The 144,179-nt window shown below is 40.1% G+C and overlaps 6 protein-coding genes, 2 long non-coding RNA genes and 1 pseudogene across 11 annotated transcripts in view; 5 read left to right on the forward strand and 4 right to left on the reverse strand.

The window, feature by feature from the left end:
- Positions 1–14,603: 14,603 nt before the first annotated feature.
- Positions 14,604–21,890, reverse strand: LOC309623542 (ciliary microtubule-associated protein 3-like). 2 transcript variants are annotated; one of them, XM_082380487.1, is made up of 6 exons: positions 21,417–21,890; positions 21,037–21,179; positions 20,309–20,407; positions 19,447–19,577; positions 17,929–18,046; positions 14,604–16,895 (listed from the first exon to the last, which is right to left on the reverse strand). In XM_082380487.1, exons 1-6 carry the CDS (start codon positions 21,433–21,435, stop codon positions 16,827–16,829), a joined length of 579 nt encoding a protein of 192 aa, XP_082236613.1. In that variant the 5' UTR covers positions 21,436–21,890; the 3' UTR covers positions 14,604–16,826. The 2 variants fall into 2 exon arrangements, with proteins under 2 accessions (XP_082236613.1, XP_082236612.1); XM_082380486.1 differs by lacking the exon at positions 14,604–16,895 and having other exon boundaries at positions 17,428–18,046.
- Positions 21,891–21,996: 106 nt separating this feature from the next.
- Positions 21,997–29,466, forward strand: LOC309623646. Its single transcript, XR_014241438.1, has 2 exons — positions 21,997–23,937; positions 29,112–29,466. It is a non-coding gene; the product is annotated as an uncharacterized lncRNA (long non-coding RNA).
- Positions 29,467–37,452: 7,986 nt separating this feature from the next.
- Positions 37,453–94,996, forward strand: LOC309623599 (oviduct-specific glycoprotein-like). The gene is made up of 3 exons (XM_082380618.1): positions 37,453–38,482; positions 40,389–40,505; positions 91,125–94,996. Exons 1-3 carry the CDS (start codon positions 38,312–38,314, stop codon positions 91,221–91,223), a joined length of 387 nt encoding a protein of 128 aa, XP_082236744.1. The 5' UTR covers positions 37,453–38,311; the 3' UTR covers positions 91,224–94,996.
- LOC309623397 (proteasome subunit alpha type-3 pseudogene) lies at positions 53,777–60,703 on the reverse strand (annotated as a pseudogene). The gene has a single exon. The product of its transcript is annotated as a proteasome subunit alpha type-3 pseudogene (transcript).
- LOC309609447 (pepsin B-like) lies at positions 79,163–91,132 on the forward strand (the record flags this gene model as incomplete). The annotated part of the gene is given in 9 exon segments (XM_082350965.1): positions 79,163–79,170; positions 81,808–81,976; positions 82,684–82,725; positions 82,728–82,885; positions 83,974–83,993; positions 83,996–84,095; positions 85,964–86,111; positions 86,971–87,069; positions 87,298–91,132. Coding segments are annotated over 9 exon segments (897 nt in total). The 3' UTR covers positions 87,451–91,132.
- On the forward strand, positions 94,918–109,189 carry LOC309619377 (acidic mammalian chitinase-like; the record flags this gene model as incomplete). Its single annotated transcript, XM_082374487.1, is given in 9 exon segments — positions 94,918–95,267; positions 95,532–95,588; positions 104,153–104,311; positions 104,929–105,052; positions 105,219–105,330; positions 105,333–105,400; positions 106,127–106,243; positions 107,288–107,426; positions 108,717–109,189. Coding segments are annotated over 9 exon segments (1,473 nt in total), but the record flags the coding sequence as incomplete, so codon positions are not given.
- An 81-nt stretch (positions 109,190–109,270) lies between these two features.
- On the reverse strand, positions 109,271–115,759 carry LOC309623529 (ciliary microtubule-associated protein 3-like). 2 transcript variants are annotated; one of them, XM_082380471.1, is made up of 6 exons: positions 115,674–115,759; positions 115,280–115,422; positions 114,547–114,645; positions 113,649–113,779; positions 112,097–112,214; positions 109,271–111,056 (listed from the first exon to the last, which is right to left on the reverse strand). In XM_082380471.1, the coding sequence occupies exons 1-6, from the start codon at positions 115,690–115,692 to the stop codon at positions 110,988–110,990; spliced, it is 579 nt and encodes a 192-aa protein (XP_082236597.1). In that variant the 5' UTR covers positions 115,693–115,759; the 3' UTR covers positions 109,271–110,987. The 2 variants fall into 2 exon arrangements, with proteins under 2 accessions (XP_082236597.1, XP_082236596.1); XM_082380470.1 differs by having other exon boundaries at positions 109,271–112,214.
- A 2,082-nt stretch (positions 115,760–117,841) lies between these two features.
- Positions 117,842–120,908, forward strand: LOC309623673. Its single transcript, XR_014241452.1, has 2 exons — positions 117,842–117,928; positions 118,691–120,908. It is a non-coding gene; the product is annotated as an uncharacterized lncRNA (long non-coding RNA).
- A 17,483-nt stretch (positions 120,909–138,391) lies between these two features.
- The window catches only part of LOC309615971 (acidic mammalian chitinase-like), a 9,484-nt gene continuing 3,696 nt past the window's right edge, over positions 138,392–144,179 (reverse strand). The window contains exons 5-11 of the mRNA XM_082366058.1: positions 143,607–143,772; positions 141,126–141,250; positions 140,829–140,952; positions 140,355–140,540; positions 139,725–139,844; positions 139,496–139,637; positions 138,392–138,746 (exon numbers count right to left, since the gene is read on the reverse strand). Of these exons, the coding sequence (XP_082222184.1) occupies positions 138,493–138,746; positions 139,496–139,637; positions 139,725–139,844; positions 140,355–140,540; positions 140,829–140,952; positions 141,126–141,250; positions 143,607–143,772 (1,117 nt within the window). The 3' untranslated portion in view covers positions 138,392–138,492. The remainder of the gene's footprint in view (positions 138,747–139,495; positions 139,638–139,724; positions 139,845–140,354; positions 140,541–140,828; positions 140,953–141,125; positions 141,251–143,606; positions 143,773–144,179) is intronic.

Raw genomic sequence — 144,179 nt, forward strand, 5'->3', positions numbered from 1 at the left:
TTCGATGGAGAAATCAAAAGTTTTACAGACAAGTAAAAGCTAAGAGAATTCAGCATCACCAAAACAGCTCTAAACAACTCTAAAATGCTAAGGGAACTTCTCTAAGTGGGAAACACAAGAGAAGAAAAGGACCTACAAAAACAAACCCAAAACAATTAAGAAGATGGTCATAGGAACATACATATCGATAATTACCTTAAACATGAATGGATTAAATGCTCCAACCAAAAGACACGGGCTTGCTGAATGGATACAAAAATAAGACCCATATATATGCTGTCTACAAGAGACCCACTTCAGACCTAGGGACACATACAAACTGAAAGTGAGGGGATGGAAAATGATATTCCATGCAAATGGAAATCAAAAGAAAGCTGGAGTAGCAATACTCATATCAGATAAAATAGACTTTAAGATAAAGAATGTTACAAGAGACAAGGAAGGACACTACATAATGATCAAGGGATCAATCCAAGAAGAAGATATAACAATTATAAATATATATGCACCCAACTTGGAGCACCTCAATACATAAGGCAACTGCTAACAGCTATAAAAGAGGAAATTGACAGTAACACAATAATAGTGGGGGACTTTAACACCTCACTTACACCAATGGACAGATTATCCAAAACGAAAATAAATAAGGAAACACAAGCTTTAAATGACACAATAGACCAGATAGATTTAATTGATATTTATAGGACATTCCATCCAAAAACAACAGATTACACTTTCTTCTCAAGTGCGCACGGAACAGGATAGATCACATCGTGGGTCACAAATCAAGCCTCAGTAAATTTAAGAAAATTAAAATCATATCAAGCCTCTTTTCTGACCACAATGCTGTGAGATTAGAAATCAATTACAGGGAAAAAAACGTAAAAAACACAAACACATGAAAGCTAAACAATACGTTACTAAATAACCAAGAGGTCACTGAAGAAATCAAAGAGGAAATGAAAAAATACCTAGAAACAAAAGACAATGAAAACATGATGATCCAAAACCTATGGGATGCAGCAAGAGCAGTTCTAAGAGGGAAGTTTATAGCTATAGAAGCCTACCTCAAGAAACAAGAAAAATCTCAAGTAAACAATCTAACCTTACACCTAAAGGAACTAGAGAAAGAAGAACAAACAGAACCCAAAGTTACCAGAAGGAAAGAAATTATAAAAATCAGAGTAGAAATAAATGAAATAGAAACAAAGGAAACAATAGCAAAGATCAATAAAACTAAAAGCTGGTTCTTTGAGAAGATAAACAAAATTGATAAACAGCTAGCCAGTCATCAAGAAAAACAAGGAGAGGACTCAAATCCATAAAATTAGAAATGAAAAAGGAGAAGTTACAACAGACACCGCAAAAATACAAAGCATCCTAAGAGACTACTACAAGGAACTCTATGCCACTAAAATGGACAACCTGGAAGAAATGGAAAAATTCTTAGTAAGGGATAACCTTCCAAGACTGAACCAGGAAGAAATAGAAAATATGAACAGACCAATCACAAGTAATGAAATTGAAACTGTGATTAAACATCTTCCAACAAACAAAAGTCCAGGACCAGATGGCTTCACAAGTGAATTCTCTCAAACATTTAGAGAAGAGCTAACACCCATCCTTCTCAAACACTTCCAAAGAATTGTGGAGGAAGGAACACTCCCAAACACATTCTATGAGGCCATCATCACCCTGATAGCAAAACCAGACAAAGATACTACAAAAAAAAGAAAATTACAGACCAATATCACTGATGAACACAGATGCAAAAATCCTCAACAAAATACTAGCAAACAGAATCCAACAACACATTAAAAGGATCATACACCATGATCAAGTGGGATTTATCCCAGGGATGCAAGGATTCTTCAATATATGCAAAGCAATCAATGTGATGCACCATATTAATAAATTGAAGAATAAAAACCATTTAATCAACTCAATAGATGCAGAAAAACTTTTGACAAAATTCAACACCCATTTATGATAAAAACTCTCCAGAAAGTGGGCATAGAGGGAACCTACCTCAACATAATAAAGGCCATATACGACAAACCCACAGCAATTATCATTCTCAAAGGTGAAAAACTGAAAGCATTTCCTCTAAGATCAGGAACAAGACAAGGATGTCCACTCTCACCACTATTATTCAACATAGGTTTGGAAGTCCTAGCCACGGCAATCAGAGAAGAAAAAGAAATAAAAGGAATACAAATTGGAAAATAAGAAGTAAAAGTGTCACTGTTTGCAGATGACATGATACTATACATAGAGAATCCTAAAAATGTCACCAGAAAACTACTAGAGCTAATCAATGAATTTGGTAAAGTTGCAGGATACAAAATTAATGCACAGAAATCTCTTGCATCCCTATACACTAATGATGAAAAATCTGAAAGTGAAATTAAGGAAACACTTGCATTTACCATTGCAACAAAAAGAATAAAATACCTAGGAATAAACCTACCTAGGGAGACAAAAGACCTGTATGCAGAAAACTATAAGACACTGATGAAAGAAATTAAAGATGATACCAACAGATGGAGAGATATACCATGTTCTTGGATTGGAAGAATCAATATTGTGAAAATGACTATACTACCCAAAGCAATCTACAGATTCAATGCAATCCCTATCAAATTACCAATGGCAGTTTTTATGGAACTAGAACAAAAAAATCTTAAAATTTGCATGGAGACACAAAAGACCCCGAATAGCAAAAGCAGTCTTGAGGGAATAAAATGGCGTGAGAGGAATCAGACTCCTTCACTTCAGACTATACTAGAAAGCTACAGTAATCAAGACAATATGGTACTGGCACAAAAACAGAAACATAGATCAATGGAGCAAGATAGAAAGCCGACAGATAAACCCACGCACCTATGGTCAACTAATCTATGACAAAGGAGGCAAGGATACACAATGGAGAAAAGACAGTCTCTTCAATAAGTGGTGCTGGAAAAACTGAACAGCTACATGTAAAAGAATGAAATTAGAACACTCCCTAACACCATACACAAAAATGAACTCAAAATGGATTCGAGACCTAAATGTAAGACCGGACACTATAAAACTCTTAGAAGAAAACATAGGAAGAACACTCTTTGACATAAATCTCAGCAATATCTTTTTTGATCCACCTCCTAGAGTAAAGGAAATGAAAACAAAATAAACAAATGGGACCTAATGAAACTTCAAACCTTTTGCACAGCAAAGGAAACAATAAAGAAGACGAAAAGACAACCCTCAGAATGGGAGAAAATATTTGCAAACGAATCAACGGACAAAGGATTTATCTCCAAAATATATAAACAGTTCATGCAGCTCAATACTAAAGAAACAAACAACGCAATCCAAAAATGGGCGGAAGACCTAAATAGACATTTCTCCAAAGAAGACATACAGATGGCCAAGAAGCACATGAAAAGCTGCTCAACATCACTAATTATTAGAGAAATGCAAATCCAAACTTCAATGAGTGAAGTAAGTCAGAAAGAGAAAAACAAATATCGTATATTAACACATGTATGTGGATCCTAGAAAAATGGTACAGATGAACTGGTTTGCAGGGCAGAAGTTGAGACACAGATGTAGAGAACAAGCATATGGACACCAAGGGGGTGTAAGCCACGGGGGGTGGGGATGGTGGTGTGATGAATTGGGTGATTCGGATTGACATGTATGCACTGATGTGTATAAAATTGATGACTAATAACCTGCTGTATAAAAAAATAAATAAAATAAAATTTAAAAATTAAAAAAGAAATCAATGATTTACATATATGTCAGGATTCATGTTTATGTACTATATATAATTTATATAACACATATATAATATATATAAAATACATGAACATGAATCACTGACATTTACCTTCTTAGACATGTACACAGACACACATATACACTAATACCCAAAAGACCTTTACAAATAAACACGCTCACTTCTGGTTCTTTGTAATCAAATCCAGGGGTTGTGGTAGAGAAGAAATTGAAACTGGAATATTTGTTTTTTCTTCACCAACCCCGACCAACTCTTTTATCTCTAACTGCATGTTCAGCCTTGCCTTTCTATCTCTGTCCTCCCTCCTTTGATAAATTTAGAGAAGAGTAAGCAAAGGTAAGACAAAGGAAGATGAGATTGGCCTGGGGCAGCAGGAAGGAGGTTCTGAGTGTTCATACCCCTTTGTTCATAAGAGAGGAGATAGAATTAAAGCTGCCCAAGAGGAGGAACATTACCCCTTATATTGATGAGCAGGGTAACAAAAGTGCCAAACTTTTGCCATGGCGTGGACGGGGGGGTCACAGAGGGCCCAATAATTTTGCTGGCATAACTTTTAAGAAGGAGACGGTAAAGCTAACCATAATCAACCCTATTACCACTAATGCAAGTGTGTGAGAAGCGGGTAGCCTCAGTCTCTCAGACCTTGACGATTCATTGGCGACTAAAAGGGGACTTGATGGTGCCTGTAAGTGCACTTGACAATAAAATCCTGGCCTCAGGACCATGTCTGCATGCTTGGTGGAGGCTGCTGGCACTCCATAAACGTAACTGAAGACAAAGCTCTCTCTGCTTAGAGAGTTCTTTTTTGAGATTATGACAAAATTTATTCTTATTCTATGGAAAGAGAAGGAAATCTACATGTTATTGATTATCTACAATGTGCTAGCTTTTTTACATATGATATTCCATTTAATTCTTATAATAAGCCTAGAAGCTGGATTACATGAAGAATGCATGATGAATGTATGCTCAACAAATGGAAGTGTTATTATTATGAAATATGTATTATAATTTTCATTTTCTAATAAGGAAATTGATGCTAAGAGAGGTTAATTTACTTTTGGAGGACATATAGTAAATGGTGTACTAGGATTTGGTTTAGAGGTCTGAATAATTCCAAACTTATGCTCTATTCACCACACCTTAACAGACTCCCAGTTTGTAAGAACACTTGTCATTCCAAGAGCCTCTTGTATAGGGTTCTGTTGGCTTCCTCTTTTGGAAAACAATATGGCTGTATATAACAGGAATTGTGTAAATATGTATACTCTTTAGCCTCCAATTTCAATTCTTGGGTATTTTTGGAAAGACAATATGATCAAAGCATTTATGTATTAAGGTATTTCTCAGAGTCTTGCTTATGATTGTAAAACATCACAAGAATGAATAATGGTATATTAAATTATATTTCATAAACATGAAAAAGTATTTTAAATCATTAAAAATAAGTATAAAGATTAAGCAGAAACATGAGAAATGTTTATGTGTCATCCAAAGTGAAAACAAAGATAAAAAACAGGATAGAGATGTTTTTTATGCTGTGATGGTGACCTTGTAAATAATGATGGTGGGTGCATGAAGACTGTGATTAACATGCAAAAGTGATGAATTATTTTACAGTGGTATTATGATGTTTTTCTTTATATTCTCTTTTTACAAAGGTATTGCATAATGCTTTCAATAATTTTATAGTGTTTTAAGAGACTTTGTGCTAGGTTGATAGATGATACTCATATCACAAATGAAGTTTCTGAAAGCCAGTGGGTTTGATGGATGGTGCCACGCTTTGGGGTCTTGGCTTAGATGACTTCTTGGGAAACTTCTGCAGTGAGGGTTTATACCCTCTGATCTCCAAGCTCAAGTCTCTGCTGGAGCTTTAGACACCAGGTAATTAGAGAAACACCTTGAACCAAAGAAACTATACTTCCATACACATTGGTTCACTTACTGATTCTCTAGGAAGCAGAGGCACAAGGCATGATTCCTGCTGTGGGGATTTAAATTTATTTTTACAGAGAAAAATTAAAAATTCTAGCAAGGGTGACCATATGCTTTACTTCCCAACCTGGGATACTTTTTTCCCCTTCTCTAAAAACAACTTTATTGAGGTAGAGTTTACATACCATGAACTTTACTCATTTTAACAATACCATTTCACTCATATTACTATTCAAAGATTTTTGTAAAATTTACAGACCTGTCACCACAAATCAATTTTAGAACATTTTCATCATCCTAGAAAGATCTCTCAGGGAACTTTCCTGATGGTCCAGTGGGTAAGACTCCACGCTTCCACTGCAGGGGGCGTGGGTTTGATCCCTGGTCAGGGAACTGAGATCTCACATCCTGTGCAGTGTGGCCAAAAAAAAAAAAAAAAAAAAAAAAAAAATCCCTCAAACAACCCATTTGCAGTCACTCCCCATTCCTGCTCAGCCCCAGGCAACACTAATCTGTTTTCTGTGTCTACACATTTGTCTCTTCAGGATATTCATATGCACGGAATTGTAGTATTCATGTTGTAAATGTATCAGTACTGGGACATTTTTGAGTGAATAATAGTATAACCCTATAGAGTCCACAGAAACGTGGGATGGATGGTCATCCTATTTAGAGCAGGCCAGGGCCCATGAACCATTTCACCTAGGCATAGGATATTACAATTTAAATGATGTACCATGAGAGTCAGTACCTTGAACATCAAGACAACTTATGGTTTCTAACGTTCAATAATTTCTCATCTGAGAATTTGAGATGGGCTTTTGAGGTAAATTACTGAACAAAACCCTAGAAAATATGCACTTTTCCATCTGTCAGTATGTTATATACAAAATTACTGCCTTGCTATGGTGAACTTGAGACTAATTCATTTTGCCCATCAAGAAACAGCTATTGCTGTGTAACTCAGCAAAGAAACTAAATACCAAATATTTCAAGACTATATATTTTTTCCAGTCTATCTAGTGAAAAGAATAAAACTAGCATTCTTTTCACTTTGAGCAAAGAATCCTGTAGTAATCTGCAACTCTGCTCTAATCTTTGGTGAAAAGCGTCCTCCTACATCTAATCTGGCTTGATTTGGCTTTAAGAAGAGAAGACTTTTCTAATTTTGTATGTTTAGGGTATTGATCCCTCTACTATTCTAGTGAAGAGCTCACTTTAGACTTATCTGAATGTGGAATCAGTACGTTGTTTTCTTTCCAGAGATTACCATTGATAAAAAGATGATTCAAATAATAATAAACTAAAAGATCTAGATGAATAAGTTGTAGGGAAACATGAACTAATCAAATTGACATAAAAAGAGGTAGAAAACTTAAACAAACCAATAACCTTGGAAGATGTTGAAAGTGCTATTAAAAATTACCCCCAAAGCTACCAGGCCCAGACAGCCCTCAAACATTTAAGAAAGAATTAAGAACTTCCAAAGCCTAGAAAAATCTTTTCAATTTATTTACATTTCAACTAAACCTGATAGAGATAAAGAATAAGCATATATGTATTGAGCATCTATTATTTCCCAGGATTCTGCTAGGCCCTGGGGATCAGAAGCAAATAAGATATATAAATTTCTTTTCTTCATGGCTTTTCTAATCCATCAGAATTAATCATATACCTATATGGGAAAACTCAACATTATAAATTTGTCAATTTTCACATAGTAATTTCAAAATGTATCACAATGTAAAAATCCCAGAGCTGTGTGTGTGTGTTTTTTAATTGGATAAACTGATTATCAGGTTAATCAAGAAAAATACACTAGTGAAAGTGGTCATGAAAATATTTCTTTAAAAATTTGGAATAAGGCTTCCAAATTGCCTTTCAGTGATTCTTGCCTCCTGTCTTCATGCCCTTGTATCATCCCCTCCCACACTGATAAGACTGGCCTGTGTAACCAATAAGGACACTGTGGATACGTTGGAGTGGGACTTCCGTCATGCTCTTTCTTGGTTCATTTACCCTGGGAGAATCAGCTGATATTCCCCCAGCCCTAAAGAGAGGCCCACAAGGAGGTAATGAGACCTCCTGCCAACAGCCAGCACCAGCTTGCCAGCCATGTGAGTGAGTCATTTTAGGAATGGATCCTTCAGACGCAGTCAAGCCTTCAGTAACTGCTCCAGTCCACATCTTGACTGCAGCCTGCAGTCCTCAAGAAAGAACCCAATCCAGAACCACTCAGCCAAGCTGCTCCTGAATTATAGACTCTATATGAAATAATACATATTTCTTATTGTTTTAAGTGGCTAAGTTTGGAGATAATTTGTTATACAGCAATAGATAACGAATAGAGTCAGGAATAGCTTGGTTGTCGATATTTGGCCATGAGATTGCCCAACACCAGAACTGTTGAAGAAGAGACATCCATTTATTCAACCAACTTGTATCAAATGCCTAGTCTGTGTCAACTTCCAGGGATCCAAAGATGAACACGAGAAAACTTAAAGGAGGCTAGATACACTGAAGAAATCCTTGGCTCAACCTGAGGACCTGCTTTAAGGCCAAGGCTGGCAGCTGCCCCTCCACCTGTGCCCACTCTTATCTGCCCGGTTGGCTTAGGCCCAGGTTTGAGGGATGTGGCTGCTGGCAGTGGCAAATCTATGGCCTTGGGACATCAGGTGAGATAAAACAGGCCTTGACCTCTGTAACTCCTGCCTGCCTTGTAGCACTGACTACTCTCCCAGGCACACCTCTCCCTCCTTCCCCCACACCTCTAAACCTCATCTGTTTTTCCTAAGGAGTCAAGCTCTAGCAAAAATAGGACACAATGTTCCTTATACCCTAATACCACCATCCCTCCAAGAATGAGGAGGAGGGGGTGGAAATACAAGGTCCATGTTTCTCTGGCAGCAGCTGCTTTCTTTCCATCTTTTCCCTGGGCTGGAGTAAGGGGAGAGAGCTGGCAGCTGCAGCATCCTATGTCTGCCCCTGTCCTTTCCCTACAGAACTATGGCAGTCAAATCACTAGGGAACAAGAGGGAGAAGATGAGCAGGGCTAATCCTTCCCTGAACCAGGTTCCTTCCAGGACCTTTGCCACTGGCCTTAAATGGCCCTATAGGAGGAAAATCACATGCCTTAAATGAATACTCAATATTGCAAATAACCACCCCCTGCAATGTGTTTTCCTGGTTCTCGGCCCTTACCTTGGGACCCTCACTCCAGTATTGTGCCCTTAATTCCTTCCCTGGGCTTCCACATCCCCAGGGAGACTTGGCCTCAGTGCTAAGCTAAGGCTTCCAATTGTAAGCAGTTCTTTCAAAGTAGCCAGGCCTGGGCTAGTGAGGGAACTCTCCTGGGATTCTCTTCCCCTTAGATTCTCATGAATCTGGGATGAGATGGGATGGGTGGAGATATGAATGTGACAGCCTCGGGCATCTGTGATCATAAGGTGGCAGCTGTGCTGTTCTCAGAATGATAAAAGGGGTCTCCTCTTTACATAAGGACTGTGCCAAGAGGCTGCCCAAGGTGGCCAGTGTGTAGGCATGGTGGGAAGGATGCTGCTCTGGGCCTGTGAGTCTCCTACTCTTTTTGCCCTTTTTCCTTCCCACAGGTAATGGGGTGTCTCTGGGAATGGAGAGGAGGGCAGGCTTCTGTTTCAGTGAGGCTTCTACATACCACCCCCCCACCCCAATGCCTTGGGCTCTGAAAGGCCACTGATAAATCCAAAGGCCTTTGGGCCCTTGACATCCTGGAAGTCTCCTGGGTAGCAGCAGGTCCTAATTGGGAAGCCCATCTGAGGACTCCTTGTTTTTGTATTTTGTTTCTTTGTTTGTTTCAGACTTGGCTCTTCTGCTGCAGGTACAATTAGGTAAGGAGTAACACAGCCTCCTATCCACACTCCAGTTTTCCTGATCATTACTCCTTTTCCCCTCCTTCTTTCCAAGTCTTCATTTCCTTCTCCTTTCGTGATGTCAGGACTAGAACCCCAGTGTGGGTTGGGGCGCAGGCTGCTGTGGTCCCAGCATCAGTCAGCATCCCAGACTGATCCTGATCCACTGCCTCCTTAGACTCCAGCAATGGTTGCCCTTGCCCTGTTGAGATGCCTTCTGGGTCCAAGCCAGCCACATCCCTCACAACTACACGGTCCGCTGGGCCATAGCAGCTCTGGTCCTACTGTGGAACTGCACTGCAGAGAAAGAGGAGCCAGAGCGGGTGCTCTACTGAAGCTGGGGCATGCACTGGGGCAGTGCTGGGAAACCGGTCAGAGTCCCAGGCAGTTTCAATCTGCTTCCTCCGCCTTGTTTTGAGGATTAGCAAGTGTGTGTACACTCTTCAAGAGTGGAGTCTAGGTTTCTTATAGCTCCTTGCCAGTCCCACTAGTTTTCAAAGCACCTAAGGGGACTTATCCTCCTGGTGTTGGACCCCAGGGCTGGGACGTCCAATATGTGACCCACCAGGGAGGATCTCTGAGCCCACACAATCCTCCTCCTCTTCTGTGTCCCCTCCCAGGGGTGCAGGTCCTGACCTGATCACTTCTCTTCCCTTCCTACCTGATTACATGTGGATCTTTCTTACAGCCTTGGTTGTATAAGAGTCATTCTGCCAGTCTCCAGTTTGTTTTCAGTGAGAATTGCTCCACATGTAGATGTGTTTTTGATATGTTCATGGTGGGAGGTGAGCTCCATGTCCTCTCACTCCGTCATCTTGATCTCCCCTCTGAGGGTGTATAAACATGTGTTTATAGACTATAAAACTGCTGACTATGGCAGAGGAGCTAAATTTTCTAGATATTAAGGCACCTTCAAATACAGGATTCAGAAAATATTTAATAGCATATTCTTTGTGGTGTCAGAAGTGTCTCATTAAATGTATTCACAGATTGTAAATCACATCTTAATTTGGGAACAGTAAATATAAAAAACAAACATCATAGAATCAAAGAAATATAGTTATCTAAACCACTGCCCCTGAAAGAGCTCACTAAACAAGAAAATGTACATGTACCTTTGATCTTATGAATAAGTAGAAAAATACTATTCAATGGGTACACCAAAGAAAAAAAAGTTTAAATTAAAAATATTCATCCATTAATTAACATTAACATTTTTGAGTTCATCTTAAATGTAAAAATCCAACAGGGGTTATTATAAAATGCAAATTAAAAATTAATATTAGGATGGTGTGGGGAGGATTCCTGGATCTGTAATGTTAATACAGACAAACTCTCTGCCTAGATTCACCATCATGGTCTCCACAGCTGTCAAAAGCAAAATCTTCATCTGTTCTGTCATTGACTTCCTTCGTCAACATGGATTTGATGGCACTGACTTGGATATAGAATATCCAGGGGATATAGAATATCCCAGGGAATATCCCTCCCACCTGAGGACAAACAGCGATTTACCATCTTGATTAAGGTGGGAATGAAGCACTAGCTCTGTGTCTTCTTGTAGAGAGGCTGGTACCTTAGTAGATTTTCTGTGAGAGTTGCATTTCCTGGAGATAGCAAAGGATGCTGCCCTCGGAAGTACACTAGTGAAGGTGTTTGTGGTTTGCAGGCAACAGAAACAGACTCTAGCTAACTCAAGCCAAAAGAGGATTTATTGAAAGGATACTGGTATCTGAAGGAACCCAAGGAGGACATTCTTTAGTTGAGGAGGTGGAACCATTTGTTATATCATTTGTTCAGTAAGTATTTATTAAGCATCTACTGTGATCCAGACATTGTGCTTTTCACTAGAGATAGAGCAGTGAACAAGACAAGCATGATCCCTGCTCTTGGGGGGTTACAGCATAGTGGAGGATACAGAGGGGGAAAAAAAAGAAAAGAAAGACAAATAAAATGAAAAAAGAAAAAATCAAATAATTGCAAATGGTGATAACAGCAGTGATAGCAGCAAATTGGATGGTCGGGGCGGGGGGCCTTCTCAGAGGAAGTGATATTTCAGCTGCAATATGAAGAGTTAAAAGGAGCCAGGCATACAAAAGATAGGAAGAAGAATTTTCTAAGGAAGTGGTAACAGAAAAGGACTGAAGGCAGGAAAGAGGCATGACTATTAAAAATTGAGAGACTAGAGCTTTAAAAGGGAAAGTGAAGTCACAGCAGGCAAGATAGCTCCTAGACCCTCTGCCAGGAGTTCCTGGGCTTTTTCTTTAGAATTGTCATTAAATGTGACTTGGATTCAAGGACTGTTAGTGTCCTTGTATCTCTTTGGTCTAAGTTACACCTTGCCAGAACCTATCCCTATATTTCAGGGGTTATTTCCAGAAATAAGGGAATTGCTATAAGCTGGAAAGTAGCCCCAAATGTACATACTATTGGACAGAGATAATGAAGACAACCGCAAAAATTCACCCTTTGTTCTCTCCAGGAAATGCTACAGGCTTTTGAAGAAGAGGCTAAGGAAACAGGATACCCAAGACTACTGATCACAGCAGCTGTATCTGCTGGCAAAGGGACCATTGACACAGGATATGAAATTGCAGAGGTTGGGAAGTGAGTGTGATGAACTTCCCAGGGCCCCCAAATCCTAGAGCAGAGATTCATAAACTTTTTGGTGGAGAGCATCCCAAGTAGTTATGTAAACATAATGTTGAGAAAGCTGGTACCTTCAATTGCCAAAGAAGTTTGGGGAATTAATGCAAAGAGCTGACTCCTTTAAATTGCCACTGTGATGGGTGTTGGGGAAAAGAGGAACAAGATTCAAGACCTTGGCAAATCCTTATATGTAATAGAAATTCTCATTAGCAGTTCCTTTTGGAAAAGGTTGTAAAATCAGGAAAACTATTATTGACAAAGCTACTCACTTGTGCTTACCATGGCCCTGGAGATGTGTGTTTCTAAAACACACTCTTCTAACAACATATCCTTCCCTCTTCTCTGGGTTTGCCCTTAATCTTTCAAGGAAGTAAAGGAGACTTTCTGTCTAGCCCTATGGGAGTCACAGAAGATAATCTGCTCCCTGGAGACACCAAGGAAGCCACATTAGTGGGGCCATATGGACATCTACTTGACATCATGAATTTCCACAGCTACCATTTCTTGCTCTTAAATTGTCTATAAGAAAATGCTCCCAGGATCTTGATGGCTCAAAATCTCTTGCTCCAAGCTCCTTGATCCCATCAGGGTGATGACCTATGACTTCCATGGTGGCTGGGGCACATGTACAGGACACAATATTTTCCTGCATGTAGGAAACAAGGATGGAGGTGACATGTGTTATTGCAACTGTGTAAGAAAGAAAAGACACAAATCATATGCAGAAGGGAGATGGGGAAGGGATTGGGAGCCTTGGTTTTTGGAAAACAGGGTTTCTCTTTGGGGGACAATTAGCTAGACTTTGTTAATCATATGGAACAAACACTGGTGAAGAATAATGTACGTGTTGCCTTCTGCAGGAATATGCCATGAAGCCCTGGAGAGACAGTGGGGTCCCTTCGGAGAAGCTCATCATGGGTTTCCCCACCTATGGGAGGACTTTCCAGCTCAGCACTTCTGACACCTCAGTCTGTGCCCAGTCTCTGGAGCAGGGTCATCTGGTTCTTACACAGGTGAGGCTGGATTCTGGACTTACTATGATATAACTAACACAGCTAATTCAGGCTAAAATGCCCTGGGGAAAATTCTTCCACTCTCCAAGTCATCTTGCTACCCTTCTGCTCTTGAGATCCTATATCCATCCCGGCTTTCACAGATCTGACAGCTCTGAGCATAGCAGCCTGTGGAAGGGCAGGTTGATGACTGTGGAATACTTTTCACTTAAAAAAACCAAGCTGAATTTCCTTTTTGGGTTTTGAAGTATATGGCACCATCTTTCCCACAGCCCAAAGCGATACTGAATTTTAGTACATCCATGTAAATAGGTGGAAAAGGACTTCAACAGACTAGCCTGGGGATGGCAAATATTTTGATCTCCCTGCCAATCTGAATTGATTGATTTTACTTAAATTCTATGCTGAAAATCCAGAGAATGATTAGCAGTGTTTGCCAAAGACTAGAGTGTTTGTGGAAGAATGATCTCAGCACATATGGTCATGCTTACCATTTCTCAACCTCTGGGTACAGAATTAGAATTTCACTTGTTTGTAGCCTGTTTCATAGAAATTTGTGTTCATTTTATGAAACAAAATCACTTTTGAGAGAAATATGTGAAATTAATGTGGATATTTCACAACGTCCCTTTTTCCATCCCCCTCCCATTTCTTACTATTTTTCTCCCATTTAAGTCCTTTCTCTTCCAATACATGACATAATCTGTGACGTGTTCAATGTTGCCTTCTTCATTCCCCACATAGATCTGCATATTCCCAAATAAAGCCACAAATGCCTGGACTGAAAACCAAAAAGTCCTATATGCTTATAAAAACACTGAATGATTTGGTTATGACAATATTGAGAGCTATGGATATAAGGTATGAACAGTGTAAAAAATTTACAATTCTAACTTTGAATCTTAAGCTCATCAGTAGCCCATTTCACTAAGATCTATGGTTTCAAAGTTTTAAATATGCACAAGGTGGGGTAGACACCAGGCAATGTCTAGATAAGTACTTTGAATGTGGTTCCTATGAGGTCTGACCTTGACACACCTAGAGTAACTTGTGAGACTTCAGGGCATCATTAAAACTGGGAGTGGGGGACAGATGCAATCCACTAGCCTCCCTGGGGAGTCCTTCTCATACTTCAGCCAGGCCCAAGGAGCCAGTAGATGAGTTTATTTTGATTCCTGCTGTATCCCCAGTGCTTGCCACTACCTGATCCATGGTAGGAACTCAATATGATGATGACTGACAGACTAAATAGATGATGTAATGGGAAAGGGGGATTTTTGATTTTTATATATATATATATATATATATATATATATATATATATATATATATTTATTTATTTATTTATTTGGCTGCGTGGGGTCTTAGTGGTGGCAGGCAGGCTCCTTAGTTGCAGCTCCAGGGCTCCTTAGTTGCAGCTCACCGGCTCCTTAGTTGGAGCACGTGGGCTCCTTAGTTGCGGCTCGCCAGCTCCCTAGTTGTGGCACGTGGGCTCCTCAGTTGTGGCAGGCAAACTCTTAGTTGCGGCATGCATGTGGGATCTAGTTCCCTGACCAGGGATCGAACCCAGTCCCCCTGCACTGGGAGTGCGGAGTCCTATCCACTGTGCCACCAGGGAAGTCCCTGAAAGGGGCGATTTTTGACTCTGTGAGTTTTACATGAATCCGGGAAAGGCAATCAAATCAGGACATTCCCACTCCATGACAGGGAACTCAGACACTTGGAAGAGCTCCTTTTCAGTTATTGTATTCTTCAACTCTGTTTGGTTGTTCTTTATATTTTCTAACTCTTTGTTAAAAACTTCTTGTAACTTCTCACTCTGTGCATCCATTCTTTTCTCAAGTTCTTGGATCATCTTTACAATCATTACTTTGAACTCTTTCTCAGGTAGATTGGCTCTCTCCACTTCATTTTGCTGTTCTTCTGGGGTTTTATCTTGTTCTTTCATCTGAAACATATTCCTCTGCCATCTCATTTTGTCTAAACTTCTATTTGTATTTTTATGTATGTGGAAGGTTAGTTATATTTCTCAGCCTTGGAGAAGTGGCCCTCTGTAGGGGATGTCTTATGTATCCCAGGAGCACACTCCCCTCTCATCTCCCAGGGACCAGGGACCAGCTGGTCCCAGGGTAGGTTCCGAACTGTGTTTGAAGACTCAGTTCCACAGGCTGCAGGACTGTTGTTTCCTTGTTTCTGGTGTCTGCCCCCTGGTGGGTGAGGCTGATCTAGAGGTTTGTGCAGTCTTCCTGGTGGGAGGGGTCAGTGCCTGCCCACTGGTGGGTGAAGCTGGGAGTCTTGGCCCTCTGGTGGGTAGGGCCATGTCAAGAGGCATGTCTAGAGGTCGCTGTGGGCTCAGGAAGTCTTTTGACAGCCTGTCTGCTGATGGGTGGGGCTGTATCCCCATACAGTTTGTTGTTTGGCCTGAGGCGTCCCAGCACTGGAGCCTAGAGGCTGTTGGATGGGGCCAGGTCTTGGTGCTAATGACCCAAGCAAGATGTCAGTTTCCAGCAAGAGTTCATGCAGATGAACACTCCCCAGTATTTTCACCACTGGTGTCTATGTCCCCAGGATGAGCAGCCCCCGCCTCCCCAGGAGAACCTCAAATACCAGCAGGTAGGTCATGCCCAGGCTCCTATGAAGTTACTGCCTTTGCTCTGAGACCTGGTGTGTGTGAGATTTTGTTTGCACCCTTTAAGTGAAGTCTCTGTTTCCCCCAGTCCTGTGGAGCTCCTGCAATTAAGCCCCACTGGCCTTCAAAGCCAAATGCTCTGGGGGCTCTTCTTGATGTTGGACCTGCAGACTGGGAGCCTGATGTGTGGTTCAGAACTCTCACACCTGTGGAGGAACTTCTGTGATATTATTCTTCAGTTTGTGGGTCACCCACCCAGGGTGTATGGGATTTGATTATATCATGAGTGTGCCCCTCCTACTGTCTTGTTGTGGTTGCTTCTTTATGTCTTTGGATGTAGAATATTTTTTGGTAGTTTCCAGTCTTTTTATCGATGGTTGTTCAGGAGTTAGTTGTGGTTTTGGTGTGCTTATGAGAAGAGGTGAGCTCAAGGTCCTTCTACTCTGCCATCTTGTCCAGGAATTGGAAGAGCTCCTAAAACATTTATTCTGCCTTAAGAATCCTCTGCATCCAGCAAGCCCAAATACAAGGCCAAGCAAGCCATCCAAATCCTTGATATGTGTAGACCAACAGTCTCCTATCACCAGGGCTAGTGGTAGAAAACATAAAACTCGTGCCTGGGAATTAGAGCTAGAGGGCAGGGACCCACAAATATTTCAGTAAAGTGAAGCCACCCCACTGAACACTCAGTAGAAACCCCCTTGACCCATCTACATGTATACACAACAAACCAGCACATGGAGAGAGAGCCCTCTGAACTAGTCTTTATGCTGTCATATAGTAGTTATGAGACCCTTGCCCCTCCCTGTGCCCCATGCTGGCAGACAGGTGGGCCAGAGCAATGCAGAAGGACAAAAGCAGCTGTGTCCTCAATCCTGGAGAGTCTGTGGTCAGGAGGAACACGTGAAGGTAGTCACAGCTTTTCAGTTGTAATACAGACTTAGGTAGGCCACACGGTTCCGATGCTTTCTAAAGTCTTTGTCTGTGGATAGCTGCAATGGAAGAATGTTGTCTAGGTTAATATTAGAATGAGAACCCTCTGCCTCTGGTCTTCTTGGCTGTGCAAAATAGAACTGTATGTTATAGCTGTTGTGGCCTAGCTGAACCCCAACCCATAGGAGCCTAGCCTTAGTGAGTCTCTCAACATTGCTATGTACATCTACTCTTTGTCATCTTACTCTAGGATATATCATAGGAATTATTTTCTCTTGGTAAATACTCAAGTATAGCTGGTAAATTTCTTGAAAACAAAGATTATGTGTTTAATTCTTGAATGTTACCCATAGGCCCTATCACAATTATGTTAATTCATTTGGTATTTAATAAATACTTGTAGAATTAATCCAAAGTTCCACTAGGGGGAAAAAGGGTACCTCTGGAATTATGATAGCTGACACGGATTGAGCATTTAGTATGTTACAGGTATGGTGCTAAATACTTTTCTACGATCTCTCAATCTTCATAACTTTATCAGATTGAGTCTATTATTACATCCATTTTAAAGATAAGCAAACTAAAAAAAAAAAAAAAAGATAAGCAAACTGAACTTAGAAAAGTTAGAGGACACACAGCAAGCAAATATGGAATTAGTATTTGAACCCACGCAGTCTGTCCCTGGTATCCATGTTCTTGCCAGAATGATCTACAGCCGCTTGATGATCTAATACTCAAGTGTTGTGATGGAAAGAGCACTGGCTTAGGAGTCACAGCCACAAGCTGCTTAATCCGTCTGAGCTTTAGTTTATTCCTCAATCATAGAGGATAATTATCTTGGACTACCACAAAAGATTGTTTGAGGTTTAAGTAAGAAAATGTGACTTTTGTTCAGCACACACACCTTTAAAAGTCAAGTGAAATTGTGTAACTCTCTAAAAAGATCCCTATATCCATATACACACAAAATTGTGCAAGTAATTTCAGGGGAACAAGGACTTCTTGTAGCTTATTCATAGACTCCTGGTTAAGAATCACTGATACACGTGGAAGTATTAAATACAGGGCTCCACAGAAGTCCAATCTTATTACCTCAGCTTTCAAGGTTCTTTTCTGTAGACATGGAACCTGGGCCCAGTCTGGAGATCCAAATTTCATTGGCCAGATGATTTTTTTGGGTGCCTTTATCTCTGGGTTATATGTGCCAGGGCTAGAAATAAAAATATAAAATATTATGTTGAATGAGTTAGTGACCATATACAAACCTCATCAGTACCACATGTGCACCTGAACTAGTCCTCACTCCTTTGGAAAAGGCAACAGACTGATTAGATTTTAATGTCAGGCAAGCATAGTGTTCCTTTGCCTGTTAGTGTATTTCTAAATAGGTGTTGTTAGTGTTCAAGATTTCTAGTCTTGACATGCAGTGAGGGTAAAAATCGACTCTAGTTTAAAATATTTCTGAACCTCAGTATTCTTAGCTGAGAGACCAAAAGATCCCAGAAATGGTGGATGATAAAAGAGATCTTCCACAGTGATGCTTAAGTTCTGCCCATGATGTGAAATTTCCTGACAATGGGATATTTTGTATTGCCTTTGTTCATAACACTTTGTCTTTTGGTGTAGACTCTTTGCTGTGGAAATAACACGTAGAATGGTCATGAGAATCAAGATTTAACACTTCTACTCCTTTACTGAAACCTTGAGAGAGTTACACTCACTCTCTGATCCTTGGAATTCTCACCAGTAAAAGAAAGACCTTGACCCTGTGCCCTACAATTGCGCATACTCTGAATGGCTTCCTAAAGCACTGAGAATGCCTTCCTTGGTCTACTAGGCCTATAAACTCTAGCCCCTCCTCCTCCTCTGTTCTCATTTCCTCCTTGCCCACTACACTGTAGCCATACTAACCTTTTTTCTTTTTTCCTCACACCAAATTCTTCCCAATTTACAGCCTTTGTACTTGCAGTTCCTCCTGCCTGGGAAGCTCTAGGCCTAGATCTTCACAGGGCCATTTTAGTCTTATCACTGTGATTTCAGATCAGGTGTCATTTCCATAGAAAGACCTATCTTGACAGTCCTTGCCAAAGTAGATTCCAGTCATCACTCCATATCATATCATCTTGTTTGGTTTTATTAAGCACATCACTAGGTCACTATACTACCTGGTGTGCTCATGACAGCCCTAGCTTATGGCTACAGTCTTGGTATAATTATTAATAAGATCCCCTTTCACTCTCAGAAGTGACACACTAGCTAATAAATTATATGGTCACTCTCCTTATTACCACTGATATTTTCTTGTTTATTTGCTTCTCACCTGTCTGGACTCTATAGAGTGTAAGCTCCAAGAAATCAGGAACCTTGCATGGTGGGTTTAGTGCAAAATCTTCAGAACCTACAAGACTGCTTGGCCATTTATAGATATTTATTGAATGAATCACTATCCTCTATAATAATTTTGTAATTCTAGAGACCTGGAAGGCAAGAGGTTGAATCTTTAAAGATAGATAGTTTCTTATTTAGAGCACATAGTTGGGATGTAACCCCTTTTTGTACTTCCTTTCCTATTGCTCTTTGTTGAAGTGCACCAGAAAGAAGGGCACTTACCCAGGATAACAAGTGTCCTTAGAGTATGTCCTAAATCGAGGCAACAAGGCATTAAATGGAGCAAAATTTTGTTTGTGTGTTTGCTCCTGAGGACCGACTGTCTGGTACATGCCTGGGTAAGGTGTCATATCCTATTTCCAAGAAAAAGATCAATATGTTAGAGGGCAATATATATACATGTAAAGCCTTCTAAGTAGAAAAAACAAAATCATCCTCTCCCTGCTCATGTATCAGCTATGATTTAACCACCTCAAGCTATAGAAATAGGCCTACAATAGGTAGAAAACCAAGATAAGGGTATGGTTCAGCTACCTAAAGGTACCTAATGCTTAGGTTGTAGAAATAAACTTATGGTGGGTAGAGAGCCAAGGTAACTATTGCAGCTACTACCCCCACCATCCCACCATCCCACTCAGAGATTCTTTTACAGCCAGTATCCCTCTCAAGCTTAAGCATCAAGAAAATGTCCAACAAGAGATTAGGAGCCTATACTGAAGACTTGAAGGAATCACACAAAAGGGTGAAGAAGTTGGAATTTGTTTTTTAACTGACAAGATAATATGATGCATCTAAACAAAGCTTCCGGTATTTTAACACCAGGTATCTCAGGACTGAAGCCTTGCCTTTGTACCATTCCTTCTGAGAATTATTTTCCACTCTCCCAGGACACTCACACATACACATTTGCAATGTTAACATCTAAGCTTTTCATATAGGCTTCTTAGTAGCTTTCGTCTAAATGACTTTTTTTCTTGAATTTCAGGGCATGTCCTTTAGGTAACCTCTAGCTTTGTTCCCCAATGCAAATACATGCAGCATCATGGATCACACTAAAATCTAAGTACATTCAGCCATTTCTAACCTTGCTGATTGGCTTAAACCTCACAGCTGTTCTGGCTCCAAAAGCATATCCTTTTATACTGGTCGGGATCTTAGAGAGGTTGTATGCCAAGCCATACCTCTTCCGGTAGTATATAAAAAACAAACAAAGAAAGAAAAAACACACATAGAGAACATTATAGTTATTAAAACAGAATGAACTTAGAGTATTCCTGAATCGTCTCTGCCAAAGTTGCTCTTTCTTTCTTGATTCCTCTGCATCAAGACCATACAAGCAATTACATAAGTAACCCAGGCAACTCTACAAAGGAACGTGGCTGGATAGGTAGAGTGAATGACATTTCTACGCATTCCAATGAATCCAGTTTTTTAAGGCCCACAGAGCTGAATCTGCTGTAATGCAACTGTCAGTCTGATTATATGATTTCATAAACTGACCTACCAGCACAGCCACAGTCCAGGTTTGGACTAAGGGGAGCTATTGATTCCTTTGTAGGTGGGAATGGTGTGGGAACTATACTGGGGGCCACATAAGGCCAAGGCTTGCATTTGGTGGGGATTCAAAGGGGAGCAATGCAAGCAATGCAATTTCTGATATTGGCCCTGACAGCTGGTTGCAGAGGACCAGGGCACTTTCTCATGTTGGGACCCTGAATGTCACAAATCTCACAGGGCTTTTCTTCCAGGAAACTTAGGTACCCTTAGATAGTCTGCGAACTGAGACCTACTTAAAGGAAAGTGAATACTCACATCTTCTGCTATGTAACATCCAGGCCCTCTGTGGGGCACTCCCCTAAGAGGGAGAAACTTGTTCCCCAACAAGTTTGGGGGGTGGAAGTGAGGAAAGAGCTTCCTCTGTTGACATGTTCCAAAAGAGTAGTTAACCAGCGTCTCTGGAGAGCAAGAAAGAGGAGAAACTCCACATGAGGGAAGGCCCCATGGTCTAAGTGAGAGCTTGGGGACAGGTGGGGTGTGGGGAGGGGGAGCAGAGACCTGGGCAGACAGAACTCTGAACAAAACCGTGACCAATCCAAGGAGGAGGGTGAACACATTTCCCTCCTTTCCCCCTTGATCTTTCCCAGTCTCCCCACTCTTCTTCCTGCCTCTACTCTTGACTCAGCCCTCCTCACCTGCTTTGTTGAAGAACATTGTGCCAGTGCCACTAGGGTCAGCGTTTGTGTATTGCGTTGCCTAGGAAACAGAGGCTGGCCGGCAACCCCAGCTCTGGTGTTCCTTGAGGGGAGTGGCTCCTAGCACACATGCGCAGCAAGCGGAGCTGCCCCGGAGCCACGTTGGGTGGGAACCTGCACCTCCAGGGCCAGGAGCCCAGGAGAGTGTGAACTAGCAAAAACAAAGTGACTTTATGTGTACCAAGGATATGAGGGACATAAAAAGGCTGAGGAATTACTTCAGACTGAGGGATATTGATGAAACATAAAAATCTAATGCAACACGTATTCCTGAATGAAATAAGAAAGATGTGTTGTTGTGACAATTGCCAAATTTGAATAGGGTCTGTGGATTTAATGATAGTGTTTATCAATGTTGATTTTCACGTTGGTAGGGGTGTATGGTCATAATGTTTGAGAGAATCTCTGGGAGAGTAACAGTAGAGTTTTTAGGGTGGTTAGGGAATCATCAGAAAAATTATCTATACGTGGGGCGGGGGTGGGGGCGGGGGGAAGGGAGAGAGAAGTAACATTAAACGGTAAGAAATAGAACCTAATTTTAAAAATGGGTAAAAATTTGAATGAGCACCTCAGAGAAAAGAATGTCCAATCTGTACTACCTGTATCTTTCCGTTTCTTCCCATTTTGCTTTCTTTGTTTTGAATGTCAGGCTCAGCAATGGAGACTCTGGAATTAAAAAAAAACATCATTTGGGTGTTGGCAGACATTGCATGGAAGGTAAATGTGGGACATTAAAGGTTGAGCCTCTCTGGCAGTTGAGCTTGAACACTACTTATTCAGGACAGCTATGTGGAGGGTTTTTGAACTTAGCCAGTCACTGAGAAGACACTGAATTATTCAACATATTTTTTATGACTCTGTAAGATATTTATTCAAATTGTTCAACAAATATTTATTAGTGTCCAAATAACAGAGAAGATTTAATCATACTGGACTGTGTGCTACACAGATCATTGTGGAGATTCATCTTTGTCTCCTAAGAACTTATTTTGCAATGTTTTCTTACTGGAAGCAGGAAAATGGATTTTACTAGCCATTCCATCTTTCCCTGTCTTTTTCTAGAAGCTTTCCCCACCTAATTTTCTGGACTGTTAGTAGGACATCAGTAATGCCAGAATAAAGCCAAATGGCTTGAGAGTTAGTTAAACCTTCTAAAGATGCAGACTTCGCTTTTATAGGAATAACTTAATTTGTTAGTTTATTGACAATGGACTACTTGAATCCTAGAAGTGAATTGCTGTCTTGGCATAATCCAAGCTTGTTTTCCTCACCCTCTTCCCCACTTCCAACAGGTGCTGTTGAATTGTGGGAGCTGGATGAGAATTCGACACTCATTGTCAGCAAGTTCTGCAAGTATAAGCATGATGACATCATGTCTACAGTCAGTGCCCTGAGCTCTGGCACACAAGCCGTCAGTGGTAGCAAAGACTTCTGGTGGGTCCCTGCTCCCATCGAGTCTCTAGGCCTCCTTTGTGTGTCTTTAGCGTCATACTGGCCTCAATAAGTAATGTTTTGGACCTATTATAAGAACCCAGTGACTAATTATGACATGTCTATAAGGTTTCCTTAGAGATTTTGCAATCTACTGTAAAAATAGGCTGTATCAGATGTCCAGTAGGCAAAGACATAGGATGTGTCTGTTAAAGGAATTTCTTGTTTGAACACATGTTTTTATGTAGACAGTGTAGGTCAACATTAAGTTTCTGTTTCCTTTTGCTTCTTAGCATCAAGATTTGGGACCTTGCTCAGCAAATGGTTCTGAATTCATACCGAGATGAGTGCATGCTCTTTCCTTTTCAGTCCTAGCCTTGGCTGTTTTGTTTTAGATGGTACTAGGAATCCACCTGGAAGAAGCTTTCCTTGGCCAGAGTCAAAGGTGAAGGTGCCAGATGCCCAGTCACTTTGACACCAGTGACAAAATTGTTTTCTTCCCACTAAAGTTCTGCTGACCCCATTTCATGCAGTGGGTCCCAAGAGGAAGGGCTGGTTCCTGGGTGGGTCATTTACATTTCCTGGATGGGTGAACAAAGGGGCCAGAGTTGTTATCTTCATGCTTTGTTTTGAAACTTGCCCGTGACTCATGTCTGGAAAGGGCAGGAGGCTGATGGGTTGATGTAGGTTGTGAGGGTCAAGGATGAGGACAGGACTGCCTTAGCAGGACTTGGGAAACTGAATAAAGGTGCTCCTGGGATTTCGAGTGACTTCGCTTGAGAAGCTTCGGCTCAGAGCTGGGCTCGGAGTCTTGTTCCAGACCCCTCTTCTCCCCTTTGCAGGCTGCAGTGCCTCTGGCTACCTTCCCGCCTCCCTGGCTTGGCATCCTCAGCAGAGTGAAGTCTTTGTCTTTGGTAAGGCAGCATGTCGAACTGTGTGTTGACTCTGGGAAGGGGAGGATGAGCGAGAGAGCTGACTCCATAATTCGAGACTCTGGCTGCTCAGCCTCATCAGCACACTCGGGCGCAAGGTGAATTATATTCATGGGGGTGCAGGGAGGTGGGATGATCCAAAAGTGGCTTTAGTTTAGCTTTGGAGAACATGATGATTGTTGTCCTCGTAGATTTGATTCCTGACTGTTTGCTGTGGCTCTTGTATTCATGGCTAGAAGTCAGTGGGCCACAAAGCAAGTAGATTGTTACATAGGGAATACTGTTGTATAGTAGAGACAGTTGTGTTAACGTGGTGATATGGCTGGGTATATGGTGACATAGTTTGTGATAACAATTATGTCATCCATTAATTTAATTTCCACAACCCCCAAATGACCAATTATTCCTACTTTACCAAAGAGGAAACTGATGCTCAGAGTGGTTAACTTGTTCAAGATGGAGGGCATTCAAATCCAGATCTGGTTGAGTCCAAAGCCCATGCTTGTAACCTCTGTGATGTACTCTCTCTTTCCTTCAGATGATGAGAATGAGACTGTCTCCCTTGTGGACACCAAGAGTGCAAGCTGTGCCCTCAGCTCAGCTGTGCACTCCCAGTGTGTCACTGGGCTGGTGTTCTTCCCACACAGGTACTGTTCTTTGTCATCAAGGGCCTGGTGGGTATGAATAGGAAGAATGAGGCGGGGGTGCTTGTGTTGGCATAGCATTAGCTGATTGGGTAGCTCCTTAAAGCAGGCACTGTTGTAGCTGAGGTTTGGAATGTGAAAGATCTCTTAAGACTGTAGTCCATTTTTTGGGTTGTATGGTCTCTGACTGCAAATGGCTAAAATATGGTCTTGTTCCTGCTCAACATCCAAAATGGTTAATATTGTGGGCTTGTAGGGCTGTGTGGTTGGAAAGCCTGTGTTTCTGGGTTATTGCGAAAGTTACAGGGAGGAACTAGATGGGATGGTTAGTTGCCAGGATGGCTGTCAACCCTGGCTTTCCTCCATTTCCTTTATCTTTCCTTGGAACTTGTACTGTAGACTTGAGTGGTAGCCAGACTTTAACCCAAAGTGGGGATCAGGCCACCTTCTCTGATCATTTTAGAGTGGGCTTTGGGGATTGCCCAGTCAGGTTTTGTCTTGAGACCCATGGGCTTTACCTTTCTCAACCTTCTTCTTCTCTCCTAATGCTCCCTTCCTGGTCTCTGTTAGTGAAGACTGCTCACTTGCTGTGCTGGACTCAGGCTTTTCTGAGCTGTAAGTGTGTTGTAGAACCCTGTGATCAGGAATCAGGGAGAGAAGCAGCAGATTGCTGGGTCCTTTTTCTCTTCTGAAAAGTATTGTCTCTTTCAAGGGGACTGGGTGATTGAAGCATGCTAACTGTTGACTGTCTCCCTGTTCTGGGGAGCTGACTCACAACCAGCTCTGTCCCTGGTAGAGGAGGAATGTGGTGGTGGGTGTGAATTCTAAGTCTGATATTCCAGGGGTCAGTCCTGTCCAGAAGTGTGCTTTCAATGTTGCAGCTGTACCCTGAGTCAGCTCCCCAGAGCCAGCTCTGCCCACCAGTACACCTACAACAGCTGTGGCTAAGCTTCACTTTCAGCCAGCTTGGAGCCTAGTCCCACCTACCAGCACACCCACAACTGTCATAGAACCACCACAACAGGAAGGCCCATGCAGGGTACACCTCTAGAGTGCCTGGCTTTGGTGACCAGAAGTGATTGCTCTCTGGTCCCCATAGGAATTCTTCTACATAAAGCCACTCCTTCAAGACTGGGAGATGTACCTGATCTATCTAATATACAGAAACAAACAGAGAGTTAGAAAAAATGAGGAGACACAGGAATATGTTCCACTGAAAGAACAAGACTAAACCTCAAAAAAATAACTGAACAAAAAGGAGATATGTAATCTACTGATAAGGAGTTCAAAGTAATGATCATAGAGTAATGTTCATAGAGTATGAAAGGGTGAACACAGTGAAAGTTTCAACAAAGAGATAGAAAATATACAAAAGAACAAATTGGGAAGAATACAATAACTGAAGTAAAAAATACACTAGATGGAATCAACATCAGATTAGATGACAGAGAAGAAGAGATCAGTAATCTGGAAGACATAGCAGTGGAAACCATACAATTGGAACAGCAAAAAGAAAAAATAATTTTTAAAATGAGGAGAGTTTAACAAACTTTGGGGACAACATCACATTGTAGTAACATTCATATTATAGGAGTCTAAGAAGGAAGAGAGAGAGAAAGGGACAGAAAGCTTATTTGAAGAAATAATGGCAGAAAACTTCCCTAACCTGGTGAAGAAAACAGACATCCAAGACTAGGAAGCACAAAGAGTCCCAAGCAAGATGAACTAGAAGAGACCCACACCAAGACATAATTAAAATGTCTAAAAGTTAAAGATAAAATTAATCTTAAAAGAAGCAAGAGAAAATCAACTAGTTACATGCAAGGGAACCCCCATAAGACTATCAGCTGATTTTTCAGCAGAAAGTTTACAGGCCAGAAGGGAGTGGCATGATATATTAAAGGTGCTGAAAGAAAAAAAAAAAAGCAAGAATACTCTACCCAGCAAAGTTATCATTCATAACTGAGGGAGAGAAAAGAGTTTCCTAGAGAAGCAACTGTAAAAGAAGTTCATCACCAGTAAATTGGCCCTGTAAGGAATGTTAGGGGACTTCTTCAAATGGAAAAGAAAAGGCCACAACTAGATACAAAAAATTATGAAAGAAAATTCTCACTGATAAATGCAAACATAAAGAAAAAGGCAGTGGATCAACCACCTATAGCTAGTATGAAAGCTAAAGGACAAAAGTAGTAAAATAATCTACATCTAAAATGATTAGTTAAGGGTATGCAAAATAAAAATATGTAAAATATGACATCAAAACTCTGATACTCCCACAAAAACAGACACATAGATCAATGGACCAGAATAGAGAGCTGAGAAATAAATCCATGCTCATATGATCAATTAAGCTATGACAAAGGAGGCAAGAACACAGAACGGGGGAGAAAAGAGAGTCTCCTCAATAAATAGTGTTAGGAATGTTGCACAGCTATATGTGAAAGAATGAATTGGGCCACACTATCTTATTGCATATACAAAGCTAAATTCAAATTGGTTTTAAACACTTGAATGTAAGAATGTAAGACCTGAAACCATAAAACTCCTAGAAGAAAGCATAGGCAGTCAGATCTTTGACTTAGATCTTAGCAATAATATTTTGGATCGGCCTCCTCCGGCAAGGACAACAAAATGGGGGGTGGGGGAGGAAGAAAGAAAGAAAGAGAGAAAAAAGAAAGAGAGAAAGAAAGAAAGAAAAATGGAGCTATAGCAAATTAAAAAGCTTTTGCAAGGGGAAAGAAACCAGCAACAAAACAGAAAGGCAACCTACTGAATGGGAGAAGACACTTGCAAATCATATATTCAATAAGGGGTTAATATCTAGAATAATAAAGCACTCATATAATGTAATATCAAAAAACCCAAACAACTTGATTAAAAATGAACAGAAGACTTAAAATACATTATTCCAAATATAAATAAATAAATAAATGAATAAGTAAATAAATATGGCCACCAGACACCTGAAAAAATGCTCAACATCACTAATCATCAGGAAAAAGCAAATCAAAACTACAATGAAATAACACCTCACACCTGTCAGAATGACTATTATCAAAAACCAAAACATAAACGGGACAGCTACATGTAAAAGAATGAAATCAGAACACTCCCTAACACCATACACAAAACTAAACTCAAAATGGATTAAAGACCTAAATGTAAGGCCAAACTCTTAGAGGAAAACATAGGCAGAACACTCTATGACATAAATCACAGCAAGATCCTTTTTGACCCACCTCCTAGAGAAATGGAAACAAAAACAAAAATAAACAAATGGAACCTAATGAAACTTAAAAGCTTTTGCACAGCAAAGGAAAGCATAAACAAGACGAAAAGACAACCCTCAGAATGGGAGAAAGTATTTGCAAACGAAGCAACTGACAACGGATTAATCTCCAAAATTTACAAGCAGCTCATGCAGCTCAATATCAAAAAAACAAACAATTCAATCCAAAAATGGGCAGAAAACCTAAACAGACATTTCTCCAAAGAAGATACACAGATTGGCAACAAACACATGAAAGGATGCTCAACATCACTAATCATTAGAGAAATGCAAATCAAAACTACAATGCGATAACACCTCACACTGGTCAGAATGGTCATCATCAAAAATCTACAAACAATAAACGCTGGAGAGGGTGTGGAGAAAAGGGAACCCTCTTGCACTGTTGGTGGGAATATAAATTGATACAGCCACTATGGAGAACAGTATGGAGGTTCCTTAAAAAACTAAAAATAGAACTACCATACGACCCAGCAATCCCACTACTGCATATACCCTGAGAAAACCATAATTCAAAGAGTCATGTACCACAATGTTCATTGCAGCTCTATTTACAATAGCCAGGACATGGAAGCAACCTAAGTGTCCATCGCCAGATGAATGGATAAAGAAGATGTGGCACATATATACAACGAAATTTTACACAGCCATAAAAAGAAATGAAATTGAGTTATTTGTAGTGAAGTGGATGGACCTAGAGTCTGTCCTACAGAGTGAAGTAAGTCAGAAAGAGAAAAACAAATACTGTATGCTAACACATATATGGAATCTAAAAAAAAAAAAAAAAAGTGGTCATGAAGAACCTAAGGGCAAGACGGGAATAAAGACACAGACCTACTAGAGAATGGACATATATACACTGCCTGTGTTTCAAGACTATTCTACAACATGCCCATTGATTCTAAGTTGCCTTACAGGCTTTCCTTTGAATTCCTGTTTTGATTGATTTAGCCAGAGCTGGTGTCTGTTGTTTGCAACCCCACAACTCCAACAATTACTGTCTTGATCAGTGGGGAAAATACTGCATATTCTGTGAGGTTGGAAGTGAATGGAAGCTGTTGTCAGAGTTATGGGAATCTTTCTGCGAAGTCATCACTGTCATCAGGAATAACAGCCCCTCTTCGTTGATTTCTATGAAGGGTATTTTCTGTCTTGTTCTGACCCTGCTCTGCTGACTCCACCCCTGCCCCCTTCCCCAAGAGTCTTTATGGGCCATCCACTCTCATGTGCCACCAAAGGTTGGGCAGCTGCTCATTAACATACACTTTAATAACAGTGTAGCATGCGCAGTTGGCTGTCTAATAACTATTCTCCCTCCTTCCTCCATATTTACCAACAGGACTTTGATTTTGTTCAGGTATGAGTGGCCATGTCCTTTAGAGAAGAAACACATCAAGAACTTGGGTCTTGGATGATTGTGCTGAACACCTGAATTAAGCAGTGCTGATTAAGCCACTTCTTCTGGATTTCTTTTAGTGAGTGTTAATATGTTTTCATTTTGGTTAAATTGCTTCTAGTTGAGTTTTCTGTTGCACCTAAAAAATGCAAATAGTTAATAGTCATTATATTTTTGAGTACTTACCCTTTAAACACTCTATTTAAAGTAAGACTTTTAATAATCTGAACACTCAGAAAGATAATTATTAATATTTTAATGTTATAGGTGGGAAAACAGGTTCATAAAGATTAAGCAACATGATCCAAGATTATATGGTCTGTCAGTCAGGGTCCTAAGGAAAACAGATGGTACACTCAAATTAAGATAATTTGAGGAGGGTTTATTTACAAAGAGACTAACTACAGAGTTTTGGGAGTGGTGTAGGGGAATCATAGAGCTAGTGTAGGAAGCCAGGGCTAGAAGAGTGGAGCTGTTACAGGGAGAGGTTACCTGAAACTGGAAGAAGAGATAGTCAGGTCGAGCAGTCTTCCTTGAGAGGAACAGTGAACCTCGAAGGAGGGTTATGGTCATCTTGATGTGACTTCATAGGGAGTGATCCCTAGGGGAATAAACACCCTGACCTCACTCACCTTCCTCCCTGTACTCTTCTGTCAGGCAGAGCCCACTGAGCTATTGGATGTAGTCCAAACAGACTAACTTGCAGGGGCAGAGAGCAAGGTGGAGAAGGATGGCGAGGTAGAGGGACAATTGGAAAATATCTGTTGTGGTCCAGGCTGTTTGCCCCTTACTGTCCTCTCTTGTCCGAAATGCAGGTTGCCTGCATATCATGGAATAAAAACAATAAGTATAAACAATGGTATAGAACGTTTAAGGCAAGGATATGTCACTGAAACTTGGGAAAGCCTGGGGAATACCCCATCCAACAGAGGCTGTGGCTCCATTTGTTCAGCCCTCTTTGCCTTCCTTTATGTCCTCAATGAATATTCATTGAGCACGGGCCAGGCCCTGATAGCCACCCTATGTTTGTGGTGATGAAGACACAGTTTCTGCTCAAGGAGCTTCTAGTCTAGTGAGCACGTGGATCACATCCTCCAGAGCCAGTGTGTGTCTCTCTCTTGTATCTCTTGGATGAGTGCAGAGGGAAGCACATAAGTTTTGTTTCTAAACAGGATTGAGATCCAGTTCCTGCTCTGCACTATCATTAGGTCCCACCTGCATGTTCAATGCCACCCTCCATACCTTCAGCTAATATTAACCTGAATCAGGAGATAATTAAGTCCCTGAATGCAACGCTAGATCAGATTTGGCAACATCTCACACCATTGGTAGATTACCCCTGGTGCGCTTTCTAACTCTAACGACTCTAATGAAATGCAGGTCAAATGTCATGACCTCAATACAAGAGATGCCCAAAGTTCCATCAGCTATTTATCATAATGGGATGATGTTCATTTGTTCATATTTTCACCTTAAACTTAAACAATTAGCCGTCAACAGTGTCCTCATATAAAGTAACAGGAGGGAAATGGAAAGATAAAAACAAGTAATATAAACTATAGCTGTTACAATCCCTGCTTCTATAACTGGACCCAATGCCAGTTTCCTCTTTCTAAGCCAGAGTGTGCTCCTTGGCTGTGCTTTTTCTTAGCTCATTCATTCCAAAGGCAGACCATTTAATTGCTGGTTCTGGGGCTACAAAGATAAATCAATCACTTATCCTCACTAAAAGAGCTCACTTTGCAATAGTTGAAACAGTTGTTTAATTTTAAATCTAGGCTAATAAGGGGTAAGTAGATACCTGATCTCTGGTTTGTGATGAAATTAAAAGAACAAGAACAATAATGAAAGCAACTCTGCTTTAACTGGGGTTTTTTTCACCCTTGGGATTATTAATTATCAATACTGGATAATTCTTTGCTGTGGGAGGCTGTCTTGTGCCTTGTAGGGTATTTAGCACCATCCCTGTCTTCTACCCACTAGGTACTAGTAGCACCCCTGCCCCCATCGTGACAAGCAAAAATGTCTCCAGACATTGCCAAGTGTCCCATGGGGGTGATGTATTGCCCAGTAGAAAACCACTGGCTTAAAAGGTAAAGAAAGAGGTCATTGCATGGATGTGCAATAACATTTTTATCTGTCTCCAAGTAATGGTCATTTAGTTAGTTGGGAATTCTCTTTTTTGTTGTTGTTACAAATAAACCTGCAATGAACATACTTTCTTTGTGTACTTGGGCAGATATGTCTGCATGGTAAATTTCTAAAAGTGAAGTTGCTGGGTTATAAGATGCGTTTAGGATTGTGGTGTTCTCAAAATGTCTTCTAAGGAGATTGAATGAATAGTGTTACCTTTACTACTTTATTAAAATATTCTTTTTTGAATTGCCTCAAGTTTTACACTTAAATAATATCTAAGAAATCATGGGTTTTTGGATAATTACATTTTCTAACACACATTAAAAAATAAGCACATAAATATTAAAATTAAAAAATCCTAATGTACAACCCAAAATTATCTTTTATATTAAATATTGGGAAACAATGCTCTAGTCTATCTCCTTCATTTTAGAGATGTGGTAAAGCTGTTTCAGGTTTACACTGATCTGGAGTCAACACTCTTTGTGTTCTTATGTTATTCAACGAATTGCTTTTGTTCGAGTCATACTTCTCCAATTCTTCCACATGAGAATCATGAAAAATTTGGTCAAATGCTTTGTTAAACCCACAGCCCTTCACGTCTGTGATCTTGCCTTCATCTAGTTGAGTGTTGTAGAATGTGGAATAGGTTGTGCTGCAGTGGGGATTTTTTCAGCAAGCCAACTAAAAGGTATTGTATGTGCCTTTTCTCATTTCATGAGAACAGGCTGAGCATTAGGAAGGAGTGTTTTCTAAGTATCTGGGTGGGTGTGTAAAAATACAAAGCAACAGTTGTACTTTTGACAGCAGGAACCCAAGGAGGAGGATTGGGAGTGAACAGTGCGATGTGGCACAGTGATTTTCAACCTGACCCTCACTCAGCATTTCACTATTCATCATCTCCTACACACAGAGGCTTAGTTGCCAATTTTTGGCACAGTCATCCCTGAATGAAGCAGAGGGCACTCCTGGGCATCCACTGTTATATCTTGCTGTTCTTCTCAGCATCATTAGTCACTTTTGAATGGATGGAAGAGGGAGGTCTGGGATCCAGCCTTGCCCACTGCAGCAGACTAGGAGCCCAGAACACTGAGCCAGGTGCAGATAAAGGAGGTTCAGTTGGCAGGCAGATTTGGCCCTGTGATGGGTACAGCATGAACAGCTAGTGCCCCTGGAAGGAGTCTGGGTGGAAAGGCGCAAACCTCGTGGGAAATCTCAGTGATGTGGTAGCTGGGGGGCAGGAAGTGGTGTGAAGGGAGGCTCAGAAGCAAAGAGAGACAGGCGTTCACATCAGGGAGGTCTTTAAAGACAGGCAGTATGGCACCAGAAGCCTGGAAAGAATGAGTCAGGACCCAGGCCCTAGGAACCAACTGCGGTGCCTACAATTTATAAACCAGGAGAAATCAAAGTGGAGACCCAGAAACAAGAATTAGGGCACAAGGGCTAGGAACTGGGAAACAAGTAAGAGCTTGGTCAGTAGAGTTAGAAACTGCACCAGGGGTAATCTACCAATGGTGTGAGATGTTGCCAAATCTGATCTAGTGTTGCATTCAGGGACTTAATTATCTCCTGATTCAGGTTAATATTATCTGAAGGTATGGAGGGTGGCATTGAACATGCAGGTGAGACCTAATGATAGTACAGAGCAGGAATTGGATCTCAAGGTTGTTTGGAAACAAAACTCATGTGATTTCCACTGCACTCATCCAAGAGATAAAAGAGAGGGACACACACTGGCTCTGAGGAGTGTGATCCATGTGTTCACTAAACTAGAAGCTCCTTGAGCAGAAACTGTCTTCATCACCACATACCTAGGGTGTCTATCAGGGACTGGCCTGTGCTGAGTGAATATTCATTGAATACATAAAGGAAGGCAAAGAGGGCTGAACAAATGGAGATACAGCCTCTGTTGGGTGGGGTATTCTCTGGCTTTCCCAAGTTTCAGTGAAATATCCTTGCCCTAAACATTCTATACCAACTTATTGTTCTTACTGCATGATATCCAAGCAACCTGCTGATACAAATTAAACTTTCCTAGTTTCTTCATATTGGAAATGAAGTGAATTCAACCACTAGCCATTGTTATTTGCCAGTGTCATTTATTATATTGATATCTGGTTAGCACCTCAGTGGCGTGTGGATTAGGTCAGCTGTGTGACTCTCCAAGAGGACGGGCATAGTGGATACACTGAGAACATCCAGTTTCTGGTCCCCCATGATTGAGGTTCACACCCTGAAATATGGGACCTTCTCATGGTCTGAGAGCCTCTGTAGCAGAAAAGAAAGCTGATGGATCATTGGAGTATAGACCTATGTTATTTATCCTTCATAAATTGTTGTATCCTTCATATTATTGCTGTATTATTGTTGTATATTTTAAAATTCCTGGTGTCCAGAATTGGATTCATTATATTCCTTAGGTTCATGACACTTCTCATGACAGTGTCACCATTGGCTCATATACTGGCTCAAACACTGTTGGCTCATACAAAAATTCAGATTTTTTTCTTCTCTTGAGAAATTGAAGAATCCTCCAAAAGATTGGTTCTATTTCACTGCAAGGCAGAAATTAGTGGCTACTCAGGGTGCTGTCCCTGTTCATACCAATCTCTGCTGTCTCCTGACCAAGAGGCTTCATGTTAGTTGAAATGTATCACTGAGCTTGAACTGTTATTCTTCCAATTAAGTGGAAAGTGAACTATTCTATTGTGTCCACTACACTGATTTACATTACCTGCCTGTCAGCATTTGAGTTTGAGAACCCTGCTCTCGGGGAAACACTTATGGTATCACTAATACCTGCTACCATTGACCTTACTATACCTTACTATATGCAAAGCACTGAACTAACAGTTTTTCACACATTATCTCTTTTTTTTTTTAACGTCTTTATTGGAGTATGATTGCTTTACAATGTTGTGTTAGTTTCTGCTGTATAACAAAGTGAATCAGCTATATGTATGCATATGTCCCCATATCCTCTCCCTCTTGCGTCTCCCTCCCACCCTCCTTATCCCACCCCTCTAGGTGGTCACAAAGCACTGAGCTGATCTACCCTTGTGATGCGTCTGCTTCCCACTAGCTATCTATTTTACATTTGGTAGTGTGTATATGTCAATGCTGGGACGAAGTGACACATTATCTCTTTAATACGTATAAAACCCTATGAGGTAAGTTCAAGTGTTATCTCCATTTTACAAGTGTGGAAGCTGAAGCTCAAAGGGCTAAGTAACTGTCTAAGATGATAAAACTTCTAATTTTTGACACTAGGATTCAGACTTTGGCCTGCCTGAGTCCATGTCTTGTGCTTTTTAACTTTACATTACACAGCTTTCCTAAACCACTAATCTTAAAACAATAGAATTACTGCTGCCCTTCAGTGTTTCTTCCTCATACTCAGTCCACTGAATTCCAGGAAGAGTGGCTGAGTACCACCCTGCCCTCGCCAGGGCCCATGGTGGACACCCACTCTGTGCCAGTGTCAGAGGGATTTGTTGCTTTGTTGGATCTGAGAGCTATAGCTCTGCTGGGCGGGAGGACAGGAGATGCTGGGGTCACTGTGACTCTGGGGCAGCTGCCCATTAGTCACTGTCCCTGGTTTTGTGTGTGTTTAGCTGGGCTATCCCAGTGCTGTCCCAGGGTCATACCTGGGGAAGCGCATGTAAAGGGGTTCCATGTCTAGACCTACAGCTCTCAGAACATGGAGATGGGGAAGCTGTTGCTGTGGGTTGTTGAGTGTGGTGGGTCCCAGCCCTGCAATGTCTCTCAGTCCAGGGGTGCCAGGCTTCATAAGCTTGTTGGTGCCTAAGAAGCATCCTGGGACTCAGGGGCCTGGATTAGGTAGAGGTGAGACAGGACACAGTGAAGGGCCAGAGGGGCCCAGGGAGGAGAGATTAGAGCAGTGGTTGTGCTCTGGCAGCACATGAAACATTTTTATGCCTGATATCCACCTCAGACCAATTCAATCAGAATCTCTGGGAGAGGACCCAAGATAACACGACTTTTATTTTATTTATTTATTTTTTAAAACATCTTTATTGGAGTATAATTGCTTTACAATGGTGTGTTAGTTTCTGCTTTATAACAAAGTGAATCAGCTATACATATACATATGTTCCCATATCTCTTCTCTCTTGCGTCTCCCTCCCTCCCACCCTCCCTATCCCACCCCTCTATGTGGTCACAAAGAACCGAGCTGATCTCCCTGTGCTATGCGGCTGCTTCCCTTTAGCTATCTATTTTACGTTTGATAGTGTATATATGTCCATGCTACTCTCTCACTTTGTCCCAGCTTACCCTTCCCCCTCCCCGTATCCTCAAGTCCATTCTGTAGTACGTCTGTGTCTTTATTTCCGTCTTGCCCCTAGGTTCTTCATAACCATTTTTTTTTTTTTAGATGCCATATATATGTGTTGAACAAAAGAGCAAAGAGTCCAGAACTCCTAGTCTGAGCATGGGCCTCTTGTGCCATGTTAGCTCAGAGATCTTTCTGGAAGTGCTGGCCCTTGGCTCATGTTCCCTCCCCTAATCTGTTCAGACAGAGAAAGTCAGTGCCAGGACAGGGTGTCAGGACTGAGCTGTTACCCACGAGGAAACAGCAGAGGGACAGTGCCTGGCCAGGGGCGGACCATGTTTTCAGAGGCCAAGCTGGCCTGAACCTGCTCTCTCCACCCCAGGCTGTGTGCTTGTTTCCATCTGGCAGGGGGAGTTGTGGTTTGCAAATCCTCCCTGGAGCCTGAAGTCCCTGTTCCTGGGTATTGGAGCCCCGTGCTGGGAGGGCCTTTAAGAGGCTCTGAGAGTTTCAAAGACCTGCCTTCCTTTCCTCAGTCACATCCACTGTGCCCTCCACAGGGTGCAAAACAAGGGGTCTTGTAAGGGATGCTGAGGTTGTGCAGAAAACACTCCTGGCCTCACCCCTGGTCTCCCTGCAGGTTCACCACGATGCTGTCCACATTCGCCAACCGGGAGAAGTTTGTCAATTCAGTGATAGCCCTTCTGAGGACACATGGCTTTGATGGTCTGGACCTCTTCTTCTTGTACCCTGGACTCAGAGGCAGCCCCAGCCGTGACCGCTGGACCTTTGTCTTCTTACTTGAAGTAAGGCCAGCCTGGCAGCTCCCGAATGCAGAAATGATTCTACTTTGATCATATCTGGGCTCAGGGCAGAGGGGAAGCCTAAGGCCGGGGACAAGGGCAAGACAGCGGTAACAGAAGGTTGTTTACTGCCATCACCTGCAGGTGTTGGACAAAGAGCTGCCTAGCAAGGGCCCTGTGGCAGCTCTTTCTCTCTGTCACATCCGGGCCTTGGCCCAGCCCTCCAGCCTGAGTGATGCCTTCTCCTTGCAGCTCCTGGACTCCCTCAGGTGGGCTGTCTGAACTCTGCTCCTGGGCCTGCTGCCAGCCTTCTGTTCAGTGACTTACCACATTGGCTCACGTCCGCCTTTCTCACGAGCCTGTGGGCAGGGCTGGTGTCTGACTCTCCTGGCTCAAGGGGCTCCATAAATAAAGCTTTCTTGGATGAGTCTTGTTTTCCCAGACTCTGCTTTGTCTGGTTCTCGCATCTGCCTCTCTTTCTTCCCAGGAGCTCCTGTTTGCTTTCAGGAAGGAGGCGCAGCTCACCATGCGTCCAAGGCTGCTGCTCTCTGCTGCTGTCTCTGGGGACCCCCATGTCATCCAAAAAGCGTATGATGTGCACCTTCTGGGAAGGTGAGTGGGTGCTGCCTTGGTGGGCAGGACATTGGAGGGAAGGAGGCATCTCAAGCTCAGAACCCCAGAGGTGCCCAAGCACTGTCCTTGAACTTTCCAAGTTCCTGCCCTGCTGTGAGTGCACCTTTGGGAGGTGGGCTGATCAGGAGCATGGGTGGGGACAAGGATTATTCCATTATATTCTGGGCTTTGCTTAGGAGATCAGCGGGAGGTGATGTAGTACCAGTCCTCACCACAGCATCCTCTTGGGTAGAGATCTATAGCACCCATCGCTGGGTCTCTAGGAGAGAATCCAGTGGTCTGGCCTCTGCTGTCCCAGAGTCCCCTGTAGGCATTCACTGGGTGCCAGATAGCTGGTATCACATAGAGGGATTAGTTGCCAACTACTGCCTGTGGGCAGGGCCTGTGTCTGACTGAGTGCCAGATAACTGGTATCACATAGATGGATTAGTTGCCAACTACTGCCACTGCAACAAAAATAGGAATGCCCAGTGAGGCCCAGTTTTCAGAGCACAGGACACATCTTCATGCAAATGTTACAAAGCCAGGCAGAGAGTCATAACTCTCTGGACATGCCAGCTCTACACTAATTTTCCCAAAGCTCAAGAATCAAGTATTTAGAGATGTGAAAACTGAGGCAGATTCAGAACACAAGAGCTCTTGGGTGTTCCTCTGTGTGATTACAATTAGGGAGAGTGGTTTCAATGTGGCAGGAAAGGTGAGAACCCAGTGGGGTGAGTTGGCTAGTGTTGGTCTTACAGCCAGGCAGGACTGAGTCCAACTTCACCCAGCTGGGTCACCTTAGACAAATTAGATAACCATCTGAGTTTCAATTTCTTCATTTTAAAATGGAAACAATTGTGGTACTTAGGGCATTGGCCAGATTAAAATTAAATTAGATAATTCATGTTAACTTCTACACCTGTGACCTGGTAAGGCTCAATTACACTTTGTCATTTGGAAAGCTTTCTGGAAGAGATGGGTTTCAATGGTTCGTTGAATGGTAGAAGGACAGAAGCTCTTTTATGCTGTGGGTCAGAACTGCTTACATATGACGATTTATGCAGACCTCTCTTGCACTTGTATCAGACTGAATGCCTTTGTTTTCTGTTCTGACCCCTGCTCAATCCCTTGGATACTCTCAGCATGGCATAGGTCCTGATGCACCGCCGTCCCTAACCAGCTGTGTGTTCCAGGGGCAGCCTCTCAAGTGGAGGGCACAGCTTGGGCAGTCCCCACAGGCAGAAATGGCAGGGAAGTTGGGTGCCCAATGTTCAGCTAGTTAGCTAGTTAGTCCTGTGATGATTGGACTTGGAAATCTCGCTAGCACGATCTTCATATTTCCTCTTCCTGCCCCATACAGACACCTGGATTTCATCAGCGTCTTGTCTTATGACTTACATGGAAGCTGGGAAAAGTTCACAGGACACAATAGCCTGCTGTTCTCTATGCCCAAGGACCCCAAATCTTCGGTAAGAAAAAGAAAGCTCTCATGTGTCCCAGAAATCTGTCCCTGAGTCAGGCCATTGGCTCTTGGTAAGTAGGGGGGTTTTGTATTCTTCTTACCTGCAGGCATATGCCATGAACTACTGGTGAAACCTTGGACACCCCCTGAGAAGCTCCTTATGGGGCTCCCCACCTATGGATGTACTTTTTGCCTCCTCAAAGCCTCTAAGAATGACTTGTGGGCAGAAGCTGTGGGACCAGCATCTCCAGGGAAGTACACCAAGCAAGCTGGATTCTTGGCTTATTATGAGGTGACAGGAATGGGGACCTCTGTCTGTTAGTTAGGGCTCCCACACCCCAGCCCAGGGCAAGAGCAAGGACAGGGAGAAAGGCAAGAGTGAGGGCTAGAGACAGGACAAGGAGGTGGTTTACTGGGGCAAGGGAAACCCACTCTCTGGGATATCCTCTGTTTCTTCAGGGGAAGTTATTTGAGTCCTTTGTAAGGGATGAGGGACTGTGTGGAGTCTGAATGGAAGGGGACAGATATTTTACCCCTTAGAAGAATCTTAAATGGTATTTAAGTAAATCCTGACTTTCTATAGGCCTATTTAAACATAATTAATATTTGCAATATATAAATGTGTATATATATATATATATATATATATATATATATATATACACATATATATAATTTCAAACATTTGCAGAAGTAAAAGAATAGTATAACTTCCTCTCACTCACCCTGATTCACAAACACCCCTCACCCAGCTTCAAGAAATAACCACTCATGGCCACTTTTGTTTCTTCTCTGCTCCTTGACTCCTTCCTTCTCACTAGTAGATTATTTTGAAACAATTCCAAGACTCCCCCATCACAGATTCTTTCTCCTCTAGCTCGATTCCACTCCCTAATCCCCATCTCAACAAAACTTGCTCTTGAATGGAGGAAAGAGACATGGATCTAACAGAATGTGAAACACAAGAGAAGATAGTAAGAGTCACTGAGTGTGTGGCCATAGTACCTGGGAATGTCTTATGGCACAGGTAGAATCCTGATGGGCAGGAATGACAAGATGGGAAGGACCTCTTAGGCAGAGAACAACAGGCACATAGACACAGGTGTGTAAGGGCACCAGAGGGAGAGCTGTGTCTTTGCCTGTGGTAGTAGTGGAGGTGCTGGTGTCCCTCCAAAATGCTCTGTGCTGGCTGCCGGGAGATGTTTCCCTGTTAATCCAATGAAGCATGGTTATGAGTGATGACATAGTTGAGGGAGTGTTCTTGAAGGACATTACGGGTCAAAGAGATTTTGATAGCACATTTAATGAATCCTCCCAAAAAATCACTTACATATTAACTTCTGCAGCCCAAGTTGAACATGTCTATATCTTTGCAACATATGGTCTCCAGCTCAGTGCTGTATACCCAGTCCACATGCAGTGCTTCTTTAATTGTAATAACCTAGTTCTCCCTGCCTTCCAGATCTTTACATTTATTATAGATTCAAAAGTTAGCTTACCTAGATGGGGAACTTTATGTTGGTTTTAATAAGCAGAGGAGATACTTGTTAATGGAAAGTCTTTGAAAAAGATACAGGTTTGGTCCAGAGTCAGGTTTGTTACTGTAGTTTAGTATTGACATTATTTACCACACCCCGGTTTGGTTTCTTAAGGATGTCACCCACTCCTTGGTTCTCTCCCTGTTTTTCCATCACAGATATTAGGGGAAGGAATGTGCAATAGCAGAAATTTTGAAGAATAGAGAGGAAGTCTTTTGTGAGTGGCTGCCCTACCCACTCTTCAGTCCACCTTCTCCTCACTCCCTCGTAAGTGATTCTTGGATTCTTTAACACTGGGGGAGAAATGGTATGTCTGTTGGCGTCTCTCTCCATCGCACGTCACAGAACTGACCTCTGTTCTGATGCTCCTGGCAGATTTGCTCCTTCATCTGGAGAGTGAAGAAGCACTGGATTGATGATCAGTATGTCCCATATGCCTACAAAGGGAAGGAGTGGGTTGGCTATGATGATGCCATCAGCTTCAGTTACAAGGTGAGACCTTGTTCCTTTCTTGCTCCAGCATAGAGTTTCCCTTTGCTTCCATGAGGCCTTTGTCTGTACAGTGTGTGAGTGTGTGTGTGTGTGTGTGTGTGTGTGTATGTGAGTGTATGTGTGTGTGTATAACTATAAAACTGGCAGGTTAACTTGTTAGCCTGTAAGTAGAAAAAAATCTCGGAATCTTCATTTTCAAACTTAACAATTATGGGGTTCATTCTTATTTAACGTTTGGGGAAAGTAAATCCCAGAAAGAGCCAATTGATTTGGCCAAGTCATGGAGCTGCTTGGATATGACAAACTGTATCTTTTCCATCAGCCTTACAGAAAACACTCATAAAGTAATAATAAAACCTTGATTCAAGGCTAAACATCTGCCTTTTAGTTATATCTGAGGTTTAAAAAATCATGGATAAAAGCCTTTATTTTCTTATATGTGTAAAGTGTACAATATTATCTGCTCTTCTCCTCCTTTCTAGCATCACTACGGTATAAGGTATGTTGATGTGATTTTTAAAAAATGAAGCAATATCTGTCATTTAATATGATGATAATGGTGAATAGCAGGTTGGGGAGCCAGACAGTATTTAACATCTATGAACATTTACTATGTGCAAAGCATTGCTCCAAATATTTTACATGTAGGAATTAAAAAAAATTTTTTTAATCGTGGCAAAATATACACAACATAAAAGTCACCATTTAACCCATTTTGTTACAGTTCAGTAGCATTAAGTACATTCACATTGTTGTGTAACTATCACCCTTATCCATCTCAGAACTTTCTTGTCTTCCCAAACTGAAACTCCACACCCATTAAACAACTCCCCATTCCTCCCTTACGCAGCTCCTGCTAATCCCAACTCTGCCTTCCATCTCTATGAATTTAACTACTCTAAGTACTTCTATGAGTGGAATCATAGTATTTGTCTTTTTGTATCTGGCTTATTTCACTTACATAATGTCTTCCAATTCCACCCATGTTGTAACATGTGCATGTAGGAATTCTTTGGATCCTAAAAATGTTGGAAATGTTATTATCCATTTTTTTTTTTTACACATGAGGCAACTAAGAGACATAGCTTTATGTAACTTTTTTCAAGATCCCGTAGCTAATAAGCAGTAGAGGCTAGATTCAAATACAGACTACATGCCTAACCATCCTGCCATATTGCCTTCTGAGAGCCCATCTGTTTTTGCCATTGTACCTAGTACAGTGGGTTGACTGACTACTGTTTTTTCAGGCATTTTCCATAAAGAGAGAGCATTTCGGGGGGGGCCATGGTGTAGACATTGGACCTGGATGACGTTAGGGGCACTTTCTGTGGCACTGGCCCTTTCTCCCTTGTCTACACATTGAATAATCTCCTGGTGAAGGCTGTTGAGTAGCTATGACCTGGAAACGGGTTGGCTGTTGCACACCCAGCTACTGGTGCATGCTTTCTGTTAGATCTAAAGGCTTTGGTGAGGCAACATGACACTGAAGGAAGACAATAAGCTTTGATGCCATGCTAGTCTGCTTTCTGATCTTGGTTTGAATGCATGCTCTATTTGACCTCTGTGAGCTTTGTTTTCTCCATCTACAAAATGGGAGTAATCCTCATAGTCAGGACATGATACAAACTAAATGAGATATGGAATGAAAACATTCTGGCTCATAGTGAACACAATATATGTTAGTTTATTTCTCTATTTCTTTTTCCTGTTTTCATGGGACAAGAGCCAGAAAAGGAAATTAGGTTTCTTTTTGATATCTCTTTGATAGTAGAGACTGCCTTGGCAGTTAGGAGATGGAACCTGGCATGCTAGAGCTGCAACAATCTTGGAGATGGTCTATAACCCTCATTTTGTGAGGAGACTAGGGCTCAGAAAGATAATACAGCAAGTCAGAGGTGGAAATGGGAATCCAACCCAATTCTTTACGAAATGCTGTCTAGAGCAGCTTCCTTGCCCTCAGCCTTGTTCCTGGTGCCTCCCACAATGGGGGACACAAAAGGGTTCTCCTTGATGATTCCACAAGTAAGAAACAGGCTTTGGGGGCAAGGTCTTGCTCAAGGTGCAAAGGTCAAATCAAGGGCTTAAGCATAGAGAACTGGCAGACTTGTCCTTGAGGTTACTCACCAGAAATGTAGTCGACCCACCGAGTGCCCATGGGCCCCTGGGATCATGTTACCATGATGAGGTAGGGGAGCAGGGTTTCTATGTATTGAGATTTTATCTATGTCCTCAAGTGGGTGCATTAGGAAATCCTCCAATTCTGGTTTGGGAGCAAGTACTTCAGCCCTAGAGTGGGTCTAGTCCTGCCAGTAATAGGATGGGAAGGAAGGGGTAGGAATCTCAGCCTTTTCTGATGATTTCCTCTAGAGTTCAGCTCAACTCCTTCACCAAAATTTTGGCTCTCAACTGCTGTGAATTCTTCAAGAATTGGCCCTGAAAGCCTGACTGTGATCAAGGATTTGACCACTGATTTGGGGATCTTGCCCCCAGGAGGAGAGACTATGGCCACTGAGACCCACAGAAAGGCTGAAACTAGGACCACAGTCCCCAGAGGTGGGCTTGTGACCCCTACAAGGGAAACTCTGTCCTTTGGAAAGCACCCTGTAGCTCAGAAGACTGAGACCCCTGGAGAGGAGACCATGACCCCTGTGGGCCACCAGGCTGTGACCCCTGGAGGGTTAACTGTGGCTCCTATGCATCTTCAGACTGGAGAGAAAATCATGCCTCCAAGAAGGAAGGCTGAAGCCCCTGAGAAGATGACCGTCCCCTCAGAAAATATGACAGTCACCCCTGCTGGGCAGACTGAGACACTGAAGAACTTGGTGGTTTTTATGGTCTTAACTGGTTTTGGCTGGTTTTGACTGAAATGGCTCAGGCATCCTCAGTCAGCTAGTGGGTTGGGTTGGGGTGGGCTGGTTTATCGTGGTCTCACCTGGGCTGACTGAGGTCTCTTTCCATGAGAACTTGCATTCTTCAACTGACTAGTTTACATGGTTGTGGTCTCATTGTTACTAGAAAGCAAGTGAGAAATCTCCAATAGACAATTAATTTTTAAGTCTCTGCTTGAATCGTGTTTACTATTGTTCCATTGGCCAAAGCAAGTCAAATGACCAAACCCAGAGTTAGAATGGCAGGGAATTATCCAAGTGGATACAGGGAAGCATAAATAAATTGGAGGTTATTACTGTAATAATCTGCTTTACAAACTTAATGTTCTAGTATTTAAGAGAAGCTGAAATTAGGGTGTGTGTGTTTGTTTTATAGAAGTCTATTGACTTCAAAGCATTGGCTAAACTGTCTGCGGCTGGATATGTCTATGGGTAGTAGTCATGGCCCCTGGACCAGGGTGCTTTGATCCGGCAATTGTATCAAAGGGTTCCATGTTTGTATTAAGGTCTGATGGAATAGAAATGGGTTGACATTTCATTCTGGACACTGGATTGTCAGATTTCTTCTCCTACTTGTTGTATAAATCTTACCTTCATCTCGTTAAAGGTTAGGGATTATATATTTACTTGGTCATTCTTAGCGTACAGAAAAGAGATAGAGGTGTAGCTTTTCCCACCCGTTCCTATATGGACAATAAATATTTCTGATGAATCTTTATGATTTTTTTTCTGTCCCCTTCTCTACATGTGCTTTATTCAAGGATGATGTGCCTGACAGTTTATATTTATCTATGTATTTTTAAAATCTAACTTATAAGCTTCCTGGAATTTATCTTTTAGCTGTAAATTGGTTGGGACTTCTAACTTCACCATCTCTCTCACAACATAGATCAATGGACAGTCAAGGTCCTACCCTAGGGACTTCCCTGGTGGCACAGTGGTTAAGAATCCACCTGCCAATGCAGGAGACACGGGTTCGAGTCCTGGTCCAGGAAGATCCCACATGCTGCAGAGCAACTAAGTCTGTGCGCCACAGCTACTGAGCCTGCGTGCCTAGAGCCCATGCTCTGCAACAAGAGAAGCCACTGCAATGAGAAACCCTCACACCGCAACGAAGAGTAGCCCCTGCTCGCTGCAACTAGAGAAAGCCCACGCACAGTAACAAAGACCCAATGCAGCCAAAAAAATAAATAAAATAATAAATAAATAAATTTTTAAAAAAAAGGTTCTACCTTATATTGGTCACAAGAGGAGGGGAAGAGAGGAGTTCAATATTGAGGTCACACCTTCTCTTGTGAATGTATTCCGAAAGTGAACTCATTCTGCAATGAAACCTGAGAAGTGTTGGTTTTATTCTGGGGGGCCATGGACCCAGGTAAATATTAGGATTTTTACACTATGAAATATAAATAAGGACAGATATTGGGGGCAAATAGCAGACTTTGCCATACATCTGCCCTTTGGCCATTCAAATATCTGTGCAAACCCTTTGTTCATGTTTAGAAACCACATACTATCTTCCTGGACGATGACTCCAAAGTTTCTTCAGTTACTGCAACCAGCTCAAAGGCCAGGGTTTTTGGGTGGTACACAGTCTTTGTGATTAGGTCCAGATATGACCCCTCCCATGGCCCGATAACTTACAAACTATAAAGCAAATTGTTTTCATCTCTCCCAATAAAAATTCCCTTTGGAAAAATAAAAGAATGGAACATTGCAAAGATCATATCCTGTTGGCTATGAATTACAAAGACTCCCTCCTTGGCAGGGCATGAGTTCCATAGTTAGTCCACCTGTCAGTCCCTAGTTCTCTCTGAGAAGAATCTCTTGTCCATTTTAGCGAGGAAGTAGAGCATGTGGTTAATGTGTGTATCCAGAAACAGACTGTGTTTCTTCTGATCTTGGCTTTTATGTGACCTTGGATACGTTACTTACTTTCTTCATGTTTCAGTTTCCTTGTTGGTAAATTTGAGAACTAAATGTGTTAATTAATACACTTAAAACACTTAGAAGAGTGCCTGGCACATGATGTGCATCCCATATTCCTGACTGCTTTCTTGGAACCTTCTCTTGCCCATTTTCTCCATGACCACATCTGAAGTAGGCATTGGAGAGTCTACACTTCCAATGGGCTGTGCAGTTTTTGTAGCTTGTTTTTTTTTTTTTTTTAATGTGTACGACATTATATTTCTACTTCTGTATACACTACAGTGTGCTTACCACCAAAATTTTAGTTTTTATCCATCACCATGTAGCTTGCTTCTTGATGATGCAGTTTTAGGGGTGGCAGGGAGTTGTTTTAGGATTTAAACAATCACAGACTTTTCAGGCTAAGCTAGAGTGCTTTGGAAATACAAATTTCCCAAGGCATGGCAGGCTTTTAGTCAATTTACATCTATACTTGACCCTTGAAAAACATGGAGGTTAGGAGCGCTGACCCCTGTGCAGTTGAAAATCCACATATAACTTTTGATTCCCCCCAAACTTAACTACTAATAGCTTACTGTTGACCAGGAGCCTTACTGATAACATAAACATTGATTAACACATATTTTGTGTATGTATTATATATTGTATTCTTACAATAAAGTAAGCTGGAGAAAAGAAAATGTTATTAAGAAAATCATAAGAAAGAAAAGTACATTTTCAGTACTGTACTGCATTTATCAATATTATAAGTTTACATTGTCTGTTTACAAGTTGAATTGTCTGTCAGTTTCTACATTAATATTGTCTTACATGACACAATATACTGTAGATGTTACATGTGTTACTAACACTGGACATCAAAAATGAAAAGATAATGTGAAAAAATTCATATTTATTTACAGGTATAACAATTTATGCACTGATAAAGAAACAGCAATTTGTTTGCTGTATGTTAGCCTAGTGCTACTGATGTGACCACTTCATGGCAACCTAGCCTATCCACTAAAAAATGAATCATAAATCGTAAAATTTTTATGGCATACAGTATTATAGTCGTATTCATAATACAGTATTGGAAACATGGTTACATTTTTTTTAAAAGCCACTGAATTGTGATGATAGGTTGATACACAGTCTCTCCTATTGTGAGAGAGAGCGCGAGAGAGGGGTATACTGTATGGTAATGTAATTCCTTGAATGCAAAGTTATGAAACAGTAAGAAAGCTAACACATTATTAATTTATATTAAATATCACTCACCTTATGCCTATGTAAGGATAGGGCTATCCACTTCAATACAAGTCTTGAACACGATGTTCTACATGATGAATATTTAGGCAATGATGATGATGATGATGAAGACACAAAAACATCTCATACAGTTCTTGCCATACAGTTATTAGATTTTTTCACATGAAGACACACATGCATACACCATAGGCAAGCTTATTAACTGTATAGCATGATGATTATTTACTGTTCATTAAGTGAAAGTGGATTGTCAAAAAGGTCTTCATCTTCATCATCTTCATGTTAAGTAAGCTGAGGAGGAGGAGGAAGAGGAGGGGTTGGTCTTGCTGTCTTAGGGGTGGCAGAGGCGGAAGAGGTGGTGGAGGTAGAAGGGGAGGCAGGAGAGACAGACATACTCAATATAACTTTACAGAAATACATAGTAATTTCTGTCTGACTTTTTGCTTTTTCATTTCTCTAAAAATGTTTCTATATGTTACCAATCCTCCTTCCACCATTTGCTTTAATTTCAGTGCCCATATAATAGAAGTGTCCATGTTGTAAAAGAAATCAAAAGCAGTCTGGAGTAAAAGGAATAGTTCTGCCAAACTGTCTAATGTCAATTTGTTTACTGGTACTGCTTCTTCTGCATGTTCCTCCTCATTGTCTGGCACTGGTTCGGAAGCACTCATCTCCATCAAGTCATCTTCTGTTAATTCTATTAGCTTCATTGCAGCTCTATTTACAATAGCCAGGACATGGAAACAACCTAAGTGTCCATCAACAGATGAATGGATAAAGAAGATGTGGCACATATATACAATGGAATATTACTCAGCCATAAAAAGAAACGAAATTGAGTTATTTGTAGTGAAGTGGATGGACCTAGAGTCTGTCATACAGAGTGAAGTAAGTCAGAAAGAGAAAAACAAATACCGTATGCTAACACATATATATGGAATCTAAAAAAAAAAAAAAAAGGTCATGAAGAACCTAGGGGTAAGATGGGAATAAAGACACAGACCTACTAGAGAATGGACTTGAGGATATGGGGAAGGGGAAGGGTAAGCTGTGACAAAGTGAGAGAGTGGCATGGACATATATACACTACCAAATGTAAAATAGATAGCTAGTGGGAAGCAGCCGCATAGAACAGGGAGATCAGCTCGGTGGTCTGTGACCACCTAGAGGGGTGGGATAGGGAGGGTGGGAGGGAGGGAGATGCAAGAGGAAAGAGACATGGGAACATATGTATATGTATAACTGATTCACTTTGTTATAAAGCAGAAACTAACACACCATTGTAAAGCAATTGTACTCCAATAAAGATGGTAAAAAAAGAAAAAATTCTATTAGCTCTTGAATTTCTCCAAGATCCATATCTTGAAACCGTTCATCCCCCCTCTTTTTTGCCATATCCATAATATCTTTCATGATTTCCTTGACTGGCTCTGTTGTAAATCCTGTTAAGTCATGCACAACATCTGGACACAGTTTTCTCCAGCAGGAATTTATTGTTTCGGACTTGATGGCTTTCATGGCTTTCTCTGCAACAACACTGATGACATCTTCAATGGTTTAATCCTTCCAGACTTTCATGATGTTCTCTCTATTGGGGGTTCTCTTCCACAGCATTGATAGAGTTTCCATAGAGTACTGTGTGTAATGAGCCTTAAAGGTCCTTATGACCCCATGATCTAGCGGTTGAATGACAGACACTGTGTTTGGAGGCAACTAGATCACTTCAATGTCTTCAGTGTTGAACTTGTGGGCATCTGGGTGGCCAGGGTAATTGTTCAATATCAAAAAAAAACCTTAAAAGGCAGTCCCCTATTGGCAAAGTACTTCCTGACCTCAGGGACAAAGCACTGATGGAACCAATCCAGAAAAAGTGTTCTCAATGTCCAGGCCTTCTTGTTGTACAAAGACTGGCAGTTGGTGTTTATCTTTTCCCTTCAAGATTCAGGAGTTAGCAGATTTGTAGATAAGAGCAGTCCTAATCATAAATCCAACTGCATTTGCACAAAACAGTAGAGTTAACCTATCCCTTCCTGCTTTAAATTCCAATGCTTGCTCTCCTCCTTACTAATAAATGTCCTTTGTGGAATTATTTTTTTTTCCAGAATAGGGCACTTTTGTCTGCATTAAAAACCTGTTCAGGCTGATATTCTTTCTCCTCAATTATTTTCTTAATGGCATCTTGGAATGAGTCTGTTGCCTCTTGGTTGGCAAAAGCTGCTTCTCCTGTTATCTTGACATTACTCAAGTAAGCCAAGCCTCTTTCTAAAATTATAATCCTTTATTGGCATTAAATTCTCCAGGTTTAGATCCTTCACCTTCCTTTTGTTTTAAGTTGTCATGTAATAACTTCATATTTTCTGGAATTATATTAGAGTTTAGAGGTATGCCTTTCTTTTTTTATTGAATATAGTTAATTGACAATGTTGTGTTAGTTTCAAGTGTACAGCAAAGTGATTCATATATATATATATATATATATATATATATATATATATATATATATATATATATTCTTTTTCAGATTCTTTTCCAATACAGGGTATTATAAGATATTGAATATAGTTCCCTGTACTATGCAGTGGGTCCTTTTTGTTTATCTAGAGGTATGCCTTTCTTATATCAGTCCTGCACCCACATAAAAGTTGCATTTTCAATATGAGATAAAAAGGTTATTTCACAAAAAGTGTGCATCGTTTTTGTGCTTGCTGGCCTAGCTGCAGAGATGGCTTCACAAATTTCCTTTCTTCTTTTCTTTTTTCTTTTCTTTTCTTTCCTTTTCTTTCTCTCTCTCTCTCTCTCTCTCTCTTTTTTTAATGGTTCTTACGCTGGATCATTTATCTTGAAATGGAGGGCAAATGCAGCTGCAGACCTCAATCTTCAGAACACATCAAGCAATTCAAGCTTTTCTTGTAATGTCATGACTTTTCTCTGCTTCTTGGAAGAATTTCCAGCATCACTAGCAGCACTTTGTATGAGTCCCATGGTATTATTCAAAGTTTACAGTATTGCAATAAACACAATGAAAAATACAGGAGAACTGCAAAAGATCACTTTTTACTCAATACAAAATTTACCACAGAGACAACTTCTAATGTGGAGATGATTAGCATTACACAGTATTGTAAGCAGGTACTCACAGCACTTGAGCTCACCACAATAGCAACTGGAGGTGGCTACGAGATTATTACAGTAGTACAGTATGTACTGCAGTTAATTTTATGCAGTTATGATTTAATACTGAATCTTTACATTTGTTTACATTTCTCTTGACTGCGAATGGCACCATATACAGTCTGTGTGTGCATAAGTTTTGATAAATTTTAACTTTCAATGATAGATTTATGTGTGTATTATTTTAGTAAATGATACATATGTATTTTAGTAAATGATACATATATTTTAAACATTCATGACAAACCTAGTTTTTTTTTAGTTTTTTCAATATTTTTAGGCTAGGTGATTCGTCTGTGAGTTTTTTCAAATTGTCACAAATCTCCAAAAAATTTCCAATACATTTATTGAAAAAAATCCACATATACGTGGACATGTGCAGTTCAAACCTACATTGTTCAAGGTCAGCTATAGTTAGTTCCAACTGTGAGTAACCACAGTCGATGATTTCCTCTGGATACAGTTTTAATCCTGGAAATTGTGGTCTTTTGATTTCTTGGCTGTGTACTCTACCTATCTTTCCCCACCCCTTAACTTAAAGGTGACTATCTATAGGTTACTGAAACATAGATTTAATTGAGGAAGTCAACATACTGGATCTGATCTGTGCTCCTGGCTTGGGTCCCATTGTCTGGCCAAGAACTTATTTGGGAGATTCTTTTTTTTTTTTTAATTTTGATTTCTGAGTTTCCTGGTACCTCCTTTATTTTTATTTTATTTTTTGGGGATTTTTGAATTTAATTTAATTTATTTATTATACAGCAGGCATTTATTAGTTATCCATTTTATACATATTAGTGTATATATGTCAATCCCAATCTCACAATTCATCACACCACCACCCCCCCGCCCACCACTTTCCCCCCTTGGTGTCCATACGTTTATTCTCTACATCTGTGTCTCTATTTGTGCCTTGCAAACCAGTTCATCTGTACCATTTTTCTAGGTTCAACATATATACGTTAATATATGATATTTGTTTTTCTCTTTCCGACATATTCACTCTGTATGACAGTCTCTAGATTCATCCATGTCTCTACAAATGACCCACTTTCGTTCCTTCTTATGGCTGAGTAATATTCCATTGTATATATGTACCACATCTTCTTTACCCATTGGTCTGTTGATGGGCATTTAGGTTGCTTCCATAACCTGGCTATTGTAAGTAGTGCTGCAAAGAACATTGGGTGCACGTGTCTCTTTGAATTATGGTTTTCTATGGGTATATGCCCAGTAGTGGGATTGCTGGGTCATATGGTAATTCTATTTTTAATTTTTTAAGGAACCTCCATACTGTTCTCCATAGTGGCTGTATCAATTTACATTCCCACCAACAGTGCAAGAGGGTTCCCTTTTCTCCACACCCTCTCCAGAATTTCTTGTTTGTACATTTTCTGATGCTGCTTTTTCTAACTGGTATGAAGTGATACCTCATTGTAGTTTTGATTTGCATTTCTCTAATAATTAGTGATGTTGAGTAGTTTTTCATGTGCTTCTTGGCCATCTGTATGTCTTCTTTGGATAAATGTCTATTTAGGTCTTCTGCCCATTTTTGGATTGTTTTTTTAATATTGAGCTGCATGAGCTGTTTATATATTTTGGAGATTAGTCCTTTGTCTGTTGATTCGTTTGCAAATATTTTCTCCCATTCTGAGGGTTGTCTTTTCGTCTTGTTTATGGTTTCCTTTGCTGTGCAAAAGCCTTTAAGTTTCATTAGGTCCCAGTTTTTTATTTTTGTTTTTATTTCTGTTACTCTAGGAGGTGGATCAAAAAAATCTTGCTGTGATTTATGTCAAAGAGTGTTCTTCCTATGTTTTCCTCTAAGAGTTTTATAGTGTACAGTCTTACATTTAGGTCTCTAATCCATTTTGAGTTTATTTTTGTGTATGGTGTTAGGGAGTATTCTAATTTCATTCTTTTACATGTAGCTGTCCAGTTTTCCCAGCACCACTTATTGAAGAGACTGTCTTTTCTCCATTGTATATCTTTGCCTCCTTTGTCATAGATTAGTTGACCATAGGTGCATGGGTTTATCTCTGGGCTTTCTATCCTGTTCCATTGATCTATATTTCTGTTCTTGTGCCAGTACCATATTGTCTTGATTACTGTAGCTTTGTAGTATAGTGTGAAGTCAGGGAGTCTGATTCCTCCAGCTCCGTTTTTTCCCTCAAGACTGCTTTGGCTATTCGGGGTCTTTTGTGTCTCCATACAAATTTTAAGATTTTTTGTTCTAGTTCTGTAAAAAATGCCATTGGTAATTTGATAGGGATTGCATTGAATCTGTAGATTGCTTTGGGTAGTATAGTCATTTTCACAATATTGATCCTTCAAATCCAAGAACATGGTATATCTCTCCATCTGGTTTGTAATATCTTTGATTTTTATCATCAGTGTCTTAGAGTTTCCTGCATACAGTTCTTTTGTCTCCCTAGGTAGGTTTATTCCTAGGTATTTTATTCTTTTAGTTGCAATGGTAATGGAAGTGTTTCCTTAAATTCTCTTTCATCATTAGGGTATAGGAATGCAAGATTTCTGTGCATTAATTTTGTATCCTGTAACTTTACCAAATTCATTGATTAACTCTACTAGGTTTCTAGTGGCCTCTTTAGGATTCTCCATGTGTAGTATCATGTCATCTGCGAATAGCAACAGTGTTAATTCTTCTTTTCCAATTTGTATTCCTTTTTTTTCTTTTTCTTCTCTGATTGCCATGGCTAGGACTTCCAAACCTATGTTGAATAAGAGTGGTGAGAGTGGACATCCTTGTCTTGTTCCTGATCTTAGAGGAAAGGCTTTCAGTTTTTCACCATTGAGAATGATGTTGGCTGTGGGTTTGATGTATATGGCCTTTATTATGTTGAGGCAGGTTCCCTCTATGCCCACTTTCTGGAGAGTTTTTATCATAAAAGGGTGTTGAACTTTGTCAAAAGTTTTTCTGCATCTATTGAGATGATCATATGGTTTTTATTCTTTAATTTGTTAATATGGTGTATCACATTGATTGATTTGCATATATTGAAGAATCCTTGCATCCCTGGTATAAATCCCACTTGATCATGTTGTATGATCCTTTTAATGTGTTGTTGGATTCTGTTTGCTAGTATTTTGTTGAGGATTTTTCATCTATGTTCATCTGTGATATTCGTCTGTAATTTTCTTTTTTTGTAGTATCTCTGTCTGGTTTTGGTATCAGGGTGATGGAGGCCTCATGGAATGAGTTTGGGAGTGTTCCTTCTTCTGCAATTTTTTGGAAGAGTTTGAGAAGGATGGGTGTTAGCTCTTCTCTAAATGTTTGATAGAATTCACCTGTGAAGCCATCTGGTCCTGGACTTTTGTTTGTTGGAAGATTTTTAATCACAGTTTCAATTTCATTACTTGTGATTGGTCTGTTCATATTTTCTGTTTCTTCCTGGTTCAGTCTGGGAAGGTTATACCTTTCTAAGAATTTGTCCATTTCCTCCAGATTGTCCATTTTATTGGCATAGAGTTGCTTGTAGTAGTCTCTTAGGATGCTTTGTATTTCTGCAGTGTCTGCTGTAACTTCTCCTTTTTCATTTTTAATTTTATTGATTTGAGTCCTCTCCCTCTTTTTCTTGATGACTCTGGCTAGCTGTTTATCAATTTTGTTTATCTTCTCAAACAACCAGCTCTTCGTTTTATTGATCTGTGCTATTGTTTTCTTTGTTTCTATTTCATTTATTTTTGCTCTGATGTTTATGATTTCTTTCTTTCTATTAACTTTGGGTTTTGCTTGTTCTTCTTTCTCTAGTTCCTTTAGTTGTAAGGTTAGCTTGTTTATTTGAGATTTTTCTCGTTTCTTCAGGTAGGCTTGTATTGCTATAAACTTCCCTCTTAAAACTGCTTTTGCTGCAACCCATAGGTTTTGGGACATTGTGTTTTCATTGTAATTTGTCTCTAGGTATTTTTTTTTATTTCCTCTTTGATTTCTTCAGTGATCTCTTGGTTATTTACTAACGTAGCCTCCATGTGTTTGTGTTTTTTACGTTTTTTTCCCTTTAATTGATTTCTAATCTCATAGCGTTGTGGTCAGAAAAGATGCTTGATATGATTTCAATTTTCTTAAGTTTACTGAGGCTTGATTTGTGACCCAAGATGTGATCTATCCTGGAGAAAGTTCCATGTTCACATGAGAAGAAAGTGTAATCTGCTGTTTTTGGAGGGAATGTCCTTTAAATATTAATTAAGTCCATCATGTTTAAGGTGTCATTTAAAGCTTGTGTTTCTTTATTCATTTTCTTTTTGGATGATGTGTCCATTGGTGTAAGTGAGGTGTTAAAGTCTCCCACTATTATTGTGTTACTGTCGATTTCCTCTTTTATAGTTGTTAGCAGTTGCCTTATGTATTGAGGTGCTCCTATGTTGGGTGCATAAATATTTACAATTGTTGTATCTTCTTCTAGGATTGATCCCTTGATCATTATGTAGTTTCCTTCTTTGTCTCTTGTAATAGTCTTTATTTTAAAGTCTATTTTATCTGATATGTGTATTGCTACTCCAGCTTTTGATTTCCATTTGCATGGAACACCTTTTTCCATCTCCTCGCTTTCAGTCTGTATGTGTCCCTAGGTCTGAAGTGAGTCTCTTCTAGACAGCATATATATGGGTCTTGTTTTTATATCCATTCAGCGAGCCTGTATCTTTTGGTTGGAGCATTTAATCCATTCACGTTTAAGGTAATTATCGATATGTATGTTCCTATGACCATTTTCTTAATTGTTATGGGTTTGTTTTTGTAGGTCCTTTTCTTCTCGTGTGTTTCCCACTTAGAGAAGTTCCTTTAGCATTTGTTGTAGAGTTGGTTTGGTGGTACTGAATTCTCTTAGTTTTTGCTTGTCTGTAAAGCTTTTGATTTCTCCATCGAATCTGAATGAGATCCTTGCTGGGTAGAGTAATCTTGGTTGTAGGTTCTTCCCTTTCATCACTTTAAGTATATCATGCCACTCCCTTCTGGCTTGTAGAGTTTCTGCTGAGAAATCAGCTGTTAGCCTTATGGGAGTTCCCTTGTATGTTATTTGTCATTTTTCCCTTGCTGCTTTCAATAATTTTTCTTTGTCTTTAATTTTTGTCAATTTGATTACTATGTGTCTCGGCGTGTTTCTCCATGGGTTTATCCTCCCTGGGACTCTCTGCACTTCCTGGACTTGGGTGGCTATTTCCTTTCCCATGTTAGGGAAGTTTTCTACTATAATGTCTTCAAATAATTTCTCAGGTCCTTTGTCTCTCTTCTTCTTCTTCTGGGACCCCTATAATTCTAATGTTGGTGAATTTAATGTTGTTGCAGAAGTCTCTGAGACTGTTCTCATTTCTTTTCATTTTTTCTTTATTCTGCTCCTTGGCAGTGAATTCCACCATTGTGTCTTCCAGGTCACTTATCCGTTTTTCTGCCTCAGTTATTCTGCTATTGATTCTTTCTAGTGTATTTTTCATTTCAGTTATTGTATTGTTCATCTCTGTTTGTTTATTCTTTAATTCTTCTAGGCATTTGTTGTTTAATTCTTCTAGGTCTTTGTTAAACATATTTTGCATCTTCTCGATCTTTGCCTCCATTCTTTTTCCCAGGTCCTGGATCATCTTCACTATCATTATTCTGAATTCTTCTTCTGGAAGGTTGCATATCTCCACTTCATTTAGTTGTTTTTCTGGGGTTTTATCTTATTCCTTCATCTGGTACATAGCCCTCTGCCTTTTCTTGTTTATCTTTCTGTGATTGTGGTTTTTGTTCCACAGGCTACGGGATTGTAGTTCTTCTTGCTTCTGCTGTCTGCCCTCTGGTGGATGAGGCTATCTAAAATGCTTGTGCAAGTTTCCTGATGGGAGGGACTGTTGGTGGGTAGAGCTGACTGTTGCTCTGGTGGGCAGAGCTCAGTAAAACTTTAATCTGCTTGTCTGCTGATGGGTGGGGCTGGGTTCCCTCCCTGTTGGTTGTTTGGCCTGAGGTGACTCAACACTGGAGCCTATCCGGCTAATTGGTGGGGCTAATGGTGCACTCTGGGAGCACTCATGCTAAGGAATACTTCCCAGAACTACTGCTGCCAGTGTCCTTGTCCTCATGGTGAGCCACAGCCTCTCCCTGTCTCTGCAGGAGATTCTCCAATACTAGCAGGTAGGTCGGGTTCAGTCTCTTATGGGGTCACTGCTCCTTCCCCTGGGTCCTGATGTGCACACTATTTTTGTGTGACCTCCAAGAGTGGAGTCTCTCTTTCCCCTAGTCCTGTCGAAGTGCTGCAATCAAACCCCACTAGCCTTCAAAGTCTCATTCTCTAGGAATTCCTCCTCACGCTGTTGGACCCCAGGTTGGGAAGCCTGACGTGGGGCTCAGAACCTTCACTCCAGTGGGTGGGCTTCTGTGGTATAAGTGTTCTGCAGTTTGGGAGTCACCCACCCAGCAGTTATGGGATTTGATTTTATTGTGATTGTTCTCCTCCTACTGTCTCATTGTGGCTTCTCCTTTGTCTTTGGATGTAAGACATCTTTTTTGGTGAGTTCCAGTGTCTTCGTGTTGATGATTGTTCAGCAGTTAGTTGTGATTCCGGTGCTCTCCAGAGGGACTGAGTGCCCGTCCTTCTACTCTGCCATCTTGAACCAATCCCCAGGACTTCTCAAATGTAGACCAATGGCAAGATTTCCAGATGTTTTAACTTAAGGAGCATGAGATAATGTTTATGCACCAAGAACTCTGGACTTGGCGTTATCAGCCTGTGATTAATTCAGATGGTGCCCCTCCTTCTGCTCCCATCCAGGAGGTGGTAGTGATAGTGGTATACTCACAGTAAGCCTGAGTCTGGCAGTAGGTAGAGGCACCCATAGGTTGGAGGAGCCCATGTCAAAGAGGACCAGGAAATTTTGGGGTGGTGTCCCAATGTTGATATCCCCAAAATAGACTGAAAAGAAAGTTTTATCACCCTCATTAAGCAACCAAGCCTTGTCCTAAGAATGGGGAAGAATTTGGCCCACTGGAAGCCATATTTTGCCCAAATGATTTCCTTGGGGAATAAGAGACTTCTCTCTCAAGTTCGTCTTTCCACCTGGAGCCAGTTGATCTCAATATTCTACTTTTGTGTCCCTAATTGAAAACCTTTGACCAGCTGAGACTTAGTCTGGAAAGACAATATCCTCTTTTATTTATTTTATTTTATTTTTTTAATTTCCATTTTATTGCTTTCCTTTCCATTATCAATATTCTGAAAGAAAAATTAATAATCATCATAATGTCCAAAAGGTGAACAGCAAAAATATAAACACATGTATAATTTGCCAGTTCAGAAATTAGGAATTAACTAAACAATGACATGTATTTTTCATAAGAACTCATATATTCATGATCCTGAAAACAGTTGACCATAAATATTTGACACAGAATTTTCTTTTCTCCTCTGTCCTTTGTAAGTTTTGTGTATTTTGTCCAGAGTCCTTAGTCTGACCAAGAAAAAAACAGTGATTACTTAACTCTACTTTGGCAAAAATCCTAAGGTATTTTTTTTAAACATCTTTATTGGAGTATAATTGTTTTACAATATTTGTGTGTTAGTTTCTGCTTTATAAAAAAGTGAATCAGTTATACATATACATATGTTCCCATATCTCTTCGCTCTTGCATCTCCCTCCTCCCCACCCTCCCTATCCCACCATCTAGGTGGTCACAAAGCACTGAGCTGATCTCCCTGTGCTATGCGACTGCTTCCCACTAGCTATCTATTTTACGTTTGGTAGTGTATATATGTCCATGCCACTCTCTCACTTTGTCCCAGCATACCCTTCCCCCTCCCCATATCCTCAAGTCCATTCTCTAGTAGGTCTGTGTCTTTATTCCCGTCTTGCCCTTAGGTTGTTCATAACCATTTTGTTTTCTTAGCTTCCATATATATGTGTTAGCATACGGTATTTGTTTTTATCTTTCTGACTTACTTCACTCTGTATGACAGACTCTAGGTCCATCCACCTCACTACAAATAACTCAATTTCCTTTCTTTTTAAGGCTGAGTAATATTCCATTGTATATATGTGCCACATCTTCTTTATTCATTCATCTGTTGATGAACACTTAGGTTGCTTCCATGTCCTGGCTACTGTAAATAGAGAAGCAATGAATATTTTGGTACATGACTCTTTCTGAAATATGGTTTTCTCAGGGTATATGCCCAGTAGTGAGATTGCTGGGTCGTATGGTAGTTCTATTTCTAGTTTTTTAAGGAACCTCCATACTGTTCTCCATAGTGGCTGTATCAATTTATGTTCCCACCAACAGTGCAAGAGTGTTCCCTTTTCTCCACACCCTCTCCAGCATTTATTGTTTCTAGATTTTTTGATGATGGCCATTCTGACCGGTGTGAGATGATATCACATTCTACTTTTGACTTGCATTTCTCTAATGATTAGTGATGTTGAGCATTCTTTCATGTGTTTGTTGCCAATCTGTATATCTTCTTTGGAGAAATGTCTGTTTAGGTCTTCTGCTCATTTTTGGATTGGGTTGTTTGTGTTTTTGATATTGAGCTGCATGAGCTGCTTGTAAATTTTAGAGATTAATCCTTTGTCAGTTGCTTCATTTGCAAATATTTTCTCTCATTCTGAGGGTTGTCTTTTGGTCTTGTTTATGGTTTCCTTTGCTGTGCAAAAGCTTTTAGTTTTCATTAGGTCCCATTTGTTTATTTTTGTTTTTATTTCCATTTCTCTAGGAGGTGGGTCAAAAAGGATCTTGCTGTGATTTATGTCATAGAGTGTTCTGCCTATGTTTTCCTCTAAGAGTTTGATAGTGTCTGGATTTACATTTAGGTCTTTAATCCATTTTGAGTTTATTTTTGTGTATGGTGTTAAGGAGTTTTCTAATTTCATACGTTTACATGTGCCTGTCCAGTTTTCCCACCACCACTTATTGAAGAGGCTGTCTTTTCTCCACTGTATATTCTTGCCTCCTTTATCAAAGATAAGGTGATGATATGTGCATGGGTTTATTTCTGGGCTTTCTATCCTGTTGCATTGATCTATATTTCTGTTTTTGTGCCAGTACCATATTGTCTTGATTACTGTAGCTTTGTAGTATAGTCTGAAGTCAGGGAGCCTGATTCCTCCACCTCTGTTTTGCTTTCTCAGGATTGCTTTGGCGATTCGGGGTCTTTTTTGTTTCCATACAAATTGTGAAATTTTTGGTTCTAGTTCTGTGAAAAATGCCAGTGGTAGTTTGATAGAGATTGCATTGAATCCGTAGATTGCTTTGGGTAGTAGAGTCATTTTCACAATGTTGATTCTTCCAATCCAAGAACATGGTATGTCTCTCCATCTATTTGTATCATCCTTAATTTCTTTCATCAGTGTCTTATAATTTTCTGAATACAGGTCTTTTGTCTCCTTAGGTAGGTTTATTCCTAGGTATTTTAGTCTTTTTACTGTAACGGTAAATGGGAGTGTTTCCTTTTTTTTTTTTTACAAGACAAAGATTTAATGAAAGTTGGTCAGTGGGTATGTATTAATCTGAAGGGCTAAATAATTAAATAGAAGTAAATGAAGTAAATGTTACATGTCATCATCATCTGATTCATCTTCTTCCTTCAAAAATTCCTTAGCATATTTCTCTGTCTCTTCCATTATATCTTTTGGAACAATTTCATGTCTTCCGTTAGTTATTTCACCAACCCAGCTGAGCTCTAGTTCAAAAGCTTTATCCTTAACTTCATCATGTACTATGTAAATTATTTTGGCAACTTCTTTAACAACATCATGGCAGGTCATTTCTTTCATCTGAAGCTTTTTGATTTCTGTCTTTGCAGTTTGTCTGGCTTTGCCAATGGCACAGGTCCAATAACCATATGAAACACCAGATAGGTCAATCATGTAGAGTTGTGCACCATCATTCACACTGTAAGACCCTAACATGAAACTGCAGCCAAAAGGTCTAACAGCAATGTAGAGTGTATAGGCATGTACATACATGGCCACTCTGTCTGCAAGATGTTTTAGTGGAATGTTATATCCAAAGCTAGATCTAAAGTTGGAAGCCTCTTCTCTCACAATGTCTGCTAAAGAACGAGCACCTGCCAACAAACCTGCTACTGCCATTTCGACATGCCGATCAACATTAAAAAGTCATTTGTTAGAACCTTCTTCATAAAGTTTAGAAAGGACTAATTTTTCTACCCCAAAGACAATGCCATCTTTATATCTGATTCCAATAGCTACTATTGTCCACAGCCTTCATAGCGTACTCAGCTAGAAAAACTCTTCCATCAGGAGAGAATGTAGAGGCTGACATGTCATACCCGGTGCCAATTGAGCTCATTGTGCTAAAAACCACTGGGACGCCTAGGTCTTCAGGGTCTAAAGTGATCCCCCTACCTGGGAGTGTTTTCTTAATTTCACTTTCAGATTTTTCATCATTAGTGTATAGGAATGCCGTATATTTCTGTGCATTAATTTTGTATCCTGCTACTTTACCAAATTCATTGATTAGCTCTAGTAGTTTTCTGGTAGCATCTTTAGGACTCTCTATGTATAGTATCATGTCATCTGCAAACAGTGACAGCTTTACCTCTTCTTTTCTGATTTGGATTCCTTTTATTTCTTTTTCTTCTCTGATTGCTGTGGCTAACACTTCCAAAACTATGTTGAATAATAGTGGTGAGAGTGGGAAACATTGTCTTGTTCCTGATCTTAGTGGAAATGGTTTCAGTTTTTCACCACTGTGGTCGATGTTGGCTGTCGGTTTGTCATATATGACCTTTACTATGTTGAGGTAAGTTCCTTCTATGCCTACTTTCTGGAGGGTTTTTATCATAAATCGGTGTTGAATTTTGTCAAAAGCTTTCTCTGCGTCTATTGAGATGATCATATGGTTTTTCTCCTTCAATTTATTAATATGGTGCATCACATTGATTGATTTGCGTATATGAAGAATCCTTGCATTCCTGGGATAAACCCCACTTGATCATGGTGTATGATCCTTTTAATGTGCTGTTGGATTCTGTTTGTTAGTATTGTGTTGAAGACTTTTGCATCTATGTTCATCAGTGTTATTGGCCTGTAGTTTTCTTTTTTTGTGATATCTTTGTCTGGTTTTGGTATCAGGATAATGGTGGCCTCGTAGAATGAGTTTGGGAGTGATCCTGCCTCTACTATATTTTGGAACAGTTTGAGAAGGATAGGTGTTTGCTCTTCTCTAAATGTTTGATAGAATTCGCCTGTGAAACCATCTGGTCCTGGGCTTTTCTTTGTTGGAAGATTTTAAATCACAGTTTCAATTTCAGTGCTTGTGACTGGTCTGTTCATATTTTCTATTTCTTTCTGGTTCAGCCTCAGAAGGTTGTGCATTTCTAAGAATTTGTCCATTTCTTCCAGGTTGTCCATTTTATTGGCATAGAGTTGCTTGTAGTAATCTCTCATGATCCTATGTATTTCTGCAGTGTCAGTTGTTACTTCTCCTTTTTCATTTCTAATTCTATTGATTTGAGTCTTCTCCCTTTTCCTCTTGATGAGTCTGGCTAATGGTTTATCAATTTTGTTTATCTTCTTAAAGAACGAGCTTTTAGTTTTATTGATCTTTGCTATTGTTTCCTTCATTTCATTTTCATTTGTTTCTGATCTGACCTTTATGATTTCTTTCCTTCTGCTAACTTTGGGATTTTTTGTTCTTCGTTCTCTAATTGTTTTAGGTGTAAGGTTAGGTTGTTTATTTAAGATGTTTCTTGTTTCTTAAGGTAGGATTGTATTGCTATAAACTTCCCCCTTAGAAATGCTTTTGCTGCATCCCATAGGTTTTGGGTCGTCATGTTTTCATTGTCATTTGTTTCTAGGTATTTTTTTATTTCCTCCTTGATTTCTTCAGAGATCTGTTGGTTATTAAGTAGTGATTTGTGTAGCCTCCATGTGTTTGTATTTTTTACAGATTTTTTCCTGTAATTGATATCTAGTCTCATAGCATTGTGGTCAGAAAAGATACTTGATATGATTTCAATTCTCTTAAATTTAACAAGGCTGGATTTTTGACCCAAGATATGATCTATCCTGGGGAATGTTCCACGAGCACTTGAGAAGAAAGTGTATTCTGCTGTTTTTGGATGGAATGTCCTATAAATATCAATTAAGTCCATCTTGTTTGATGTATCATTTAAAGCTTGTGTTTCCTTATTTATTTTCATTGTGGATGATCTGTCCATTGGTGAAAGTGGGGTTTTTAGTCCCCTACTCTGATTGTGTTACTGATGATTTCCCCTTTTATGGCTGTTAGTATTTGCCTTATGTATTGAGGTGCTCCTATGTTGGGTGCATAAATATTTACAATTTTTATATCTTCTTCTTGGATCAATCCCTTGATCATTATGTAGTGTCCTTCTTTGTCTCTTGTAATAGTCTTTATTTTATAGTTTACTTTGTCTGATATGAGAATTGCTACTCCAGCTTTCTTTTGATTTCCATTTGCATGGAATATCTTTTTCCATCCCCTCACTTTCAGTCTGTTTGTGTCCCTAAGTCTGAAGTGAGTCTCTTGTAGACAGCATATATACGAGTCTTGTTTTGGATCCATTCAGCCAGTCTATGTCGTTTGGTTAGCACGTTTAATCCATTTACATTTAAGGTAATTATCGATATGTATGTTCCTATTACCATTTTCTTAATTGTTTTAGGTTTGTTACTGTAGGTCTTTTCCTTCTCTTGTATTTCCTGCCTAGAGAAGTTCCTTTAGCATTTGTTTTAAAGCTGGTTTGGTGGTGCTGAATTCTCTTAGCTTTTGCTTGTCTGTAAATGTTTTAATTTCTCCATCAAATCTGAATGAGATCCTTGCTGGGTAGAGTAATCTTGGTTGTAGTTTTTTCTCCTTCATCACTTTAAATATGTCCTGCCACTGCCTTCTGGCTTGCAGAGTTTCTGCTGAAAGATCAGCTGTTTACCTTATGGGGATTCCCTTGTGTGTTATTTGTTGTTTCTCCCTTGCTGCTTTTAATATTTTTTCTTTGTATTTATTTTTTGATAGTTTGATTAATATGTTTCTTGGCATGTTTCTCCTTGGATTTATCCTGTATGGGACTCTCTGTTCTTTCTGGACTTGATTGACTATTTCCTTTCCCATATTAGGGAAGTTTTCATCTATAATCTCTTCAAATATTTCCTCAGTCCCTTTCTTTTTCTCTTCTTCTTCTGGGACCCCTATAATTCGAATTCTGGTGTGTTTAATGTTGTCCCAGAGGTCTCTAAGAGTGTCCTCAATTCTTTTCATTCTTTTTTCTTTATTCTGCTCTGCAATAGTTATTTCCACTATTTTATCTTTCAGGTCACTTATCCATTCCTCTGCCTCAGTTATTCTGCTATTGATCCCTTCTAGAGAATTTTTAATTTCATTTATTGTGTTGTTCATCACTGTTTGTTTGTTCTTTAGTTCTTCTAGGTCCTGTTAAATGTTTCTTGTATTTTCTCTATTCTATTTCCAAGATTTTGGATCATCTTTACTATCATTATTCTCAATTCTTTTACAGGTAGACTGCCTATTTCCTCTTCATTTGTTTTTTCTGGTGGGTTTTTGCCTTGCTCCTTCATCTTCTGTGTGTTTTTCTGTCTTCTCATTTTACTTAACTTACTGTGTTTAGGGTCTCCTTTTCACAGGCTGCAGGTTCGTAGTTCCTGTTGTTTTTGATGTCTGTCCCCAGTGGCTATGTTGGTTCAGTGGGTTGTGTAGGCTTCCTGGTGGAGGGGACTAGTCCCTGTGGTCTGGTGGATGAGGCTGGACCTTGTTTTTCTGGTGGGTAGGTGCACGTCTGGTGGTGTGTTTTGGGGTGTCTAGAGCCTTATTATGATTTTAGGCAGCCTCTCTGCTAATGGATGGTGTTGTGTTCCTGTCTTGTTAGTTGTTTGGCCTAGGGTGTCCAGCACTGTAGCTTGCTGGTCGTTGAGTGAAGCTGGGTCTTGGCGTTGAGACGGAGATCTCTGGGAGATTTTCGCTCGTTGATATTTCGTGGAGCTGGGAGGTCTCTTGTAGACCAGTGTCCTGAAGTTGGCTCTCCCACCTCAGAGGCACAGCCCTGACGCCTGGCTGGAGCACTTAGAGTCTTTCATCCTCACGGCTCAGAATAAAAGGGAGAAAAAATAGAAAGAAAGAAGATAATAAAATAAAGTTATTAAAATAAAAATATAAAATAATTATTAAGGAAAAAATTTTAAAAAGTAATAAAAAAAAAAGACAGACAGAACCCTAGGACAAATGGTAAAAGCTAAGCTATACAGACAAAATCACACACAGAAGCATACACATACACACTCACAAAAAGAGAAAAAGGGAAAAAATATATATATATATCTTTTCTCCCAAAGTCCACCTCCCCAATTTGGGATGATTCTTTGTCTATTCAGGCATTCCACAGATGCAGGGTACATCAAGTTGACTGTGGAGATTTAATCCTCTGCTCCTGAGGCTGCTGGGAGAAATTTCGCTTTCTCTTCTTTGTTCGCACAGCTCCCAGAGTTCAGCTTTGGATTTGGACCTGCCTCTGCGTGTAGGTCGCCTGAGGGCGTCTGTTCTTCACTCAGACAGGACAGGGTTAAAGGAGCAGCTGATTCGGGAGCTCTGGCTCACTCAGGCCGGGGGGAGGGAGGGGTAGAATGTGGGGTGAGCCTGCCGCAGCAGAGGCCGGTGTGACCTTGCAACAGCCTGAGGTGCGCCGTGTGTTCTCCCAATGAAGTTGTCCCTGGATCACGGGACCCTGGCAGTGGCAGGCTGAACAGGCTCCCGGGAGGGGAGGTGTAAATAGTGACCTGTGCTTGCACACAGGCTTCTTGGTGGCTGCAGCAGTAGCCTTAGCGTCTCATGCCCGTCTCTGGGGACCGTGCTGATAGCCACGGCTCACGCCTGTCTCTGGAGCTCCTTTAAGTGGCGCTGTTAATCTCCTCTCCTCATGCACCAGGAAACAAAGAGGCAAGAAAAAGTCTCTTGCCTCTTTGGCAGCCCCAGACTTTTTCCCGGACTCCCTCCCGGCTAGCTGTGGCGCACTAGCCCCTTCAGGCTGTGTTCACGCCGCCAACCCCAGTCCTCTCCCTGGGATCCGACCTCCAAAGCCCGAGCCTCAGCTCCCAGCCCCGCCCGCCCCGGCGGGTGAGCAGACAAGCCTCTCAGGCTGGTGAGTGCTGGTCGGCACCAATCCTCTGTGCGGGAATCTCTCCGCTTTGCCCTCTGCACCCCTGTGGCTGCGCTTTCCTCCGTGGCTCCCCCCCTCCGCCACCCACAGTCACCGCCTGCGAAGGGGCTTCCTAGTGTGTGGAAACCTTTCCTCCTTCACAGCTCCCTCCCACTGGTGCAGGTCCTATCCCTATTCTTTTGTCTCTGTTTTTTCTTTTTTCTTTTGCCCTACCCAGGTACGTGGGGAGTTTTTTGCCTTTTGGGAGGTCTGAGGTCTTCTGCCAGCATTCAGTAGGTGTTCTGTGGGAGTTGTTCCACATGTAGATATATTTCTGATGTATTTGTGGAGAGGAAGGTGATCTCCGCGTCTTACTCCTCCGCCATCTTGAAGCTCCTCCCCCAATATCCTCTTTTAAATGTGTTTTCTGCCTTGTAATAAGGTGATACCTCCATGGATTTATCATGCTCTGCCAGAATACCCAAAGATGGAGAAGAATCACTTTTCCCTCTTTTCCCAGTGTCCATCCATGCTCCCACTTCACACACACACTCACACACACACAAACACACATACATATTCGCACACACACTCGTCTCCCCTTCATTTCTAGTGTTAGATACTCCCACTACCGTTCTCCTCTCTCCTGGTCATATACTTGCAAAGAGTTCTTGGAAGTCTAAAGTGAGAGGTAGCATGGAAAGCAAGAAGAAAATGTCACTGAGAGGTAGTTTAAGTTCTAAATGGATTTGTGTCAGCCATGTCATTTACCTGCTTCCAGTTCCTCTATCTGTAAAACATGGTAGTTGAAATAGGAGATCCCTAAAGTGGCTTCCAGCTCTAGACTCTATGTAACATTTCACTAAGGACAGTCCATAGGACACCAGTACGTTGTGATGCCCTGAGCAGATACTGTAGCCTCAAGACCATTCAAATATTTGCTGTGGTCACCTGTGTGTCTTTCCAGAAAAGGGAGATATATAGTGTCTGGAGCCACTGGAGATTTTGTCCAGTGGCTTGCATGTGTTTTCCTTCTTTCCCCTGCAACTCATTGCTAGGACCTCCTTTGGATCTCTCAATCAGCTTGAACATTCCCTCTATGAATCCCTTAACCATATAAATGGGACTTTGGGAAGCAGGAAGGAAAAAGAACTACTATGCTATTAGCACCAACTCATAACTCTTTCAGATAGTTTCCATAGGAAAGTGAGACTTAGGTTCTGTAACTAGTCCAAAATCAGAGCTAATAAGAAGTATAAATGAGTATTTAAGAATGGTTATTAGCCAAGGGTCATGGACACCACCTCCCAATTCACTCACATCCAAGTAGTTGGTGAAGGGCTCATAAGCAACAGCATTATTATTGAAATGATACTTGGCAGCTGGATCAACCTTTGGGTGTTTTTTTAGGAATTTCTCCATTACACCCTGCTCCTCCATCACCTTGCAGATAGACTTTCCTTTCCTCAGCATGATTCTGCAGAGAATATGGTAAACAAAAAGAATGAGCTTCACCTTGTCCCATTACAACAATTCCTTCAATGACCTGACCTGGAGTTTTCAAACCTCTTCAGTACTCTGCTAAAGACGAGCCTCTTATAGGAAATCCTCCCAGATTTTAGCAACTTCTGATCTCCACAGTTACTCCAGCATTCCCAGCATGGAAATACACTATTCCATATATTTGGGTTTTGTACTTATATATTGTTTCCAGAGAAGAAATGTCTGTTTCTTCCCAGACCCTCCTATAAGCTGAGGCAGGGATCGTGTATCCTTCATTCTTAAGCAAAAAATACACCCAACTCACTCCTACACACACACACACATCCATCCATCCATCCATTTAAGTCTTGGCCCCCAGCAGGTTTTCACTTTATGGTATCAAGAAACAATCTGACTGCCTTTCGAAGAGATGTACAGATGGATTACTTTGCTCTTCTCTGGCTTGTCATTCTCTTTAAAGACTGGAATTCACAATTAACCTGAATCCCAATACAAACCTTTCCACACCCTCTGAGAGGTGTAGACAAACCAGGACCAAGACAAGAATCTTCATGGTGACAATTTTTCACTGTCCACCAACACACAGGACACGGTGGCAGACCCAAGGGTTAGGATACACAGAAGGAAGTTGAGTCTCTCTCTCATCTCTCTGCACTTTTTAAAAAATTTTATTTTTATTTTTGGCTGCATTGGGTCTTCGTTGCTGTGCACGGGCTTTCTCTAGTTGCAGCAAGTGGGAGCTTCTCTTCATTGCGGTGCACAGGCTTCTCATTGTGGTGGCTTCTTTTGTGGTGGAGCATGGGCTCTAGGCATGTGGCTTCAATAGTTGTGGCACATGGGCTCAGTAGTTGTGGCTTGCAGGCTCTAGAGCACAGGCTCAGTAGTTGTGGATCATGGGCTTAGTTGCTCCACAGCATGTGGGATCTTCCTGGACCAGGGCTTGAACCCGTGTCCCCTGCATTGGTAGGCGGATTCTTAACCACTGCACCACCATGGAAGCCCTCTCCCTGCACATTTAATCTCTAGGCACATGAACTTTCCTATCTGTGTACCAGCTTGTGTCCCTACACAAGCTAATAATCTGTTTGTTTTTCCCTCTGGCAAGTATCAAGTACTTTAATGTTCATTTTGTAGCCAATTTAAAAGGCAATCAGTGGCTTTGCTGATGGAATATAAATATTAGGATGTGATAACTAACGTAAAATGCACTGGGGAGAAAGAATCCTGGTGCCCCTGTCTACACAGAAATGGCTGCTGGCAACTTTTGCCAGAAGAGTAGAACAATTTGCTCTTTGGCTCCAGAAGGCATGTGATTTTTGAGATTTACAATCTACTCTCTACTTCTTCTTTCCCTCTCTCTTCCTCTGATCACTCTCATCTAGCCATCCATATGTGATTATTATAGTCTATGACAATCTGATCTTTATTTTCAAATTATTAGTTCACAAATTAGCCAATATTTATGGAAGGACTACTCAGTGCTCACCTCTGTACTAAGCTCTGGCACACAAAGATAATTAAGAAATGATCCTTGCATGTAAATGTCTGCATTATTTAAAAAAATTTTTTTATATTGAAGTATAGTTGATTTACAATGTTGCGTTAGTTTCAGGTGTACAGCAAATTATTGTTATATGTATTCATATATCTGTTCTTTTTCAAATTCTTTTCACATATAGGTTATTACAGAGTATTGAGTATAGTTCCCTGTGCTACAAGGTAGGTCCTTGTTGATTATCTATTTTGTATATAGTAGTGTGTATGTTAATCCCAACCTCCTAATTTATCCCCCCCATTTTCCTTTTGGTATTGATTCATATTCAAATTATGAGGCAATGTAATTACTCTAGGCATTCAAATGAGCATTGAATGAATGAGAGTGGTAATGAAAATACTGTATTCGATGGCCAAGTGGCACATGAAAAGATGCTCAACATCACTAATTATTAGAGAAATGTAAATCAAAACTATGAGGCATCAACTCACACTGGTCAGAATGGCCATCATAAAAAAATCTACAAACAATAAATCCTGGAGAGGGTGTGGAGAAAAGGGAACCCTCTTGCACTGTTGGTGGGAATGTAAGTTGATATAGCCACTATGGAGAACAGTATGGAGGTTCCTTAAAAAAATAAAAATAGAATTACCATATGAAACAGCAATCCCACTACTGGGCATATACCCAGAGAAAAACACAACTCAAAAAGACACATGCATCCCAATGTTCATTGCAGCACTATTTACAATAGCCGGGTCATGGAAACAAGCTAAATGCTCATCGACAGATGAATGGATAAAGAAGATATGGTACATATATACAATGGAATATTACTCAGCCATAAAAAGGAATGAAATTGGGTCATTTGTAGAGACGTGGATGGACCTAGAGACTATCATACAGGGTGAAGTAAGTCAGAAAGAGAAAAACAAATATCATATATTAACACATATATGTGGAACCTAGAAAAATGGTACAGATGAACTGGTTTGCAAGGCAGAAATAGAGACACGGACGTAGAGAACAAATGTACAGACACCAAGGGGGGAAAGGGGGTGGGATGAATTGGGAGATTGGGATTGACATATATACACTAATATGTATAAAATAGGTAACTAATGAGAACCTGCTGTATTGCACAAGGAACTCTACCTCACCTCACTGTACAGTAGAAGCACAACATTGTAAAACAACTATACCGCAATAAAAGTACCGTATTCATAAAGTAACCCTGTGTGCTACTGTCACCTGATACCAATATTCCTAACTTACAAAAGCAGGTTGCTTCTATGGAATACAAAAAAAAAGTAAGGCAGTGTAGGAATACCAAAGTGTGGCGGCAGGACAAAACAACCAGAAAATAATTAACAAAATGGCAGTAAGTACATTCCTATCAATAATTACTTTAAATGTAAATGGACTAACTGCCTTAATCAAAGACATAGAGTGGCTGAATAGATTAAAAAAAAAAAGACACATAAAATACTGCCTACAAAGACTCACTTCAGGTCTAAAGAAACACTCTGAAAGTGAAGGGATGGAAAAAGGTATTTCATGTGAATGGAAATGAAAAGAAAGCTGGAGTAGCAGTTCTTATACCAGAAAAAATAGACTTTAAGACTAGCACTCTAGCAAGAGACAAAAAAGGACATTACATAATGATAAAGGACTCAATCCAATAAGAAGACATAATAATTGTAAATACATATGCACCCAACATAAGAGCACCTAAATTTATAAAGGAAATATTAACAACCATAAAGGGAGAAATTGATAGTAACACAAACATAGTAGAGGACTACTTTGTCTAACACCACACTTACATCAATGGACAAATCATTCAGACAGAATATCAATAAGGAAATACTGGCCTAAAATGACACATTTGAGCAGATGAACTTAGTAGATAAATATAGAACACTTCATTCAAATGCAGCAGAATACACATTCTTTTCAAGTGTAAATGGAACATTCTCCAGGATAGATCACATGCTGGCCACAAAACAAGTCTCAATAAATTTGAGAAGATTGAAATCATATCAAGCATCTTTTCTGACCACAATGGTATGAGACTAGAAATCAACTAAAATAAAAAAAACTGCAGTACACAAACACATGGAGGCTAAACATTATGCTTTTTAAATTAATTAATTAATTAATTTATTTATTTATTTATGGCTGTGTTGGGTCTTCGTTTCTGTGCGAGGGCTTTCTCCAGTTGCGGCAAGCGGGGGCCACTCTTCATCGCGGTGCGCGGGCCTCTCACTATCGCGGCCTCTCTTGTTGCGGAGCACAGGCTCCAGACGCGCAGGCTCAGTAATTGTGGCTCACGGGCCTAGTCGCTCCGCGGCATGTGGGATCTTCCCAGACCAGGGCTTGAACCCGTGTCCCCTGCATTGGCAGGCAGATTCTCAACCACTGCGCCACCAGGGAAGCCCTAAACATTATGCTTTTAAACAACCAGTGGTCACTGAAGAAATCAAAAAATACCTGGAGACAAATGAAAATGGAAACACAATGATCCAAAATCTATAGTATGCAGCAAAAGCAGTTCTAAGAGGAGAGTTTATAGTAATACAAGCCTACCTCTAGAAACAAGATGAATCTCAACTAAATAACCTAACTTTACACCTAAGGAACCAGAAAAAGAAGAACAAACAAAACCCAATGTTAGTAGAAAGAAATGATAAAGATCAGAGCAGAATAATTGAAATAGCAAAATAAACAAATAGAACTAAAAAAACCAAAAAGCTTTTGCACAGTGAAGGAAACCATCAACAAAACAAAAAGGCCACCTACTAATGGGAGAAGATATTGCAAATGATATATCTGATAAGGGAGGAATATCCAAAATATACAAAGAACTCTTACAACTCAACATAAAAAAGTTTTTTAAATGGGCAGAGGACTTGAATAAACATTTTTTCCAAAGAAGACATACAGATGGCCAACAGACACATGAAAAGATGCTCAAAATCACTAATCTTCAGGGAAATACAAATCAAAACTATAAGGAGATATCATCTTACACCTGTCAGAATGGCTATTATCAAAAAGACAACAAACAACAAGTGTGGGCAAAGATGTGGAGAAAGGGAACCCTTGTGCTCTGTTGGTGGGAATGTAAATTGGTACAGCCACTATGGAAAACAGTATGTAGTTTCCTCAAAAGTAAAAATAGTACTACCATAATATCTAGTAATTCCACTTCTGAGTATTTTTCCAAAAAAAAAAAAAGCACTAATTCAAAAAGTTGTATGCAGCCCTATGTTAATTGCAGCATTATTTACAATAGCCAATATGTGTAAGCAACCTAAGTGTTCATCAATAGAAGGATGGATAAAGATGTGGTATATATATATATACAATGGAATATTACTCAGCTACAAAAAAAGAATAAAATCTTGCCATTTGTGACAACTTGGTTGGATCTAGAGGGTATTATGCTAAGTAAAATAAGTCAGACTGAGAGAAAGACAAATGCTGTGTGATTTTTTTAAAACTTTTTATTGAAGTATAGTTGATATACAGTGTTGTATTAATTACTGCTGTACAGCAAAGTGACTCAGTTATACATGTATATACATGCAGAATGTGTGTGTGTGTGTGTGTATATATATATATACACACACACATTCTTTTTCATATTCTTTTCCATTATGGTTTATCACAAGATTTTTCTTTTTTTTTGGTGGAAGATATTTATTTTTTAACTTCTTTATTGGAGTATAATTGCTTTACAATGGTGTGTTAATTTCTGCTTTATAACAAAGTGAATCAGCTATACATATACATATATCCCCATATCTCCTCCCTCTTGCATCTCCCTCCCACCCTCCCTACCACCCCTCTAGGTGGTCACAAAGCATTGAGCTGATCTCTGTTATCACAGGATATTGAATATAGTTCCCTGTGCTATACAGTAGGACCTTGTTGTTTATCCATCCTATATATACCAGTTTGCATTTGCTAATCCCAAACTCCCAATCCATCTGTCTCCCACCCTGATCCCCCTTGGCAACCACCAATCTATTCTCTATGTCCCTGATTCTGTTTTTGTTTCATAGATAGGTTCATTTGTGTCATATTTTAGATTCTACATATAAGTGATATCATATGGTATTTCTCTTTCTCTTTCTGACTTACTTCACTTTGTATGATAATCTTTAGTTGCATCTAAGTTGCTGCAAATGGCCAAATGCCATATGATTTTACTTATATGTGGAATATAAAAAGCAAAATAAAAGAACAAACATAACAAAAAGAAACAGACACATAGATACAAAGAACAAACTGGTTTCTGTGGAATTGGGGGAATAAGTGAAATAGCTGAGGGAGATAAAGAGGTACAAATTTCGAGTATAAAATAAATGTCACAGTTATAATTTACAGCATAAGGAATATAGTAATAATATTGCAATAACTTTGTCTGGTGACAGAAGGTAACTAGACATCATGGTGATCATTTTAGAATGTATAAAAATATCAAATCACTATGTTGTACACCTGAAACTAATACAATATTGTAAGATAATTATACTTCAAAAAAGAAGTGTAGGGGCAGGGAATGTGCAGTTGGCAGTATTCAATAGGGTGATTAGTGTATGCCTTGTTGAAAATATGCCATTTGATAAAAGACTAAAAGATAAGGGCATGCACTATGGGGATATATGGGAGAAGAATGTTCCAGACCAAATGAACAGCCTTGCAAAGGTCTTAAGGCAGAGTGTGCCTGGGTGTCAGTGAAGAAGAAAGAGCTGGGCAGAGCTGCAGCACAGTGTGTAATGGAGAGAGCTGAGAGAGCCCCTTCTAGAGGTCTGGGAAGCCTGACCATAGAAAGTTTTTGCTGGTCATTCTGAAGGCTTTGTCTTTCATTCTGAGTAAAATCAGGAACCACTGTAAAGGAACAACATGATCAGACTTCAGTTTGGGTGCTGGGCTGATAATAGACTGTAGGGGACAAGTATAAAAACAAAGAAGCCAAGATTATCTTAGTAACACAGATGAGAGGTGATGGGGTGGTCTCAGGTCGGTGAAGGAGCAGTGGATGTGTCAAGAACTTGTTCAATACAAGCTCTATTTTGAAGGAAACGCCTCTTTCTGGTCCAGAATTCAATCTGGGATCCTACATTGCATTTAGTTGTCATATCTCCTTAGTTTCCCCCAACCTGGGTAGTTCTTGTCTTTCATGGCTTGGACACATTTGAAGAATATGGCCAGTTATTTTGTAGAATGTTTTTCATTTTGGGTTTGTCTGATATTTTCTTATGTTTAAACTCAGGTTATGCATTTTTGGAAAGAAAGTCAGAGGACGGATATTGTGTCCTCCTCAGTGCATCATATCAGGAGTTACATGATGTTGGCATGTCTCATTGCTGGTGATATTAACTTTTTGATCTCTTGTATTATATGCTGTCTGCTGTGTTTCTTGCATTGTAAAGTTACTATTTTCCTTAGTAATTACAAATATCTTGTGGTGAAATACTTTAAGACTATGCGAATATCAAGTTTCTTGTCATACTTTCATCCAAAATTTCTGACATCCATTGATTCTTTCTTGTCTCCAACAATTATTACTGGGTGCTATTTGTCAAATAGTGATTTTTTACTTTCCACTCTTTCTTCTAGATTCATTAACTGACATCTTGTAAGTAACATCTGTCTCTTTTTCCCCATTTGTTTATTTGATTATTCATTGGTAATAGTATTTACTCAGTATTTACTTTATTCTATGGGTCATATTTCATCATTATCATTATTATGTTACTCACATTGTTCCAATTTTGGCCACTGGGAACTCCTTCAAGGTGGCTCTTGTGTCCCTCTGACATGACCTCATCCTTTTTTAGTACTTCCTTACTTCCTGGAAACATAAGCTGCTCCAGTCTTTTTTTGTATTTTCCCTGCTCCAGCACCCAAATCAGACATTTCTTCAAGATCTCTGGTTCTTTTATTGGAGAACAGGATTTAGAAATCAAGATTTTGGCATTAGATGTACTTATTGCTTCTGTGATGTCATTATTTCTAGGCCATTTCAGTGGTCAAAGCTAGGAAATATATTTATGTATACATATATTTCGATATCAATTTTATGTATTAACCTATCTATATGTTTTTAAAGCCATAATTTCATACTGATACCTCTGATTTCAACACCACAGTGTTCATTCTAGCCTTTCCCATTTCCCTATTTGTAATTTAATTCTCTGCCAGTGAGAAACCTGGCTTTCATTATCCACAAAATATTTACTTATTTGTTTAGTTCTGGAACACACATCAAATAGTTTCAGAATTGCTAACACATACACCTATAAAAAACAAATTTGCTAACTAGAGTATAGTATTTGTGCATAGTTCTTTTTGTCTTCAGCCTTTAGGTATGTAGGCAAAATCTTACTTTCCAAAGTTAATATGGTTAGTTCTTTTCTTCCTTAATCCCTTCATTGTGGTTATGTTGTTCTATTTTTAAAAAACAGTTAAGTTCATTCGTCACTGTTTGTATTGCAGATTTGAGTTGCCCCACCACCACCACCTCTATTATATCCTTGATTTTATTTACTTATTTTTGGGTTATGTGAAACATCATTTATAGTTTTCTAAAAGTCAAAATTACACAAAAGGGGAGCTTCAAGATGGTGGAAGAGTAAGACGTGGAGATCACCTTCCTCCCCACAAATACATCAGAAATACAACTACATGTGGAATAACTCCTACAGAACACCTACTGAACACTAGGAGAAGACCTCAGACTTCCCAAAAGGCAAGAAACTCCCCACGTACCTGGGTAGGGCAAAAGAAAAAAGAAAAAACAGAGACAAAGAATAGGGACGGGACCTGCACCAGTGGGAGGGAGCTGTGAGGGAGGAAAGGTTTCCACACACTAGGAAGCCCCTTTGCAGGTGGAGACGGTGGGTGGTGGAGGGGGGGAGCTTCGGAGCCACGGAAGAGAGCGCAGCAAGAGGGGTGCAGAGGGCAAAGTGGAGAGATTCCCGCACAGAGGATGGGTGCTGAACAGCACTCACCAGCCCGAGAGGCTTGTCTGCTCACCCGCCAGGACAGGTAGGGGCTGGGAGCTAAGGCTCGGGCTTTGGAGGTTGGATCCCAGGGAGAGGGCTGGGGTTGGCTGCATGAACACAGCCTGAAGGGGGCTAGTGTGCCACAGCTAGCCAGGAGGGAGTCCAGGAAAAGGTCTGGATCCGCCAAAGAGGCAAGAGACTTTTTCTTGCCTCTTTGTTTCCTGGCACACGAGGAGAGGGGATTAAGAGCGCCACTTAAAGGAGCCCGAGAGACGGGTGCGAGCCGCGGCTATCAGTGTGGACCCCAGAGACGGGCATGAGACGCTAAGGCTGCTGCTGCAGCCACCAAGAAGCCTGTGTGCAAGCACAGGTCACTATCCACACCTCCCCTCATGGGAGCCTGTGCAGCCCACCACTGCCAGGGTCCCGTGATCCAGGGACAACTTCCCCAGGAGAACACATGGCACACCTCAGGCTGGTGCAATGTCACGCCGGCCTCTGCCGCTGCAGGCTCACCATGCACTCTGTACCCCTCCCTCTCCCTGGCCTGAGTGAGCCAGAGCCCCCGAAGAAGCTGCTCCTTTAACCCCGTCCTGTCTGAGTGAAGAACAGATGACCTCAGGTGACCTACATGCAGAGGCAGGGCCAAATCCAAAGCTGAATCCCAGGAGCTGTGTGAACAAAGAAGAGAAAGGGAAATTTCTCCCAGCAGCCTCAGGAGCAGCGGATTAAATCTCCACAGTCAACTTGATGTACCCTGCAACTGTGGAATACATGAATAGACAACGAATCAACCCAAATTGAGGAGGTGGACTTTGGGAGCAACGATATATTTTTTTCCCCTTTTTCTCTTTTTGTGAGTGTGTATGCGTATGCTTCTGTATGTGATTTTTGTCTGTATAGCTTTGTTTTTACCATTTGTCCTAGGGTTCTGTCTGTCTGTTTTTTGTTTTGTTATTTTGTATAGTTTTCAGTGCTTGTTATCATTGGTGGATTTGTTGTTTGGTTTGGTTGTTCTCTTGTTTCTTTCTTTCTTTTTTTTTTAATTACTTAAAAATTTTTTTTAATATTATTTTTTGTTTTTTATTTTAATAACCTGTTTTAAAATTTCTTTCTTTCTTTCTCCTTTCTTTCTTTCTTTTTTTCTCCCTTTTATTCTGAGCCGTTTGAATGACAGGATCTTGGTGCTCCAGCCAGACATCACGGCTGTGCCTCTGAGGTGGGAGAGCCAAGCTCCGGACATTGGTTCACCAGAGACTTCCCAGCTCCACGTAATATCAAATGGTAAAAATCTCGCAGAGATCTCCATCTCAACGCCAAGACCCAGCTCCACTCAACGACCAGGAAGCTACAGTGCTGGACACCCTATGCCGAACAACTAGCAAGAGAAGAACACAACCCCACCCATTAGCAGAGAAGCTGCCTAAAATCATAATAAGGTCACAGACACCCCAAAACACACCATCAGACATGGTCCTGCCCACCAGAAAGACAAGATCCAACCTCATACACCAGTACACAGGCACTAGTCCCCTCCACCAGGAATCCTACACAACCCATTGAACCAACCTTAACCACTGGGGGCAGACACCAAAAACAATGGAAACTACGAACCTGCAGCCTGCGAAAAGGAGACCCCAAACACAGTAAGTTAAGCAAAATGAGAAGACAAGGAAATACAGCAGATGAAGGAGCAAGGTAAAAACCTACCAGACCTAACAAATGAAGAGGAAATAGGCAGTCTACCTGAAAAAGAATTCAGAATAATGACTGTAAAGGTGATCCAAAATCTTGGAAACAGAATGGGGAAAATACAAGAAACGTTTAACAAGGACCTAGAAGAACTAAAGAGGAAACAAACAATGATGGACAATACAATAAATGAACTTAATAATTCTCTAGAAGGAATCAGTAGCAGAATAACTGAGGCAGAAGAATGGATAAGTGACCTGGAAGATAAAATAGTGGAAATAACTACCGCAGAGCAGAATAAAGAAAACACAATGAAAAGAATTGATGACGGTCTCAGAGACCTCTGGGAAAACATTAAACTCACCAACATTTGAATTATAGGGGTCCCAGAAGAAGAAGAGAAAAAGAAAGGGACTGAGAAAATATTTGAAGAGATTATAGTTCAAAATTTCCCTAATATGGGAAAGGAAATAGTCAATCAAGTCCAGGAAGCACAGAGAGTCCCATACAGGATATATCCAAGGAGAAACACGCCAAGACAAATAATAATCAAACTATCAAAAATTAAATACAAAGAAAAAATATTAAAAGCAACAAAGGAAAAACAACAAATAACATACAAGGGAATCCCCATAAGGTTAACAACTGATCTTTCAGCAGAAACTCTGCAAGCCAGAAGGGAGTGGCAGGATATATTTAAAGTGATGAAAGGGAAAAACCTACAACCAAGATTACTCTATACAGCAAGGATCTCATTCAGATTTGACAGAGAATTTAAAATCTTTACAGACAAGCAAAAGCTATGAGAATACAGCACCAGAAAACCAGCTTTACAATAAATGCTAAAGGAACTTCTCTACGCAGGAAACACAAGAGAAGAAACAGACCTAAAATTACAAACCTAAAACAATTAAGAAAATGGTAATAGGAACATACATATCGATAATTACCTTAAATGTAAATGGATTAAATACTCCAACCAAAAGACATAGACTGGCTGAATGGATACAAAAACAAGACCCATATATATGTTGTCTATGAGAGACCCACTTCAGACCTGGGGACACATACAGACTGAAGGTGAGGGGATGGAAAAAGATATTCCATGCAAATGGAAATCAAAAGAAAGCTGGGCCAACAATACTCCTATCAGATAAAATAGACTTTAAAATAAAGGCTATTACAAGAGGCAAAGAAGGACACTACATAATGATCAAGGGATCAATCCAAGAAGAAGATATAACAATTATAAATATATATGCACCCAACATAGGAACACCTCAATACATAAGGCAACTATATATATAGCTAACAGCTATAAAAGAGGAAATCTACAGTAACACAATAATAGTGGGGAACTTTAACACCTCACTTACACCAAAGGACAGATCACCCAAACAGAATATGAATAAGGAAACACAAGCTTTAAATGACACAATAGACCAGATAGATTTAATTGATATTAACAGGACACTCCATCCAGAAACAGTGGATTACACTTTCTTCTCAAGTGCACATGGAACATTCTCCAGGATAGATCACATCTTGGGTCACAAATCAAACTTCAGTAAAGTTAAGAAAATTGAAATCATGTCAAACATCTTTTCTGACCACAATGCTATGAGATTAGAAATCAATTACAGAGAAAAATACGTAAAAAACACAAACACATGGAGGCTACATTACTAAATAACCAAGAGATCACTGAAGAAATCAAAGAGGAAATCAAAAAATACCTAGAGACAAATTACAAAGAAAACGCAATGTCTCAAAACCTATGGGATGCAGCAAAAGCAGTTCTAAGAGGGAAGTTTATAGCAATATAACCCTACCTGAAGAAACGAGAAAAATATCAAATAAAAAATCTAACCTTACACCTAAAGGAACTAGAGAAAGAAGAAGAAACAAAGCCCAATGTTAGTAGAAGGGAGGAAATCATATAGATCAGAGAAGAAATAAATGAAATAGAAACAAAGAAAACAATAGCAAAGATCGTTAAAACGAAGAGCTGGTTCTTTGAGAAGATAAACAAAATTGATAAACCATTAGCCAGACTCATCAAGAAAAAGAGGGAGAGGACTCAAATCAATAAAATTAGAAATGAAAAAGGAGAAGTTACAACAGACACGGCAGAAATACAAAGCATCCTAAGAGACTACTACAAGCAACTCTATGTTAATAAAATGGACAACCTGGAAGAAATGGACAAATTCTTAGAAAGGGATAACCTTCCAAGACTGAACCAGGAAGAAATAGAAAATATGAACAGACCAATGACAAGGAATGAAATTGAAACTGTGATTAAAAATCTTCCAATGAACAAAAGTTCAGGACCAGAGGGCTTCACAGGTGAATTCTATCAAATATTTAGAGAAGAGTTAACAACCATCGTTTTCAAACTCTTACAAAAATTTGCAGAAAGAATACTCCCAAACTCATTCTTTGAGACCACCATCACCCTGATACCAAAATGAGACAAAGATATCACACAAAAAAGAAAATTACAGGCCAATGTCACTGATGAACATAAACACAAAAATCCTCAACAAAATACTAGCAAACCAAATCCAACAACACATTAAAAAGATCATACGCCATGATCAAGTGGGTTTGATCCCAGAGATGTAAGAATTCTTCAATATATGCAAATCAATCAGTGTGATACACCATATTAACAAATTAAAGAATAAAAACCACATGATCATCTCAATACATGCAGAAAAACTTTTGACAAAATTCAACACCCATTTATGTTAAAAACTCTCCAGAAAGTGGGCATAGAGGGAACCTACCTCAACATAATAAAGGCCATATACGACAAACCCCCAGCACACATTATTCTCAAAGGTGAAAAACTGAAAGCATTTCCTCTAAGATCAGGAATGAGACAAGGATGTCCACTCTCACCACTATTACTCAACATAGTTTTGGAAGTCCTAGCCACGGCAATCAGAGAAGAAAAAGAAATAAAAGGAATACAAATTGGAAAAGAAGAGGTAAAACTGTAACGTTTGCAGATGACATGATCCTATACATAGAGAATCCTAAAAATGTCACCAAAAAACTACTAGAGCTAATCAATGAATTTCGTAAAGTTGCAGGATACAAAATTAATGGACAGAAATCTCTTGCATTCCTATATACTAATAATGAAAACTCTGAAAGACAAATTAAGGAAACACTCCCATTTACCATTGCAACAAAAAGAATAAAATACCTAGGAATAGACCTACCTAGGGAGACAAAAGCCCTGCATGCAGAAAACTATACGACACTAATGAAAGAAATTAAAGATGACATCAACAGATGGAGAAATATACCATGTTCTTGGATTGGATGAATCAATATTGTGAAAATGACTATACTACCCAAAGCAATCTACAGATTCAATGCAGTCCCTATCAAATTACCAATAGCATTTTTACGGAACTAGAACAAATCATCTTAAAATTTGTATGGAGACACAAAAGACCCCGAATAGCCAAAGCAGTCTTGAGGGAAGAAAATGGAGCTGGAGGAATCAGACTCCCTGACTTCAGACTATACTACAAAACTACAGTAATCAAGACAATATGGTACTGGAACAAAAACAGAAACATAGATCAATGGAAGAAGATAGAAAGCCCAGAGATAAACCCACGCACCTATGGTCAACTAATCTATGACAAAGGAGACAAGAATATACAGTGGAGAAAAGACAGCCTCTTCAATAAGTGGTGGTGGGAAAACTGGACAGGTACATGTAAATGTATGAAATTAGAACAGTCCTTAACACCATACACAAAATTAAACTCAAAATGGATTAAAGACTTAAATGTAAGGCCAGACACTATCAAACTCTTAGAGGAAAACATAGGCAGAACACTCAATGACGTAAATTACAGCAAGATCCTTTTTGACCCACCTCCTAGAGAAATTGAAATAAAAGCAAAAATAAACAAATGGGACCTAATGAAACTTAAAATCTTTTGCACAGCAAAGGAAACCATAAACAAGACGAAAAGACAACCCTCAGAATGGGAGAAAATATTTGCAAATGAATCAATGGACAAAGGATTAATCTCCAAAATATATAAACAGCCATGCAGCTCAATGTTAAAGAAACAAACAATGCAATCCAAAAATGGGTGGAAGACCTAAATAGACATTTCTCCAAAGAAGACATACAGATGGCCAAGAAGCACATGAAAAGCTGCTCAACATCACTAATTTTTAGAGAAATGCAAATCAAAACTACAATGAGTTATCACCTCACGCCAGTTAGAATGGACATCATCAGAAAATCTACAAACAACAAATGCTGGAGAGGGTGTGGAGAAAAGGGAACCCTCTTTTACTGTTGGTGGGAATGTAAATTGATACAGCCACTATGGAGAACAGTATGGAGGTTCCTTAAAAAACTAAAAATAAAATTACAATATGACCCAGCAATCCCACTACTGGGTATATACCCAGAGAAAACCATAATTCAAAAAGACACATGCACCCCAATGTTAATTGCAGCACTATTTACAGTAGCCAGGTCATAGAAAGAACCTAAATGCCCATCGACAGACGAATGGATAAAGAAGATGTGGTACATATATACAATGGAATATTACTCAGCCATAAAAAGGAACGAAATTGGGTCATTTGTTGAGACGTGGATGGATGTAGAGACTGTCATACAGAGTGAAGTAAGTCAGAAAGAGAAAAATAAATATCGTATATTAACGTATGTATGTGGAACATAGAAAAATGGTACAGATGAACAGGTTTGCAGCGCAGAAATTGAGACATAGATGTAGAGAACAAACTTATGGACACCGAGTGGGGAAAGCCACGGGGGTGTGGGGGTGGTGGTGTGATGAATTGGGAGATTGGGATTGACATATATACACTAATATGTATAAAATTGATAACTAATAAGAACCTGCTGTATTTTAAAATATATAAAATAAAAGTTTTTTTAAAAGTCCTAATAGTAGATAGAGAGCAGAAATAGACTGAGGCTTCCATTCCATTCTACATTGTTCCTTTCCATCCGTTCTTTCCTGTGGGCTGGAATTCCTGGCACTTTTGAAGAGATTTATCCCTCAGGGATGGTGGATTGGAAGGAATTTGGTCAATGTATGTTATCCAAGGGGACAGGCTTTTCTGTGGCTAACACAGTTTGTCTACAGTACAAAGGAAGTGAGGCTAAGGTCCTATCCCAGCCTTGGTCTGATGATCCTAGGCCATCGAGGGTTAAGTGTCTCCAAGTATTTGGAAAGTAATTAATGAGACTAATATTTCATTTTGTCTTTCTACAGCCAATCACAATAAGTTCAACCCCAGCCAGTCCTCCACTTTCAGAAACAATGGGCAAACCTATACACTGTCCCATGATTTTGGAAGCCTGGTTGTGGTCTTGGTATTTGATACCATGACTGTGAGTAATATCCTCATATTACTGTGAATAATATCCTCTGAGGTTCTGTGGTTTGGCTTTCATTTTCTAGAGCCTTAAGCTATGAGAGAAATCCACAATTACTAATTTGTACGACATTCCCAGAAGCTAGAGTTGGAAAGGATGTCAAAGTTCATCTAATTCAACCTTCCTCCCAAGACAGGCATTGCTTCCACAGCAGTTCTGACTGCAGAAAGCTCCTTATGTGGTGCTAAGGTTGCTATGCCTTTTGACTTTCTTCCCTGGTTTTACTCTGCTGTTCAGAATCAGATAGAATAAATCTGCTCCCTCTTCCACACAATTTCACTTTGGATATTTGAAGACATATCCTTTCACATTTTCCTTATTTCTTTACATCCAACTCCCACAGTTCTCTCTTGTTCTTGCACGTGGATTTTTCAATATAACACCAGTCACTGTTCTTTCCTTGCCCATGGATGTGGAAACTATAACTCCAGAAATCAGCTGCCTCTGCTTCCGTAACAGCCACACTCCTTTTTCCAAGACATATTTGGTTGGGTTATGTTGTTGCCCCTTCACCTTCCACCCTCACACTCATGTTTGAGCTTAGCATGAAAAAAGCCAACTTCTTCTCCTGGGAGAGGTTCTAGATTCCAGACCCTGGGCACCTAAGTCTGGGAAAGATTTGTCCACCTGAATTGTGAAACTCTTCTCTCTGCTCACCCCAGGTTCAGAACATCGTCACTGATAACCAGGAGTTTGGCCTGAGTGAGAGAGTGAACCCAGCTATCCCTTCTACTATTTAGACTTTGATGGGATTCTGGGAATGGCCTACCCCAGCTTGGCGGTGGGAGGTACCCCAACAGTCATGCAGAGCAGGCTGCAGCAGGACCAGCTCACCCAACCCCTCTTCAGCTTCTACTTTTCTCGGTAAGAACCTTTGTCCTGGGAAGGGGTCATCAAATGATGCACTGTGGGGGCTTTGGACAACTCAACATCAGACAGAGCCTAGGTAAAAAAGTTTCCTGATACAGTGAGTAAAACAATCCATGTATTTCTGAAAATTTGTAATTACATTGTGGGGGGAATTTTATTTTAAACACAGTAGAAGAATTTTTAATTATGACCATAAGCCATATGATGACTCTTTTCTTAAAAAATGCAATATTCCTTCAACATTTGTTTAGTAAATCTAGAGATTGCTGTGTTAGATTTGCACAACTGTAGAGCAATTGAACAAGCCACATGAGCATTTACTAGTAAGAGAACAGAAATGGAATGATAATTATAATAACATCTCTGGCTTTATAAGGTACTCTTGTAGCAATCCCTTCAAATGACATCTCAAAAATCCTGTTATTAGCCCAGGTTTGCCAATGAGGAAATGAAGGCTCACACAGGTTGTTGATGTTGATCAAGGTCAGTCACTAGTAGGTGTGAAGCCAAGACTCAAGCTTAAATGTCTTGATCAGAAATCCAGTACTTTTCCTACTCCACCTGGCCTCGAACTTTTATGGCAAATTTTACTTCCTGATCTTTTTTCCTAAATATATCAAGCTCAGAGTACCTGATCCAAGGTAGTAAACACAGGAGGCCTAGATCCTCTTCACATTATATAGTTACCAACCTGACCACGATAGGAGCATGCCCATCATGGTACACTTGGTGTCTCTGTCAGGCCCCATTCCAGGTACTCTCAGAGGGGTTTCTTCTTATTCTCACCCTGTCCAGGAAAGGTCTCTCTGGGATACTTCTATAGTTTGTTTTCAGGTGCCTGTCCTCTCCTATATGATGGAGTCTGTGTTTCCAAGTCTCTGACACTTTGGGTGTTTCTCTAAGAATTCTCCTCTCTGTTGTACTTTGAGTCAGGTGGAATCTAAGGAGCAGCTCAGAGGACAGCACACCCTTGTTCTGCAGTACCTCTGTGTCTGAGGGAGAGAGGGAAGGCGGGAGGAGAGAGAGGAACTGCCTGACCCATTCATGTGGTGGAACTCATGCTCTTGTACCTTTCTCCCCAGCCAACCAATCTATCAATATGGTGAGAGCTCATCCTGGAAGGTGTGGACACCCAACTCTATTCTGGTCAGATCGTCTGGATCCTTGTCACCCGGGAAATGTACTGGCAGCTTGTTATCCAGGAATAAGTAGAGTGGACAGTTCCAATGGATTATGGACACTCCTAGGATGTTCCTCCAACATGACAATATTCCCCATTCCTCTCATGACACAGATTTCTTAAAGAATCATCAAACCCCCAGGCTGAGGTTGTCCTGGAGCTCAGTAGACTCTGGAGTCTAGCTCTTGACTGAACTTTTTGAACTGGTCCCTGAGCTTTGCCGTGTCAGCAGGTTGGTCATTCCTAGGCCCTGTGACTTCACGTCTTTGTTCTTAGAAGCTTCGTTATCCCATCAACATGATCTTTACCACTTCCATCATCAGTAAGAGTAATGGCTGTTACTATTGATGCATTGATGCTTTCCACGTGCCAGATACTGTGCTAAATATTTTACATATACTATTGCATATAATTTCCATAACACTATAAGGATGTCAGAACTGTATTTCATTCCATCGATAAAGAAATCAAGGCTCAGATGTTTGTAAATTATCAAAAGTCACACATTTCACAAATTTCAAAATTTGAACCTGAACACAACACATCAGATCCCACTGATCATGAATCCACTGCTTCTACACTCAAAGCCCTCAAGAATTTTCCATCACATGCAAATTTAAGACAAAACGCCTTTTGCCTGTACTCAAGACCATACAGAAGCTAGCCCCTACCTATCTATACAGCCTTTCCCCTACTCCCTGATCTGAAGCATAGACTTCATCAAGTGCTTGCACCTTGTCATGACTTTCTTGCTTCTTTTGTTAATATCACTTGAAGTGTCCCTCCTCTTCTCCATGCTTATTTGAATTTTAGGCAAACTTCAGAGCCTGGATTAACTCCTATCTCCTCCAAATTTCTCCCGGGGGCCCAGTCCACAGTGATCTCTCACTTTTAATCCAGTAGTATTTACCTGTGCCCCTGTCACAATTTATATTTCCAAATCACTGGGTAAGCACTGGAAAAACAGCCCAATGTGGAGGAGTGGAGAAAGGAAAAACTTGGCATGTCTGGGGACTAGATTCATGCGCTTGGAGTAGAGGTGTCTTTTTCACATGGACCAATTACTCTCACTCTTTAAGCATCACTTCCTTAGAACAACCCTTGTGTGAAACCCCAGAATAGCTCAAGTTTCCTCTTCTCTGAAACATTGCATTTTCTTCACAGCACATATCAGGACTGCAATTACACCTCATATATGTGTGTTTTTGTTAAGTGTCTGGCCTTTCCACTAGGCTGTGGTGTCTGTCTTGCTCACCATTGTATCTCCAATCTTGTCTCATAGACAGCACCAGCAAACACATGAGAATGAAGAGGAGAGGTAGAGCAGCAGAAAAAGCTGGACAGGGAATGAGGGACTGAATCACATAGGACTTTATGTACCACATTATGGAGTTTATCACCTACTGCCTTATAGTGTTTGTCATGGCATGACATATTTTGTTGTGTCTTTTCAGTTAGAATAAGCTCCTTAAAAACAGAAAGCATGATTTACCGCCTCCTTATATCACCATGATCCCTATAGGAGTGTCTTGCACATAGTAGGTGCTCAACTTGTATATATCAATTAATTTCAAGCCCTGACTGTGTTTGGCACTGTGTGCTGGGCCACACAACGGTAGATTAAAGAAGACAAGACACAGTCTCTGCCTTCCAAGAGCTTCCAGTCAGAGCTGGAGAGGTCACCAGTACAAGACTGAGGCTATTATTCCAATAATCACAAAGGCCCAACACCATTACATGGGTAGATATGTCATAGGGTGGCCTTGCTTCCTGGAAGATGCAGAACATTGGAGCTCCTGGATTGGGGGCGGCGGTGGCAGTGATGAGGGGAGGACAGGGCTCATGGTTGTGGAAGAGGCACCTGACTCTCTTTGTACTGGTGTCCCTCTCAGGTTTGCCATCGGTGACCAGGCCACTGGCTGGTGTTCCCAGGGCTGCCAGGCCATTGTGGATATGGGGACTTTCCTGCTGGCTGTTTCCCAGCAGTACATGACCTCCTTCCTGCAGTCAACAGGAGCCCAGGAAAACAAGAATGGTGATGTGAGTAGCCAGAAGCCAAAGGTTTCTCTGCACATCCATGCAGCCTCAGCCAGGAGCCCAAGTGCCTGAGTTCATGAGAGGGAGGAGGAAGGGTTGTGTGGGGACCTGAACCCCTGGCAGGACAGAACAGGTGGGGACACAGCTTGGCATTTCATGAACCTCCAATGCACGGAAGGGAAAGGGGAGGGAATAATACCAACCCCATCCAGACTGTGAGTGAGGGCTGAATGGTTGTCTGGTGCTGCTAGTTCATTGTAGGTCCTAGGAGCACATTCAGCTTGGTCTGGCCACTGTCATTTGACTGAGTGAAGTAGAGTCAGGGCACAATGCCCTTGTACATTCCACTTGGCTTTCTTCCTTCTCTAGAAATGCACCTTTGGGTTTTACTCTGAGGAGCCTCCTGTGCCCACATCTCCACCCCTTGGTACACATATGTAGTTTGCTTTTCCCTGCATGCAAGTGTCTGTGTGTGTATGTGTGTGTGCATGTGATGAGTACATGGACTGGTATACACAAATGTGGATATGAGAGTGTGTTATGAGTATACTTCTACAAATGTGTGCCAATGCCTTTTCTCTGTAATTTGTACTTTCTGAGGTTAGAATTTGGGTTTTGGAAGAGCCTAACTCCTTATGGCCATACTCCCCAAAACTAAGAGCTGAGGTATGTTTAAGGAGAGGAGTCAAGAAGCAAGAGGGCCAGTCAACATTGTGCCCAGGAGTCAGGCCTGGCCTTCCATGCTCTGAAACAGCCTCTGCTGGAAGGTGGAGAAGAGAGTCTCACAGGAAAGGGGGGGGCTTGGGCCCTTTGTCTGGGCCCCCAGCCCCGGCGTTCTGCAGCATTGCCTCTTCTCTCTCTGTTTGTGGTCAACTGCGACTCCGTGCAGAGCATGCCCACCATCACCTTCATCATCAGTGGGTCCCATTTCCCACTGCCTCCCTCTGCCTATGTCTTCAACATACGTATTCACCCCAGGGTCCCTGGATTGTGTGTTTGGATGGGCCCAAGGCTGGTCTGTGTCCCAGCTCACATCTGGGTTGCTATGGGCAATCACCAGGGGCAGGGCTGAGGGTGAACAAGAAGTCAGGGACCCCCAGGCATCACGGAATATAGGGTGGGGGGCGTTCCCATGGGAAAGGCCTCTGCAGTGCAACTGGTGATGTCCTCATGTCCTCTGTCTCTTCAGAACAATAGTTACTGCATGCTGGGGATTGAGGCCTCTTACCTGCCCTCCTCCAGCGGGGAGCCTCTGTGGATTCTGGGCAATGTCTTCCTCAAGGAGTATTACTCTGTCTTCGATGTGGCCAACAATCATGTGGGCTTTGCCCTCTCCACTTAGACTAGTGCAAGGCAGCTGCCTGCAGCTGCCTGCAACCTCCCCAAGGACTCTGCAATTGCCCTAATGCCTTTGTGGCTGAGGGCAGCATTTTAAACTATCCTGATTCCTTCTGCCCACTAGAGTGTTTTTCTTCCTGAACCTAAGAAATCAGAAATCTCCAAACATTTTTGAGACTCCTTCCAACAAACAATTTAGTAGTTTATCCTAAATTGAAAGTTAGCAACAGCTGTTTGGAGGCTCTTTTAATCAATGGGAGAGAACAGGAGAGGCAGTATCTGGCTGCATGCAGCATGGGTGTCAAGGACACAGTGGTCTCTACATGATGGTCGTGGTTGGAGGTTTTCACCCCTCCCAGCACTCTCTCTTCCAAAATTATTTTCTCTCAATTCTTAAAAAAGACGTGAGCCAGATCAATTGCTGACTGAAGAATTTTGGAGAAGAAAAAAGAATCCTTAGAGAGCATTTCAAAAAGGTGCTTGGAAGGCCAAAATCTGATCAGAACGTAGTGTTATTGTTCATTTGTTTGTTTTTGTAAGGGAGCAACACAGTTGTAATAAATTTAAATATTATGGGACATTTCACAGACTCCATTCATTCCTACCAGTACTTTCAGGCTGCTTCACATATTCACTTTACCTGCACATATTATCTTCTGAGATAGAGTATTTGAAGACTGGGAAGAGAGACAGGGGAAGAAGGAGAGGGAGAGAGAGGGAAATATCAATAGATTGAGAGAGAGCAGCAGGTCCACAAAGGTAGGAGGAAAGAGAAAAGTATTTAAATAGAGAGCTGCAAGGAAACAGGGAAGTGAGAAGAGGTAGAAGCTATGGAAGGTGGAGGTGAAGTTAGAGATCTGGGGTTTTTTGGGGGAGATGTTCCAGAGCAACATCTCTAGAGAGGAATGTAGGATGGAGATTCTGAGAAATGTTGCCTATGCTTACAAATTAGAGTTTTAAAAATATTCCTAAAGAGATATAAAGATTGGAATTATCCTTTAATTATTATTGGCAGTCATAATGTGCACTTTAAATTGAATTCATGAAGACAGTGGCCACATGGGACCCCAGCCTATATTTGGGTTATACTTATAAAAGAGATTTCCATTTAATTATTTCTAATGGGGTCATCACAGGTCAAATGTCATTAATTTATTCATAAACTATTAATCAAAATCTTGGTTTGTGTAAATGAAATTTTCCCTGATCCCTGACATCTTTCTCCCTTTCCTCTGCCTATCCTCCCACTCTCTATGAAGAGGTACAATACTTTGTATCTCTGATAATGCATTACACAGTGCACTGGATTTTACCCATTTACCCAACTAGATTATGATCTCCTAGAGGAAAGAGACTGTGTTATTTTCTCTTTAAATCCCCAGATCTTAGATGTCTCGCAGAAAAGATGTACTTAGCAGAAACTTGTACTACTAAATTAATGATATACAATACAAGTGAGATTAATGCTGTTACAGTGAATTCTTCCTGAGAGTGTCAGGAAAGAAGAAGGTATCACAGAGGAAATTGTGTTAACTTTAGACCTTGAAGTATGAGTAGGAACTCATCAGGTATGGAAAGTAAAAAGGCATCTCATGCAGAAAAACAACGTAAGAACAACACAGAGGCTTGGAAGAGTTTGTGCCATTGCAGATCAGCAAAGAATCTGAACTGGCTGGAGCACACAGAACCTGGAAAGGATAGCAGGGAATCAGGCTGCCAGGTGGATTGGATCAGATGAGCAGGGCCTTGCTAAAAGTCTGGACTTTATTATCTAATCGATGGGAACCACAATGGGTTTAGAAAAAGAGAGAGAATGATCAGACCTTTGTTTGAGGAAGAGAGGTCTGCTGGCAGGGCCCCTCTGTTCCACAGCCCTCATTTGGTGTTCCTCAGATTCCCGTACCTGGTGGAGACACAACTCCAGAGAGATGCATATTCTTCATTCCTGGTAGAGCTTCTGCCTTAGGACCCTAGCCATTTTCCTAGCTCATGGTCATGGCCAAGAAACCTAAACAGAAGTGAAAGACTCCTATACCCAGAATTTAGAGCCAACCCAAATCAGGGAGGTCTCAGCTTCCCTCTTTCTTAGTTCCACTGTGACTCTCCTCTTTACTATCCAAAAGTCACAGTAACCACAAAAACAGATCCCCACAATCCTGGTGGCCATGTTGACCAAGACCTCCTTCCCTGTCCCTCTCACGGTCAAAGACATGGCAAAAGGATTTTATCTTCTTGAGAAGATTTGATGCATTCTCTGAACAAGTCCTCTGAAATTGGCCACAGCAGGTGAGGAGTTGACAACACAATAGGCTGTTCTACTGTCACAGAGATAAAGAGGCCCGTCTCAGCTCAGATCTTACACAAAGCGACAGGACGCCAGGTCTTTCTTTGGGGACTGCAGCAGTGATGGAAAGGATGCTGCTTTGGACTGGTAAGTAACACAGACCCAATTCCCTCTTCTCCTCTAAATCCAGAGAATACTCTCCATCAGGTATCAGAAAGCAGGGACCCAGAAGTTTGCTTCCATGTAAAAAGACTTTGTTTGGATTTTTCTATGTCATTTCTCTCTTGTCCTGGCATGTGCCATCCCATTAGGTCCCTGCTTTGTCAGGCTGCTGGCTTTTTCTTTCTCTTATACATGCCCAGGTTCCAGAATAAAAAGAGTGACACCACCTGTACATTGATAGGAAGTGCTAAGTAACAAAGTACTGAATTTCAAAGGCTTAGCAGGTGTGCCCTAGCAAGTCAGGCATTCCCTGAATGCATCTAACCCAAAGCACTGCTTCTGTTGCTTCCAATCCAAATCTCACTGCCTCTCTCTCTGCAATGTCCCACTTAATAGAATGACTTTTACAATGATTCTACTCCTTCATCTATCACCTCTCTCACCACCCATATCTTGCCCAGTGCCACCTTCTGTAGCGGAAGAACTAACGCTACCCTCAGTGCTCAGATCCTTAACCTGGCAACACCCCACTCCCAAAGAGCTTTGGAAGGCTGTGGTCCATGAGCACCTGAGGATGCTGAACACCACCAGTGGTAGCAGCTGATCCAACAGATTCTGGGACATCCTGGGCCTCAGCTAGAATGCAAAGCTTTTCAGCTCTTGCCCCCACTAAAGATACAGCTGAGCTAAAACAAGAGTAGATAAGCTAGATCTTGGCTTAAGGTCATTGTCAGAAGGTGAGAATCCAGTCCATTGGAGCCTTGACGACTGTGCCAGGTAGATAGGCCACTGGTTTAATTAACACACGTTTATTTTATTCTGACTGTACGTTAGGTAATGTCACTTCGGTTATCTCATCTAATCCTCACAATATATTTTGAAGTGGGTTTTAATCTCCCCATTTTTGTCAGTATGCAAATTGAGGTTAGGTGTTGTGTGACAAGATATCCAGCATCCTGCAGCTGGAAGGAGAAGAGCAAGGCTTCAAGCACAACAGTGTCTGCTCAGAGCCCATGCTCTTTCTACTCACCACTCACTAGGTGGTGGGGAACCCAGCTCCAGGACCCCCTCCTCCCCAGGGTGGCTTAGGCACAAGCTGTGGAGAGGAAGATCTGTACAGGACTCACCAGTAGCTGACTGTTCATTGTTAGTTACCCAGCAGTGCAACAGGTCTGTAGCTTCCCTGGGAAGCCCCGAGCTGAGTCATGGATTTGTTTCTTGTCTTTTTACAGGTTTGGTTGTATTGCTGCAGCTGCAGCTTGGTAAGCATCATGAGTGTCTTTCCTTTTGATAGAGGAGTTTCCACCATCAGCAGACTTAGACATATTTGAAAATCTGAGAGAACTGGAGTCTCTACCTCCTGTAGGATACTCAAAATTGTTACAAAAAAATAAATAGAGGAATGAAGGAAGGAAGGAAGGAAGGGAGGGAGGGAGGGAAGGAGATGCAAGAGGGAGGAGATATAGAAATATATGTATATGTATAGCTGATTCACTTTGTTATAAAGCAGAAACTAACACACCATTGTAAAGCAATTATACTCCAAAAAAGATGTTGAAAAAAAAAAAAAAACTAGCTCTGAAAATGACCTGAAGACTAGCAAAACAGATTTTCTACAACTAAGGATATAAAGGAAAGGCAACATCAAGACAGGTAAGAGGGGCAGAGATTCAGTCTAGTCGAAACCCCCACCACCTGTCCAGTGACCACAGGGTCACGAGGTCACCAGACTGGGGAGCCTGATGTGGGGCTCAGACCTTTCTATCATGCTCTTTCTTGGTTCACGTACCCTGAGAGAACCAGCTGACATTCCAGCAGCCCTAAAGAAAAGCCACAAGGGGTACTGAGATCTTCTGCCAACAGCCAGTGCCAGCTTGCCAGCCATGTGAGTGAGTTATTTTAGGAATGAATCCTTCAGACCCAGTCAAGCCTTCAATAACTGCTCTAGTCAACATCTTTTATATATATATATTTTTTTAAAATATTTATTTATTTATTTGGCTGCATCGGGTCTTAGTTGCGGCACGCGGGATCTTCATTGCGGCAAGTGGGATCTTTTGCTGCCGCGCATGGGCTCTTCGTTGTGGCACGCGGCTTCTCTCTAGTTGTGGTGCGTGGGCTCCAAAGCGTGCGGGCTCAGTAGTTGCGGTGCACGGGCTTAGTTGCCCTGCAGCATGTGGGATCTTAGTTCCCTGGCCAGGAATTGAACCCATGTCCCCTGCATTGGAAGGCAGATTCTTAACCACTGAACCACCAGGGAAGTCCCCCTGCTCCAGTCAACATCTTGACTGCAACCTGCAGTTCTCATGAGAGAACCCAATCCAGGACCACTCAGCCAAGCTGCTCCTGAATTATAGACTCTATATGAAATAATACATATTTCTTATTGTTTTAAGTGTCTAAGTTTGGGGGTAATTTGTTATACAGCAACAGATAATGAATAGAGTCAGGAATAGCTTGGTTGTTGATATTTGGCCATGAGATTGCCCAACACCAGAACTGTTGAAGAAGAGACATCCATTTATTCAACCAACTTGTATCAAGTGCCTAGTCTGTGTCAACTTCCAGGGATCCAAAGATGAATTCAAGATGACTTAAAGGAGGCCAGATACACTGAAGAAATTCTTGGCTCAGCCTGGGGACCTGCTTTAAGGCCAAGGCTGACAGCTGCCCCTGCACCTGTGCCCACTCTTATCTGCCGGACTGGCTTAGGCCCAGGTTTGAGTGATGTGGCTGCTGGCAGTGGCAAGTCTATGGCCTTGGGGCATCAGGTGAGATAAAACAGGCCCTGACCTCTGCAACTCCTTGTAGCACTGACTGCTCTCCCAGCCACACCTCTCACCCCACCAAAACCCCAATCTCATATGTTTTTCCTAAGGAGTCAAGCTCTAGCAAAAATAGGACACAATGTTCTTTACACACCGAATGCCACCACTCCTCCCAGAATGAGGAGGAGAGGGCAGAGGTACAAGGTCCATGTTTCTCTGGCAGTAGCTGCTCTCTCCCTATCTCTTCCCTGAGCTGGAATAAGGGGGGAGAGCTGGGAGCTGCAGCATCCTATGTCTGCCCCTGTCCTTCCCCTCCAGCACTGTGGTAGTAAAATCACTAGGGGACAAGGGGGAGGAGATGAGCAGGGCTAATCCTGCCCCTTCCATGAACCAGGTTCCTTCTAGGACCCTTGCCACTGGCCTTAAAAGTACGGCCTGGTCCTGTAGGAAGAAAGTTACATGCCTTAAATGAATGCTTAACATCACAACTAAACCCTCCCACCATGTGTTTTTCTGGCCCTGGGCCCTGTACCTTGGGACCCTGATTCTAACACTGTGCCCTTCATTCCTTCTCTGGGCTTCCACATCCCCTGAGGGACTTGACCTCAGTGCTGAGCTAAGGCTTCCAATTGTAAGCAGTTCTGTCAGAGTAGCCAGGCCTGGGCTGGTGAGGGAACTCTCCTGGATTCTCTCCCGCTTAGATTCTCATGAATCTGGATGAGATGGGATGGGTGGCGATATGAACGTGACACCCTTGGGCACCTGTGGTCATGAGGTGGCAGCTGTGCTGTTCCCATAGTGGTAAAAGGGGTCTTCTCCTTATATACGGCTGGGTCAAGAGGCTGCCCAAGGTGGCCAGTGTGTAGGCACAATGGGAAGGATGCTGCTCTGGGCCTGTGAGTCTCCTACTCTTTTTGCCCTTCTTCCTTCCCACAGGTCATGGCGTGTCCCTGGGGATGGGGAGGAGGGCAGGTTTCTGTTTCAGTGAGCCTTGTACATAGGGGATACCCCCATGCCTCAGGCTGTGGATAGAGGAACTTGGGATCCACGCTTGAGAGTGATGAAATGGGGTCCTGGGGAAATGCCACTGATAAATCCAAAGGCCCTTGATGTCCTGGAAGTCTCCTGAGTACAGCAGGTCCTAACTGGGAAACCCATCTGAGGACGCCTGGTTTTTGTATTTTGTTTCTTTGTTTGTTTCAAGCTTGGCTGTTCTGCTGCAGGTACAACTAGGTAAGGAGTAACACAGCCTTCTATCCACACTCCAATTTTCCTGATAGTTACGCCTCTTTCCCTCCTTTCTTCCAAGTCTGCATTTCCTTCTCCTTTTGCTATGTCAGGACTAAGACCTGTTTTGTGATGTCAGGACTAGGACTAGCCCCAGCCTGTTTTGCTTGATCTCAGAAAGTCAACACTGGGAGGGGACATATAGCTCATCTAATCCAGAATGCCTCATTTTATAGGTGGGAAAACTAAAGCACAGAGAAGGGAAGCGACTTGTCCTTGGTTGTTCAGCACCAGGACTTAACCCAATATTCTAATGCCAAGAATAGTGTCTATTACCTAGTAGTCTATACTCTTCTTTGTGTTGTCTTCTTTTCCCCTCAAATGTCCCCACATTCTTTCTAATAACTAAGCATTGGTCTGTGGACGTGAAATATTACTAAGGCCCAGATATGGGGACTCAGGAGAGGAGAGTGGGAAGAGCATGAGCTTCAGAGCAAGACTGCCTGGAAATAGTGCATGCACAATAAATATTTGGGGAATAAATGGATGAATGAATTGGTATTCATCTTAATCTTTCAGCCTTGAGTAGTTCTGAGTCTCATCTAAAAATGACAATGTTTCCCCCATAAGGCCGTATGGGTATTAAAATTTAAGTAAAACAATGCATATAAAACCTCTAAATAAAGCATCAGTCACATCATATGCCATCTACAAAAGGTATTTGTTTTATTGGTAATGAACTTGAGTAGTCTTTGAAGTTATGAATAGTACCCAAGGAGCATAATTAACCTCACCACTTGCTGCTATGATGGTGAATTGATTTTATTTTATGTGTTGACTTGAATTGATTTAAAGCTTTCTGAGTCATGAAAGATGCATAGGTCTTGCTGAGATTCTGTTCACAAAAGTGTCATGACTGTTTAGCCAGGTCCTTCATAGGCCTGGGAAAGGAGTGCAGCAGTATCTACCAGGTATCTGTCATGTGAACACTTAGGTAGCCCTTCCCCTTGAAGAGGTCATCAGCAAGTGACACAGACAGTGGAGACTTGCACCACAATGGCTGCTGCTTTCTCTCATAGGCTCAGCCTATAAGATAGTGTGCTATTTTACCAACTGGTCACAGTATCGACCAGAGCCAGCCAAGTTCTTCCCCAAGGATGTGGACCCATGTCTGTGCACACACCTGATATATGCCTTTGCCACCATGAATGACAACAAGATTGCTCCCTATGAATGGAATGATATTGATGTCCTGTATACTCAGTTCCAAACCCTGAAAGACTGGTCAATGGGAATTGAATCCACAGTGAGTGGGAGTCAGCGAGGGATAATGGAGAGCCCAAGTTCAGTCTCCAATTTATTCCCAAATATCATAAGATTCTGAGAGGCAAAGTCCCTTGCAGATAGTTTTTTCCTGAAAAGAATACACAGATTTCTGACACATGTATGGTAAACTATGATGTAAAGACTAATGTGGGCAGATGGAGAGGCGCACTTGCCATGGGGACTTTAGAGCTTGTACTTGGTGGCTGCCTATTTCCCAGAGAGTCAAGAATGAGGATAGCAGAGTTGTTTTTGCAGTACCTGTATCCTGCAAGCTCACAGAGGTCTCACTAAAAAGTGTCTGTTTGTTTCTTTCTGCAGCAACAGAGATCTGGTCACTTTGCTGGCTGTTGGTGGCTGGAATTTTGGCACTCAGAAGTAAGTCTTTCTATGGCCAGAATATGAGGGTGGAGGCAAAAGGAAGAATCCTTCAGGCTGGGGTGGGAAAATATGATACCAGTGGGTAGGCGAAAATGGATATTCCAGGGGGAAAGAGACTGGTACTTAAGAAGATACTGTCTGCAGGTGGGAAGGGCTGACTGCAGCAGATGTGGAAACATAGAAATAGTATGGAGAAAATGGTGGGCAAACACTCAAAAGAATGTGAAGAATGGTGAGTGAGAAAGAACTGGCGTGGTGATGGAGAAGCACTTGGGTCCTCACGAGAATATGAGCCCTGGGTTGAGTCATAGGCTTTTCTTCCGGGAAGCAGTGAGAAAGGATTGGTAACCTCACAGGCTTTTTGATTCTGAGTTGGAAAAAAGAGATGATGAGGTTAGACTAGATTTGTATGTAAAAAGTTATCCAAGTCAGTGGTAAACTACTTTTTAAATTCTGAAAGTAAGGCCTTCCTATAATTATTTTGAAATTAGAGATCACAAAGTTATTTGACATGAAAAGTAACTTGCCTCTCTCTTCTTCCCTCCAAAATTCTTCAGAGGTAGGCAGCTACTCCTAAAATGCAATGATGGAACAAGTTGCAATGAGTGTTTTTATTCTCAAATAGCCAAGTGAACTTTCTGGCAGTTACCTATCAGGTAACAAGCTAATTCTCACCTTTGGTATTTGATCAATATTTCTTCTGCCTCAAGCCCACTCCACCAATAGAGTTTTTTTCTTATCTTGCTCACAAATCACTTATATAGGAAAATCTTTGCAGGTCAATTCCCATAACTCCAAACAATATGTCCCCCCTCCCTTTTTAGGTAACTCAGTTTGCACTAGTCAGTTTATTTCAATTAAAAAAAAAACTTAATTGCTATTGAATACCTGAACTAAAAGCAAAAAGAAAAGAAAAAAAAAGAAGATAAATTAGGGAGGTTTTGATCCAGGTTACAAAGGGTTTACCACAGGCTCGTTATAATCAAGAACTAACCAAGAGGGTTTAAAAATGTGTTTATAGAGTATAAAACTGCTGACTATGACAGACGAACTAATTTTTCTAGATTTCAAGGCAACTTTAAGTACAAGACTCAGTATATTTAATAGAACATCTTTGGGAGTCAGAAGGGCTTCATTAAACGTATTCACATATTATAAATCACATCTTAATTTTAGAAACAGTAAATATAAAAAATGAACATCTTAGGATCAAAGAACTGTGATATCTAAACCACTGCCCCTGAAAGATCTCACTAATAATTTAAGTGCACATGTACCATTGATATTATAAATAAATAGAGAATATTATTGAATGGGTATACTGAAGAAAATAAAGTTTTAATTATAAACACTTATCTACTAATTAACATTAACACTTTGAGTTCACCTTAACTGTAAAAATCCAATGGTGGCTACTATAAAATGCATAATAAAAATTGATATCAGAGATGTTGTGGGGATTATTCCTGGATCTGTGATGTTAATACAGACAAACTCTCTGCCTAGATTCACCACCATGGTCTCCACAGCTGCCAAAAGCAAAATTTTCATCTGTTCTGTCATTGACTTCCTTCGTCAATATATATGCTTCATCAATATATATGCTTTTATATATGCTTCGGGTATACAGCATGATAGTTCAACATCTGTATACATTACAGAGTGATCACAGTCATAAGTCTAGTTATTAGCCATCACCATGCAGTTAATGTCCTTCACCCATTTCACCCACCCCACAACCCTCTTCCCCTCTGGTAACCACCAGTTTGTTCACTGTATCTATGACTTTGTTTTTGTTTTATTTTGTTTGTTTGCTGAGTTTTTTCCTCAGATTCCACCTATGATTAAAATAATATGGTATTTGTCTTTCTCCATCTCACTCATTTCACTTAGCATAATACACTCAAGTTCCATCCATGTGGTTGCAAATGGCAGAATTTCATTCTTTTTTAAGGCTGAGTAGAATTCCATTTATATATATATACACACACATGTATACCATGTTTTGATCACTTAGGTTGCTTACATATCTTGGCTATTGTAAATAATGCTTCAGTGAACATAGGGGAACATATTTTTTTTAATTCGTGTTTTCATTTTCTTTGGATAAATACCCAGAAGTGTAATAGCTGGGTCATATGGTAGTTCTATCCTTAATTTTTTGAGTAATCTCCATACTGTTTTCTACAATGCTTGCACCAATTTATAATCCCACCAACAAAGTATGAGGGTTCTCTTTTCTTCACATCCTGTCCAACATTTGTTATTCCTTGTCTTTTGAATAATAGCAATTTTAACAGTTGTGAGAGGATATTTTATTGTGGTTTTGATTAATGATGTTGAACATCCTTTCATGTGCTTGTGGGACATCTGTATGTCTTCTCTGGAAAAAATATCGATTCAGATCCTCTGCCCATTTTTTAATTGGAGTGTTTGGGGTTTTTTGGTCTTGAATTTTCTGAATTCTTTACATATTTTAGATATTAACCCCTTATCAGATATATGATTTGCAAATATTTTCTCCCATTCAGTAGGTTGAATTTTGTTTTGATGATGGTTTTATTTGTTGTAAAGAAGCTTATTAGTTTAATGTAATTTTGTTTGTATATTTTTGCTTATGTTTCCCTTGCCTTGGAGTCAGATCCCCAAAAATGTCTCTGTGACCAATGTTAATGAGGTTACTACCTAAGTTTTCTTCCAAAAATTTCATGGTTTCAAGTCTCGAATTCACACCTTTAATCCATTTTGAGTTATTTTTTGTGTATGGTGTAAGAGAGTAGTCGAGTTTAATTCTTTTGTGTGTGGCCATCCAAGTTTCCCAACACTATTTATTTTTTTTTTTTTTTTTCCCAACACTATTTATTGAAGAAAATGTCTTTTATCATTATATGTCATTTGCTCCTTTGTTATAGATTAATTGTCTACATGCATGGATTTATTTCTGGGGAATCAATTCTTTTCCATTGATCTATGTGTCTATTTTTGTGGCAGTACCATACTGTTTTGATTACTATAGCTTTGTAGTATAGTTTGAAATCAGGGAGTATGATATGAGAATATAAGGTCTTTTGTGGTCCCATACAAATTTTAGAATATTTGTTCCAATACTGTGAATATGCCATAGGTATTTTGATAGGGATTGCATTGAATCTATGAAGTGCTTTGGTATGGACTTTTCAACAATATTAATTCTTCCAGTCCACAAGAATGGCTTATACTTTCATGTATTTTCATTGTCTTCAATTTGTTTCATCAATGTCTTATAGTTTTTAGAGTACAAGTCTTTCACCTCCTAGGTTAAATTTATTCCTGGGTATTTTATTCTTTGAGATGCAATTGTAAATGGGATTGTTTTCTTAATTTCTCTTTCTTAGTTAGTTTATTATTATTGTATAGAAATGTAACAGATGTCTGTATATTAATTTTGTATTCTGTGATTTTACTGAATTCATTTATTCTTACTTTTTTTTTGGTGGAGTCTTTAGGGATTTCTATATATAGCATCATGTCATCTACAGATAGTGACAGTTTATTTCTTCCTTTTCAATTTGAATGTCTTAATTTATTTTTCTTGCCTAATTGCTGTGGCTAGGATTTCCAAACACTATGTTAAGTAGAAGTGGTGAGAATGGGCATCCTTGTATTGCTTGTGATCTTAGAGGAAAAACTTTTAGCTTTTCACAATTGAATATATTGGAGGTAGATTTATCATATATGGCTTTTTTATGTTGAGATACATTCCCTCTATGCCTCCTTTATTGAAAGATTTTATCATAAATGGATCTTGAATTTTGTCAACTGCTTTTTCTACATCTATTGAGATGATCATATGTTTTTTATCCTTCATTTGTTAATGTGATGTATCACCTTGATTGATCTGTAGGTGCTGAACCATCCTTGCATCCCTGGTATAAATCACACTTGATAGTAGCATCTGATCCTTTTATTGTATTGTTGGATTTGGTTTGTTAATATTTTTATTGAGAACTTTTGCATCTATGTTCATCAAGGGTATTGGCCTATAGTTTTTTTGTGTGTGTGGTCCTTGTCTAGATTTGGTATCAGGGCAATTCTGGCTTCATAAAATGTGTGAAAATTTTCCCTCCTTTTCAATTGAGTTTGAGAAAGATAGGTATTAAATAGCCATGTGGTCCTGACCTTTTGTTTGTTGGAAGATTTTTGATTACTGTTTTAATCTCCTTAGTAATCAGTCTATTCAGATTTTCCATTTCTTCATAATTCAGTCTTGAAAGATTGTATGTTTCTAGAAATCTATCCATTTCTTCTAGGTAACCAATTTATTGGCTTACAATTGTTCTTAGTAGTATCTTATTATCCTTTGTATTTCTGTGGTATCAGTTGTAACTTCTCCTCTTTCATTTCTGATTTTATTTACTTGTTCTCTCCCTCTCTCTCTCTCTCTGTTAGTCTGCCTAATGCCTTATTGATTCTATTTATCTTTTCAAAGAAACAGCTCTTAATTTCATTGATCTTTTTGGTTCTTCTTCTAGTTCCTTTTGGTAAAGTTAGATTGTTTACTTGAGATTTTTCTTTTTTCTTGATGTAGGTCTGTTTTACTATGAAGTTCCCTCTCAGAACCACCGTTGCTGCATCTGATGGATTCTGGCATGTCATATTTCTATTCTCATTTGTCTCTTGGTATTTTTTGATTTCTCCTTTAATTTTCTTGATGGTCCATTGGTTATTCATAGCATTGTTGTTTAATCTCCACATTTTGTTGTTTTTCTCATTTTTTCTCATGACTGATTTCTAGTTTCATATCATTGTGGTTATAGAAGATGCTTTATATAAGTTCAATCTTGAATTTATTGAGACTTGTTTTATGACCTAACACGTGATCTATCATGAAGAACCTTCCATATGAACTTGAAAAAAATGTGTATTTTGCTAGTCTGGATGGAATGTTCTGTATATATCTCTAAAGCTATGTGATCTAATGTGTTAAGTCCACTGTTTTATTCTTGATTTTCTGTCTGGATGATCTGTTATTGATGTAAGAGGGTGATAACTCCCCTACTATTACTATTGCTTTAAATTTCTCTCTTTGAGTATGTTAATAATTGCTTTATATATCTTGGTGCTCCTCTGTTGGGTGCATATACATTTACAAATGTTACAGCTTCTTATTGGATTGACCCCTTTGTCATTATGTAATGCCTTTCTTTGTCTTTATTACAGTGTTTATTTTAAAGTCTATTTTCTCTGGTATGAGTTTAGCTACTCTAAATTTCTTTTTAACTTCCTTTTGCATGAAATATTTTTTTCCATCCCTTCACCTCAGTCTACGTGTGTCTTTATTTTTGAAGTGAGTCTCTTGTAGGCAGCATATAGATGGATTTGTTTCTTTATTCATTCAGCCATTCTATGTCTTATGATTGTGAATTTAGTCCATTTACATTTAAAGTTTTTTTTTCATGTAGTTACCATGAAGTTCATATATAACATTCTATGTGAATATCCCCTTTTAATCTCTCCCACATTTTATACTTTTGCTTACATCTTATTTTATGTAACTCTTAACTGATTATTGTAATTTTAGTTAATTTTATTACATTTGTCTTTTAACCTTCACATTTACTTTATTAGTGATTGATCCACTACTTTTTTAAAAATATATTTACATTTTCAAGTGAGATTTTTGCTTTCATATTTTTAAAAATTATTATTTAGTGCCTTTTTTTCATCTTAAAGAAGTCCCTTAAACATTTCTTATAAGGCCAGTTTAGTGGTGGTGACCTCCTTTAGCTTTTGTTTATCTTGGAAACTCATAATCTCTCCTTCAATTGTGAATGATAACCTTGCTGGGTAGAGAATTCTTTGTTGGAAGTTTTTTCCTTTCAGTACTTTGAATATGTCATGCCACTTCCTACTGGCTTGTAAGGTTTCTGCTGAAAAATCTGCTGATAGCCTTATGGAGTTTCACTTGTATGTAACAAATTGTTTTTCCCTTGCTGCTCTCCTAAAAGCAGCAGATTCTTTTTCCTTAACTTTTGCCATTTTAATTACAATGTGTCTTGGTGCATGTCTCTTTGGGTTCAATTTATTCGAAACTCTCCAAGCTTCCTGGACCTGGATGTCTGTTTCCTTCCCCAGATTAGGAATTCTTCAGCTACTATTTCTTCAAATAAGTTTTTCTGTCCCTTTCTCTTTCTCTTCTACTTCTGGGACCCCTATAATGTGAATGTTATGCTACTTGTTGTTGTACCAAAGGTCCCTTAAAGTATCTTCACTTTTTAAAATTTTTTGTTCAATTTGCTGCTCTGTCTGGATGAGTTCCATTGCTTTGCCTTTTAGCTCACTGATTTGTTTGACTACTATTGTAATCTGTTGTTGAACACATCTAGTGTATTTTTCTGTTCAGTTATAACTTCTGTTTACTTTTTAAAAATATTTTTCTATCTCTTTGTTGATGCTGTCATTGTGTTCTTCCCTTCTACTCCTGAGTTCAGGGAGCATCTTTATGACCATTATGTTGAACTCTTTATCAGGTAGGTTGGTTATCACCATTTCATTTCATTTTTTTTTCTGAGATTTTTGTCTTGTTCTTTTGATTGGAACATATTCTTCTGTCTACTCATTTTGCCTAATTCTCTGTGTTTGTTTTGATGTATTAGGTAAATCAGCTACCACTCCCAGTCTTGAAAGACTGGCTTTATATAGGAGATGTCCTGTGGGGTTCAGAAGAACTATCCTAATTGGCCACCAGAGCAATGTGCACAAGCCATGTCCCCTATGTGGGCTGCATATGTTTTCCTGTTGTTGTGGGGTCACAGATACTATGACAGCACACTAGTATGCGGGATTGGCCCTGCAAATTGCCTATGGGGTCTCACCATAGTGGCTGCTGGATGCTGGTGGTCAGCGGTAGCCCCTGGAATGCCTGTGGGGCCAAGTCATGGTGGCTGCCAGTTACTAGTGGGTTGGCTGGTCCCAGAATGGCTGTGAGACTCATCCATGGTGGCTGCTGGGTACCTGTGGGCAGAGCTGGCCATATAATGGCTTCAAAGACTATTTTCAGGGCTGTCATATGCTGGGGGATAGGGCTGGCCCTCGGAACTGCAGTGGGGCTGTGCCCACCAGTGCCCAGCAGGGTTATTTCCTGGCTGGCTGTGAGGCACTGCCAAAACACAGAGGTAGGCAGGGCTCTTAGCAGTGTGCACCCACAGATTAGATGGAGATTTCCAATATGGTGCCACCAGTGCCAGTATTAGTAAGGTAGCCTGAGATGGCAAAAATAGCTCCCACTAGGGTCTCAGTCCCCAGGGATCATCCCAGCTGGTCCTTACTCTATAGCAGATGCTTCAGGATTAGAAAGTGTGTCCCTTTCATCTATGGTCCATGCACTTTTCAATCTGGTGATTTTGTGCAGGTTTTTGTGTCAAGAGAGACTGTGTGTGGGCCCTTTAAAAATGAGTTTTCCTTTCCCTGTAGTTCTATGGTTTTCCTGGGAGTATTTCACATTGGTTTTTAAACTCATTGGTTTGGGGAGGGCAGGGTTTGTATCTCCTGAGAAGGATCTAAGGCTTAGTTTGCCTGATGTGGAACTCGAAACTTTTATTCCTCAGGGAAAATAACTGTACTTTAAAAAAAAATTTATTTGAGTATAGTTGATTTACAATGTTGTGTTAGTTTCAGGTAACTGTACCTTTGTTATACTTCGTGATTGTGGATCACTGTGGCTGGAGTGTGGTTTTTCCTTGATGTGACTGTATCTCTGTTTCTTCTACCCATCTCAATGCTGTCCTTTTACCCTTTGTTGTGGAGACTCTATTCATCCAGTTTTCAGGCCCTTTCTGGAGGGAATTTTTCCATATGTAGTAGTAGATTTGTTGTATCCATGGGAGGAGTCAGTTCAGAGTCCTTCTACACTTCCATCTTGAATCCTCTCTTCCAAGAAATTCTTGAATCAAGAAGAAGGAACCTTTCATTATGTCATTCATTCAGTAAGTATTGAGTGCATTCTATGATCCAGACACTGCTTCACACTGGATACAGAGCAGTGAGTAAGATAAATGTGATACTTGCTCTTGTGGGGATTACAGCATAGTGGAGGATACAGAGCAAAACAAACAAATAAATGAATAAGTAATTGTCAATCATGATAAGATCAATGATAGCAGCAAATAAGATGGTCAGGGGAGTCTACTCAAAGAAGCGACATTTGAGCAACAACATGAAGATATAAAAGCAACCAGGAATACAAAGGATAGGAAGAATTTTCTAAGGAAGCGATAAAAGCATTTGCAAAGACTAGAGGCAGGAAAGAACAAATGCTGAGGATAGAGCTTCAAAAGGGAGAACGAAGTCACAGCAAGGAAGAGAGTTTCTAGATCCTCTGCCAGGAGTTCCTGGTCTCTTTCTCTAGAATTGTCATTAAATGAGACTTAGATTCAAGGACTCTTACTGTTTTTATCTTTGTTCCAAGTTATACCTTACCAGAATCTATCCCTATATTTCTAGGGCTATTTCCAGAAATGGGGAATTGCTATGAGCTGGAAACCATCTCAAGAAGTACTCACCATAGGAAATAGATAATGAAGACAGCCACTAAAATTCACCCTCTCTTCTCTCCAGGAAATGCTACAGGCTTTTGAAGAAGAGGCTAAAGAAAGAGGAAAACCCAGACTGCTGATCACAGCAGCTGTGTCTGCAGGCAAAGGGACCATTGATGCGGGATATGAAATTGCAGAGATTGGAAAGTGAGTGTGAGGAGTCTCTCAGGTTCTCCAAATCCCAGAGCAGAGATACATAAACGTTTTGGTAGAAAGCATTCCAAGTAGTTGTGTAAACATAATGTTGAGAAAGTTGGTACCATCAATTGCCAACAATGTTTGAAGTGGTTCTGGGATAAGGTGGTGACCCCTTTAAATTGTCACTGTAGTAGGCTTTGGGGGAAAGAGGAACAAGATTCAAGACCTTGGAAAATCTTTATATGTAACAGCTAACCTCATTAACAGTTTCTTTTGAAAAAGGCTATAAAATTTTTTAAAAAGCTATTATTGACAAAACAATAGGAGAGCTATTCACCTGCAACTCCCATGGCCCTAGAGACATGTGTTTCTGAGACACATGCTCTAACTACCATGTTTTCTTACCTTCTGCTCTGGATTTGCCCTGTTTATTTCAAGAAACTAAAGGAGACTTTCTATCTAGCCCTATGGAAGTCACAGAAGATAACACCCAGGAAGCCACATTAGTGGGCCCATATGGATATCTACTTGACATCATGAGTTTCCACAGCTACCATTTCTTGCTCTTAAATTGTCCATAAGAAAATGCTCCCAGGATCTTGATGGCTCAAAATCTCTTGCTCCAGGCTTCTTGATTTCATCAGTGTGATGACCTATGACTTCCATCATGGCTGGGACACGAGTACAAGACACAACAGCCCCCTGCGTGTAGGATCCAAGGATCAAGGCGACATATGTTCTTTCAACTGTGTAAAAAAGAAAAGACCCAAATCATATGCAGACGGAAGACAGGTAAGGGATTGGGAACCTTGGTTGTTGGAAAACAGGGTTTCTCTTTGGGGGACAATTAGCTAGACTTTGTTAATCATATGGAGAAAACACTGGTAAGGACTAATGTCTGTGTTACCTTCTGCAGGAATATGCCATGAAGCCCTGGAGAGACAATGGGGTCCCTTCAGAGAAGCTCATCATGGGGTTCCTCACCTATGGGAGGACTTTCTGGCTCAGCACTTCTGATACCTCAGTCTGTGCCCAGTCTCTGGAGCAGGGTCATCTGGTCCTTACACAGGTGAGGCTGGATTCTGGACTTACTATGAGGTAACTAACACAGCTAATTCAGGCTAAAATGCCCTGGGGAAAATTCTTCCACTCTCCAAGTCATTTTGTTACTCCTCTGCTCTTGAGATCCTATATCCCAGCTTTCACAGATCTAACAGCTCTGAGCATAGCAGCCTGTGGAAAGGCAGGTTGATGACTGTGGAATACTTTTCACTTAAAAAAACCAAGCTGAATTTCCTTTTTGGGTTTTGAAGTGTATGGGACCATATTTTCTACAGTCCAAAGCTATACTGAATTCTGTTACATCCATGTAAATAGATGGAGAAGGATTTCAGTAGTTTAGCCTAGTGATGGCATATAATTGGATCTTCTTTCCAACCTGAATTGATTGCATGTACTCAAATCTTGTGTTAAAAATTCAGACTGATAGGTGAATAGTTAGCAGTGTTTGCCAAAGACTCGAGTGTTTGTGGAAGAATGACCTCAGCACATTTGGTCATGCTTACGATTTCTCAACTAACCTGTGGTTATAGAATTAGAATTTCACTTCTTTGTACCTAGTTTCATATAAATTTGTGTCTTCAGTTTATGAAACAAAATCACTTTCTAGAGAAATATGTGAAATTAAAGTAGATATTTCACAATGCCCCCTTTTCCATCTGTCTCCCATTTCTTACTATTTTTCTCCCATTTAAGTCCTTTCTCCTCCAATACATGACATAATCTGTGACATACTCAATGTTTCCTTCTTCACTCCCCCCATAGATCTGCACATTCCTAAGTGAAGTCACAAATGCCTGGATAGAAGACCAAAAAGTTCCATATGCTTATAAAAACCCTGAGTGGGTTGGCTATGACAATATTAAGAGCTATGGATATAAGGTATGAACAGTGTAAAAAATTACAATTCTAGCTTCAAATCCTAAGTGGTTTCAAAGTTTTAAATATCTACAAAGTGGAGTAGACCAACCTCATTATGACTTACCTTTCCACCAAGACAGAGAAAACAATATGATTAAATATAGATTTAATGATACAGTGTACAATATATAGGGGAATACACTGACATATAGTATAATATTCTAATATGTTTAAAATTTATTGCCCAATTTTTGTCCAATATGAATCTATACTAATTCATGTGAAATGGTTATAAGCTAGATCTAAGACCAACATTTTCATGGACAATAATGAAAATAATCCTTTACATTTTTACCTAAATGCCTTGCAACCATTATCTTACTTGATTCTACACAATCCAGTGAAGTAAGAAATAGCATCTCCATTTTACAGATGTGTAAGCTGAGGTTCATAGATTCTGTGACTAATCCAAGGTTACATAGTTGGAGAATGCAAAGGCAGTAATTGAACATGTTATCTGGCTCAGAATCTAGGCTCTTTCCATCGCACTGCTCTGTCAGTTCATCTTTACAGAATCCTGGTCAGGAGAAAAGTGGTCAACATGGAGGAGAAAGGGGCTGTATGGTGCAGTGGTTAACAGTCTAGACTTTGGTGTCAGATATACCTGGTTCTCAAGTCCTGATCTAGGATTGGGTGAGTTCCCAGAAATCTGTGAAAGAGTAATAATAATAGGATCTACCCAGTAGTTCCTGTGAAGATTAAGCAAGTAATGAATGTTAAAATGTAGCTTAGCTTGGACTACTAGTATTAAATAAATATTAGCTTTGTTTATATTAATACCCAAGAGTTTATTAACTGGAGCAAGAAAACAAAAATAGAACTGAGTTAGACAATCATACCTTGAATTCACAAAGCACATATCCTTTCATAAAAAAAAAAAAAAATTCATAGGGTTTCAACCCACTTGCAATTTTCTCCCTTATATCCCCTTGTCACCCTGTACTCCATTCTTTGTTGTGTAGATGCCATTTGATTCTGGCTACCAAGTGCTCTTTGTGTCTGCAGGTTGACTTTCTCAAGGAGAACAGTTTTGGTGGGGCCATGATTTGGGCCATTGATCTGGATGACTTCTTAGGCTCCTTCTGCAATAAGGGCAAATATTCACTCACAATCAAGCTGAAGTCACTCCTGGGCTTGTCCTCAGGTGCATCACTACTAAGTTCACCACATTGTTCTAAAGATGATGTAGGTCAAGCTGCAAGAATGGCAACTGCAGAGGGACAAGAGTGCATGGAGGCAGCCACAGAGCATCATGTGAAAAAGGGACAGATTTACAGGAAGAGGCTTTTTAGAAATACTTTTTTCAACCAAGAGGCCAGTCTAAGTTCAGTAGCTATGTGGGCAAAGATTTGAATACACCTTATACCCTAGAGGTGGGCCTTTCTTAGGAAAATTTTGTCTGGGAGGAAGAATCTGATATCTTGAAAGTGAGTCTGATGCATGTGCTGACATTTTCTCTAAACTAGACAGCTTCCCTGTCAGTGCAGTGCACCATATCATAACTTAGACATAAGCAGGCCAGTTAGCTACTTCCCACCTGCTTTAGTTACAGATTTTGTCTTTGGGTGCTAGTGGGGAGGGTCGGAGGTAGGTCTTGAAGAAGAGCAGGCACAAAGGCTCACATTGCTGATTGGTCCATGACTCAGCAGTGTGAGGAGAGAAACCCCAGCTCTTCACATGGCTTTGCATGTTCCTTGGTTAAGCATCCCTGGGGTAAGGCTAAAGATGGAGGTAGAGAAGTAGAAGATATGAGGGTTCCGTATGTCTCTACTCTCAGGAAATTGACAGAATAATTGATTTTTTAAATTGTAAAACCTGTTAAGAGATGATTATAAAAAGATGGGCTCAAATTATAGAGTGAGGGAGTAAGAGGTAGCAAATTCTAGTGGTGGAGAGGGTTCTAGTAATAGAGTAAAATGAAATATAAAATGTCTGAATTGCCAGAGGGAGAAAAAGGGGAGAAAAAGCAATGTTGAAAGGAAACAAGCAAAAATAAAGCATAAGAAACAAAACATAACAAGATGATAAAATCTAAGTATAATACTTGCGGCTAACAAGATGACAAAATGCAGATGTATTACTTATGACAGAAATATGGATAAGCCTCCTCTACGAAAACACAAGTATTAATTAGTCCCCCACATAAAATCCTTGGTCAGTCACGGTAGGGTTGGGTTCACATCTCCCTCAGTGGAAACGTAGCATAAGCCCAGGCCTGACAGCCTGCTAGAACTCCAATGGCCCTTGTTCTCCCTTCCTGCTTGCTTTGGACATCTGTCCCCTTGTAACATTCTTCCCAACCATAACTTGGAACTCTCACAGGGCTCAAGTTCTTGGAGAACAAAACTGATATAAGAGGAGGTCTATAGTTTTTGCTTCTACATTCAAAAACAGCTTATGATGATGTTCTGAAATGGTCTTTTTGTTCTTTTAGAATGCACTCCACCAGCCACCAAGACCTGGTACAATCCACCAGTGACAACCGGAAATGAAGTTTCCTGTGCCAATATCGGTGGAGACAACCCACCAGTGACACCCAGAAGTGAAGGTTTCTGTGCCAATATCGGTGGAGACAGCAGCAGTGGTGGAGAAGGTGGTGGTGATGGGGGCAGTGGAGGAGATGAAGGTTTCTGTACTGGTAAAGCAGATGGCATTTTTAGCAATCCTAAAGACACCACCAAGTTCCACCAGTGTGTTGGAGGCAAGACCTTCCACTCCCAGTGTGCTCAGGGTCTGGTGTTCCGCCAGAACCGCAAGTGTTGTAATTGGCCTTCAATTTAAAATGTTGGAAAAATTCTACTTTGTCACAAATGCTCTTGTGCTGCATGTCAAACTTAATCTTCCAATACTCCATGTAGTCTACATATTATATCAATCTATCTGTCAATTTGGAAGCCCTACGTTACTAAAGCAGCATTATAATTAGGTTTTACTCCATTAAGATCTAAAAAAAACTGTAAACCCCTTGAACAAAACCAATATGTAAAATAAATGACACTGTATACTTTATTTTTTTGTATTCATTTGTATTCTTTCTTAAGTACTTGTATATACAATTAAGCATTTCAAGGGACCCTGGAGGTTAACTGAAGCTATAGTAAAATTTTTACTTTTTGTCAAATCAGATTACTATTTTAGAAAGAGGAGTTGCCTTCCCTGGCAAAAGCCTTGAGAGTATGAACCAAAAAACAGTGTGAAAGATGTTCTCTCATCCCTGTCAATATCCTCCAAAGAAGGGGCCCAAGACCCTAAGTCAGAAAAAATAATGAATGCTAAATTACCACCTCTGAAAGCAGCATGTGTGTGGATCCAAAGGAGAAAAGGGAGGGAGGTGTGCTAAAGCGGTGAGAAATGTTAATCTTGATTTATCTCAAGTCACAAAAATACTTCTTGACAAGATAATAGAAATCTTTAAATGATCAGATTAAATGAAGTAAAAGTTTTTAGACTGAGGTATATTTAGCATTATCTCAATATTCTAATTTGATTTCCAGTGGACTTGTCTTTCACCATTTTTCTTCAGAAGATCTTGGCCCCTAAGGAATTAGGCCTCTCAGCATCATACTCCCAGTAGGTTTCAACTCCTAGTGCTTCTTTCATCAGCTAACACTTATCATATGCTGACCCTGAAGAGTACAGCAGGCTACAGCTTTTTGAGGCACTAACAGCATCTCACTCTTTGGTATCCAGACACATGAAGACTTGCCATCGGTCTGATAATTACTAAGAAGGCTAAGTAGGCACAAAAGGACCTTCCCATTAAAAGATAAGGTAGACTATACTTAATGCCCTTTCTGAAGGAACCATACTTGAGTTATTTCAGTTTGTGCTGGAAGGAAAAGGCCTGTCTCCCAGGCCAGTGTCTAGATAAGTACATTGAATGTGGCTGCTATGAGTTCTGACCTTAACACACCTAGAGTAACTTGTAAGGCTTCAGGGCATCATTCAAACTGGGAGTGGGGAACAGATCCAATTCACTAGCCTCCCTGGGGAGTCCTTCTCATTCTTAAGTCCAGGCTCAAGAAGCCAATAGTGAGTTTATTTTGATTCTTGCTGTATCCCCAGTGTTTGCCACTCTGCCTGATGCATGGTAGGAGCTCAATATGATGATGACTGACAGACTAAATAGATGATGTAATGGGAAAGGGGGGATATTTTGATTCTGTGAGTTTTACACAAATCTGGGAAAGGCAATCAAATCAGGACCTCCCCAATCCACGCTGGGGAACTCAGACACTTGGAAGAGCTCCTAAAACCTAAATATTAACTCTGCCTTTAAGTATCCTCTGCATCTAGCAAGCCCAAATACAAGGCCAAACAAGCCATCCAAATCTTTGATATGTATAGACTAACAGTCACCTATCACGAGGGCTAGTGGTAGAAAACATAAAACTCATGCCTGGGAATTAGAGCTAGAGGGCAGGGACCCACAAGTATTTCAGTAAAGTGAAGCCACCCCACTGAACACTCAGTAGGAACCCCCTTGACCCATCTACATGTATACACAACAAACCAGCACATGGAGAGAGAGCCCTCTAAACTAGTCTTTATGTTGTCATAGAGTAGTTATGAGCCCCTTGCCCCTCCCTGTGTCCCATGCTGGCAGACAGGAGGGCCAGAGCAATGCAGAAGGACAAGAGCAGCTGTGTCCTCAATCCTGGAGAGTCTGTGGTCAGGAGGAGCACGTGAAGGTAGTCACAGCTTTTCAGTTGTAATACAGGCTTAGGTAGGCCACACGGTTCTGATGCTTTCTAAAGTCTTTGTCTGTGGGCAACTGCAATGGAAGAATGTTGTCTAGGTTAATATTAGAATGAGAACCCTCTGCCTCTGGTCTTCTTGGCTGTGCAAAATAGAACTGTATGTTATAGCTGTTGTGGCCTAGCTGAACCCCAACTGCATAGTAACCTAGCCTTAGTGAATCTCTCAACATTACTATGTACATGTACTATTTGTCATCTTACTCTGGTATATATCATTCTAGGGATTATTTTCTACTTGGTAAATTGTCAAGTATGGCTGGTAAACTTCTTGAAAATGAAGATTATGTGTTTAATACTTGAATGTTACCCATAGGCACAATGATGTTAATACGTTTGATGTTTAATAAATATTTGTAGAATTAATCCAAAGTTCCACTAGGGGAAAAAAGGCACCTCTGGAATTATGACAGCTGACATGGATTGAGAGCATTTATTATGTTACAGGTACTGTGCTAAATGCTTCTCTACAATATCTCAATCTTTACAACTTTATCAGATTGAGTCTATTATTATATCTATTTTAAAGATAAGCAAACTGAGGCTTGGAAAAGTTAGAGGACTTGCACAGGATCACAAAGCAAGCAAATATGGAACTAGTATTTGAACCCAGGCAGTCTGTTCCTGAAATCCATGATCTTGACAGAACGATCCATAGCCCCTTGATGATCTAATATGCAAGTGGTGTGATGGAAAGAACACTGGCTTAGGACTCACAAGATCTAGATTCTAGTTGAGCAACTTCTACGAGCCACTTAGTTCATCTGAGCCTCAGTTTCCTCCTCAGTCATAGAGGGATAAGTATCTCGGACTACTATACATTATTTGAGAACTAAATAAGAAAATGTGACTTGTTTGCTCACACGCACATTTAAAAATCAAGTGAAATTGTGTAACTCTCCAAAAAGATCCCCATATGCATATACACACAAAACTGTGCAAGTAATTTCAGGGGAACAAGGATTTCTTGAAGCTTATTCACAGACTCCTGGTTAAGAATCACTGATATACATGGACGTATTAGGTAAAGGGCTCCATAGAAGTCCAATCCTATTACCTCTGTTCTCAGTGTTCTTTTCTGTAAACATGGAACCTGAGCCCAGTCTGGAGATCCAAATTTCATTGGCCAGGTGACTTTTTTTGGTGGCTTTATCTCTGGGTTGTATGTGGTGGGGCTAGAAACAAAAATACAAAACATCATATGTAATGAGTTAGTGGCCATATATGAATTTCTACCTCTGATCTAGAGTCCTAACTCTTTGGGGAATGGTAGCCAACTGATTAACATAGGATTCCTTTACCTTTTAATGTATTTCTAACTAAGTTTTAGCGTTCAAGATATCTAGTCTTGACAAAGTAAAAATCAACTCTATTTTAAAATATTTCCAGAACTTCAGTATCCTTAGCTGAGAGACCAAAAGTTCCCAGAAATGGTGGGTGATAAAAGACAACTAACACAGTGATACATAAGTACTGCTCATGATATAAAATTGAGGATAAAAGTGCAGTGGTAATTAGAGTTATCAGTAATCTAGGGACAGCAAAGCAGAACCAGGTGAAATTTCTTGATAATGAGATTATTTAATAATTGCCTTTGTTCATAACACTTTGCCTTTTGGTGTAGACTCTTTGCTGTGGAAATAACACATAGAATGGACAAGGGAATCAATATTCAGCATCTCCACTTCCTTACTACAACCTTGAGAAAGTTACACTCACTCTCTGACCCTTGGATTTCTCATCAGTAAAAGAAAGACCTTGACACTGTGCCCTACAATTCCACACATTCTGAAAGGCTTCCTAAAGCACTTATAATGCCTCCCTTGGTCTATTAGGCCTACGTATTCTAGCCCCACCCCTCCTCCTATGCTCTCATTTCCTCCTTGCTCACTGCACTCTCGCCAAACTAATCTTCTTTCTTTTTTCCTCACACCAAATTCCTTCCCAGCTTATAGCGTTTGCACTTGCTATTCCTCCTCTCGGAGAAACTCTGGGCCCAGATCTTCACAGGGCCAGCTCAGTCTTGTCATTGTGATTTCAGATAGTGTCATTTCCCCAAAAAGACCTATCTTGACAATCCTTGCCAAAGTAGATTCCAGTCCACCACTCTGTATGATATCATCATCCTGTTTGATTTTATTCAGCACATCACCAGGTCACCAGACTTCCTGATGCACCCATGACAGCCCTAGTTTATGGCTACCATCTTGGTATAATGGTTAATAAGACACCCTTTCATTCTCAGAAGTGTCACTGTCTGACTAACAAATAATATGGCCACTCTCCTTATTACCATTGATATTTTCTTGTTTATTTGCTTCTCATTGTTTGGACTCTAGAATATAAACTCGAAGAAATCAGGAATCTTGTGTGATGGGTTTAATGCAAAATCTCTGAACCCTACAAATCTGACTGGCCATTTATAAATATTTATTGAATGAATCACTATACTCTACAATTTTATAATTCTAGAGACCTGGAAGGCAAGAGGTTGAATCTTTAAAGACAGATGATTTCTTATTTAGAGGGCATGGTTGGGATGAAACCCCTTTTTGTACTTCCTTTCCTATTGCTATTTGTTGAAGTGCACCAGAAAAAGGGACACATACCCAGGATAACAAGAGTCCTTTGAGTATGTCCTAAATCGAGGCAGCAAAGAATTAAATGGAGCAAAATTGTGTTTGTGTTTTTGCTCTTGAGGATTGACTGTCTGGTACATGCCTGGGTAAGGTGTCATATCCTGTTTCCAAGAAAAAGACCAATATGTTAGAGGGTGATACATACACACACACACACACACACACACACACACACACACACACACACACGAAAAGTCTTCTAAGTAGAGAAAACAAAATCATCCTTTTCCTGTTCATATATCAGGTATGGTTTAGAAACAAGCCTATAGTAGGTAGAAAACTAAGATAAGGGTATGGTTCAGCTACCTAAATGTACCTAAAGCTTAGGATGTAGAAATAAACCTATGGTGGGTAGAGAGCCAAGGTAACTTATTGCAGCTACTATCCCCACCATCCCACCATCCCACCATCCTACTCAGAGATTCTTCTGGAGCCAGTATCCCTCTCCTTGAGCTTAAGTGTCAAGAAAACGTCCAACAAGAGATTAGGAACCTATACTGAAGACTTGAAGGCCAATCACGCAAAAGGGTGAAGAAGTTGGATTTTTTTTTTTAACTGAAAAGATAATATGATGCATATAAACAAAGCTTCCAGTATTTTAACATCAGGTGTCTCAAGACTGAAGCCCTGCCTTGGTACCATTCATTCTGAGAATTGTTTTCCACTCTCCCAGTATACTCACACACACATTTGCAATGCTAACATCCAAGCTTTTCTGATAGGCTTCTTAGTAGCTTTTGCCCAAATGACTTTTTTCCTTGAATTTCAGGGCATATTCTTTACATAACCTCCAGCTTTGCTCCCCAGTGCAAATACACACAGCAACATGGATCACACTAAAATCTAAGCACATTCAGCCATTTCTCACCTTGCTAATTGGCTTAAACCTCATGGCTGTTCTGGCTCCAAAAGCATATCCTTTTATACTGGTTGGGACCTTAGAGAGGTTGTATGCCAAGCCATACCTCTTCCGGTAGTATATAGAAAACAAACAAAGAAAGAAAAAACATACATAGAGAATATTATAGTTATTAAAACAGAATGAACTTAGAGTATTCCTGAATCTTCTCTGCCAAAGTTGCTCTTTCTTTCTTGATTCCTCTGCATCAAGACCATACAAGCAATTACATAAGTAACCCAGGCAACTCTACAAAGGAATGTGGCTGGATAGGTAGAGTGATTGACATTTCTCTACTTCCAGTGAATCCACTCCTCTGAGCCCCACAGAGATGAATCTGCTGTAATGCAACTGTCAGTCTGATTATATGATTTCATAAACTGACCTACCAGCACAGCCACAGTCCAGATTTGGACTAAGGGGAGCTATTGAGTCACTTGACTTTGGAGGTAGGAATGGAGTCTCTTTTGGTGAGGACTATACTGGGGATTGCATGAGGCCAAGGCTTGCGTTTGGTGGGAGGCAAAAAGGGAGCAACTGTCCTTTGATTTCTGATATTGGCCCTGACAGCTAGTTGTAGAGGACCAGGGCAATTTCTCATGTTGGGACCCTGAAGGTCACAAATCCCATACAGTTTTTCTTCCAGGAAACTTGGGTATCCTTAGATACCCTGAGACCCACCTAAGGGAAGGTGAATACTCACATCTTCTGCTATGTAACATCCAGGCCCTCTGTTGGGCACTCCCCTAAAAGGGAGCAACTTGTTCCCCAACAAGCTTGGGGGACAGGAGTGAGGAAAGACCTTCCTCTGTTGACATGTTCCAAAGGAGTAGTTAACCAGCGGCTCTGAAGATCAAGAAACAGGAGAAACTCCACATGAGGGAAGACCCCTGGTCTAAGTGAGAGCTCGGGGGCAGGTGGGGTGTAAGGAGGAGGGGCAGAGCTCTTAAGAGCAGGCCCAGCTCTTAACAAAAACCAGATCAACTCCATGTAAGGGGGTGAAGCTCATTTTCCCTCCCTTCACCCTTCTTCTTTCCCAGCCTCCCTACTCTTCCTCTTGCCTCTACTCTTGACTCCTCCATTACAGCCCTCCTTACCTGCTTTATTGAAGCACATCTCAGCAGTGCCACCAGGGCCAGAGTTTGTGTACTACATTGCCTAAGAAACAGAGGCGGGGCTGGGCAGCCCCAGCTGCCAAGCTCCCAGAGAGGAGTGGCTCTGAGCTAGCCTACTCAGCAAGTGGGGAATCCTGCAGAGCCATCCTTGGGGCAGGAACTGCACCTCCAAGGCCAGGAGCCCAGGGGAGTGAGAATTCTGCAGCTGGGCAGGAGGAAGGGGGTTTGCTGCATCTGAAGTTGTAGGCTGAAGAGCTTTGGAAGCTGGGCCACCAGAAATGCACTGTTGAGGAAGCAGGGACCCCGATGTTCAGGATGCCCTGAAATCCAAGCTACTAGGTTCAAGGATGTGGGAAAACACAGCCTCTGCAGTGGTGGCCTATGGGGGTGGGATTCCTGGGAAATGCCCAGAAGAGGGGAGTTGGGGACCTAATGGAGCCCAGATAGATCTGTATTAGGCCTCTCTTAGACACATTTTTCCTTTTCTTCAAGCAATTCCTATCAGGTTACCCCCTTCTACCCCTAAGTGGTGCTCGAGGCTTTAAAAGGTCTGGAGTCCTTAGGGGAACAGTAAGAGTGCAGTGGAATCACAGAAGTGCTTAATAGTTTAAATTTGGGGGCAGTTACTTAAGTCCCAGTTTCCTCATCTCTAAATTGGGAACAATAATTCCTCTTTATAGGGTTGTTGAGAGGATTAAGATAACAGGATTAAAGCAGTTCATTGCCTAGTGCTTGGTAGGTGACAATGCAAGAGATTATTATTACTGAAATAGTATCTAGCTAGCTTAGGAGCACTCCCATCCTAACCCAAGAAGAAATATCAGAGTGTGTGATGATTTCTTTACCTTTGTCCTAGATATTAACACTAACTTGTTATCACCTGATTTTAGGATAACTTTAAGAGTTGTCAGGTGTGAGAGGCAACAGAATGCAGTGTGATTGGTACATTCTATCTTTGGCTTCTAAGGATGATCTTGGGATCCACACATACCCAGGGCTAGCACAGTCTACAGGGATGATTTTATAGCTCTAATATAGGGTTTCCAAAAGAGGTAATACTGAGTCCTAGAGGATATTTTGGAAACTTGTAGAAGTGTTTTGCTTGTTAAAAATTATTTAGGCGATGCTCCTGGTCAATGGGCCAGGGAGGTTGGATACCTGTAGCTCATTGCCCAGTTACACAGTGAATTGTGTCAAGTCGTATATAACATTCAAATGTCTTCCTGGCCTCTACAAAAATAACTGATTGTATCTGACATATATAGCAACATTGAAGAAGGTTTTTTTTTTTAAACCAAATAATGCAGAAAGCCCAGTAATATAGGAGAAAGTCTTATGAGAAACAAAGCTTAATTGGAATAAAAATATGGTCTCAACATTATTGCACAATTTGCTTCAAGCCTCCTTTCTACTCAAAATATAATTACAGTAAAAATTATGGTAAACAAAATGTAAAGAGATATAGTATGAATTTGTTAATTTTCACTTTCTTTGATATTTTAAGGAATATTAATATTATTTTTTTGTAGGTATCTTTTTTTTAATTTTTATTTTATTTATTCATTTATTTATGGCTATGCTGGGTCCTTGTTTCTGTGCGAGGGCTTTCTCCAGTTGCGGCAAGTGGGGGCCACTCCTCATCGCGGTGCACGGGCCTTTCACCATCGTGGCCTCTCTTGTTGCGGAGCACAGGCTCCAGACACGCGGGCTCAGCAATTGTGGCTCATGGGCCTAGCTGCTCCACGACATGTGGGATCTACCCAGACCAGGGCCCGAACCCGTGTCCCCTGCATTGGCAGGCAGACTCTCAACCATTGCGCCACCAGGGAAGCCCCAGAATATTAATATTTTTAATACCCACAGTGCTTTTTGGAAATTAGTGTTTACATTATTAGTGACATGAAATGTGTCTCGCAAAGTACTTTGAAATTATGGCAACATATTCCCTCATTGGTAGATTGGTTTGCTTCAAGATAATCCTCCAGGTGATAAGAGATAGAAAAACCAGACTCAATAAAGCATATATATTTCAAGACATCAGAGATATACCAAAGAAGAAAGAGCTTGCAGAACCAAGATCCCGGAGAGAGGGGTAGCCCAAAGTGATGAGCCCAGCAGTTGGTGCTGCTGTTCCCTTTGAACATTCGCTAATTAAAAAGCCAGCTGACATAAAAAGGAATGAAATTGGGTCATTTGTAGAGACGTGGATGGATTTAGAGACTGTCATACAGAGTGAGGTAAGTCAGAAAGAGAAAAACAAATATCGTATATTAACGCATATATGTGGAACTTAGAAAAATGGTACAGATGAACCGGTTTGCAAGGCAGAAATAGAGACACAGAAGTAGAGAACAAACGTATGGACACCAAGGGGGAATGCGGTGGGATGGGGGGTGGTGGTGGTATGATGAATTGGGAGATTGGTATTGACATATATACACTAATATGTATAAAATAGATAATTAATAAGAACTTGTTGTATAAAAAAATAAATTAAATAAATTTAAAAAAAAAATAATAAAAAAGCCAGTGGAGAAGCAGAGGATTTGAGCAGAAATTTGAGCAGATGGTCTCTGAAAGATGGGGAGCAAAAATTAGGCTGACCATGGGAGATAGGAGACTGGAAAACACCCTGGACTTTTAGTTAGGACTCTAAAGAAATACACCTCAGCAATAAAAGTAAATAAGAAATAGAGCAGCTCTCAAAAAATCCTGAAATTCAGCTTTGTATCAACTCAGTCCCCAGTTACATTAAGATGATCTATTTCTACCCTTACTGCATACCAGAAACAAAAATAATTCATCTATTAGCATAACATCATCCGAGCCTCAAATAATTTTTATAATTTTTTTACGCAAAATGTTTGGCATTCAATATAAAACAACCACTCCTACAAAAAAAAAAAAAAAAAAGTAGGAATAAACACAAAGGAAATCCAGAGATTAGTGTGGACTTTAAGATCAAGTGCGGACTTTAAAATACCTGTACTTGGCTTCAGATTTTAGAAGAAGCCTGAAGATTGCAGCGTGAACATAGGAAGCAAAAGAAAGCAAGGAAATTTGTGATCCTGAAGCAAATTCTTGGTTTCTGAGGTAAGAAGCTAAAAGAAAAAGATAGATTAGACCCTAAAAACAAAACCAATAGAGATCCCAGTGTACTCAGGGAAAGAGAAAATTTCCCCATCAGTCTTTATGTTTATGTTACTCATATAACACACAACAGGGCCCACCTTCATTCAGACTGATGCAAATTTATCAACTTTTCAATAAAGCCAATCCAGACATAGTACAGTCAAAGATAGACTGTCTATATGTTATGTATATCTCCTGTATTACTAATTGTGGAATGGTAAAATTCAGAAGCTAAGCAGAATTTCAGGTAGCTCCAAGGATTGTCAAGAATCATTGAATCTTTAAATGATGGATTTTTTTGAATGATGATCATGTGCAAAGGAAACTTTGCAGGTGATCACTTAGAACAGAAGAATAGTTAGACAAAGTTTTATATGTAGCCACTTTTGATGAAGATCTTAAAGAATTCAGCAGTTCCTGTCATGTACATTTCTAACCATAGTGATAGCACGAAGAGGATGCCTGATATTTATGGAGACTATCTGTTACAGATTTATGAGATAGTTATCTACTTTTCTCATTTGACTATGTATGAAGCCATTGTAAGAATTATGATTCTAAGGAACCACTTGCTCTGTTGCAGTGGTCTAATTGAATGGGGATAAGTAGATTCAACATTTTGTATAATGTTTTAAGTAGATTTTTGTCTCATTTAAAAATGTATTGGATTTAACAGTAATATATCAATACAGCAAATGGTAAAAGCTGATAATTGTATTTAAGAAACTAAATGAAAAGATGGAGAATTTTAGAAGTAAAAAAAGAATCAAATAAAAATTATAGAAATTAAAAGTGCTATCACCAAAAGTAATAACTGAATGCATGAAGAACAGAAGATTATAAAAGGTGAAAAAAATTAATGAAATGGAAAATAAATCAAAAGAATGTACTCAGACTGAAACTTGGAGAGGCAAGGACAGAATATACAGAGGCAGATGAGAAACAATGAAAAGTTCTAACACACATGTATTTGGAGTTCCACAAGGAATGGAGAGAGAAAGAATGTGGCAGATGCAAGAGTTGAAGAGATAATGGTTAAGAATATTTCCGAACTGATGAAAAACATTGAACCAGAGAATAACAAATGCTACAATTTTAAGCAAGACAAATACAAAGAAAACTTCATTTGGTCATATCATAGTAAAACTGAGGAAAACCTAAAGAGAAGGATTTGAAATTGGCCAGATAAAAAAGGCAGGTTACTTTTAAAGAAGCAACAAGAAGCCTGGAGGGTAACTTTTCAATAGAAAAAAGAGAAGCCAGGAGACAATGGAATGGTATTTTTAAGTGCTAAAGAAATAACAGTGAAAGGATGGAATATATATCCCATATGAAAACTAACAAAAACAAAGTTAATGTATGCGTACCAAGAGTATGAGGGACATAGAAAGGCTGAGGAATTACTTCAGACTGAGGGATACTGATGAACATAATGTAATGCAACATTTATTCCTGGATAGGATCCTGAATGAGATAGGAAAGCTATGTTGTTGGGACAGTTGGCAAATCTGAATAGGGTCTGTGGTTTTAATGATAGTGTTTATCAGTGTTGATTTTCAGATTGGTACGGTTGTATGATCATGATTTATGAGAGAATCTCTGGGAGAGTAACAGTAGAGTCTTTACGGAGAAGGGGGAATCATTTCAGAAAAAGTATGTATATATGGAAAGAAAGAGAGAGAGAAGTAACATTTAACAATTGAGGAATTTGGGTGAGGGGGATAAGGAAATTCTTTGTACTGTTTTTGCAGCTTTTCTTTAAATTTGAAACTTTCAAAATAATAATTAAAAATATATATCCGGTATCATTATGAGAGTGAGCAACAAAGCCAAGATATGGGAGAAGATATAAGCAAAAAGGCATCTGAACCTGCAATATACAATAAAGTATTCACTACCCATATGTAGCTATTGAGCACTTGAAATGTGGTTAGTCCAAATTGGGATGTATATAAGTGAAAAATGCACACTAGATTTTAAAAACTTAGAATGAAAACAAAGTGTACAAATTATGTCTTTAATAGTGTTGTATTGGTTACATGTTGAACCGATGATATTTAGATATAATTGGTTAAATAAAACATATAATAAAATTAACTTCATATGCTACTTTTTACTCTTTTTAATGTAGCTATTGGAAAGTTTAAAATTAAGCACATTTGTTCAAATTGTATTTCCATTGGATAGTGGTGATCTAGAAGATATAAAGCACTCTTACAGATCAATAAGGAAAAACAACCTAATTTTAAAAATTGGTAAAAAAACTTGAATGCGCACCACAGAAGAAAGAACCTCCAAATGACCCGTAAACATATAAAGAGTGCTCAACGTCAGTAGTCAAAAGGAAATGCAAATTAAAATCATAATGACATAGCCACCTGACGGCTAAAACTATAAAGATGGAGAATAGTGCTAACGACGTGAAATAACTGGAAATCTTTAATACACTTTTAGTATAAGGGTAAATTGATACATTCACTTTGGAGAACTGATTGTATTTACTGAAGCTGGACATAGACATCTCTGTGACCTAATAATTTCTACTCCTTGATATCTACTTAGCAGAAATGCATACAGTTGTGTTCCAAAAACATGTATTGATACAAGAACATTGAAAGCAATGTTACCCATAATAGTCCCCAAACTGGAACAAGTGAATGTCCATTAACATTAAAACGGGACCTTCAAGATGGCGGAGGAGTAAGACATGGAGATCACCTTCCTCCCCAAAAATACATCAGAAATACATTGACATGTGGAACAACTCCTACAGAACACCTACTGAATGCTAGCAGAAGACCTCAGACTTCCCCAAAGGCAAGAAACTCCCCACGTACCTGGGTAGGGAAAAGAAAAAAGAAAAAACAGAGACAAAAGAATAGGGACAGGACCTGCACCTCTGGGAGGGAGCTGTGAAGGAGGAAAGGTTTCCACACACTAGGAAGCCCCTTTACTGGCAGAGCCAGGGAGTGGGTGGGGGGGGGGCAGTGGGAAGCTTCGTAGCCATGGAGGAGAGCACAGCAACAGGGGAGCAGAGGGCAAAGTGGAGAGATTTCCACACAGAGGATCAGTGCTGAACAGTACTCACCAGCCTGAGAGGCTTGTCTGCTCACCTGCCGGGGCGGGTGGGGGCTGGGAGCTGAGGCATGGGCTTCGGAGGTCAGATCTCAGGGAGACGTCTGGGGTTGGCTGCGTGAACACAGACTGAAAGGGACTAGTGCACCACTGCTAGCCAGGAGGGAGTCCGGGAAAGAGTAAAGACCTGCCTGAGAGACAAGAGACCATTGTTTCCAGGTGCATGAGGAGAGGGGATTCAGAGCACTGCCTAAATGAGCTCCAGAGATGGGCACGAGCCGCGGCTATCAGTGCAGACACCAGAGACGGGCATGAAACACTAAGGCTGCTGCTGCAGCCACCAAGAAGCCTGTGTGCAAGCACAGGTCACTATCCACACCTCCCCTCCTGAGAGCCTGTGCAGCCCACCACTGCCAGGGTCCTGTGGTCCAGGAACAACTTCCCTGGGAGAACAAATGGCGTGCCTCAGACTGTTGCAATGTCACGCCGGCCTCTGCCACTGCAGGCTTGCCCTGCATTCTGTACCCCTCCCTCCCCACTGCCTGAGTGAGCCAGAGCCCCCTAATCAGCCACTACTTTAACCCTGTCCTGTCTGGGCAGGGAAGAGATGCCCTCAGGCAACCTACACACATAGGCAGGGCCAAATCCAAAGCTGAACCCCAGGAGCTGTGCAAACAAAGAACAGAAAGGGAAATTTCTCCCAGCAGCCTCAGGAGCAGCAAATTAAATCTCCAGAGTCAATGTGATGTATCCTGCATCTGTGGAAAACCTGAATAGAAAACGAATCATCCCAATATCGAGGTGGTGGACTTTGGCAGCAACTGTAGACTTGGGGTTTGCTTTCTGCATCTAATTTGTTTCTGGTTTTATGTTTATCTTAGTTTATTATTTAGAGGTTATTATCACTGGTAGAATTGTTTATTGATTTGGTTGCTCTCTTCCTTTATTTTTTTTATATATAAATATATAAATATTTTTTTCCTCTTTCTCTTTTTGTGAGTGTGTATGTGCATGCTTCTTTGTGTGATGTTGTCTGTATAGCTTTCCTTTTACCATTTGTCCTAGGGTTCTGTCTGTCCTTTTTTTTTTTTTTTTGTATACTTTTTAGCATTTGTTATCATTGGTGGATTTGGTTTTTTTGGTTTGGTTGATCTCTTCTTTCTTTCTTTTTTTTAATTACTTTTTAATATTTTTATTTTTAATAATTTTTTTCTTTATGTTAATAACTTTCTTTTCTTTTTTTCTTTCTTTCCTTCTTTCTTTCTTTCTTTCTTTCTTTCTTTCTTTCTTTCTTTTTTTCTCCCTTTTCTTCTGAGCTATGTGGCTCACAGGTTCTTGGTGTTCTGGCTAGGTGTCAGGCTTGTGTTTCTATAGTTGGAGAGCCGAGTTCAGGACATTGGTCCACCAGAGATCTCCTGCTCCATGTAATATCATATGGTGAAAGATCTCCCAGAGACCTCCATCTCAATGCTAAGACCCAGCTCCACTCAACGACCAGGAAGCTACAGTGCTGGACACCCCATGCCAAACAACTTTCAAGGCAGGAAAACAACCCCACCCATTAGCAGAGAGGCTGCCTAAAATCATAATAAGGTCACAGACACCCCAAAACACACCACTGGACATGGTCCTGCCCACCAGAAAGACAAGATCCAGCCTGATCCACCAGAACACAGGCACCAGTCCACTCCATCAGAAGCCTACCCAACCTACTGAAACAACCTTAGCCAGTGGGGGCAGACACCAAAAACAACGGGAACTACAAACTTACAGCCTGTGAAAAGGAGACCCCAAACACAGTAAGTTAAGAAAATAGGAGACAGAGAAACACACAGAAGATGAAGGAGCAAGGTAAAATCCCACCAGACCAAACAAATGAAGAGGAAATAGGCAGTCAACCTGAAAAATAATTCAGAGTAATGATAGTAAAGATGATCCACAATTTTGGAAATACAAGGGAGAAAATAAAAGAAACGTTTAACAAGGACCTGGAAGAACTAAAGAGCAAACAAACAATGATGAACAACACAATAAATGAAATTTAAAATTCTCTAGAAGGAATTAATAGCAGAATAACTGATGTATAAGAACGGATAAGCCACCTGGAAGATAAAACAGTGGAAATAACTACCACAGAGCAGAATAAAGAAAAAAGAATGAAAAGAATACAGGACAGAGCAGAAGCAAGAAGAACTACAATCCTGCAGCCTGTGGAACAAAAACCACATTCACAGAAAGACAGACAAGATGAAAAGGTAGAGGGCTATATACCAGATGAAGGAACAAGATAAAACCCCAGAAACACAACTAAATGAAATGGAGATAGGCAACCTTCCAGAAAAAGAATTCAGAATAATGATAGTGAAGATGATCCAGGACCCCGGAAAAAGAATGGAGGCAAAGATCGAGAAGTTGCAAGAAATGTTTAACAAAGACCTAGAAGAATTAAAGAACAAACAAACAGAGATGAACAATACAATAACTGAAATGAAAACGACACTAGAAGGAATCAATAGCAGAATAACTGAGGCAGAAGAATGGATAAGTGACCTGGAAGACAGAATGGTGGAATTCACTGCTACAGAGCAGACTAAAGACTAAAACAGACTAAAGAAAAAAAGAATGAAAAGAAATGAAGACAGCCTAAGAGACCACTGGGACAACATTAAACGCAATAACATTTGCATTATAGGGGTCCCAGAAGGAGAAGAGAGAGAGAAAGGACCAGAGAAAATATTTGAAGAGCTTATAGTCGAAAAATTCCCTAATATGGGAAAGGAAATAGCCACCCAAGTCCAGGAAGCACAGTGAGTCCCACACAGGATAAACCCAAGGAGAAACACACCGAGACACATAGTAATCAAATTGGCAAAAATTAAAGACAAAGAAAAATTATTGAAAGCAGCAAGGGAAAAACGACAAATAACATACAAGGGAACTCCCATAAGGTTAACAGCTGATTTCTCAGCAGAAACTCTACAAGCCAGAAGGGAGTGGCATGATATACTTAAAGTGATGAAAGGGAAGAACCTATAACCAAGATTACTCTACTAGGCAAGGATCTCATTCAGATTCGATGGAAAAATCAAACTCTTTACAGACAAGCAAAAGCTAAGGGAATTCAGCACCACCAAACCAGCTCTACAACAAATGCTAAAGGAACATCTCTAAGTGGGAAACAGAAGAGAAGAAAAGGACCTACGAAAACAAACCCAAAGCAATTAAGAAAATGGTCATAGGAACATACATATCAATAATTACCTTAAACGTGAATGGATTAAATGCTCCAACCAAAAGACACAGGTTTGCTGAATGGATACAAAAACAAGACCCATATATATGCTGTCTACAAGAGACCCACTTCAGACCTAGGGACACATACAGACTGAAAGTGAGGGGATGGAAAAAGATATTCCATGCAAATGGAAATCAAAAGAAAGCTGGAGTAGCTATACTTATATCAGATAAAATAGACCTTAAAACAAAGAATGTTACAAGAGACAAGGAAGGACACCACATAATGATCAAGGGATCAATCCAAGAAGAATCTATAACAATTATAAATATATATGCACCCAACATAGGAGCACCTCAATACATAAGGCAACTGCTAACAGCTATAAAGGAGGAAATTGACAGTAACACAATAATAGTGGGGGACTTTAACACCTCACTTACACCAATGGACAGATCATCCAAAATGAAAATAAATAAGGAAAAAGAAGCTTTAAATGACACAATAGACCAGATAGATTTAATTGATATTTGTAGGACATTCCATCCCAAAACAGCAGATTACACTTTCTTCTCAAGTGCACACAGAACATTCTCCAGGATAGATCACATCTTGGGTCACATATCAAGCCTCAGTAAATTTAAGAAAATTGAAATCATATCAAGCATCTTTTCTGACCACAATGCTATGAGATTAGAAATGAATTACAAGGAAAAACGTAAAAAACACAAACACATGGAGGCTAAACAATACGTTACTAAATAACCAAGAGATCACTGAAGAAATCCAAGAGGAAATCAAAAAATACCTAGAGACAAATGACAATGAAAACACGATGATCCAAAACTTATGGGATACAGCAAAAGCACTTCTAAGAGAGAAGTTTATAGCTATACAAGCCTACTTCAAGAAAAAAGAAAAATCTCAAGTAAACAATCTAACCTTACACCTAAAGGAACTAGAGAACGAAGAACAAACAAAACCCAAAGTTAGCAGAAGGAAAGAAATCATAAAGATCAGAACAGAAATAAAAGAAATAGAAACAAAGAAAACAATAGCAAAGATCAATAAAACTAAATGTTGGTTCTTTTAGAAGATAAACAAAATTAATAAACCATTAGCCAGACTCATCAAGAAAAACAGGGAGAAGACACAAATCAATAAAATTAGAAATGAAAAAGGAGAAGTTACAACAGACACTGCAGAAATACAAAGCATCCTAAGAGACTACTACCAGCAACTCTATGCCAATAAAATGGACAACCTGGAAGAAATGGACAAATTCTTAGAAAGGTATAACCTTCCAAGACTGAACCAGGAAGAAACAGAAAATATCAACAGACCAATCACAAGTAATGAAATAGAAACTGTGATTAAACATCTTCCAACAAACAAAAGCCCAGGACCAGATTGCTTCACAGGTGAATTCTATCAAACATTTAGAGAAGAGCTAACACCCATCTTTCTCAAACTCTTTCAAAAAATTGCAGAGGAAGGAACACTCCCAAACTCATTCTATGAGACCACCATCACCCTGATATGAAAACCAGACAAAGATACTACAAAAAAAGAAAATTACAGACCAATGTCACTGATGAATATACATGCAAAAATCCTCAACAAAATACTAGCAAACAGAATCCAACAACACATTAAAAGGATCATACACCACGATCAGGTGGGATTTATCCCAGGGATGCAAGGATTCTTCAATATACGCAAATCAATCAATGTGATACACCATAGTAACAAATTGAAGGATAAAAACCATATGATCATCTCAATAGATGCAGAAAAACTTTCAACAAAATTCAACACCCATTTATGATAAAAACACTCCAGAAAGTAAGCATAGAGAGACCTTACCTCAACATAATAAAGGCCGTATATGAAAAACCCACAGCCAACATCTTTCTCAATGGTGAAAAATTGAAACCATTTCCTATAAGATCAGGAACAAGACAATGTTGTCCATTCTCACCACTATTATTCAACATGGCTTTGGAAGTTTTAGCCACAGCAATCAGAGAAGAAAAAGAAATAAAAGGAATCCAAATCGGATATGAAGAATTAAAGTTGTCACTGTTTGCAGATGACATGATACTACACATAGAAAATCCTAAATATGCTACCAGAAAACTGCTAGTGCTAATAAATGAATTTGGTAAAGTAGCAGGATACAAAATTAATGCACAGAAGTCTCTTGCATTCCTATACACTAATGATGAAACATCTGAAAGAGAAATTAAGGAAACACTCCCATTTACCATTGCAACAAAAAGGATAAAATACCTAGGAATAAACCTACCTAACGAGACAAAAGACTTGTATGCAGAAAACTATGACACTGATGAAAGAAATTAAAGATGATACAAAGAGATAGAGAGATATTCCACGTTCTTGGATCAGAAGAATCAACATTGTGAAAATTACTATACTCCCCAAAGCAGTCTACAGATTCAATGCAATCCCTATCAAACTACCAATGGCATTTTTCACAGAGCTAGAACAAAAAATTTCACAATTTGTATGCAAATACAAAAGACCCCGAATAGCCAAAGCAATCTTGAGAAAGAAAAATGGAGCTGGAGGAATCAGGCTCCTGGACTTCAGAGTATACTATAAAGCTACAATAATCAAGACAATATGGTACTGGCACAAAAACAGAAATATAGATGAATGGAACAGGATAGAAAGGCAGAGATAAACCCATGTATATATGATGTCCTTATTTTTAATAAAGGAGGCAAGGATATATAATGGAGAAAAGCCAGCCTCTTCATTAAGTAGTGCTGGGAAAACTGGACAGCTACATGTAAAAGGATGAAATTAGAACACTCCCTAACACCTTACACAAAAATAAACTCAAAATGGATTAAAGACTTAAATATAAGGCCAGACACTATAATACTGTTAGAGGAAAACATAGGCAGAACACTCTATGACATAAATCACAGCAAGATCCTTTTTGACCCACCTCCTAGAGAAATGGAAATAAAAACAAAAATAAACAAATGGGACCTAATGAAACGTAAAAGCTTTTGCACAGCAAAGGAAACCATAAACAAGACAAAAAGACAACCCTCAGAATGGGAGAAAATAATTGCAACTGAAGCAACTGACAAAGGATTAATCTCCAAAATTTACAAGCAGCTCATGCAGCTCAATATCAAAAAAGCAATCCAATCCAAAAATGGGCAGAAGACCTAAATCAACTATTTTCCAAAGAAGACATACAGATTACCAACAAACACATGAAAGGACACTCAACATCACTAATTATTAGAGAAATGCAAATCAAAACTACAATGAGGTATCCCCTCACACCAGTCAGAATTGCCATCATCAAAAAATCTACAAAAAATAAATGCTGGAGAGGGTGTGGAGAAAAGGGAACCCTCTTGCACTGTTGGTGGGAATGTAAATTCATACAGCCACTATGGAGAACAGTATGGAAGTTCCTTAAAAAACTAAAAATAGACCTACCATACAACCCAGCAATCCCACTACTGGGCATATACCCTGAGAAAACCATAAATCAAAAAGAGTCATGTACCACAATGTTCATTGCAGCTCTATTTACAATAGCTAGGACATGGAAGCAACCTAAGAGTCCATCAACCGATGAATGGATAAAGAAGATGTGGCACATATATGCAACGGAATATTACTCAGCCATAAAAAGAAACGAAATTGAGTTATTAGTCATGAGGTGGATGGACCTAGAGTCTGTCATAGAGAGTGAAGTAAGTCAGAAAGAGAAAAACAAATACCATATGCTAACACATATATATGGAAACTAAAAAAAAAAAAAAAGGTTATGAAGTACCTAGGGGCAGCACAGGAATAAAGATGCAGACGTAGAGAGTGGACTTGAGGACACAGGGAGGGGAAAGGGTAAGCTGGGACAAAGTGAGAGAGTGGCATGGACTTATATATACAACCAAATGTAAAGTAGATAGCTAGTGGGAAGCAACTGCATAACACAGGGAGATCAGCTCAGTGCTTTGTGACCACCTGGAGGGGTGGGATAGGGAGGTTCGGAGGGAGATGCAAGTGGGAGTAGATATGGGGATATATGCATATGTATAGCTGATTCACTTAGTTATAAAGCAGAAACTAACACACCATTGTAAAGCAAATATACTCAATAAAGATGTTAAAAAAATAATAAAAGGGGTTCTATTGAAAAGATTTAAAAAAAGTCAGTCAGAAAGAGAAAAACAAATACCGTATGCTAACACAGATATATTAAATTAAAAAAAAATGTTTCTGAAGAACCTAGAGGCAGGATAGGAATAAAGACACAGACGTAGAGAATGAACTTGAGAACTCAGTGCGGGGGAAGAGTAAGCTGGGATGAAGTGAAAGCATGGCCTGGACTTATATACACTACCAAATGTAAAATAGATAGTTATTGGGAAGCAGTCGCATAGCACAGGGAGATCAGCTGGATGCTTTGTGACTGCCTAGAAGGGTGAGATAGGGAGGGTGCGAGGGAGACGTAAGAGGGAGGGGATATGGAGATATATGTATATATATATAGCTGATTCCCTTTTTATAAAGTAGAAATTAACACACCATTGTAAAGCAATTATACTCCAATAAAGATGTTTAAAAAAAAATTAGAATGGAAGAATAAGTTGTGGTATCCTAGTATAAATGAATACTATACAGCAATGAAAATGAATAAAATCCTGCACATTTAATAATGTAGATTAATCTCACAATGTTAAATGAAATACTTCAGACATGAATATTTACACACTGTATGAGTAAATTTACATAATGTTCAAAAATAGGCAAAGCTCATCTATATGTTAGAAATCAGGATGGGGTACCTTTGTAAAGGAGGGTTGAAGGAGTAACTAAAAGGGAACATGAAGTGTGCTTTTGGAGTGAAAGCAATGTTACAATTTTTTATTAATTGAGGTACTGTTGATTTACAATATAATATTGGTTTAAAATGTACAACATAGATTCAAATTTTTTATAGAGTATACTCCATTTATAGTTATTATAAAATGTTGGCTATATTCCTGTGCTGTATGATATATATTTGTAGCTTATTTATTTTATATATAGTAGCTTGTACATCTTAATCCCCTACCCCTATCTTGCCCCTCTCCCCTCCCTCTCCCCACTAGTAACCACTAGTTTGTTCTCTATATCTGTGAGTCTGTTTCTTTTTTGTTAGATTCATTATTTTACTTTATTTTTTAGATTCCACATATAAGTGATGTCATACAGTATTTGTCTGTCTCTGTCTGACTTATCATACTTACCATAATAACCCCCAGCTCCATCCATGTTGTTGCAAATAGCAACAATAATAATAAAAATAGCAGTTGTTACTTTCCATGGTTGAATAGTATTCCATTGTGTGTATGTGTGTATATATATATATCTCACATCTTCTTTATCCATTCATCTGTTGATGGACACTTAGGTTGCTTCCATACCTTGGCTATTGTAAATAATTCTGCTATGAACATTGGGGTGCATGTATCTCTTCAAATTAGTGTTTTTGTTTTCTTTGGATATATACGCAGAAGTGGAATTACTGGATCATATGGTAGTTCTATTTTTAGTTTTTAAAGGAACTTTCATACTGTTTTCCATAGTGGCTTCACCAATTACACTCCCACCAACAGTGTACAAGGGCTCCCTTTTCTCCATATCCTCACCAACATTTGTTATTTGTGGTCTTTTTGATGACAGTCCTTCTGACAGATGTGAGGTGATCTCTCATTTTGGTTTTCATTTGCAGTTCTCTGATGATTAGCAACATTGAGCATCTCTTCATGTGCCTGTTGGTCATCTACATGTCTTCTTTGGAAAAATATCTCTTCAGGTCTTCTGCCCATTTTCTAATAGGGCTGTTTTTTTGATGTTGGATTGTATGAGCTGTTTATATATGATGGATATTAACCCCTTATTAGTCATACTATTTAGAATATTTTCTCCCATTCAGTAGGTTATCTTTTCATTTTGTTGATGATCTCCTTTGCTGTGCAAAAGTTTTTAGATTTCATAAGGTCCCATTTGTTTATTTTTGCTTTTGTTTACTTTACCTTAGGAGACAGAGCCAAAAAAAATTACTACTATTTATGTCAAAGTGTGTTCCACCTTTGCTTTCTTCTAGGAGATTCATGATTTCAGGCTTTACATTTAGGTCTTGAATCCATTTTAAGTTTATTTTTGTACATGGTGTGAAAAATGTTCTAATTTCATTCTTTTACATGTAGCTGTCCAGGTTTTCTCAGCATCACTTATTGAAGAGACTGCCTTTTCTCCATTGTATATTCTTGGGTCCTTTGTCATAGAATAATTGACAATACATGTGTGGGTTTCTTTCTGAGCTCTCTATTCTGTTCCATTGGGCATGTGTTTGTTTTTGTGCCTGACCATACTGTTTTGATCACTGTAGCTTTGTAGTATAGTCTGAAGCCAGGGAGCATGAGACCTCCAGCTCTGTTCTTTCCCAAGATTGTTTGGACTATTCAGGGTCTTTTGTGTTTCCATACAAATTTTTAAATTATTTGTTCTAGTTTTGTGAAAATTGCCCTTGGTACTTTGATAGGGATTGCATTGAATCTGTAGATTGCCTTGGGTAGTATGGACATTTTAACAATATTAATTGTTCCAATCCATGAATATGGTGTATCTTTCCATCTGTTTGTTTCATCTTCAATTTCTTTCATCAGTGTCTTATAGTTTTCCAAGTACAGGTCCTTTACGTCCTTTGGTAGGTTTATTCCTAGGTATTTTATTCTTTTTGATATAATTGTTAATGGAATTTTTTCCTTAATTTCTCTTTTTGATAATTTTCTGTTTGTGTATAGAAATGCAATAGATTTCTGTATATTAATTTTGTATCCTGCAACTTTACCAAATCATTGATGAGCTCTAGTTTTCTGGTGGCATCTTTAGGATTTTCTATGTATAGTATCACGTCATCTGCAAACAGTGAGAGTTTTACTTCTTCTTTTCCAATTTGGATTCCTTTTATTTCTTTTTCTTCTCTGATTGCTGTGGCTAGGACATCCAATATGATGTTGAATAATAGTGGTGAGAGTGGACATCCTTGTCTTTTTCCTGATCTTAGAGGAAATGTTTTCAGCTTTTCACCGTTGAGTATGATATTAGCTGTGGATTTGTCGTATATGGCCTTTATTACGCTAATATATGTTCTCTCTATGCCCATGTTCTGGAGAGTTTTTATCATAAATGGATGTTGAATTTTGTCAAAAGATTTTTCTGCACCTATTGAGAATATCATATGGTTTTTATTCTTCAGTTTGTTCATGTGGTGTATCACATTGATTGATTCGTGGATACTGAAAAATCCTTGCATCCCTGGGATAAAACCCACTTGATCACAGTGTATGATACCCAGGGGTATCAGTCTTGACTATACTGCAACTCCACCCCTCCTACCCATCTCATTTTAGTTCCTCCTTTATATCTTTAGTTGTAGAAGATCTTTTCTAGTAGGCTCTTTTCTTTTTCATTGATAGGTGTTCTGTAAATTGTCGTAATTTTCATGTGCTCATGAAAGAAGGTGAGCTCAGGGTATTTCTACTCCTCCATCTTGGCTAACTCTCCCTATTTCTTGAACTGGGTACTGCTTAAACCAATGAGTTCACCTTGCATATTTCATTAATCTGTTCAGTTATGATTTGGGCCTTTTTTGGTATGTAAGATAGACCAATAAAATGGCTTATTTTAAAAAATCTGGCACATTAACGTTATTTACTCACTTCTTTACAAGAATAACATAGTCACACCCACTTCACTTTTTTTTTTTACTTCAATGATTTGTAATTTGTCGAGTATTATCCTTCTTTTAACTAAAGCTATTTACCTTCTTCTGTTACCAGAAACCAGTAAGTCTAGAGTGTTACTAATTCTCCTAACATTAGTTTTTGTTATGATGTCCACTTATAACACTGCTCTTTTACTTTCCTAAACTACTTGTATGAAATGACATTTAACCTTCTCTCTTAATTCTAGCCTTGCTCATTATTCATTATATGGTGCAAGAGCCTGACTACGTTATTCTTCTAAAGTAGTTGTTTCTGAGCGTTTATATATTGCAATACTATTATTTTATTAGGAATTATTTTTCCTCCTTTACAATTATAGCATTATATTGTTTCCTCCTTTACAATTATAGCATTATATTAGTAGGTTATGCTATCTATGAAGGTAATCTTAGGATAATAAAGGGGGAGTTACAAAATAATTTGTTACTCAAAGCAGGACTTGGGTCTAAACAGAATTGAGAACCTCTGATCAAGACAATAGGGATTCTGCTGGAGGATGGATGTGTCTTGAGAAGGGAAACAAAGGAGAGGATAATAGACTTTCTAAATCCCACTTTCCTGACTTTCTTAAATACCACTCTCTTTCATTTGTTGGTAGAAGAACGAACACAGGCTTTGAAGCCCCTCAGAACTGGTTTCTAATAGGTACAGGTCTGTTATTTACTAGCTCCATGACCTTGTGGAAGTTACTTAAACCACCTAAGCTTTGGTTCATCTATAAAATAGCACTAATCATTTCTTGCTTCTTAGGGTTGCCATGAGAATTTAGGAGATAACACAGACAAATCTTGCACAGCAAGTGACTAACCTATAATTGACATTGAACTAATATTAATGCACTTCCAATCTACCACCTCCATGCCCAGGGTTATAGCTAACTCCAAGGGTACCTTTGTGAAAATTTTTAAATGGTATCCTTTCATCTGGATGGGTGCCACTCCCAGTCAAGGCTCATGACTTGGTGAGTGGAGCACTGCCTCTATCCCCACGAGAATCAAGGTCCTTCCTCTACCTCTCTCCAATTAGACTCCAATACTGAAGGAATGAGTTTTCATACATGTGCTAGAGTCCAAGAATATGATTACCATGATCAAAGTCCCAAAGGAATGGCTGGGTGATCTGTAGCATAATTTTGTTTCCCTTCATGTTCCTGGGTAGACCAGATGGCATGAACTTTGAAGATCTCTGAGAAGCTCTGGACAAGAACTCTCTATCAAAGTGACTTTTAAAAACTCTGACTCTCTTGTATACCATCTCCATGAGTGACCACTCTTACAAGTGGACTTTAACCAAGAATTTGATGGGTGTAACTCAGACTGGCTGCTAAGCAACAGCACCACCCCCACCCCCGCCGAAGTCATTGTGACATTGCTTTCTACAAGGCAACATTATGGTGTAGAGGGAGCCAGAGAAGCCCAACTTTGAAAATAAGCTCTGCTAACTATTAACTTCATAATCTTGGGCAAATTTTCCTCACAATATCTCAATTTCTTCACCTGTAGCACAAGGACAATATTCACCATGTAGGAGATAACCTATATAAAGTCCAATACTTGGCTTATTCAACTTGTTCATCATTTCCCTTCCTGCCCTCATTGATTTATTCATTCAACAGGTACTTATTAAACTCTTATATTATGTCAGGTACTGCTCTAGGCTTTGGGAATATAGCAGTGAACAGAAATCCTTGTTCTCCTAGAGGTCAATTCTAGCAGGGGAGGCAATGAAAATGGTAAATACATAAAATGTATGGGATGTCAGGTATTGATTTTGCTAAGGAAAAACAAAGGAATCACAGACAGGGAAGAAGGGAAAAGGGAGTTTCATGGCCAGGAAGGGGCCCACCGAGAAGGTAGCTTCGAGGAAAGGCCTACAGGAAGTGAGGCAGAAAGTCAAATGGAAATCTTGGGAAAGAGTATTCTAGCTTGTGCAAAAGCCCTGAGGCAGTAACATGCCTGGACTACTGGAGAAACAGCAAAGACACCAAAGTAGTTGAAGTAGAGGTAGTGAGAAGTGTTTTCAACATTTCTTTTAAGGCAGGTTTAGTGATGATGAACTCCCTCAGCTTTTGTTTGTCTAGGAAAGCCTTTATTTCTTCGTTATAATTAAGTATAAATTTGCTGGGCAGAGTATTCTCAGCTGACAGTTTTTAATCTTTCAATATTATGAGTATGTCATCCCACTTTCTCCTGGGCTGTAGAGTTTCTGCTGAGAAATCTACTGAAAGCCTAATGGGGGTTCCTTGTAGGTTACTGTCTTTTTTTTCCCCCTGGCTGCCTTTAAAATTCTTTCTTTGTCATTGACTTTTGACAGTTTTAATATAATGTGTCTTGGAAAAGGTCTTCTTGCACTGAGATAATTATGTGTTCTCTTATCTTTGTGAACTTGTATATCCAGTTCCTTCCCAGGCTTGGGAGTTCTAACCTATTATTTCTTTAAATAAACTCTCTGTTCCCTTCTCCCTCTCTTCTCCTTCTGGGATACCCATTAGCCTTATGTGTTGCCTTTCCTAATGGAATTGGATAATTCTCATAGAATTTATTCATTTAAAAAATCTTAGTTCTCTTTTCTCTTCTACCTGAATCATTCGTAGATTTTGAACTTACTAGTTCTCTCTTCCTTATGGTCTGCTCTATTTCCAATGCTTTTAATGCTTTCTTCATCTCATTTATTGAGTTCTTCGCTCCAGAATTTCTGTTTTGTTCTTCTTTAGAGTTTCAGTCTCTTCAGTAAAGCATTCCTTCTGTTCATTAATTTTATTCCTGAGCTCATTGAACTGTCTTTCTGAATTTTCTTGTAGCTCATTGAGTTCTTTCATGACAGATATTTTCAATTCTCTATCAGTTAGTTCACACTCTTTCATGACTTTAAGTTTGGTTTTCTGAGAATTGCCGTTTTCTTTTTGTGATACCATATTACCATGGTTTTTCATGGTGCTTAATGAGTTGTTCCTCTGCTGGCACTTTTGAAGTAGCAAACACCTTTTTTAATTAGGTAAAACTCTTTTCACTTTGACTTTAACAATTCAACATGTTGGTTATTAGAGGCCTTTTTTTTTTTTCTAGTAGGTAGTGCTATAGCACAAGTTTTCATTTCTCTTACCTGAACTGTCTCTGGCTATATTTGAAAATTGACTTTCCACCCTCCACCGCCTCTGCCAGAGGTGTCACTTATGCCCTTGCTGCTTTGCCTCCAGAATCTCTGGTGCCTTGCTGTTGCCAATGTTGCCATTGTTGCCAGGGTCACTGCCAAGGGCATCAGGATGGTGGGCACCTCCACTGGGTCCAGGGATGCCTGGGTGGTGGGCAACACTGCCACAGCAAAGGCAGTGGGAAGGTGGGGTTGGAAGGGGGTCGTGGGTGCCTTTGATGCATCTGGGATTGTCAGATGCAAGAGTGCCAGAGTCCAGGCACCACCAGAACTGGAGGGACTGAGGTCATGGGCCTTGCCACTGCTGATGCCTGGCTCCCTGTGTCTGGGGTACTGCTGCAGTCTGGAGGCCTAATTTGTGTGTGCTGCCTCCCCTATTACTACTGGGTCCTCTGGAACTGTTGGCTCAGTACTGTCATGGCCACGGAGTCCGGATTGCAATTACCACCTCTGCTGTTCTCCCAATTCCACCTCCTCTATTTGTTCCAGTCTACTTATCTTCAGATGTACAGATGTGTGGATCTCTCCAGAATCCTAGTGTGTTGGACCAGAGGAACCTTTGTTGAGTTATGAATGTTTTACTCATTGTAGATTGAAGAGGAGAGACCAGCAGACTGTCTCATACTACCATGATATTGACGTCACCCCTGATCTTCTTTTTCCTAACATGCTGTGTTCATTCTACCTCAAGGGCTTTGTACTTGCTGCACCTCTGCACTTTTCCTAGATCTCAGAATGACTGGTTCTTCTCTAATATCAAGGCTCATCTCATATGGGATCTCTCCAGAGAGGCATTCCTGGACTGCTCAAACTAAAATAGGTTCCTCCCTTGGTCACTTTCTATCACTGTTTCACTTTCCTCATTTCTTTTTTTTTTTTTTTTTTTTTTGCTAATTTATTGCTTAACACTCCCATCAGCAAAATATAATCCCCATAAGGGTGAACTCTTTGTGTTATTCACCACTATGTCTTTAGTACCTAGAACATTATCTGGCACATAATAAATAATCAAGAAATGTTGTGGGCTCATGAATGAATAGTCATTACCCAGAAAGCTGCATGTGCCTCATCATTACCACCAGTGCTGCCATCTACCTTGAGAACACTGACATCTGTGTCAAAGGAGGCAGTAAAACATAGTAGTTAAGACTGTGAACTCTTTTGGATCTGGCTCTGCAACTTATTAGCTGTGAGATGTTGGGCAGGTTATTCAGTTTCTTGGGTTAATGTTATCTTCCTCACAAAGTTGCTGAGAGAATTAAATAATAAAATACATGTAAAACATTTAAAACGGAGTTTGACATACAATAAGCATGCCAGAAAATAGGAGCCATTATATTCTTATTACTTAGGATTCTTTCAGTTGCAAATAAAAGAAACAAACTTAAGCCAGTTTATGTAGCAAAGAGGAGTTTATTACACAGTTATATGGGTGTTTCACAGAACCCAAAGGCAGAAATGCATCTGGGCCTCAGGAAGGAGCTAGAATGAAGAGTTGGAAAGCTATTGATAAATGTTCTCTCTGCATCTTTCACCGTGGCTTTTCTCCATTGCTCCCCTTTAGTCTTCTTGCTCTGCGTCCAGGGCAACTTTCCCTTCTCCTCAGTTTCTCACTACAGATCTTGAGCTTACATATTATAGGCAAAGCCAGTCTCAGGGACTGTTAGCCATTCCTTGTTCTCTGTTGCAGATTCCAAGGGGTGATAATCTGATAAGCCCTCTTGAATCTGATGTCTACACCAGTCAATCAGCCAAGCCAGGGGAGGAGATAATGCAGTAAAACCACAGCTGTTAGTGACCACAGCTATGGTTTCAAGGAAAGGACCTCTGCTTTCACTCCTGAGAAAGGCAGACATCCCCAAAGGAGCCCACTGCAAAGACCTTCCCAATGCTGCCAATTCAGGGGAGCTGGACCAGCTCTGGGACCTCAGCAGACATGGAGAGAATGTCCTGGCCTTCTGTTCCTTGAGCATGCCAAACAGGTCTGTGCCCCCGAGTCTCCCAGAATCACTTTGGTTCCCTACTGAGAACAGTCACCAAGATGCAGACCTATCTTCTTCATGTCCTCATCCCATGCCAACACCAAACATTCAGACATTTCCTCCTGACAGCATCCAACCTTCGTGCAGATCAACCTAAGCCAGTAGAAGGCTTGTGGGTTTGTTGGTGTCATCACTTCCTCACACACTCCCTTCTGCCACTCCACCCCCATGCACAACCTGTATTTTCACATCTAGAAAGGTCTCCACCCAAATCACTTAAAACCAAGGACACTCATGTTTTGACTGATGGATTTTATTGTAGAACTCTAGGTAGTAGCAAGGTGTGCTAAGCAAAGGAGACTGTTCAGCACACTAGGGAATGGAGACACAGGTCAGGTTTATGGCAGGTTGCAGCACTGACAGCTGGTGTCAAAGACAAGCCCAGCCAGGCAATACTGCTCGTATGTGATTCCATTTGCGCAGTTCACGTAGGCATTTCTGTTATTTGGCACAGGGTAGAGGCCATCGGCTTTGCCGGCACAGTATCCACTACCCACAGAGCTGCTTCCAGAGGTGCTACTGCCACTTCCACTTCCACTCGCACTTTCGGTACTACTGTTGGGCTCACTGGACTGAGTGGAGGCGCTGCAACCTGAAACAGCATGAAGAGCAGACTAGTGGACCTGGCAGAAGCTCTCAGATTCACCTAGAGGTGAAGAACTAGCAGACCTGGGGTGAGGTCTGGAGGTGGAGTGCAGTTCACTCTGGGTCCCTGTAACTGAGGAGCTCACAAGATAACTCCATCTTAGGAATTAGGAACATCTATAATTTCAAGCCAGCCCAGTTTTAAATTTTAAAAGTTCTCTCTTATGATGTTAAAATCATTTTTTAAAAATTTTACTGAGCACCCAGTATATGCGAAATGCTTTTCTAGGATCTGGGTATAAGCAGTAAGCAAATAAGCTGTAAGAGAAAATCTGGACAAAATTTAGGGAATTGGTACTTCCCCTGAATTATAGATTAGAAATATGTCAGTACTGCTTAGGGTTTTTTTGTTCAATCTCCCCAGGCAGGCTGAAGGAGACTTTTAATAAGGGGTTCATAGAAAAATAAATGCTTATATTGAAAGTCAGTCTAATTTCTTGAGGCTTTTCCACAGCTTTAAGAATTAGTAGACCTGGGAAACCCACCCAGTAGGCCTGGTTTCTCATAAGAACATAAAATTCCTGATGTGGACATTCAAGGGTAAGGAAAGAACATAGCACTTCTCTCTCAGGCAGGCAAGAACAGTGAGGTAAAATGGGAAGAGACTCCTGGGGCAAAGGGGGAAGATGTTAGGCTGTCTTTTGAGTTGGAAAAGGAGCATTTATACACCATGGGCATCCCCCTGCTGTCACTTACTTGCACTCTTTAGGCCAAGAACATCCTTCAAGGTGTTGGTCAGGGGGAACTTGCCCTGGTTACAGAATGTGCCTGTGAAGTCATCCATGTCAATGGCCCAGATCATGGCACCTCCAAAGTTGTTCTGCTTAAGCCACTCAGCCTGTTTAAGGATAGAGGACACCAGGAGTCATTTTATTTTGGGGAACTCAGGGCTGAGCTCACAGCACATTGGAGGGGCTGACCTTACCTTGATATTAAAGCTCTTGACGTTGTCATAGCCAACCCACTCGTTGCCCTTATAGGCATAGGGCACGTACTGAGGGGCATCCCATGCCTGAGTGGCTCCATTTTTCAGGAAGGTGCAGATCTTTAAAAAGTCAAGAGATTCAAATCCTTTAAGTATGATTCCCAAGAAAGAGAAAACATACAATTTCCTCTTTGATTTTTTTTTCTGTCATGCCTCCAATAGGGGTTTTCCTCAGATTTCTAATTATGGGTTTTTATTTGCAGTAAATAAGATCAAGTTGTTTTTGAAATACTCAGATGTTATCCCTATTCTTAGTGCTTGATTTTGAGAACCCATGTTAGTATGGGTGATACAGTTATTTAATTCCCTTAAGTTCTAATATAAATGACCTTAAGTATGTAGTCTGTTGTTTGAAGGGATATTGCACACTATAAATGTTCTTCATACTGGATTAGGTAAATGAATAGGTTACTTAAACACCTGAAGCATTTGGAGTAATATCTGTGTTACAGTAGGTAAGTAGTGGACAGATGAACATTCAAGCTTTACATAGATTCTAACCCTAAGGCTACTGTGCAGCACAGGGCATGAAATTCACAGAATTTCAACTGTAAAGCCCAGGCTACCTACCTCATAGTAGGCCAGGAACCCAGCCTGCCTGGTGTAGGGCCCAGCAGGACCAGGACCAGAAGTGGGGGCACCAATGCCATTGTTGGAAGGGTTGCTTAGGATGTAGTTGTGTCCATAGGTAGGGAATCCAACGATGAGCTTCTCAGCTGGGGCCCCATTATTCTTCCAGTAGTTCATGGCATAATCCTGAAAATGTAGCAGGTGAGCTAGAGGCCCACCCAGCTGATGACCCATTGCTTAGTTATGCTAGTCCACTGACCTAACAGGTAAAATTGAATGATGCTAGTAACAGATAGATTAGTTGGTATTTTTTGAAACATTTTGGTGAGGTTATAGTTAATGAAATATGATCAGCCACTTAAGAAGAGAGTTGTCCAAATGAGAATTTTGCAGAATTTATATTTGTTTTGTCTCTGAATCTCCATGTGATTTACAACATCCCTGGTCTGAACCTGCATCTGTGTGGGTACTCACCACATTGAGGTAAGCATTGTTGCCAGTTTCAGTTGGGTATTTGTAGAGGGGGCTGTTCTCTCCAGTGTAGCCGTCCCAGGAGCCATGGAGGTCATAAGTCATGACATGGATGAAGTCTAGGTACCTGAGGTGGGATAAAGAGTTTAAAAGCATTTCCAACTGTTATTTCCCACACCTGTGCAGACAAAAGATCCCACTTCCAGTGCCTCTTAAACAAAGTGGCAAAACAGACTAAGGACAAGTCTACTTTGCAAAACTGATACCTATAGGAGTTTGAGGATAAGGTGAGTCACTCACTGGGACAGCTGAGGAATCTCATAGCCAGACTGGATGTTGAAGATGCCAGCAGCTACTGCAGCAGTGACCAGCAGCCTGGGCTTGTTGGTTTGGATGGCCTCCTGCTCAAAAGCTTCACGCATTTCCTATAGAATAATCAAGTATAGTAGGGCATCTATGAAACTGATTTCAGCTCCTTAAATATTAATAAATATATGTTTGTATAATGCTTTTCTTTTTCAAAGTGCTTTCACATATTTTATCTTTAGTTTCTCAATATCCCTATAAAGTAGACAGAATTGATGGTATTCCTTTTATAGTTAATATGTATAGAAGTTAAACAATTTCACCAAAGTCTCACAGCAAGTTAGTATCCAGGTCATGACCTAGTATCCCAGATGACCAGTCAAAGCTCTACTTATATCACTACACTTTGAAGTTATACTTGCTACAGTAACCTGTATCCAGCTTTTAGCAATATAGAGATTTGCTTACCTTTGTCCAGTAAATGAGCTACTTTATAGGACTGACATCCCATCAAATGAAATGCTGAATTGGCCAGTGAGGAAGGTGGTAACAGCCAAGTGATAGGTTCCCGTTCAATGTTAGAGGTTAATCCACCGTTATTTTGTGACTCTAATCTTACCCGGAGCACTGGATTCAGTTTTTATAACTGCATTATTAGGGTGTACCAGAGTGTGTTCCAGTGAAGAGTGGGTCTGAAAATTGTTGTATGGGTACTTGTTAAAAGAACTAGGTTATTTAACTGGAAGGAGAAAAATTATAGACAACATATAGCTGTCTTCAAATATTGAACCAATATATTGGAAAAGGTGCAGCTTTATTCTATGTTACTTCAGTGGGCAGAGCTAGAACCACTAATTGGTAGTTATTAATTATGACTGGATGCATGTATTGACTAAGAATACAGATGTTCTTTTTGATCTCTAGAGCTGTTCAACAAGTAAGTAGGTTTATTTTTCAACCAGTGAGTTACTTAATATTGAAACTATTGGAGGCTGCCTGACAATCTGCTATACCAGATGGTATAGGAAAAACCCCTGTCTTGGGGGAGAGTAAATCTAAAAGCCATCCTTGGCTTTTCTCACTCCATTCATTTTTCCTTGGTGATCTCTTAATTATTTGCCTTTGCTGATGACGTCAATACAGTATATCAAATCAAGTCCTTTGTTCTGAACTCCAGCTTGGCATTCATCCAATATCTATTCATCCGTGTCTATTGGGCAAAACTATAGGATGTCCTACAGATTCCTCTCACTCAGCATGTTCAAAGACAAATTAATGAGTCCTTTTTCTTGCTCCAAATCTATCCTTTTTCCTGTATTTACCATCTTAGTTAACAGGACCACAGTCAAACTAGTTTTCAAGGTCAGAAAACTGGAAGTTCTCTCTTTTTCCACTTCCAATTGGTCTCCAAATCCTATTGATTCTACCCTCCTAATATCTCTTATATACTTCCTTTTTCTGTCCTCACTGTTAGGGTCTTCGTTCAGACCCTCAGCATCTCTTGTTCAATTTATTGCAATAGCCTCCTAACTCTATCCCTGCCTCCTTACCTTCTTCTAATTCATCCTCCGTGGTTAAAGCCAGAGTGATCCTTCTAAAACATGAGCTTTGTCATATCTTTCCATTACTTGAAAATCCTTCAGAGTTGCCTTGAATGTAATGTCCAAATTACTTAACATAATATACAAATCCTACATGATCTGATTCTTGTCTCTGGTGCAGCCTCATAATCCATTACTCACATACCTGCTCACCCATATCTACATGTCTTCATTTGTGCAATCCCATCATCACTTATTGGTTAACACCACTTTCAAGACTAAGCTCTTCTTGATCCTGCCCCAGAGCAGAATTAGGTACCTTCTCTCTGTGCTGCTTTTGCACTCTGAATACCTCTATCATGACATTTACCTAAGTGTACTGTAATTGTTGGTTATTTTTCAGGCTTCCACCTAAGATTGTGCATTCCTTAAAGCCAAGGATTGTGCCTTATTCTTATCTTTAGCCTGACACTTAATGCAGTGTCTGGGATGGTGTAAGGGCTCAGTGATAATAGGCAGTCTAGTATAAAGGTTAGAAGCAATGGGCTCTGTAGTCAGACTACTTGGGTAGTTATGACACCTATTAGTTGTGTGATATTAGGCAAGTTACTTAAACTCACTATATATTAGCTCCCTCATCTGTAAAATAAAGATTATGTTACTTACAGTACCTATATCATAGAGTAGATATGAAGATGAAATGAGTTATGATTTTAAAAACAGCTTGTAGAATTGTGCCTGACAGCAAACATAATAATGTTATTATTATTATTAAATGCTGTTGAATGTAGGCATGATATCTAAGAATCTTTGCAATGTAAAATTTCCAAAATTCTAAATTCCAGTTTAGTTTCACTCTGGAACCACCAGGTTCTCCTTGAAAAGAACAGACTTTGAATTTTCTTGGGCTAAACACTGCCCCCTCCCTCCTCACCTGCACCAGGACAGTGAAGAGATGCTTGTCCTGAGGAGGGCTTCCACGAGAGCCAGGGTACTCCCAATCTAAGTCCAGCCCATCAAATCCATACTGACGCAGGAATCTGATGACTGAAGAAATGAAAGTCTTGCGATTCACTGGAGTGGAAACCATGGCAGTGAAACTGAAGGAGATCCAAAGAAGGCAGGGTGAGGCCTTGGTAGTCCCAACACCTTGTAGTGAAGTCAAATCCTATATTTCTGCCTCAGAGCTTTTCACCAAGACCCACATCCCAGATAAAACTATGTTCCTGGCTTTCTCCTGTGCTTACTTTGTAATCACTACTCTGTCAGCCATGGTACCTCAGTGTTCTCTTTGTTTTGTTATCCACCCAACTCTGATCTTTCTCCCAAATTGTACCTGTTGCTTTGAACACCTGTCTACCTTGGCTCACTGTGTTGTCTCTCCAAATAGTCCCTGATGTTCGTATACCCTCAAAAAAGTCTTCTTGTTTATTTGCATAACTTTCTCTTCCCTTCTCCCGGAAGGTAAATAGACAGAAGTGCTATAACACTCTCCTCAGGGGTTGTA

Source organism: Balaenoptera borealis, assembly GCF_965194805.1.
Source record: "Balaenoptera borealis genome assembly, chromosome: 1".
In the NCBI taxonomy this organism is placed as follows: Eukaryota; Metazoa; Chordata; class Mammalia; order Artiodactyla; family Balaenopteridae; genus Balaenoptera; species Balaenoptera borealis.

Excerpts from the sequence above, each read along its gene's own strand:
- LOC309623599 (XM_082380618.1), top strand. The coding sequence starts at position 38,312 with ATGATTGGACTTGGAAATCTCGCTAGCACGATCTTCATATTTCCTCTT. Across the intron at positions 38,483-40,388 it reads CCAAGGACCCCAAATCTTCG|ATTTGCTCCTTCATCTGGAG; the intron begins GTAAGAAAAAGA and ends TGCTCCTGGCAG. Across the intron at positions 40,506-91,124 it reads CCATCAGCTTCAGTTACAAG|GTTTGGTTGTATTGCTGCAG; the intron begins GTGAGACCTTGT and ends GTCTTTTTACAG.
- LOC309623529 (XM_082380470.1), bottom strand. Across the intron at positions 113,780-114,546 it reads GGTTTAAGCCAATTAGCAAG|GATATGACACCTTACCCAGG; the intron begins GTGAGAAATGGC and ends TCTTGGAAACAG. Across the intron at positions 112,215-113,648 it reads AAGGACTCTTGTTATCCTGG|CCCCACCACATACAACCCAG; the intron begins GTATGTGTCCCT and ends TTTTGTTTCTAG.
- LOC309623542 (XM_082380486.1), bottom strand. Across the intron at positions 20,408-21,036 it reads GATGTTACATAGCAGAAGAT|AGGTATGGCTTGGCATACAA; the intron begins GTGAGTATTCAC and ends TACTACCGGAAG. Across the intron at positions 18,047-19,446 it reads AAGGACACTTGTTATCCTGG|CCCTGGCACATATAACCCAG; the intron begins GTAAGTGCCCTT and ends TTTTATTTCTAG.